The following is a 120,790-nucleotide window of genomic DNA, read 5'->3' as shown; positions in this document are numbered from 1 at the left end:
AGAGAACATTATTGCAGATGCCTTATCTCGACTGCACACCTAGTACACTCGCCATGTGTTTGGGTCCAGACTGTCACATTCCAGAACCGGGGAGTTTGTGTTTATGGGGGGGGGGGGGGTGTCACGGCTGTCACCGTGGTCTGTCTGTATTTCTGTCTTTGTTTTGCCTGTGCCAAGTAGGCTGTGCGGTCTGCGGACTGAAGCCCCGCCTACTTCCTGGTTTCTGGGGAGCTCCGTCAGGCTCACTTCAGCTCCACCCATTGGTCCACCCTGTTCCAGCGCACCCAATGGCACGTCACCACCTCAGCTGCACATCCTGCTCAAAAGGAGAGACCACAGGTGGCTCGCGGCAGCTTGCCACAGCCCATTGACTTGTGTGCCTCCTGAGTGCCTGCGGTGTATAACTTTGACGTGCTGTGTTAGAGTGTAAACGGTTAGCTCCTAGCCAGTTTGTGGCTCCAGTACCTTTGATTTTGTGTGGGTTTTTGTAGTAGGGCAAGAGTTAATACTGATTCACAACACACAGTTGGTCTCTGTTAGTCACATAGGTGTAGTGGGTGCTGTGCTCTTTGTGTTTTCTTTAGTACGAACTTATCTTTTGTTTGAACGTGTAGATGGGCATAGTCCTCCTTGTGGGGACCTCTTTTATTTGACTGTGGTTGTCATTTTTCACAGCACCCTCATCCACCCTCCTTTTGTTTGTTTTGTTACCTGTCTGCCTACCTGTTTGCCAATAAATCTGTACCTTTTGCCACACGACCGGTTTCTGCCCATATGTCTATGGCCCTCACCCCTAGACCACCCGGGGGTCGTAACAGAAGCCACTGTGCTCCTGTGAAAGAACTCCACAATGGCTTTGACCTTTTGCACTATGCTTTGGACCATCTTCAGGGCAGCTCTGACAATAAGGTTCAGAACATGGGCAAAACAGGGAATGTGGTCCCAGTGAAGCTCTCTCACAGCTGACACAATGTTGGCAGCATTGTCTGTGACACAGGCTACAATTTTGTCCTTTACACCCCATTCTTCACACACCCTGGTCAGCTCCCTTGCAAGATTGTCAGCCGTGTGTCTTTCTGTCATGACAAAACAGTCCAGGAGATTTGAGGTCATTTGAAAATCCTCCATGAAATGACAAGTCACTGAGGTCCAGCAGTCTGTTGTGAGACATACAGCTGTGGAAGACTTGATTTTGTCCAAGATCTCAGTTCTTAATTTCTGATACATCATTGGTAGAACATTTGTTGAAATTGTTTTTCTACTGGGCAGGCTGTATGATGGGTCCAGGAGCTTTGAATATTCCCTGAATCCTTTGTCCTCAACCACAGAAAAGGGCTGGAAATCACAAGCAATCATTCTGACCAGAGCCTCATCCAGTTTACTCTGTCTCAACGGATCCATTGGCCTTGTAACAAAACTGCCCATTGAGGTTTGCTGTTGTGGCCTCTGTGGCCTAACTGCTGCTTGGGTGGTGGTAAGTGCAGCTGGAATAGTGGATGCTGTGGACATGGTCAACGTACCAGTTGCAGGCCCAGTTGAAGAGGTGTTGCTGGTAGAAACAGCTCCTGCTGCCGCAGTATCATGATCACCGTCTCCTCTAACTTCTGCTAAGAGAACCGTTGGATGTGCACATTTAAGGTCCCTCCTCAAGTTTGCCCCCCCACCCCCCAAACATCAGCCGAAATGTTTCTACATCCCCCGTGTTGTGCTTCACGGTGGCTCCGTCGATCGATACCGGACTCCGCGCTCCAGCTGGCGGGCTTCCAGCTGCTCGGAGCGGACCGCGACACGGAGCTCGCCGGTAAGACAGAGTGTGCTTCTACTCAAACATGTGCAACGACCTATCACTAGGATTTGTTTTATCATTAGCTGCAAACCGTTTACCCCCCGTGATTTCGCTTCTTTCATCCTGGTCGGTGTTTGTTCACATGCCGCCGCCGGGCTACGTGCAGGAGGCACAGCGGACACTCGCCGACCCGAAAATAACAAAAGCAGTCAGTATGACTTGTGAATGAATGTCTTTCTAAAACAGTGGCCATGTGAAAGGGAATGAAGTAACTGTTTCTACTAAACCAATGCAGGTCGCGTGAAAAATGCCCACGAAAACCCAGTCGGGAAATGAACGAACCATTTCTGTTTCCTTGACTGAAGTCACGAATGCGCGGCCACGAGGAAATGAACGAATCGCTCTTTGAGCGGATTCGTCACTTCGAGTCATTGTATAGATTCGTTCAAAACGAACGAATCGTTCACGAACGACACATCTCTAGTCAGAAGGCTCCTAGTTAGATGGCGGCAGAGATCTTAATAGTTAACTACTGTATGTAAAATGCAGTGCCATTGTCAGCTGTACATAGCTCAGGCTGTAGAATATATCCGTCAAAGACAACAGGTTACCCAGGTAATCAGACAAAATGCTTACATGGTGAGTGTGGGATGTGGGGTTCTCTGTGTGTGTCTTCTTGTATTTACTTTTTAGCTTGTAGAATAGATGTCCGCTTGTAGGACAGATGGCGTGACCGGATCGGTCCTTATAAGGCAGACAATGTGAATGGTGGAAAAGAGAGCACAGGAAAAATGAAGATAAAATTGTATCTGAGATAACACACCTGCGACCGAAGGGAGAGCCAGTTTGAACCCATTTTCAGGGCAAGGCCGAAGGCTGCAGGAGAGAGTACCAGACACTCATTGTTCGGGGAAGGCGTTTGTTACAGAAGGATGAACTGGGTTGAACCAACGTTCAAGGGCACCAGAGGGATTAAAACAGGTCAGTGCCAGAAGGCAGGCGGACTTTGGAAGGGATTTGCTTGCGATGCGTATTTCATTGTCTCCAGATATATCTGCGGAGAATTGCTCATGTACAACTTTTTCTCTTCTAAATAAATGTTAAACTTTTTAACTAATTTCCTGCAGTGGATTCTTCTATCAACCAACTCGGGTGGATAAGGAATATCCTAACATTAGCTAACGCTACATATGGACGTGCATGTCGTGAGTTGGGACAGAGACCCGGGACGAGCAGTAACTTGGGAGAGCGCCAACAAGCCGTAAGCAAAGTAGCTAGCTATTACAGGAACACTATGAGAGGGCCCACCTGGGGGGGTCCGCTGGTGGGCGAAACTGCAACTGTGATGAGGAATGAGGATTTTGATGGGACCAGCACGAAGCTCTCAGTAATTTCTACACCATTTGCAAACTTTTAAGGCAGTCACCAACCATGCAAAATGTTTTCATATTTTATCTTGAACTGTTGCCAGGACCTTCTCCTGTCTTGTTTGTTCTGCGCACATTTTAGAAAGATATTTAGAATTAGACACGGCTTATAGAGATTTGTGCATATTGTAAAACATATTCTTGCATTGTGAATACAGGTTTGAAATTAGTCTTTAGGGTAAATTCCCAGAGGAACATTAATCCCCTCTGTTCACTCTTAAGGCAAAGTATAGGGCAAATAATCATACATTTTATAGTGATTTACATGTTGCTACTCAAAGACACTTTGCAGTAAAACCAGCGCATTTAGCACATGAACACAGATACAGCAATAAAACCAGCACATAAAACAATCATATTAAAAGCAATTAAAACGGAGTGTACAATGACTACAGTGTGTGAATGTTAGTTACTAATGGGCAGGTGCCACTGTGTATGGTAGGTCCTGTCATCAGTGTATGAATGGGTGAGTGATGTCATGTAGTATTAAAGCGCTGTACAAGTTCATTTAGTTTGAATGACAAACATTCTTTCTCCCAACCCCCCCCTCACCCAAATCCATTATTTCAAAATAAAAGCCTCAATGATTATCTGTACCTCAACCATAGGTACACCACAATTGCTTTCAAATACTAGTACAACTATTACTTACTTCTTCTACTGCTAGTACCAAAATTACAACTATAACTAGTACTAAACCTTATTACTACAAAACATGTATTTTTTAATTCTCAGCTTTTACTATTGCCATTCTTTCATCATTGTTTAAATTAATTTCAGCTTTTATTATTTCTGTATTTTTTCAAATTCATAGAAGCTTCTCCCATTTCTGTTTTTTTTTCAATTATTTCAAGTTAATTTCAGCTTTTCTCATTTCTTTATTTTCAGAAATTTTTAAATGTATTTCAGCTTTTCCTATTCTTTCTGTCAGGGTCGCAGCTGGAGCAGGATGCAGAGAGGACTCAAACGCAGGATTTCCAACGAAGTGCCTTTTATTCAAAAACAAAACCGAGACGTGCTCCAACGACGAGTGATGTTAGACAATGACGCCACAAAGGACAACAGGCACACAGGGCTTAAATACACAAGGGAGGTGCAGGTGATTGGACACAGGTGGAGACAATCACGCAATCACAAGACAAGGCAGGAAGTGAAGTTAACCCAGTACCACAAGGAACATGAAACTTCAAACTAAAACAGGAAGAGGGACCAAACCGTGACACTTTCAGCAACTTTTTGAAATTAATTTCAGCTTACTGCATTCCAACGCATTTTCAGCAGGAAATGCATTTTCTAGTTGTTAAATGAATCTATTTTGTTGCCATTATGAAATGATATAATATGCTCCCCTAGACACTAGTTGAAGGACATAACACATGGTTCTCCAATGGAGGTCATTTTCAAATCCTCTCAAACTGCTTAAACTTTTTCAGCTTTCCAGGGTATATCAAAACAATGCTAGTGTATGAAATCCCACAGTTATTTACTTTTGGCCTGAGAAGCCCGAGAGTCAGACAAAGTGTGTCTCAAGCCCCAATAGCTCCAATTCAAATCTGGCAACACATTTTTAAAAACCAACAAGGTACACATTTTGTGAATTGCTGCTAGAGCCGTATTTATTACCGGACAGACTCTTAAAATCACCTTATTTTTTAAAAGGCCATTATAGTTTTATGCTAGAGGACATTTGTTTGAGGTGTTGATTCTGTGTAAATCTCAGTCTCTCTCAGCCCTTGCTTGTTAGTAATCGCAGGTCCTCTGTAGTCTCACACAGGCGCGCTGCTCTACTACAACCACTACTCATATTTCTAGCACTTCTAGTATATCAACTGGTATTGATACAAACATCAATCTTACTTCTATTAATACAACTACTACTAATGTTACGACTGCAGCTGATTATACTAGTACTACTACTAACATACTACTTCTAGTTTCTCTATGCTATTGATACTAAAACTACTATTACTTATTCTACTGCTATTACAAACCTGTACTAATACTACTACTAATATTACTATAAGAAATACATTTTTGTATTCTTCTCAGCTAGGCTTTCAGTTTTGCCATTTCTGTATTTTCAGCATTTTATTGAAATTTGTATTGAGCTTCTGCTATGTATGTTTTCTGGAATGTATGTATCTTCAGCAATTCTTTGTGTTTCATTTCAGCTTTTCTAATGTCTGTATTTTCAACAATGTTTTAAAATGTATTTTTGTATTTATTTGCAATGCTTTAAAAATTCAGCTTTTTTCATTTCTGTATTTTCAGCAATTTTCGGTAATTCACATCTACCTGGATATATATATATTCCTACTTACACAATTCCCTAGAAATGATATAACATGAGTATATGTTGGACAATAAGAAACATTTTCAACAACTACAACTAATACTTGGACGACCACTACTAAAACTGCTTTTACTAATAACATACACCAATTTACTAAAAACTGCAATTACTTCTCAAACAATTACTTCTTCTTTGTCTTTGAGCTATTAAGTGCCAAAGCATTTTAATACCTTCTTTTTACCTTGCTAGTACTAAACCTACTCCTATTACCAGTAGTACAAATTTGACTTACTTCCTGCTACCACTATTGGTTTTACTACTACATATTGCTTTGTCTTTGGTTTCTTGCAAAATGTTCTTGTTTAAATGCAACTTTCTTTTTTTTAAATGTTCTTTTTGGGTTACACTCACTTCTAAAAAAGTGAATGTCACTATAGTCACATCTATCTGTGCTAATATCTTTTGTCACATGCTACAACACCCATGCTCATTGTCTATATATATTCTCATGACCACACAGCTGCTCAGCAAACCAATCCCCTACAAGTAAAGTGTGCAGCTGCCATTCCACAGACATAAACAGAGAAAGAGGGGGAGCTCAGTCAAACCCTTAGAGAGTGATAGAGATGATAGAAACAAGTTGAGATGGGTTACGAATGAGCATCGAACTAGCTAAAAGGACTACTGCATACAAAAAGGACCTTTTGGATTACCTCCTACAAGTTACAGAACACTTATCTTTATTAAATATATCCCTTTGAAGCCACAATGGCAGACTGCAGCAGTCCGCCATTGTCATCCTACATCATGGATGAAGAAACTCTGAAGAGAAAACAAAAGGAGAAGCTAAAGAAGCTGATGTCTACAGGAGGCAACCCAAGGCCTGCACGTTCTCTCCTCTTCTTGACACTAAGGAATCCCTTCCGAAAGGCATGCATCAGTATTGTGGAGTGGAAGTATCCTTCTGTAGTAGTGTCCCTATACATTACATTTTACAATGACATTTAATTGTGATTGCAGCTACCCCACACCATATATAGTTTGAGTAATCATTAAATGGTATATCTTTGAAGTTCTGGTTATAGCTGACTTACAGCTGTAGGCATGTGTGTAAAGGTGCTTATTTGTGTAGTGGGAAAAAAAGTGAGCTAACGTGGTTAGCCTTGAAGCTTCCTATAAATCACTTTCAGACCTTTTGAAATCATAATACTACTGGCCATCTTTGCCAACTGTGTGGCCCTGGCTGTGTACTTGCCCATGCCTGAGGAAGACAGCAACAACACCAATAGCAACTTGGTATGTCAGCATGCTCTTGTATGTTTTTGTGTATGTTTTTCAGTCTAAATATGTCTATACAAAGCTCATCTTGGTACTGCTTTTCTGTGGCTATAATGCCAATGCACGTACAAGTCAACATTTGGGAGGTTGACTTTTGCTTTACTATTAAGACCTGAGCATCCAACAAACATGGGCCGCAAAAGCACTCTAAAAACATGTTTTTTTGCCTTTTGGGGGGGGGCTTTATCATATTAAAATCATCATCATATTAACTAAAGCTTGCATAACAAAACTGGTAAAAAAAATTGAAATTTTAAGGACATCTCACCTCACTTAAGAGCTTACTGAAGAAATGCCAATACAGCTCCCCATAGTCTTTTTGAAATGTGAAATGTTACGCCCCTTACCCCCTATTCTATAAATAGATCATTGCATTTTCAATATATAGACAAAGAAACTTTATATGGCCGTAGCTTTCTACATTAATGTCATGGGAGAACACTGACTGGGACCCAAAATACAATCACCGGAACCAGTATAGGTTACCAAATTTATGGGTCTGGCCGTAGGGCACAAGGGACTAGTGGACACTGGTTTGATCAGTAACACATGGAACGTTGGGTGGACCTTCAAGGATGAGAGCAGTTTTAGATGATGAACTGATGATTCGCAGAATCTCAAATGGGCCAATAAACCGGGGGGATAACTTCCGAGTTTCAGTCTCTAGCGGGATGCCCTTGGCCGACAGCCACACCCTTTCTCCGACCTGGTAGCAAGACGCAGGAATGTCGCGGCGATCTGCCACCCTCTTGTTCTGCTCCGCTGCTTGGGTCTCCTTCCACACCCTCCTATAGCGACGAATGTGTAGCTGCACCGAGGGAACGGCTATTTCGACCTCCTACGAGGGGAATAGGGGAGCCTAGTATCCCAGAGAGACTTCGAACGGCGATTGACCAGTGGCCGAAGATGTGTGCGAGTTGTAGGCATGTTCCACCCAGGACAGGTGAATACACCAGCTAGAAGGGTTTGATACGGCCACGCAGCACAGTGCAGCCTCCAACTTCTGATTCAGTCTCTCCACCAGATGTTCGTAACATACAATAGTATGTTGTAATACATACACAGAAGAAACCAAAACAAAGAAGTGCAGTATTAAATTTATGAGTAATAATGTGAAATGACATAGGGAAAACGTATAGAACACGCTTACTGATATTTATTCAATACTTTGTTGGTAATGACAGCTTCAAGACGCCTTCTGTATTGGGAAACTCGTCGCATGCATTGCTCTGGTGTGATTTTGGCTCATTCTTCCACACAAACAATTTTCAAATCTTGAAGGTTCCGTGGGGCTCTTCTATGAATCTTGATGTTCAGGTCTTTCCACTGATTTTCAATGGGATTTAAGTCAGGTGATTGGCTGCATTCTAGCAGCTCTATTTTCTTTCTTTGAAACCAGTTGAGAGTTTCCTTGGCTGTGCTTGGGATCATTGTCTTGCTGAAATATCCACCCTCGTTTCATCATCATCCTGGTAGATGGCAGCAGATTTCTGTCAAGAAATGTCTGTTAATTTGCCTATTCATCCTTCCTTCAATTATGTGAAGTTTGCCACTACCATTTGCTGAATAGCAGCCCCACACCATGATGTTCCCACCTCCAAACTTCACTGTTGGTATGGTATTTTTAGGGTGATGTGCAGTGCCATTTCTCCTCCAAACATGGTGTGTTTTATGGCATCCAAAAAGTTCAATTTTGCTCTCATCTGACCACACTACATTCTCACAGTATTTAACTGGCTTTTCCAAATGTTGTGCAGCAAATTTTAAATGAGCTTCGACATGCTTTTTTTACTTCTTGCGTGGTGTATACAGGCCATGGCGGTGGACTGCATTACTTACTGTTTTCTTTGAGACAACAGTACCTGCTAATTGCAGGTCTTTTTGAAGCTCTCCAGAAGTGGCTCTTGGACAACTTATATGATCTTTTAACTCCTGTCAAAAATCTTGGGGGAAGCACGTGGTCGAAACAAATTTATGGTGAAATGATTGTCTTTCCACTCGCGTATTATTCCCCCAACAGTGCTCACTGGAACATTCAGAAGCTTAGAAATGTGCCTATAACCAATACCATCATTGTGTTTTGCAACAATTAGGTTGCGCAGGTCTTGAGACAGCTCTTTGCTTTTACCCATCATGGGATGTGTCTTGTGTGACACCTTGGCAATGAGACCTTTTTCTAGGCCATCAGTTGGGACTGAACCAGCTGGCATTATGTATATGATTCACCAACAAGATATAAATAATCATTAATGATTATTATGAATAATTATTTTGCATTGTAGGAATTGTCTGTGGTTCAGCGAACCACTATTCCATGTGTTCTTGGGCAAAACACTTGCTCTTGTAGCTGTGTCTATGGTGTGTGAATTTTGAATGAATGTCAATAGTGTAAATAGTTAAGGTCCTATTGGGAACCCTGCCATTGGTGTGTGAATGTGAAAATTGGTGAATGGTGTCATGCAGTGTTAAAATGCTTAGAGTGGCTGGAACAAGTAGAGTCCATTTACCATTTATTACCATAAAATGTAATTATTCTCATTTATCTATAGCCAAGGACAATGATACAAGGACCATACTAAGCCTATGTATCAATTCCACTCTCCTGAAGGGCACTGCATGTGCTGTGCCTTGTTTAAAATAGGCATTCACTGAATATCTTTGCTGAAATGGGAGAAGCTTTAAAGCAAAGGTGTCAAACTCATTTTAGGTAGGGGGACACATACTGTCAACTTTGTCACGCGGGTATTGGTGACGGGGGGGGGGGTGTCGGGGGTGCGCGGATGATATGGTCAACGGGGGGGGGGGGGGGCGTCATTTTTGAGCGGGTGCTGCTGCCTGGAAGAACGCTGTCGTCAATCCCCCTGCATGCATGCGCTCACTCAGAGTGCGACCCCCAGTGGACTTTTTAGGAATAGCAGCTACTTTTATAGAAATGCAATTTATGTTTTCCTGCATGAAAACTTGCAGTGGTCTGTCAGTTTGTCAGTGACTTGAATAGACAGAAGTTGATTAAGAAAAAACAAAGCAACATGAATAGGGGAGTTTACTTCACTATTCAACCTATTGTGTAATCACTGAGTGAAAACACCATGCACCTTGACACTAACAGCCTCAATAACACAGGTACAACAGGGGAAATAAATGTATTCCTCTACCATGTTTTTACAAATATTTGAGAATGTTGTCAGTGACTAAGAGCAACAAATTTTCCCCAAAAATGTTATTCTAGATTATAAGTACCAGGAATTCAAACAAAGGTAATTTTGGTTGTTTTACAGGAAAGCCTGGAGTACATCTTTCTCATCATCTTCTCCATAGAATGTTTCTTGAAGATAGTTGCCTATGGATTTCTTTTTCATACAGACGCTTACTTAAGAAACTGCTGGAACATTCTGGACTTTGTTTGCGTGTCCGTAGGGTAAGTTGTAGGTTCTGAATGGCCACATTAGTGTTGAGAAAATCATACCCCAAACTCCATGAATAGTATGTTGGTGAATTTTGTGTGTTCAAATGCATCAGGGAATCTTACAATCTGTATTTCAATCTATGATCCTTACTGTTTAGAGGGAAAACACGACAGCAGGGTCAACCGTGTCAAGTAGAAACTAGTAAATTAGGTTTTCATTATTTCATCTTTCCTTAAAATAGAAGTTATTTGATAGCCTGCTATTTAAATTGATAGTATAGACCCAGTACACCAGTGAAAGCACCAGTCATTGAATATAGTCACATTAAATGTTCCAAACAATCTTTTGACTGTTGATGTGTTTTTTATCTCTCCAGCTTGTTCACTGTGGTTGTGGATGCCATCAACCATATCAGTGGAGTGGAGGCTACAGTGGGAGAAAAAGGTGGTGGCTTTGACATGAAAGCTCTGCGTGCATTCAGAGTCCTACGACCGCTCAGACTGGTGTCTGGAGTTCCCAGTGAGTAACTGGTCTCAAATCAGATACTGAAATGTATATATTTTAATCAAGCTTTACATACTTGTACTCGTCCCTCTAAGGTCTTCAAGTGGTGATGAACTCCATCTTGAAGTCATTGCTGCCTCTTTTTCACATCACCCTACTTGTCCTTTTCATGGTCACTATTTACTCCATCATGGGATTGGAGCTCTTCAAGTGCAAAATGCACAAGACATGCTTCTACTCAGGCACAGGTGGAGTATGCATGACAAGAAGGTTATAAAACCTAGTGCAATCACTAATCTAATCATAATGCCCCCAGCCCCTAGTCCCCACCTCATCCGATCAAAGGCAGTTTAAAGATATTAGGAATGCTTCTACAATTTCTTCACAAGACAAATGGGAAACTATGTGTGCGCTACAGTACCAAAGACCAATCTAACATTACACTTCTCTGAAATTCAGATATCATTGCTACGGTGGAAAATGAAAAGCCAGCTCCGTGTGCCCAAGCAGGGAATGGTCGTCGTTGTACCATCAATGGCACAGAGTGTCGTACTGGCTGGCCAGGCCCAAACAATGGAATCACCCACTTTGACAACCTAGGCTTCTCCATGCTGACTGTCTACCAGTGTATCACCACACAGGGGTGGACTGATGTCCTTTATTGGGTAAGTTAATACTCCAATCCAAGAAAACTGTTTCCAGCTTTTGCATGCACTGAAAGTTGAACTTCTTAATCAATGACAAATTTGAACAAAACATGTGTTTAAATTAGGGCTGTCAAAAATAGCGCGTTAACGGCGTTAATTAGCTGTTAGTTGTTAATTACGTCAATTTTTTTGACGCATTTCACGCATGCGCAGTGTGACAAATTATTCAGGTCCGGAAAGAACCTCTTCTTCTAGGGAATGCACTTCATCCTATACAACACATTACTGCCACCTGCAGGCATACGTCAGGCCGTCAGGTTCAGCAAGTCGTTTGCGCCAGAGACCCGCACCCCCCCCCCCCCTCCCCCTCCCCCTCCCCCCGGTTCTCGCGCAGCGGAACAGAGAAGAAGAAAAGCTCCGCCCAGCAGAGCTTTGCTAAGAAAAATAAATAAAGAGCAGCGCTGAGATAGAGGAAAGACCATCAGAGAGACCCGTAATACTGTTCTGAAACATGCGGAGGAAGAGAAGCCAATGCGATGTAAATCCTCCCGGGTATGGGGATATTTCACACTGAAATGGGGGTGGTAGCGGATTTCTTTGCAGCGCCAGTCGTTCTAATCGCCGCGCTTGACTTTAAGGTGTAACCTTTATTATTGTTCGGTCTGAAACGGCGCGCCCAGTGACGGGTGGTGCAGCAATATTGTTGTTCGGGTGGAAATCGGGAGAAAGGTCGGTCCGGGAGATTTTCGGGAGGGGCTTTGAAACATCGGGAGGGTTGACATGTCTGGTCATGTCTGGTCATCGCAGCCCTGAACCATCAGGAGCACAAACTCACAGCAGAGTGGGATAAACTGCAGAGGCTCGAGACCCTTCTAGAGCCATGCAGGGAAATCAGTCTAACTTATCAAATAACATTGATTTGATTATTTTCTGGAATGAATTAAAAAATCAAATATCAACAACATGTATTTATGTAAAAAATAATAATTATGATAATAATAATGATAATTATGTATCTGTGTCCTGTTATTTATCTTTATTATGCATTTCAGAAAGAAAAAATTGTTAGGATTCAGGTGATTAATCATGATTAATCCACTGAAAATTCTGATTAATTTGATTAAAATTTTTAATCATTTGACAGCCCTAGTTTAAATATAAAAATTATATATTTTAACTAACTCTTATTTGACAAAAAGTCGGCCCAGTGTCGGAGAGCCATTTGAGCAGAATCCTCTCAAAGTTACTTCTCCACAGTTCCATTCCATTCAAGTGTGCTGATAACCTAAGCAATAAGGTTCAAGAGGCTGTACTTTATCGTCCAATAATGTAACAGTTCGGGGGCGCTGTTAGGCAACCCATGAACTGTTCAAGGTACGCTTGGGTCAATGTGAACAACAACTATACACTATCGCTGAATAATGCACAGCATGTGACTCATTCTCAACCAATCAGAACGCTGGATTACATCTACCTGTATTATAATATATAACCTAGAGCATTTCAATTAAATACTGTGTGGTCACATTTCTTTTATATTGAAGATTTTGGTTTCCCTTCATCAATTAACCGGGTAAATTTGTCTTTGATCATATTAATGAGATTGATTGCCTGTTTCTTCTCTTCATTGGCCTATTCTCACCTGGCTTCCTGACAATAAGCTTTCAGTTAAAGCCTTGTGATTTAGTTTATTAGGGCCTGAGCCGACTGAAAGTCGGGCAAAGCCCTATTGAAACTGCAAGAATTAGGGCCTGAGCCGACTGAAAGTCGGGCAAAGCCCTATTGAAATTGCAAGAATTAGGGCCTGAGCCGACTGAAAGTCGGGCGAAGTCCTATTGAAATTGCAAGAATTATTATTATTTTGCCACTTCAATTGCACTTTTGGGGACTTTATCATGTTCAAAAACTCTTGAATTCTTGCATGCGCTTCAGTAATGCGAAAAATTTGGATTTTCTTTAGATATAAAAAAGTGCTCTCTAGCGCCCCCATAAGTGATTCCTTTGGGGACATTTTTTCCCACTTTTACCAATTTACTTGATCCTTTGCACACAGGTGCTCTTGGATGTGCTCTACAAAAAAGTCAATTATGGTATGCAAATGCACCTGGCGTTTTTTTCCGCCATTTTGAATTTTGTGAAAAACACGTTTTTGCGATTTCCTCCCAGATGCTTGGTCCGATTCTTATGAAATCTTTGGCAAAATGATCATTGGCTCAATGCTATCAAAAGTTGAAAGAATGTTAATATATCTCATTTTTCATAAAATTTATGGACCAATGAAGTTTGTAAGGGTTGTGGCCTGGAAATGAAATACCTATAACTTCAAAAGTATAAGGCCTGTACTCACCAAATCTATAGGACATGTTCACATTGAGTCTTAGAACATCCCCAAATTTTCCCAGAATATTCAAACATTAGGGGGCGCTATAGTGATTCTCTGTATTTTTTGCATTAACGAACGAACTCCTCCGAGAGTTTAAATCCGATCCATTTCAAAATCAGGCAAATTGATCCTGACATCTGTGGGGTCAAAAGTTTCAAGAGTTTTCATAAAACTACCTGGGCGTGATCTTGCGTCCAGTTTGGACGATTTTCTTCAAAATGTAAAATGGTATAACTCCAAGGAACATTGATATTTCTGGCTGGAAATGTTTATTCATGATGCTTGTGTAGCCCTATAAGTATTGCCATGCAGTGATTTTAGAAAAAGTATAGCCCCACCTATTAGTTTCGGTCAATGCAAATTTCTACAGTTAGATGTCCATCACCTAGCCCTTTAATCTGATCCACTTCAAATCTGGGAATATAAACCGTAAGACTGTGATGATAGGTTACAGTGAATATTGGGAGTTTTGGACCAACTTTGTTGCCGTGACGACCCCATCTTCGCATGAAAGTTCAAGCACATCTTCTGAGCCTTGGCAAACTCCAAAACTCTTGAAAACCTCTGAGTGTCCTACGTGATGACCTTTACAGACCTAAAATGGAGTTTTGGATCAAAAGTGAAAAATTGCCTCCATAGCGCCACCTGTAAGCTTTTGACAAAGCAGCACCGGCACCCTGTTTGACCTACAAGTATGGTGATTTTTTAACAAATGTATTACAGGGACACTTAAAGTCTCTGTGGACTATGCTTTAAATTAAACAGGAAGTCAGTTATAATTTTTTTAGTGTGAATATTCCCTGTATTTTTTGCAAATAGGCAAAAACCCTATATGAGTGACGTTTTGATTCCAAATTTGCAAGAGAGCCCCTAGCCTACTGGCATTGCTCCAAGTCTCCCGTGTGGGGATAATATCAGTGTTTTTTTTCCCTCTCTTTTTAAATAACACGGACAGTTCAATATAATTACATCTATGGTTTAAATACACGTATTCTGCCACAGCCGAGCCACAGCCACGCTCGTAGTCTCGCATGAGTTCATATTGTTATCGCGAGAGTTTGCCAGCTCTAACTTAATGTATTTCTGTCCAAAGTAACCTCTATTCAGGTTTTGCCCTTCAAACATCGCCCCAACTTTTTTAATAAGACTCCTGATGTGACTTAAAATGGGTTTAATGAATAATGCTAATAACTGCAAAAAAATAGTCTCCACAGATCGCATTATCTGCCCTGACGGAATGTAGGTGAATCAACCTCTTTAGGACTGGTTTGGATTGCACAATCACAAGTAAGGCAATGGCCGAGTGGTTATCTCTCCGCACTGAATTCTGCAGAGCACAGATTTTTTTTCTTCTCTTTTCAATCACTTGTCCAGCTGATATAAGAAACAAAGTTACTTTTGAGATACTAAATATGCTCCATTCTTTACTCAACTTGGCTTCCACAATAAAGTAAAGATGTAGTCACTTATGATTTTAATGCTTCCACATTTGAATTTTGCTTGGTATTTCATCTAACCTGCCCCAGCACCTGTTGTGATCAATTCTTTCCCGCAGTGTCAAGTGTGTACCTTGATTTTTTTGTTTGCTCATTGCAACCCTTCTCTCCAAGGAGGGCTAACAATGCATGGTGCTATTCATTAAGGAACTGGGGAAAGAGCTTGTCACGTCACATATAAAAAGGCTCATGGAGAGAAATCTTGCCTTGACTGAATGGGGGCGATCAAAATTATTTAGTGACATTTTGATCATTGATTCACAAGTCCTTTGTTGTAGAGGTTGGCTTGATGCTTTGGAATCTGTAGACACATGGTCATCGAGTGTGTGAGTGTGTGTAGTTTACATTTTAAGATGAATATTTCTTGATGTCCTTTGCCTTGTCTAAACGAAGGTGATCCTACATTTCATTTACATTTACTTTGGAAGGAGAGGCGAAGGCCTGTTCATCTTTATTTTATCTTTATTTCTTAGCTTACTAACCCATAGCATATATTTCACTATATTTTATTTTCATCTCATTCCTGCACTACGTTGTCTGTTGTCGTACTGTATTCCGTCATGCACCAACCTCCAAGTCAAATTCCTTGTATGTCTCACATTGCAATAAACGATTCCGGATTCCTAAAGGGGAACCAGCCAGTTAAATCATCATTGGCCTCTATTTGCCAGCCGGCACTGATTCAGATGTAACCACCGACATATATAATATAGAATGTCACTAATATTAACTAGAAAATTCTGCAGTAATTTTAAGAGTGTGGCCTAGACTGCCCGCAGATGCCTGTGCAAAATTATAACCCCTGCTTGCATTAAAAAAAAAAGAAAAAAAGAAAATCAGACTGGGATATGCAGGATTCAAACCCCAGTCTCCTGCGTCCTGGGTGAGGTGAGTAGCCACTCGGCCAACGACCAGGTGTGCTTGGCCTGCAAAGTTGAGTGACTTTAACCTCTTTTCTTTCTGAGATTCCATTTTGGGAAAACTGATCTCCTAATACCAAAATAAAACAGGAAAGAAACTATTCGTGACAGTATGAAAAGTGCTGTGTGTCTGTTGTGAGCATAATCTATAGAGGTGGTATCGAACAGCATATCTGTGATTTAACAGAGACAGTCTTCAATAACAGATTAACGCAAATAACTAGAAAATTTCCTGCTGAAAATGCGTTGGAATGCAAAAAGCTGAAATTTCAGAAAGTTGATGAAAATACAGAAATGAGAAAAACTGAAAGGAATTTGAAAGAATGGCAAATAAATGAAGAAAAACATTGTTGAAAATACAGACATCAGAAAAATGAAATGAATTTAAAACGAATTGCTGAAAATACTGAAATGGAAGAAGCTGAAATGAATTTAAAGAGATTTGCTGAAAATACATGGATGAGAGGTTTAAATGACATAGAAATAATTACTGACATATATACATGGCAGAAAACATACAGTACATAGCAGAAGCTCAATACGATTCAAAAAAGCTGCTGAAAATACAGAAATGGCAGAAACTGAAAAGAACACAAAAAATATTTTTTTTACTAAGAAGTAAGAATCATTTTTAGAAGAACTACTAGTAGGAGAGAAAACTAGAGACACGGATGATAGAAGATAGTAGGGTATAAATACACAGAGAGAGAGAGAGATAGGGAAAGCGACGTGTCACGTACAAGTGCTGGTGCAGGTTGAGGGAGGATTCAAATGCAGGACTTTCAGGAAGTGCTCTTTAATATATCCAAACAGGCAGCCGTGGACAAAACCACCACAGTTAATGTTAGACAATGACACGACAGGGGAGAACAGGCACACTGGGCTTAAATACACTAGGGAGGTGCAGGTGATTGGACACCGGTGGAAACGATCACAGGAGAAGGCAGGAAGTAAAGCTAACCCAGGGACACAAGAGACATGAAACTACAAAATTAAACAGGAAGAAGGACTGTGGTGGAAGATTTTGCACAGACAATCGTAAAGTAAGAAACAAAGGCTCTGAGTCAAATATGTCTCCGTTTATTTTGTTGCACGGTCACAACAGCTACGTGCTCTGCAGACTGTCAAGAACCTCCTTGCCCCCCAACAGAGCGAGGCAGTTCTTATACCCAAGTTCAGTTATCGGTGGCGTCAACAGAAACCTTGACCACCTTGTTGGGTCAGTTATTGGTGGCGTCAACAGAAAACTTGAACACTTTGTTTAGGCTCTACAGCTAGGACGCTGAGGACATCAGAGCGAAACACTTCAGCTCTTATACCATGGCCTTTGCCATCTCAGCACTTGCAATTAATAAACTGGTTATACAAATGAAGCATTTAAAAGAGTTAAATATATTCCATTAGAAATACTAGTAGTACTACTTTTAATACTATAAATTGCACTACTGGTAGGAATAGTATTAGTTGAAGTGAGTCATTTTAGTATTAATACCAGTTGAAATACCAGTAGTACTACTATAAGTACTAGTAATATCAGTAGCAAAATTCATTTATTTAAGTATTAATACCAGCTGATGTATTAGAAGTACTACTTGCAGTACTAGCAATATTAGGAGTGGTTGTAGTACTATTTGAAAGAGCAATAAGCAATCAACGAATCAGCTTTATCCTGAGCTTCGTGGTTAAATTACAGATAACCATTGCTGCTTTTGTTTTGAAATTATGGAATTGGTTGAGGGGGCTGTTATGTTGGAATGCATCAATGCATTCCAACATAAAGATTCAAAGAACAGACTGCAGAGGCCACACTCCATACTGATGGCAGCAGCAGGTCTCAGCAGGGCCTTCTGCCAGAGGGAAGGGCCTCAAACTATTTATTTTCACGGTTAGAGGGGTTGCCTACAATCCTCCTTGCTCGCTTCTGGGACCCCAAGGCTACACTAGATTCTACACTTCCACGGGTCAACACATCATTATCTACGCCTAATACATAAAACATTTGACCAATTCCCCATTTCTTAGCTGAAACTAATGTCACAATGCCAAGCATTTTTCCAAGGTAATTTGCTAGAAGAGTTGTATGCTAGGCAACATATATTCTCAGATCTTTGTTGGTTATTACCAAATTCAAGTTATACTTCTTTTCTTTCATAAAGATAGAAACATATGCTCTGTACAGGTCAATGATGCTATAGGAATGGAATGGCCATGGATCTTTTTTACTACGCTCATCCTGGTTGGCTCCTTCTTCGTGTTAAACTTGGTTCTGGGCGTGCTCAGTGGGTAAGAATGAACCTAGCCATAACCTAGCTACTCTTCTTCACTTCATATTTTTCATAAAAGTGAGTTACTCTTTAAGCAGCCATGTATTTGTACTTCTCTTTAGTTCATATGACTTGTCTTGTTTCCAACTAGGGAGTTCACAAAAGAGCGAGAGAAGGCCAAGTCCCGAGGAGAATTTCAAAAGCTGAGGGAAACCCAGCAGCTTGATGAGGACCTCAAGGGATATATGGAGTGGATAACTCAGGCCGAGGTCATGGACAATGACCAGGAAGGACAAGGTAAGAAACAAGGCACATAATTGAAAATATATTGAAATAAGAAATATAAATAACATGGCTTGAAAATGCCTAGATTTTTTTTGATTGCAGCTTTCATTAACATTTTAGAATTCAAGATTTTCATAGACCCAATAGATAGAGTTGATTTTGAGTCTGTCTACGCCCCCAAAAAGTCCAACAAGCTCATCTTTCATAATACTATCTCAATCAAAACATGATCTGAGGCCCTGCTAAACAGTGTGATGCTGTGTCCTGGTAGCTGTGACTACAGTGCAAGAATAGAAAAGCGCTACAAGTACTGTCCATATAACATTTACCATTACCGATCCAGCCACACACATATCTGGTCAATTATCTCACTATAAAATCTGTAATCTGTTTTCAGATTTTTTTCGACCCAGTTCTGACCTTTCAATTTACGTATCTTGTCCAGTAGTGATGTGTTTCGGGCTTCTTAAGCTTGGCCATGTCTGTGAGCAAGGATGACATTTTTATTGTTTCATAATAAGGTGTTTGAAGTGGGGAGACTACCTAGTTCATGGATAGAGGCTGTGATTATTGCATTCAGGAAAGCAGGCAAAGATTAATCAAACAAATTATGGACCCATGGCCCTAACTTCTCATCTACGGAAGATTATGGAGAGAATCATAAGACCGATTGACTTAATATATCGAGACTAGGGGAATGACAACACCCTTATCAACGTGGATTTCAAAAAGTTAGAGGATCTATGGACCTAATTATTTGTTCAGAATATATCATTGAATGTTCATCAATGGAAAAAATACATTCTACCATAAATAATCTGTAATCACACAAGTAGTGCAACATAGCAGACATACAGTCTTAAAGTAAAAAAAAGAAGATCTGGGAAACATGCCAATGTGTACGTTTGAAGACTTTGTTTTCATTAAATATTAGTTACTTAAGCAGTGATGTCCTCTGGCTGAAGTGCTTTTCTCCATTTTCCCTCTCCAGTTGATGCTCTTCCCAACATCATTGCTAAAGATGCAGGCCAGGATGCAACATAGTTTATCTCATGTCCTCTCATGGTTGCCAGGGAGGACATCTAAAATATATTTTAAAAAGTGCTATTATATCTGATACTTTATAAAAAATTGCCATCAAACAGCGTATTATTATGGATAGAATGATAACAGACCTAAAGAGGATTTTCTTTCTCACTGTCGTCCTCAGAGTACTCAATGAAATGTCTAAGGGGGTTATAAAAAGTCACTTACACAAAGTACTTAGCATCAATGTAAGGGTTAGCTTTACCTACACACAGCATAGCTGTAGCTAATGTCAGAAATCAGGAAACGTTTATTGCCATAGTATGTCGGACATACATGGAATTTGACTTGGCGGTTGATGCATGACTGTAGACAGTACAATAATGGGCAACATTGTGCAGAAATAAGACAAAAATATAATACAATATATGCTGTAGGTTAGTAAGTTAAGAAATAACGATAAAATGCACCAGGTAACAGAAAGTGTATGTGCATGTAGAGAGTGAGAGTCAGTCAGGGGGGAACCCGGGCTCTGTTGATGAGCCCGACTGCCGAAGGGAAGAAACTGTTAGTGTGGCGGGAGGTCTTAGTCCTGATGGACCTCGGCCTCCTGCTGGATGGAAGGGGCACAAAAAGTTTATGTCCGGGGTGAGACGGGTCGGCTACAATCTTTCTGGCCCGCTTCAAAGTCCTGGAAGCGAAAGAGTCCTGGAGAGACGGCAGATTGCAGCCAATCAACCTCTCTGCAGAGCGGATGACACGCTGCAACCTGCCCTTGTCCTTGGCTGTGGCTGCAGCGTACCACGCGGTGATGGAGGAGCAGAGGATGGACTCGATGATGGCCGTGTAGAAGTGCACCATCATCGTCTGTGGCAGGGTTGAATTTCTTCAGCTGCCTCAGGAAGAACATCCTCTGCTGAGCCTTTTTTTCGTGATGGAGCTGATGTTCAGCTCCCACTTGAGATCCTGGGTGATGATGGAGCCCAGGAAGCGGAAGGAATCCACAGTGGTGACGGGGGAGTCACATAGGGTGAAGGGGAAAGGTGGGAGTGCATACTTCATGTAGTTCACAACCATCTCCACTGTCTTCAGCGCATTGAGCTCCAGGTTGTTCTCGCTGCACCACGTCACCAGGTGGTCAGACTCCCACCTGTAGGCGGACTCATCCCCACCAGAGATCATTCCAATAAGGGTGGTGTCATCCGCAAACTTCAGGAGCTTGACGGACTGGTGACTGGAGGTGCAGCCTTGGAGGGAACCGGTGCTGATGGACCGAGAGGCAGAGGCATGTTTCCCCAGCTTGACGTGCTGCTTCCTGTCGGACAGGCAGTAATCCACTTTTAGGTGGAGTCGGGCACATGGTACACAGCTGTCCTCACAGAAGCTAATGTATGAAGTTACAGCCTCTGTGAACTCATCCAGATTGTCAGAATCAGTCCTGAAAACATCCCAGTCTGTGCAGTCAAAACACGCCCAAAGATCCTCTAGTGCCTCGCTGGTTCTTGGATTCCCTCACCTCAGGTTTGCAGAGCTTTAGTTTCTGCATGTATGCAGGAATCAGGTGCACCATGACATGATCAGAGTGTCCCAGAGTAGCACGAGGGACGGCGTGATAAGTCCTGCTTGCGGTAGTCTCTGGTCGGGCATTTGATAAACTGTTTGAACTTAGAAAGTTCGTGGCTGAGGTTTCCTTTGTTAAAGTCCCCGAGGATAATAACGAAAGAGTCCGGGTTGGTCCGCTCCACACGGCGCTAGAGTCCTGTATCAATCCACAGAGCCAGGTCTCCGTGAAGCATAAAATGGAGGATGAAGAAAAGTCTCTTGTCTCTTCTCACCAGCAGCTGAAGTTCGTCCAGTTTGTTGCACAGTGAGCGCACGTTAGAGAGAAAGATGCCTGGCAGCGGTTTGTGAGAACCCCACTTGCGGAGTCGCACTAACGAGCCGGCCCATTTTCCTCTCCTCTGGCGTCTCACCGCATGAGTAAAGGTGAGCACACCTTTGACTAGAATGTCCAGAAATTCCACAGAGGTGAAAGAGCTCCGGGAATCGCAATAGGAAAAACAATTTCAGACACTGAAGTGCGAAAGATTTCACTACTGAGACACTCTTACACTTACTAATGAAACACTCTAACGTTCACAATTGAAATGGTTTCTCACACATTATTGAGACACTTACACATACATACATACTTTGTAAATCTATGCAGTGCATATATAAAACAGTCAAAAGGAGAAAAAAGACAAAATAAACCAATGTTGGGGCTGGTATTCAAGCCTGAGTCTGGTTTCATAAACGGAATACCTCACCACAGGGCTACTTGCCTTGCTGCAAAGTGTTTTTAATAAATTTAATCACCAACGCCTTGGGATGGTTTTGAAGTGGCTGTGACAAAGTCCCAGGGAGGAGTTAGTCAAAGTATTGCGTCTAGAAAGTGCAAAGAATAGAGGAAATATTCACAAAATGTTTTTTAACTGATTTCCTGGTCATTTTAGAGCATGGTCCCAAGAGACTTCATTTTCAGTCTCTCTGTTTCACATATGTCCAAAAATCGTCATACATGTAGATCAACAATGGACGCCAGGCCACGGCCAGGTAGTTCCACCAAAACTCTTTAGATACTAGTATAACTTTAGATGGCTTTGACCTAATAATACGAATCGGACCAAGCGTCTGGGAGGAGTACGCAAAAACAGCTGTGTGCAAAATTTCAAGTCAATCAGTGAAACTGGGCAAAAATTTCCCCAGGGCTATTTTTTTTTATCCCCAAGTGCGCATCAGAAGTGCGAAAAATGTAGATATTCTAAATCTTCCGCACTTCTGATGCGCATTCGAAAATTTTGTTTTTGAATATGATAAGGGCCCCAATCCCACATAGAAAGGGGAATGATAACTAGAAAATGCATTTCCTGCAGAAAATGCGTTGGAGTGCTAAAAGCTGAAATTAATTTCACAAAAAAGTTAAAAATAATTTGAATAGATTGTTGAATATATAGAGATCCGAAAAGCTGAAACGAATTGCTGAAAATACAGAAATTGGAAAAGCTGAAATGAATATGAATAGATTTGCTGAAAATAGATGGATGACAAAAGCTTAAATGAAATACAAAGAATTGCCTAAATATATACATGGCAGAAAAGATACATTGCTCCAATACAAATTTCAATAAACTGCTGAAAATACAGAAATGGCAGAAACCGAAAGAGGAAAAAAGCTGAGAAGAATGAAAAATGTATTTTTGTAGTAATATTAGTAGTAGTATTATAGTTGTAATTGTGGTACTAGTTGTACAAGCAGCAGAAGAAGTATTAGAAAAACTACAATAGTGTTATTAGTAGAACTAGTATTATCAGTTGTAGTATAAATACTGTTAGTCATAGTAGTAACATTAGTAGTTGTAATAATAGCTATAGCAATACTATTATTGGTAGTAATAGTAGTGTAGCGACAATTTACCATCTTGTCACTAGTTAGAGGTGTTTGTAGGGCTATCTGACGCGTGGTTCCAAACAAATCCACTTCCATTCCAATACTGCATTTATCTTCTTTATTTTGGCTCGGTTCTGATGCTCAAACACATTGCAATCAATAGTTATGGTCCACCATGATTCTTGATTCTGACGGTCAAAAACTGTTTGCTTCCCCATAACACCTGGCCTCCCCTGCTCTCTGATTATCTATATACCTTAAAGCCATACTCCACCCAGTGTTCTCCAGTGGAACTACAACAGCCCTTTGAGAGCATAATGGCTCTTACAAGTAGTTTCATTGGTAGTAATACCTACTTACTAGTAGTATTATTAGTAGTATTTGAAGTATTAAGCAGTATATAAAACTAATTGTACCCTTTTATAGTGGTAGGAGTCTTTTTAGTATTATCAGTTAAAATACGAGTAGTATTAGTAAAGGTAGAAGCAGAATCAGTTTTAGAAGTAATATTGGTAGTACTAGTAGTAGTCGTACTAGTATTTGAAAGAGCAATAAGTATTTCAACAAAACAGCTTCATGATTGAGGTACAGACACTCATTGAGACTGTCACGGTTTGGGTTCTTGTCTTGTAGTTCAATGTCTCTTGTGTCCCTGGGTAACTTCCTGCCTTGTCCTGTCTTCCCCTGTGATTGTCTGCCGTGCCTGATCGTTTCCACCTGTGTCCAATCACCTGCACCTCCCTTGTGTATTTAAGCCCTGTGAGTCTCTTGTCTTGTGTGGCGTCATTACATGTCGACGTTCTGCGTCTTGTCAAAGTAAGTCTGTTTGTGTTTTCAAAGTCCAGGTCCCTGTTTTTTTGTCTGTTTTGTTTTCGCCTCCTTTCGGTCCTTTTTTTGGTTGGGGTGATTTTTATATCGAGTTTTCGACTATTAAAGTCCTTATATTTTTTCATTACTCCGCGTCTGAGTCCTCCCTCCTTGCCCTCGCACCCCGCGTATTGACAGAGACATTCATTTGGAAATAATGGATTTGGGAGTTGAGAGACAGAATATTTGTTATTCAAACTAAGAAGTTATTTAGTTAGGCTTCATCAAACATTAAGAATTTCCTCCATGGGGCCGTTTATTTTGAAATTGTGAGATGAGATGGGGATGAAAGGAGAGAGAAGCAAAGGAAGAGAGAGACGGGTAGAAATAAAGAGATAGGGAAAGAGACAGTGAGTGAGTGATTAAGAATAAAGGGAGGGGGGTAGTTAAAGTAGTTGAAGTATTAATAGCAATATAAATACTAGTAGTACTAGTACTCTTACTACTATAAAAAGTACTATAAGTTGCAGTGCCACTACTACAAAAAATAGTATTTGTAATACTACCAATACTAGTATGAGTGGAAGAGTCATTTTAGTAGTAAGTCCAGTTTAAATAAAATAAAGTACTAGTAATATTAGTAGTAGTAAAAATCTTTTTAGTATTAATCAGTTGAAGTACTAGAAGTACTACTTGAAGCAGTAGTATTATTAGTAGTGGTAAAAGTCATTTTAGTATTAATAACAGTTGAAATACTAGAAGTACTACCAGAAGTACTAGCAATATTAGTAGTGGTTGTAGTACTGTTTGAAAGAGCAATAAGTATTCAACAAAAAAGTTTTATCCTGAGCTTCATTGTTAAACGAAGATAATCATTAAATGATTGTATTGGGGGGGTTTGAGAGACAGAATATTTGTTATTCAAACTAAGAAATTACAGTCTGTTGAGAAAAAGCAAAGCTGTCTGTTGACAGAAAGCTTAGTTGTGTCATGTGACTCTACTAATCAGTTGTAGAGTAAGAATTCCCGCCATGGGGGTTTCCTTTGAAATGATGGGTTTGGGGGGGAGAAAAGGAGGGAACAGGGTAAGGAAGTGAGAGATGTCTGACAGAAAGCATAGCTGCCTCATGTGACTCTAATAATCAGCTGTTATGGTTCAGCTGTGTGAGACAGAGTACAAGTGCAAGTATCCACGGCAACAGATCAGCTGGGGAGGGTGAGGGGGGTGGAGAGAAGGAAAGGAAGGTTCTGAAATGTCCTCTGCTTGAGTCAAAGACAGCCGTGCGCGTCTGTGAGTAACCTTGCCAACGGAGCATCTGCGATCACTAACAAGCTCAAAAGGCAAAGAGAGACAGCAATTTTACAGAATCCTCACCTCAAACAAATGTCCCCTGGAGCAAAACTATGAAGGGTATCAAAAAAATAATTTTGAGGGACCCAACACTCTACCTAACGCATCAGTGTAGTTTACCTCAGTTTGTCTCACCGTGTCTTAAAATGGCTCTGCCGGCAGTTTTCAAAACGAGTACCTTCTTTTTTTTTTTTTGAAATATGTCCCTAGATTTGTATTGGAGCCTATGGAGCTTGAGACAGACTTTGTCTCACTCTCAGGCTCCTCACGCAAAAAGTAAATAACTGTGGGATTCCATAAGTGCCATTTTTACCGGAATCTGACTCTGTTCTCACTCTAGATCAGGGGGCCACAATGGGTTCTAAAATTTGACAGAGGGGCCGGGCCAGGAGCATTTGGAGGGAGTGTTTGGGCCGGATATACTAAAGTATTAAATGTAGTGTGTGCAAACCTCATAGCACAGTAAGAACACTACAACCCAATTTATTAACTGTCTTTCAAATGTGAAAAATAGCCCTTATCAGTTAATAAATTTGTCTCAAGGAATATGCAAGATATGGCATTTACATACTATTTCGCAGATACTGGGAGGAGGAAATGTAAATAGATTAAAATAACATACGCACTGTGATTTATCAAGATTGCGTCTGTTTTTAATAAGTTTCAATCGAAGGTGCAAATTTAAAGAAATCAACATTTATTGAAAAATGGAATCACTTTCAACATTCAAAACATATTATTACACAACGAAATACTCAAGCTCAATAATATCTACATGTGTTAAACTCCGCAAAATCATGGATGGATTGTCCTGACCGCGCGCTCTACAAACTCGCCACGGACGCCCTCGCCTTCACGCGCAAACAGTACACGTGTATCGTTGCCAAGCACACAGACATACGCTGTATTAAATATCCTACCTGCAGCTGAAAATTTAAATTTAAATTAAGAGCGATGTGCGGCGTGTTAATTAAGCTACTGTACCGCTGCTGTGCGTAAATGCGCATTGCTCTTAATTAAAAGACGCACTTCCAAACTTTCCATATGCATTTTTTCATAACACAGCAGAAAAAATCACCATTTCAGTGGGAACAGCGTTGTTGGTCTCCCTTTTTTGCCAGTGCATCAAAGTCTGGAGTTAGTTTTGTTGTGGCAATTCTCAGGACAGATCTGAGATGTTGGTCAGTTAACTTGGATCTGTGATGGGCTTTGTTGATTTTCATGACGCTAAACGTCTGCTCACACACGTAGGTCGAGCCAAACAACACCAGCATCTTCTGCGCCGTCCTCCGGAGGTTTGGAAACGCGGTCTCGTTAAGTGAAGCGTAAAAGTCATTCAGTTTAAGAGACTTGAACTTCTCCTTTGAGACGGAGTCAGACTGAAGATGGATCAGTTCCAATTGCAGCTACTGCGGTGCCGATTCGGGGTCTTGTGACAGGGGACAGGACACCAGTTGAAGTGACTTGTCAATTTTTTCAAAATCACAGAACCGACGGCAAAATTCTCTGTGCAGATCGTCCAGTGATTTGCAGTATTTCTTCGCATTTCGGGCGGCCTCTTTCTGCACGGCTAGTGTGGGGAAATGTGCGAAAGATTTGTTTGACATTTGCCTGGAGAATAAAACCAGCTTGGATTTGAAGGCTCTCACATTTGTGTACATGTCGTGCGCAAACTGATCTTTCCCCTGTAGCTTCACGTTCAGCTCATTCATGTGTGAAAATATGTCCACAGTAAACGCAAAGTCACAAAGCCAGTTTGTGTCGCTCAGCTCGGGGAATTCTTTGGATTTCCCCATTAAATTAAAAAATGAGCGAATCTCGTCTTTGAGCTCCCAGACTCGTTGAAACACTTTCCCCAAACTTAACCAGCGGACGCGAGAGTGGTAAAGTAGGTCCTGGTGATCCGCATTAGTTTCTTCCAGGAACGTAATGAACTGACGATGATTAAGTCCCCTTGCTCGTATGAAGTTAACAAGTTTTACAACGGGATCCACGACGTGATTAAGCTGCAATACAGACTTACACAGAGACTCCTGATGAATGATGCAGTGAAGTAAAATAACATCCTGGTCAGGGTTTTCTTCTTTCACTTTATCCTGGATTCTTTTCAGCAGCCCGATGTTTTTTCCAGTTAAATTTGGCGATCCATCCGTGGTGACATTGGCAAGTTTACTCCAAGGTAGCTTCATTCTCTCGATGACAGCAGACACCTGTTCATATAAGTCCTCTCCTCGCGTTTTCCCTTTCAGTGATTCCATGCTCAAAAGCTCCTCAGTTATCTCAAAACTGTCGTTAATCCCTCGGATAAAAATTAGGAGCTGAGCAGTGTCTTTTATGTCGTTACTTTCATCCAGTGCTAGTGAATATAACTTAAAGGACTCCGCCTTTTTGTTTAACTCGCTGACTATATCTTCGTCAATCAGTTCCACGCGGCGAGTCACTGTCCTGCGTGCTAAACTGATTTTTTCAAACTTGGCTTTGCTCTCCGGACACAAGAGACCTGCTGTCTCTACCATGCACTCTTTTAAAAACTCGCCTTCGGAGAAAGGCTTGCTAGCCTTTGCTAATTTGAATGCCAGCAAATAACTTGCCTTGGTACTTGACTCTTGAATTGCAGTTTGTCGGTGAAAAAAGTTCTGTTGACTCTGTAAATTAGCTGCCAACCTCTGAGCATTAGCCGCCCGTTCTTGTGTTGACTGCTTGCTAGCATAGTTTGCATGCTTCGTGGCAAAGTGACGGCTGATATTGTACTCTTTGAAAACCGCAACAGCTTCTTGGCATATCAGACATACAGCCGTTGATCGGACTTCAGTTATTAAACACTCGGCATTCGCTGTCCAGTTTCCTTCTCTATGGTCCGCTCATTTTCACAGAAGGGCTTAATGGTGACGTGAAACGAAGTGAAAATACGCGCCACTCCAACAACGGTCAATGTGTTTTGAGTGCGCCATCTATTGGGGAAACGTGGGCATTGCAGGGAAAGGGGAAAAAAAGGAGGTTTTTACTATAATTTGGACAAGTTCGGCGGGCCGGATTAAAAAGCCTAACGGGCCGTATGTGGCCCGCGGGCCGTAGTTTGCCCATGTCTGCTCTAGATGCTCGGTCTGCACTCTAAGAAACGCAATACAGATTAATGTAAAACTCAGAAACGGACCCAAGAACTAATGAAACGTAATCAGTCATTATGAAAAAACTATATATTTCAACAAGCTGTTTATAACTAATTAGTTTAGACTTTTGGTGAAGCAGAAAAAAGTTTCGAGAGGAAGATTAAATCCATTGGAAACCATGTTAAAAAAGTGGAAGATTTTAATTAATATAAATTCAATTATGAGCTAAAAATCTGAGCAGGAATGTCTGTAAGGAGCTGAACATTTATAATATTTGAATGGTTTTAATAGCTGAAAGTGTGAAGGAGTTGAAAGGTGCCACGGAAGATGAAGTCGGAATAAAGATTAGAGGAACAATACTTGGAATGCTTAACACATTCCAACAATATTTTTTTTTATTATTTATTCTTACACTAAAAACTTTTCTTTGGGATTTTGCACCACTCTTTTCACAGCAAATGTTTATAAAAATTCCAGTTACATGATATAAATATTGCGTCCTGACATATCGCCTGAAGACAAAGAATAAACAAATAAAGACATGATATGATCTAAAGAACATTTGTTTTTTGTTTTTTCAACAGGCTTGCTCAAGACAGAAAATGGATCAGAGACTGGAAGTGTCAACAAAATGGACACCATACAGATGATCATCTATTACTAGTCAGTTATTAAAAAATGTTTTCTTCATATTTAACATATTGAGAATCCTGATTTTCTGTCAGCGTTCTAGAATATCTGGTCCTTGTGTTTGAACATACAAACTGATTCATCAAACCAGCCTGAACCTCATCCTTGTTTTGAGATCCAAGCATATGATAGAAGGCGAGATATTAGCTGTGTCTTATTTGGCTGGGTGCATCCTCATGAGAATCCAGCCTTTACGGTACGTGGGCTCGGTCCTCCAATGACAGCAATGGCTGAGTTTCAATTGCCTAGGCTGCATCCTTGTAGGACCCAGTCTTCGCGGTAGATCTGGGCTAGGTCCTCTAACATCAGCAAAGGCTGAACTAAGCTGTCTCTGAAGTGGGACGGTCTGGACTACTGCTCGTGTTATCTGCTTTACCTACCCTGCTCCCGTTGCCTTGCAACCTGCTGCGTTTGACAGTTAAAGCCCTGAAAGCTGAAAAACGAATAAAACCCAGATAGAAAAGATAATCTTATATCAATTAATTGAGAAAGCTAGGCTTTTCCTACGGAGCATGATATAGTTCAGGCTGAGAGAACAACATTTTACGATTATTTTAAATTCAAATTAAATCAGTTAAGCCATGTACTTTCACCTAAAAATAATATTGCAATCTTACGGCAGAGGAGATTCCATCAATACTGTCAATAAAAACCACAACAGCAAAGACATTTATTAACTTATATGCAAGGTAGGGTTGCCAACCGTCCCGTATTACCCGGGACATCCCTAATTATGGGCAATTTTGATTTGTCCCGGTCGGGACAGCTCCAGTCCAGATTTCCAATTACAGCCTGCTAAGTCAATGACGCGCAAAAAACTCCCGGTTGTTGTGAAGTTGTGACGCATCAGACCAGTGAGTGCGCGGGTGCAGGGTGGCCAGAACGGAGCATGTGAGGTTGTGCAAGCCCGGCCGGCGACCGCTAGAACCCCCGTCAGACCGCGAAAGTGTCCCAGATTTGGGGTCTTGCATAGATATATGCAAGATATTACAGAATATGTCCAAGCTATAGAAGCTAAACACCGCCACACACATCGTTCTCCTTCAGTTTGATGCTGTTCCCACCTGGCTCCAAAAAACACAACTAGTTAGTTCATAGTTAGACAACAAAAAGAAGCAAAGCAAGTTAAGTTTCTTTGTGTATTTATTTTCACACAGCCTTAATAGGATTTTTGTCAGCCTCTATAGTGAAAGTGAAAGTTAAGCAGGACAGTTAACTTTTGAACGTCACATAATTTAAGCCTTTCATAAAAGATGTGATGTTATATGTTACATTTATATTGGTTGATATGAGTGAGTTCTGTTAATCAAAATTACATTTAATACTGTCAATGAAAACAGCAGCAAACACATTTGTATGCACAAACTCTTTATTTTCTTCTTGATTATAGCCCGCTCTGAGACTGCAACAAAGCAGGGAGACAAACAAGCAAGCTGCTAGAAGGGACAAGTTTACAACAAAACAAACAATGTATGGTAGTGAGCCTGCTAGAGACACCCGATCAAATGTCCCATCATCCAGCTCAAATTAACGAGATGATTGACATTAGGCTATCTCGGTTCCCCGAAGGTGGATTGGCGCTCAAACCGTTTCATTAGTTTGAACCAGATATCAGTCATCAGGAATTTGCGCGTGTGAATCATACGTCAGAAGGCGGAAGTATTTTTTAACGGTACAACGGCAAACAAATAAATAACGTTTTTTTTCTCTGCTGACGAGCAGGAGATGATCATGAACACATATGAGGAGATAATGTGTACTTGAATAATTTCTGTTGGATGAATTGAACATATTGTACATATTTCACGTTGTTCATTCTGTACGTCCATCGCAGTCTGTGCATCCCGGTGGAGGATCTTCCGTTTATTCTTCGAGTTTTTCCTGTGCCGATGTGAGGGTTTCTGGTGTTGGGATTTTCAATCCCCCCAAGTTGGTTAATGAGAAGGATCCAACACGTCAAGTTAAAAGTTAACATTTATTTAGAAGAAAAAAAGATACATGAGCAATTCGCCGCAGGTGCACCTGGAGACTCTACACACGAATCAGCAAGTGATATATCCAAGAGTCTGCCTGCTGTCCGACTCTGACACTTTTTATAATCTCCTTATTGTCCTTGAAAACTAGTTTAAGCCGGTTTTGTCTCAGACGGCTGTGTCGAGCTATTCTAGCAGCTACAATGAACCTGCGCCAGAGCAGGTTCATGTTTTTCAATGTTTTGCTATGGTGATTTAGCCGAACCTGCTATGGGGAACCGAAAAGCCTGATCAACATCATCTCATCCTGAAAATGAATCGCCTAACTCAGTTAACCGCGTATAAGGGCCCAGGAACAGGGCCCAGGTCTTGCTCTCTGCCACCCTCCGGGTTTCTGAATGGAGAAGGGCTCAGGTGTGGCTCATCCGTCGTCACACCCCCCCCCCCCCAAAAAAAATTAGATTTCCCATCAGGAATCCCTACACAACCTAAAAAATTGCCCGGGTTGACAACCCTCAAAATATATACATTTGATAATACTTATGGCATATTGCTTCATATTGTACTCACAGATTCTGCGCTGACCCTCTCAGTTGCCCTCCAATCCCCTCCTTGAAAGCCAGCACCCCAACCTGTAAATGCAGTTTGATGTGGCAGAGGAGAAGGAGATAGACAACCTTGAACTGTAGAGAACACAGTTAACCTCTAAAGAGCAAGGTGCTCTTGACAAAGCATCCGCCACAATTCTTTGAGCCTTTAATGTGGCGAATGTCCCGACCGAAGGATTGCAGGAATAATAACCATTGCATCAACCGGCAGTACGGGCAACACAAGGAATGGAGAAAATGTTGCAGCGCCCCCACACAAAGGCAAGAGCCTCTTTCTCTATGACCAAATAATTCAACTGGTAAAAGTCACATTTGTGAGAGAAAAAAACTCATTGGGCGCTCACAGCCCTGTCCCTATGTCACTTGCATTGACTTGCAATGGACGATCCATGCAAGTGGCCACAAGAAAAGGAGGTGAACACAGAACAAACAAATGCTTACTGAAACAAATCTGACCAGATTTAGCGTGACTTTAGGTATATTGGGATATCAGGTATTTGGGGACAGCATAAGGAAAAAGCATTTTACTTGCTTGAAAATGCTATGTTCAAGTTAGGGGTAATAATACATTGCTAAGGAAGCATATAATTGAAGGCGCATGACATAACACGGGTGTGTGGTTAGTTTAAAACAATAAAAATTGTCAGAATATACCTGAATTCACCCTACTTTGCGCAAACCTTCAACAGATTTGTTAGCGGGGCTACTACCGTTATAAAATTCCTACAAAAACTGCAATAATAACTCACCAGACCCAAGAAACGCATAAGCTCTTTCTTGGTGGTCACACAAAGGGCAGAGGGAGACAGAAATTTACACAGAATCCACACCTCAAATAAGTTTCCTCTAGCGCAAAACTATAACGGTTATCTAAAATATAAGGTACTTTTTGAGAGCTCCAAGACGCGCCTGTGTGGTTTATATGTCTGTGCAGTAATAAATACACAATAAAACGTGTACCTTCTGTTTTTTTCTTTTAGAAATATGTCACTAGACTTGCATTGGAATCTATGGGGCTTGAGACAGACGTTGTCTCACTCTCCTCAGGTCGAAAGTAAATATCTGTGGGATTCCATACCCACATGAGTCCGACCATCACAAGCACAGCATCATTTGAACCAATAATGAAACCGGAAAAAATATTGTGGCCATGAGGGCAAAAGTACCCTTCTCGAATTCTGATTTCTGGAACATTCCAATGGTTCACTCTAGCTCTCTACATAGACATAAATGTCAGAAGAGGACCCAAAATCTAATGAAACCTAATCAGTCGTTATGAAAAAAGGTAGAATAGATATCAACACGCTGTTTTTTTATAAAATAGTTTAGACTTTTGTCAACATTTCAAAGTTTAAATGGTGTCTGTAGCTGAAAGATTGTCGAAGCAGAAAAATTTAAAAGTTGAAGAGGATTGGAAAACCATGTTAAAAAAGGTTTATGAATTTGATTTATATAAATTCAAGCATAAGAGCTGAATATTTGAAAATTTAAACAATTTTAATAGATTAAAGTGTCAACAAGTTGAAAGGTGCATGGAAGAATAAAGATTCGAGGAACATTACTATGACAATAATCCCTAGAGATTACAAGGAGTTGGCTGCTGCTTCAAAGCATTCCAAGAATAATGTTTTTTCAGGGCCACTATTCTTAGAAATTCAACTTGTCTTTCTCTTTTTTTGTGCAGTAAGCTGGCTCGTAAGTGGAATCGTTGGTTACGCCGTAAATGTAGAGTGTATGTGAAGTCCAAACTATTCCACTGGTGGGTGATCATGCTCGTCCTCCTTAATACACTGGCCATCGCAATGGAACACCACAGACAGTCCCAGAGACTCACAAACTGGCAAGGTAGGAGCTTTAAATTACCTATTTCCCCCTCTTCTGGGTTTGTATCCTTATGATTGAAATGCACTTGTTGAAAATCGCTGTAGATAAAGGCGTCAGCTAAATTACATGTAATGTGATGTAATGGATGCAACACAAATAGATCTCTAGTTATTGAAGAGTGATTAGTCACATAGTTTTAATTAACATTAATATCCCATTCTCAGATGTCAGTTGTGAACAGCAATTCACTGTATAAACTTATTCATTTTATAGTTTTAGTTTGAAAGTGGCAACTCTTTCCAGAATGTCACTGACACAGTCGTTTTCTCTTTTCGTCTATTGTCTGTCTTACCATACTGTTGGCCAAAACCATCAACAGACAATGCCAATAAGCTGCTGCTGTCTATGTTTGCACTTGAGATGTTCATGAAGATGTATGCTCTCGGCTTTCCATCTTACTTCATGTCCCTCTTCAATCGCTTTGACTGCTTTGTGGTGTCCACTGGCATTATGGAGCTCATCCTTGTTTACATGGGCGTCATGTCAGTCATGGGCATTTCTGTGCTGCGCTGTATACGCCTGCTGCGCCTGCTCAAAGTCACCAGGTGAGATACCTTTCAGCTGGTATGTGCAATGTGTATCAAGACCTCATCACGACGATACGTACTAACTTTACTAACCATCTAGTATTTCATTGCTCCTTAGAATTCTTTCAACCTTCAATCAGATCTCTTTAAGCAGAGAGCAGCCAATTCATTGCATCAAATCTTTGACAATGCCATAGCTTTTATATTGCTTTTTTAAGTTGATTATTTATTCAAACTGATCACGAGATACATTAAAAAAACATAGACATTGTGTATCATGTAGGATCTTTAAGATTTGCTGCTTCAGGGTTTAACTTTACATGTGTAGAGTGAGGAAGATTTCAAAACAGAAGTAATTTGAAATATGAGTTACAAATTCTCTGAATTGGTGGAATTAACGATGGAATTATTCGATTAATGTTGTGTGCCCCTAGATACTGGACATCTCTCAGTAATCTGGTGGCTTCTCTTTTGAACTCGGTACGTTCCATTGCCTGCTTGCTGCTGCTCCTCTTCCTCTTCATTGTCATATTCTCCCTGCTGGGTATGCAGGTGTTTGGAGGAAAGTTCAACTTCCCAAATCAACCCAAACCCCGCAGCACCTTTGACAGCTTTCCTCAGGCCCTCATCACTGTGTTTCAAGTACAATCAAAACACTAAACGTCAAATTATAAAGTTAAAGATAAATTGAAATATTTCACATATTTAGTGACATAACTCTTTTATTAAAGTGTATGCGTTTCAGGTTTTGACTGGTGAGGACTGGAATGCTGTAATGTATGATGGCATCATGGCTCATGGAGGACCCAGCATGCCTGGTATCCTAGTCAGCATCTACTTCATCATCCTTTTTGTCTGTGGAAATTGTATCCTTTCTAGTGTTTGTGTCTTAACCCAAAACTCAAATTCAACCGTGAAAACAACAATTTCTGATAAAATTACAGCAATAATCTTTGACTCCCCTGTCATTCAGTTATCCTACTAAATGTCTTCCTGGCCATTGCTGTTGATAACTTAGCAGAAGCTGAGTCTTTGACTTTGGCACAGAAGGAAAAAGCAGAGGAGAAAATACGAAAGAGAGCTCTCAGGTTTGTCTTTCCAAAGGTTCCTAATAAAACAATGTACCTTATGCTTTTCATGTTGTTTTCATTTGATTGGAATTCTCAAGCACAACTATGAAGAGCAAGACATTTCCACGTTAAGTAACTAAGGTGCTAATGTTTTTCTCTAAGCCAAACCAAAATAAAGTTTCAGAGTGGTTAAGCTGGGAGACTTTACCACTCAATTTTGAATGAACTATTGAAGAAAATAATATGCAGGGTGGGGGATTTAGCATATTTACCAATATAACATGCTTACATGACTCTTGCAACTTTGGGGTTGTATCTCAATTCAATTCATTTTATTTTGTATAGCCCAAAATCGCAAATTACAAATTTGCCTCAGAGGGCTTTACAGTCTGTACACATGCAACATCCTCTGTCCCGAAACCCTCACATCGGCACAGGAAAAACTCCCCAAAATATGAAAAAACCCTTCAATGGGGAAAAAAGGGAAGAAACCTTAGGGAGAACGTCAGAGGAGGGATCCCTCTCCCGGGATGGACAGACTGCAATGGATGTCCTGTGTATCTATATTGTTAAATGTCCCTATTGGAATAATAGGTGTATTAAGAATATAACCCATGATCATAACATTATTAATGAATAACAATAACAAAGGTGCACCACCTTGGGATCAGGAACAAACAACCAAACTATAAATTTAGTCTCATACAGTGATTGATTATTGCTATGTTGAGGGAACACCAAAGTGCTATTTCACATTAAGAGGTGATGTTTGGTTAATAGCTGGTGTGAAATTAAATTATTGACAACAACAGATTTATTAATAATCACTAATTCCCAAAATAAATAACTGGGCCCCACCCTAAACTGGAACTAATATCCAAACTGTAAATCCAGTCTCATAATTGATATTTACTCATTAAGAGCAAGGAATTGAAGGTTTGAGTTCATAGATGCGAGGACAAATACAGGTGAAACTCGAAAAATTAGAATATCGTGCAAAAGCTCATTACTTTCAGTAATTCAACTTAAAAGGTGAAACTAATATATTACTGTGTGTGTGTATATATATATATATATACATATATATATACACACACACACTAATATATTATACAGTGGTATGAAAAGGTTTGGACACCCCTGATCATTTTCAAGATTTTCCTTTATGTTTCATTGGTTGTTTGGAACAGCAATTTCAATTAAATATATCATATAGCAGACAAACAGTGATATTCAAGAAGTGAAATGAAGTTTATACGATTTACAGAAAGTGTGCAATAATTACTTAAACAAAGTAGGCAGGTGCATAAATTTGGGCACCCCAACAGAAAAATTACATCAATATTTAGTAGATCCTCCTTTTGCAGAAATAACAGCCTCTAAACGCTTTCTATAGCTTCCAATGAGGATCTGGATGCTGGTTGAAGGTATTTTTGACCATTCTTCTTTACAAAACATCTCCAGTTCAATCAGGGTTGATGGTTTCCGAGCATGGACAGCCCGCTTTAAAACAGACCACAGATTTTCAATGATATTCAGGTCTGGGGACTGAGATGGCCATTCCAGAACGTTGTACTTGTTCCTCTGCATGAATGCTTTGGTAGAATTTGAGCGGTGTTTAGGGTCATTGTCTTGTTGAAGTATCCAGCCCCGGCGCAACTTCAACTTTGTCACTGATTCTTGGACATTGTTCGCAAGAATCTGCTGATACTGACTGGAATCCATGCGACCTTCAACTTTAACAAGGTTGCCAGTACCTGCACTGGCCACACAGCCCCACAGCATGATGGAACCACCACCAAATTTTACTGTGGGTAGCAAGTGTTTGTCTTGGAATGCTGTGTTCTTCTTCCGCCATGCATACCGCCCCTTGTTATGTCCAAATAACTCAATTTTAGTTTCATCAGTCCACAGCACCTTATTCCAAAATGAAGCTGGCTTGTCCAAATGTGCTTTAGCATACCTCAAGCGACTCTTTTTGTGGCATAGGCGCAGAAAAGGCTTCTGCCGCATTACTCTCCCATACAGCATCTCCTTGTGCAAAGTGCGCTGAATAGTTGAACGATGCACAGTGACACCATCTGCAGCAAGATCATGTTGTAGGTCTTTGGAGCTGGTCTGTGGGTTGAGTTTGACTGTTCTCACCATCCTTCGCCTCTGCTTATCTGAGATTTTTCTTGGCCTGCCACTACGGGCCTTAACTAGAACTGTGCCTGTGGTCTTCCATTTCCTCACTATGTTCCTCACAGTGGAAACTGAGAGCTGAAATCTCTGAGCTAGCTTTTTTTTATCCTTCCCCTAAACCATGATGTTGAACAATCTTTGTTTTCAGGTCATTTGACAGTTGTTTTGAGGCTCCCATGTTGCCAGTCTTCAGAGAAGGTGTAAAGAGGAGAATAACTTGCAACTGGCCCCTTAAATACCCTTTCTCATGATTGGCTTCACCTGTGTATGTAGGTCAAGGATCAATGAGCTTACCAAACAAATGTTGTGTTCCAATAATTAGTGCTAACGGTATTCAAATCAATAAAACAAGGGTGCCCAAATTTATGCACCTGCCTACTTTTGTTAAGTAATTATTGCACACTTTCTGTAAATCCTATAAACTTAATTTTACTTCTTAAATATCACTGTGTTTGTCTGCTATATGATATATTTAATTGAAATTACTGTTCCGAACAACCAATGAAACATAAAGGAAAATCTTGAAAATTATCAGGGGTGCCCAAACTTTTTCATACCACTGTATATATACTGTATATATATATACACACAATTATATAGCCATAATAATCAAAATAATATCAAATAAAGGCTTGAAATATCTCACTTTGCATGTAATGAGTCTATATGATATATTAGTTTCACCTTTTAAGTTGAATTACTGAAAGTAATGACCTTTTGCACGATATTCTAATTTTTCGAGTTTCACCTGTATTTGTCCTCGCATCTACGAACTCAAACCTTGAATTCCTTGCTCTTAATGAGTAAATATCAATTATGAGACCTTTCAGGGATTTTATGTCCTGCAGCAGCAATGCATTCAAAAGTCAGTCTTGGTTTTATGCAATGGTGGGAGCCCAATGACAGAAAACAGCTCTTCACAATACAACTGCGTTTATTAAATTCTTTCCACAATGATGAAGTGTATACTATCTAAAATGAATAGCTATTCTAATATTAGAAACGTAATATCTAAAAACAAACAATCAGGTGGTGTGAGAAAGGGAGTGTGTGTGTCTGTGTGTTTAAAAGAGAGTGTTGGTGTTTGAGTAGAGGGGCATAAGCTAAAAGATTACCAAAATAGTGGTTTGAGACCATGCCCGCAAGAATACAAAATGGCATAGTGTTCTTTTGCATTATGTTACAACATGTAGCTAGGGTTAGACGGGACATGAACATAAAACCAGATGTAATTGGTATAATAAAAGATATTTATTTTGGATTCAGGCAAACATAACAATAGAGCTTACAAATGAAATAAAAGGGGCCAATGGGTGCCGTGGAAATCAAAAACAGAATATAACAAAAAGAGAACCTCAAAAAGACTTACTGCCTCTTGGGATTTTTTTTTTTACCTTTTGTTTTCCTTACTTATTTAAAACTTTTTAAACGAAAAGTACAATACTCACAGCACCACTAATCCTAATGTGACTAAACAGAAATCTGTTACATGCAAAGGAGGTATCGGTTGTTGAAACCACGCCCTCACAGTGTCTCACTCAACTCTGGTCTGGCAGCCGCCCTCAGCTACAGTCATGCGAGCTATTTGAGCTGGAGTGGGTACCAATCAGCTTCCTCGACAAGGAACTGGGTGGAGCTTCTTTTTTCCACGAGTCAGCATGCACAGCCTGCTTTGCATGTCACCCAATTAAACACATGAGGCTGCCGATGGCAGCCTTTACATTAGCTTATACTAAACATATTTGACTTGTTAGTCCCTCTTAGGCCCTACGTTGGACTGGTAAATAATTCAGGGTGTACCCCGTCTCTCTCCCAATGTTACCTGTGATTAAGTTCAGCCCCCCGCGGCAATCTAAAGCAGGGATGTCATTTTCTGGTATGGAGCCACATACTGTCCACTTTGATGATCCGCGCTGGTCCGGTCTACGGGGATTGCGTGCCGTCATTTTCGAGAGGGCGCTGCTGCCCCCTGTCCCCTGGTCTAACATATGCGCTCACTGTGCGACTCCCAGTGGAAATTTGAGAAAATTTCTTAGAGTAAATACAAGCCCACATTTTTTTTATTATTTTGATCAAAGGGAGCTTTAGTGAAAAGGAAACAACAAAAACCACACTGCTCCAAATGTGGATTTTAATGTGGATACTTCCTCTTCTTAACTTGTGGGCAGAACGACATGGCTGGATTACCCAAGTAGAGAGTTACAATTATGAGCAGTTTGTTCTCACATTATATTATGTATAATTATGTGTCTTTAAAACACAACAATTGTGGTTAAAAATCATTTTGGTTCCATCAACTCCGCTGTCTGGAAGAGATTTCAAATGAAGAGGTTTGCTTTATCCATTTCCCAAAAGCTGTCAATGATTGAGATGCATGATAACGTCCCTCCCAAGCCAACTCTGATCACTAACATCACACCCTCACAGTGCCTGTATGTGCATTCTGTGTCAGTGAGCAAATGTTTTTCAAAATAATATTTAAATACAATTAAATTAATGTGTCAATGCATGATGCACAACATTAATGAATTATTGAAATAATAACACCCGGGCAGTATTACTTAATATACATAAATGTAACATATAGTTGTTTGCATAATGATTCAAGCTTTCTTTATTCCCACAAGCCAACAAGAAATTTAATCAAATGCTATGTTCATTTAAAGGTCCAACATGCATGACAAGGCTTCAGAGGAGAAAGCAAATATAGCAAAAAAGCTGGCTGAGCAAAGGGCCAAAGGTGTAGAGGGCATCCCTACAACTGCTAAGGTGAGGCATTACAAGAAGCATTCATGCATAGGGTAAATTAAACAATTTCATATTCTTTCATTTTCATATCATATCTGCAGCTCAAAATCGACGAGTTTGAGTCCAATGTCAATGAGATCAAGGACCCTTTCCCTCCGGCAGACTTTCCTGGTAAATTTTATTGGTGCCGTAGTTAATTTGAGTTTTCAAATCTCAGATATAGGAAAGGTTTCTGCTAATACTTCACTCTGTTTGTTGGGTAGGTGATGATGAGGAGGAAGACCCTGAGATCCCAGAAAGCCCCAGACCTCGTCCAATGGCAGATCTGCAGTTGAAGGAGGAAGCGGTGCCAATGCCAGATGCCAGCTCGTTTTTTATCTTCGGACCTCAAAACAAGTATGATTCTGTTGGTTGTTTGGATATATTACAATTTAAAATGACAATATAATGGGTAAGAAATGTGCTCTTTAGACCAAAGTTACAACATTACGATCCCTGAATAGTCCAAAAACTTAACGTAACGTAAAACGTAAATATATTAAAATATTTTTCTTTTGGTGAGAAAAAAAATAAAATGAAGACAGAAGACTAATCTGTTGCTAACATTTACAAGACAAGTAATGTGTTAGGACTAAACTAGTTTGCTTTGTGTGTATGTCTAACTATGTGTCAGAGATAGTGTGTGATATTTATCTACGGTATCTCTTGTTACTCTGATCTCTTTGGTTGTCATTTGTATAATGGATAGAGATGGAGGATAGTTCATCACAGATGCGTAGGTCATCTGTTGTTGTTGATGGTGGTGGACATTCTTGTCGGTAACTGGTTGGTCTCCAATTCCTGGGTCAAGGATTTGTCTGTGAGTTGCTGTTGTAATGAAGAGTAAATACCTTGGAATTCAATCAAATTAATTTCATTTTTTAAAGCCCCAAAACACAAATTAGCCTCATATTAAAGTCAGCCATGCAATAATACATTCACTGAAAGAAATGATGACAAAGATGACATTGCATCTTAGCGTTCACATTCTATTCCAACAGTACAATAATTGGCATCAGGACTTTTCAAACAATCACAGCATCAGTAGTGGGGAAATCACAGTCTGCACTCAGCCATATCTTGCACAAGTACGCTCTGCAACAGCGCACTACTCTAATGCCACCACAACTAATGCCGAAATAACTTATCAACTTCTGAATGTTATTTTTTGTTGTTTTGACTTGGCTTATCCATAATAAAAAGAGAGGAGGAAGTCCATTTACTTGCGTGTTTAAATACTTGCAATGTGCGGCAGATTGAAAGGCACTGATTTACCTGATGAACTGCAGGTTTTGTAAATACGGTGTTATCACAGAGTGAATTCATCCTGTTTCTGTCCCAGGTAGCCAAAATGACCTGGCCCAGATCCGGCATGAACTGGCATGCCAGAAAAAACACGTCGGGCCGAGTCCGGGATGAATGACGCCCCAGAATCAGGCCGAATACACTGGCCCGATTCAGGCGTACAACACTGCAGTCACTGGGCCATAATCGGAAAAAAACTGATCCCGCATCGGCCCAAACCCGTTACTACAAAAGAAACTCGTCAGCCTGCGCCCGGTTGCCGAGTCGACTAAGTCTCGGGATGAATGATGCCCCAGGTTCGGGTTAAATATATTCTTCATGTCACAAAAACACTTCTTTTACTACAAAATCAAAAAAAAAATCAAAATCAAGCCAGTCAAGATAACATTGTTTGGTGATGAATGTACGTCCAGAAAGTGAAAACCATAAGCAAAAGGTACATATAGTTTTTATTTTGTGCAACTTATAAACAAACATTATTTTACAACCACGAACAAACAAATGCCAAATAACATAATATATGATCTTATGTTAAATATTATTTCATAAATTCGAACATTATTTAAATAAGACCAAAATGTAAAGTGTCAAATTATAATCAGTCCTTATGCCAGCCACTGTCTTGAAGGGCAACAGTGTGGTACTCTTCAGGCCGTGTGCAGCGCAAGGTAGATGGTGACATAGAGGTAGCCAGTGTTTCCCCTATCATCATAACACTGCCCCCCCCCGTTGAAATGATCCCCACCCCCCTGAAAAAGTGTGGAATAAAAAATATTTTTTTCTACGCACGGCGATTCCGCTACAACACGCTGGGTGAAAGAAGTGCCGTCACTGACCCACCAGCCGTACCGGTCGAATCGTCAGCAGCGGAAGACAGTACCCCTCCGGTCAGCCGAATATGCCCGCCACGACTACCTCCCACACCCCGCCCCCCTGAAGTTGTAAACACTGCGTAGTCTAGCAGCTAGCTTCAACTACCGCCTCGGACTCTGCGATCAAAGATATTTTCCTATGACCCTTGTAACGGGGACTGAAATTGTATTGCATTCATCTCATAGATTAATGTGTTAATTTAGACAGCCCTGGATGTTGGTGGAGAATGAAAATAAAGTAAGAGGTCTGTTCCTATTTATACCCAAGTGGAGGAGTTTTTTAAAAAAAACATTTATGAAGCCAATTTTAAATACTTTTTTTATTGTATCGGTTTATATGAGACAACTTTGAGGGATGTTATTACATGCATGCAATTTAATATTATTTATTTAAGATGTAATGCAATAATCAAATTGCTGGAACAGACTTTTGGAGTTGAGGTGGGCTTAGAGTTGTGCAGCGACAATACGTTGCAGTTTCTTTGACAAGAAGGTAAGATTGAGATGGACCACACGGTCCTCAGACTAGCAGGCTGGTAGTATGGAGAGCTTCCAGCCTGTTTGCCTGACAACCCTTACAGGTCTGCTAACCAGATGGAAAGATTCCGGCAGGGTGAACAGTTGGGCTCGTGCTAGCTATCATTGTGGCAGCCAGACCGACTGCTGTGGCCCCAATCTGGAAGCACTGGAGTTAGCGGGTTAAATACTCTAAGTTAAGTTGAAAGCTTGCATGAGTGTTCTAAGGTTTTCCCCTGGTGAATGCAACCAAAGAGCTAAAAACTGCTAAAAGCTTAAAAAATAAGAGACAGCAACATCAAGTCTGCCATCCACAAAAACAAAAATCTGCTATCTATGTCCCTTAGCAACCCGACAGACAACCAATTCTTTCTCTCAACATGTCTCAGTCTGAATAGGCCTGATTCCCGGAACGCCAGATCTGGCCCAGGTATGGCAGCTATTAATGGGCCAGAACCGGTTTCAGTGCTGGCTGACAATAAATCCAGCTGCCATGCCTGAATAGGGCCGTTTCTATGAAGCCAGATTTGGCCCAGATTCTGCAGCCATCAACCGGCCGGAGCGTGTTTCTGGCTCCCATGTCGCAACCAGAATAAGCCTGAATCTATAATGCCTGATTTGGCCCATGTTTGGCAGCCAAATTAACGGGCCAGAACCGGTTTCATTGCTGGTTGCCAGTGAACCCGGCTGCCATGTTCCAACAAGTGTAGGCCCCCTTTCAACTCCTTCACACTTTCAGCTATTAAGATCATTCAAATATTAAAATGTTCAGCTCCTTCAGGAGAGGTGTGCTATGACTTTTCAGCTTTTTAGCTCTTATAATTGAATTAATATAAATTAAAATCAAACTTTTTAACATGGTTTCCAATGGATTACATTTTCAAATCCTCTCAAAACTTTTTCACCCACCTTTATCCCTTAATGACAAGCCGCGACCCAATTCGATCGGTCAGGGGGGAGGGGGTGGGGGTGCGCGGACGTTGTCCGCTGCAAGTCCCTTCAAAATAAAATCACAGGATGAAATTTTAATAATTTTTCCACGCAAAGCCCCGCGACCCACTTCAAACGGGTCCTGATTTAGAGTGAGCGCCGTCTCAGAACCAGGTAAAAAAAAATTAGGCACTTTTATCTTTACGGCCACAATATTCACTTTTCAGCCTTCATTTAAAAACAGATGCCGTGCTTGTGCTGGTTGGACTCGTATAAGTTTGAAATCTCTGAGTTATTTACTTTTTGCGTTAGGAGCCCGATTGTGAGACAAAGTCTGCCCCGAGCCCCATAAGCTTCCATACAAATCTGCCGACATTAAAAAAAAAACACAGACGGTACACTTTTTGTAAACGGCTGTTTGAGCAGTTTTTAAACACATAGAAACATAAAAACTACACTCATGCGTTCGGTAGAGTCTTGTATGAGGGGCCGTTTAGGACTTAACTACTGAGACACTCTCACACACACTACTGAGACACTCTCACACACACTACTGAGACACTCTCACACACACTACTGAGACACTCTCACACACACTACTGAGACACTCTCACACACACTACTGAGACACTCTCATACACACTATTAAGACACTCAGACAGCATCTCACTATACAACATGAGAGCATCTCACTATACAATGTGAGAGAATCTCAGTATACAGTGTGAGAGCATCTCAGTATACAGTGTGAGAGCATCTCACTATACAATGTGAGAGAATCTCAGTTACACCGGAAGTCATCTCAGTTACACCGGAAGGCGGAAGCAAAGAGCGCTGATTTTGAACAGCGCAATGCGCCAATCATACGCGCCCTTCCTTCATATGCCTTGAAGTCCGAGCTTGCCCGTCCAAATTTATAAATACTACCATAATCAAGGGACGGAATGTCATTTTAGGACGTTTTCAGGCGAGAAATTAGGTGTTTAAGCAACATTTCTGCGGTCGGTTTGTTAACATTCAGCCATCGTAAAAATTTCCATGGAGGACGTCGGAGACGTGAGGTGTAGTTAACGGGACCATCGGATGCCCCCAGCACGGGGCGGTCAGCCTCATCTCACGCCGCAGACAGCAGCCTGTTCTCGGCCAGACATCCGTGAAATGCTCCGCTTCAATCCACTTTTCCGTAGCGGTTATATATACGATAGTAATACTAGGATGAGTGTTCATAACCTCTGATCTGAGACTGGTGTTTGTTTAATGGCTATTTTGCGAGCAGAGTTTAAATTCATAACCTTAATAAACTATACGTAAACTAGACTGTATCCATAGTGTGCGCACTTATTGTACTGTCTATCATTGTGGAATAAAACTAATCGTGTCTTTATTAAAGGTCTTGTGGGGAGACCGTCATGGAAACCGGCAGCAGGGCATCAGCTTCAAAGCGAAGGATAATAATCGATTAAATAATACATTAAAATCCAAATAATAATTAATGAATATTTCTATTGTAAGATCCACATGTGTCTCCGCTATAGAAAAGTAGATACAATGTAGGGTGACCATATCCATAACACCATAAAAAAGGACAATATTTCGTGAGGCTCTAAATCAGGGGTGTCAAAGTCGTTTCAGGTGAGCGGGGGTGGCGCGGACGTTACGGCCAGAGAGGGGGGGGGGGGGGGCGACAGTTTTCCCAGCGCAACTCCAAAAAAAGGAGGACAAATACGCGTCAGGGCATTGCAAATCCGGACGGTCCAACATCCCCCTAATAGGCCTACAAGTAGTCAATTTCACAGAAGTCTGGCCGAGAACAGGCTGCTGTCTGCGGCGTGAGATGAGGCTGACCGCCCGTGCTGGGGGCATCCGATGGTCCCGTTAACTACACCTCACGTCACGACATCCTCCATGGAATTTTTTACGATGGCTGAATGTTAACAAACCGACCGCAGAAATGTTGCTTAAACACCTAATTTCTCGCCTGAAAACGTCCTAAAATGACATTCCGTCCCTTGATTATGGTAGTATTTATAAATTTGGACGGGCAAGCTCGGACTTCAAGGCATATGAAGGAAGGGTGCGTATGATTGGCGCATTGCGCTGTTCAAAATCAGCGCTCTTTGCTTCCGCCTTCCGGTGTAACTGAGATTCTCTCACACTGTATACTGAGATGCTCTCACACTGTATACTGAGATTCTCTCACATTGTATAGTGAGATGCTCTCATGTTGTATAGTGAGATGCTGTCTGAGTGTCTTAATAGTGTGTGTGAGAGTGTCTCAGTAGTGTGTGTGAGAGTGTCTCAGTAGTGTGTGTGAGTGTTGAGTGTCTCAGTAGAGTGTGTGAGAGTGTCTCAGTAGTGTGTGTGAGTGTCTCAGTAGTGTGTGTGAGTGTGTCTCAGTAGTTAAGTCCTAAACGGCCCCTCATAGTCTTGGGTCTCTCAAAATGCCATTATTGCCAAATAGTTTTGCTCCAGGAAGCATTTGTTTGAGGCGTGGATTCTGTGTAAATCACTATCTGCGCTGTGCCCCTGAGAGCTAATTAGTGACCAGCTGGGTTAGTGTTCGGTCGCCAGTAGCTCAGCAGTCATCCACTGCGCAGGGACATGTAGGTTTAACCGTGGTTAGCTGAGTTTATTTTCTTACGCGAGTGATACTATTAATAACCTTTTCGCGGACCGCAAGAAGGTCCGTCGGTTAATAAGCACTTCAAAAGTTACGGGGGAGGGGCGTGACGTTGTTCCTTCAGTGATTGAGCTGCAGACATGTGAGTTTGTTTTCTTGCGAATGACAGGAGATCGTTTGGTCTTTATTTTACGCAACAAAGCGTCAACTTAATATACTATTAATAACCTTTATCGCGGACCCAAGAAGGTCTGTCGGTTAATAAGCACGTCAAAAGTTACGGTGGACCAGCCGGGGTTAGGGAGGAGGAGGGGGTCCGCTGGTGGGCGAAACTGCGCTCTGAGGAGTGAACAATTGTAATCGAGATGGGGGCTGTAGTATTTGTGTGTGTCCACTAACATTTAATTGTCCAAGTGAAACACGTAGTACATAATTATATTAGTCATTGGCGCTGTATGCGTCCATCTTTATTTCACAAAACCGCGCATCTCTATGACATCATCAAGACATGACGGTTAACATATCCGGAAGTATCCAGGGGCGTTTTTGATGGGACCGCCACGAAGCTCTCAGTAATTTCTACACTATTTGCAAACTTTTGAGGCACTCACTAACCATGCAAAATGTTTTTATATTTTATTTTGACTTGTTGCCAGGATCTTCTCCTGTCTTGTTTATTCTGTGCACATGGGCAGGTGCCACTGTGTATGGTAGGTTGTGTCATCAGTGTATTAATGGGTGAGAGATGTCATCTAGTATTAAAGCGCTTTGAGTAGTCAGAAGACTAGAAAAGCGGTGTACAAGTCCATTTACTAAGTTCATTTAGTTTGAATGAAAAAGATTCAGCAATGTTTAGAAGTAATTTTAAGCTTTTATTAGTTCTGTATTTTGTCAAATTCATAGAAGCTTCCCCCATTTCTGTTTTTTCCAATTCTTTCAAGTTCATTTAAGCTTTTCTCATTTTCAGCAATTTTTAAATGTATTTCAGCCTTTTCTACTTGAGCAATGTTTAGAATAATTTCAGCTTGTTGCATTTTAAGCAACTTTTTGAAATTAATTTCAGCTTTTTGCATTCCAACGCATTTTCAGCAGGAAATGCATTTTCTAGTTATAGTTGTAATTGTCGTACTAGCAGCAGTAGAAGTAGTAAGTACTAGTTTCACTAGTATTTGAAAGCAATTGTGGTGTACCTATTGTTGAGGTACAGATAATCATTGTGGCTTTCATTTTAAAATAATGGAATTGGGTGGGGGGGTTTGGGAGACAGAATGTTTGTTATTCAAACCAAATGGACTGCCATTTACTTTTATCCTTGCAGTTGGGTTATGGCAAAATGTTTTGGCACATTGAATAGCTTTTTTTAATTAGTCCAAATTTCTGCAATATGAATACCTGGAATAGAAAATTCCAGTTTACCCAGTCGAAGACCTTTTCTGCATCAAGGCTGCAAGCATGTTTTTACCATTAATGTGTTCAATTATATGTAGTGTTTTCCGTGTATTTTCCTGGGTTTGGCGCCCCTTAATGAAGGCTGTCTGGTCTTCATCTATAAAATCCTTCGTAAAGTGTTCATATCTTTTTGCAATAATCGAGGTATATCATTGTCATAGCTGGCTCAAGCTATGCCAAACAGCAGGAAACAGTGTATTAAAGAATGTTTATTGAAGTATAACCCTAACAGAAAGAACTTCAATGATGAACTGGGAAGTGTGGATGTGTGAAAAATTGTGTGGTGTGTGCATGAATGAAGAGAATAGCTCAAACACAACTGAAATAACACATGGAAACTACAGCCGGAGTGAAGGCCGGGTCTGCCTCCTCTCGAGTCCCCCCTCCAACTGGCAGGATAGACCTTAGGAGACACCGGGCCCAGGTGCTCTCCATTAGCCATCGGAGCTGGTTTGTTGTGTCTAGACTACTATTCATAACTATGTTACGTCTAAGTCACCTCCACATATTAATATCCTTTCCGTTTCGAGAATAAAACTGTCAAGTAAGGTTTTAAAAAAGGACTTTTTACTTAGGTGCAATAGACATTTACGAATGTGACTTGTTTTCCAACTTTCCTTTACAATTATATATTTGCCTTCCTTATCACGGATTTCTTTAGTACATTCAAATTTCATTGAGTTAGGCCCTGTCCACACGAACACGCAATTTCAGGGCACTGAAACCGAACATCTTTTAAAACTCCGGCCAGGGTGAGCATTTTCAGAAACCCCGGTTGCAGTGTTGTCGTGTTGACAGTATAACCGGGTTTTTTGCCTTGTGACGTCAGAGTGTGCGCCGTTATCCGCTGTGTTTGACGTCAGATTGTGCCAGGGTTCGAAATGAGGGGGGTCTGGCGGGGTCCCGAACCCCCTATAAGTCATTAGGGACCCCCTATAAGAATTTATTTTTAGATTTTGGGGGGTCCCCGACAAATATTTTTAACATTAAAAATGATTATGAAAATGATGGGTCTTTAGTGACGTTTGATATTTATAACAATAATTAATTAATTTCCTAACGCGATTGGGTAGCAATCAGGGCAGCTAATAGCATCACAGATTGTTGTTGTGGTCTATGAAGCAGACACGTAGGTTGTTAAGCGAAGCCTCACAAAGAGTGAAATCCCTTATGAAAATCCCGTAAGTGCTTCGATTATGTTTATATCTCCATAATAATTGCTTATTATAGTAAAATATTTGGAGTTGGTGTTCCTATATCAAAAGTTGCATTAACTAACTTAGATACCCAGTGTAACGTAATGATTAGAAAAGTGCGTTTGTCACGTTTTGTCAACTGAAACAGCGCCGCATGGGACGCTAGTAAACACTACACTGGACAGCAGGTAACGTTAGCCTCCCGTTAGCTAGCAGCTGAAGTGTGTATATATATATTTTAAATATGTCAATGGAGCAACCACGGTTAAAATACTGACCGCTAAACGGTGTAAAAGTGTGTCTGTGTTTCACTGTCTGTAGCTGCCTGTAAAACAAACAGATGTTGCATTCACTGGAAATTCGCCTCGCCAGCTTTGTGCTGCATTCGAAGTTGTTGTAAAATACACTTTTCCTGTTGTTTTTGTCGTTTAACAGTAATTTATTGGTGAAATAAGTTTTTGTTATAAGTTATTGTTATTACATTATTAATATTTCATTTAATTTTGAGCTATCGTTTCTTTTTTTTTTTACTAAAGAAAAAAAGAAGCAGGGGTGCCCTGTAGGTCTTCTTCCAACCTGATGAAGTTGTTAACAAATAAATAAAATATGTGCCTGGTCACTTAACATGTTGATTTTGAATAATGTGGTTACTATTGGATTATTATCATATTAATGGCTTTCATTCATGTTCAATATCTTACTTTTTTTGTAAACGCGTCCCTAAAGATTTTAGTGTGGTTATAGATTGACTACTTTAAAACAAAGTAAACCATCTAATGTAGGTAGTCTTTATAGACATCATTATTATTCAATCCAGCGGCTAGTTGTTTTACAAATCCCATTAACATAAGGGATGAGAAACGCCAGTTGTATTTGATCAAACCCTTTGAAGGTGCATGGTGCTGCCATAATGAGTACACCTGGTGGATTTAGGTAACTTAGTTAACTTCCTTGCTCAAGGAAAGAATGACCTGTTATCCTGTTATCCACTTTGTCATGTCAGGGATTCATATAAGGTGCTGTAACTTTGTTGCTCCAGAATTAGAGGGTTACCTGTTTGATTATAGCCAATCCACTTCTCCAGACACCACTACAATACTGGGACCAGCCCAAACCATGAAAAACGTCAGAATGCAATTCTACGCAGGGCACATCTGTCGTTTCTATACCGGATTGAATGGTAGTCGTTGCAGGAGAACCACCCCATATCGGCTAACATAGTTCAAAGTAGAACCACTCTGCCATGGCCGCTTTTCCGACCGGAATCTACTGCTTGCCTGTATTTAAACCGTATCGCCTTAAGCTTGTGGGTAATCATGGTCCTGGTTATATCCTCTTTACGATGAGGAAACTCTTGGGACGTCTCAGGGTACTGCTTTAGGAACAACGCTAGGATGTTGGCGTACTGCTTGGACTAGCAAGACTCCCAGTCCACGTTTTCATGAGTTTTATTTACTTTATATTCAAGTGCGACATTAAGTAACATCTCAACTTCGCCATCAGTTCAAACATACGACTTGCCCTTTCCTATGTGCGTTATAATAATAACTTTTTGCTAGGCTTCTGATTGGCCAAGGTGACTTTACGATTTGGGTTAAATTGCCGCCTGCTGGTGTGGCTTGTGTTGGGTTCTGAAGGCCGAAGGGGAGACCACCTTCCCTTTGTTCTCGTCCAGGCAGGATACGGTGAATCAAAAGTCGACTAGCTCGGGTTTTAAAAATCAAAAAGTATTTAATAACTAAACGAAGAGTAAGGCCTACAATTACAAAGTGAAATACAATGTGAATTGTGATATATTTCGCGAAATAGAGAATTCTCCGACCAAGTCAAAGGTGACTTATCAAACTATTCTCCTCCCGGTTTGATGATTCAAAACTCCCAGGGGGAGTAATTTTGTCATTATTTTCCACCGTTATTTAAACGGTTTACATTCAACAACAGCATCTGAACGTTATTCTGCATCATCTTGCCTTTTAGAGTCAAGTTGCAATCCATACCCAAATAAAAAATAATTTGTAGAACAGTAAAACTGCCTTAAAATTCTCTGCCTGCCTGCCTGTTGCACAAGGAGCTTGTAGTCGATTTAATGTTCGACTGGACACAAGCCACAAACCAAATTGAAACAAGGTTTTGTTAACTTTGCTCTTTATTCAGCCATACCATTTATTTAGTTTCTTGCGTCATATTCCATGGTCTATACAAAGGGAAAGAAAGGAGATTACAAAATTTCACATGTCACAATATGGCAATCCGTCTCTAAGTCCTAACAAATAAATCATATACAAACTAAGCTACATTGTAATATGGATAAAGAATATAGAGCTCTACTTACATTGGAATCAGTCAGACAGAGATATGGAACCTTACCAAACACATGTCAGGAAATTGCGTGCAGTTTTTAACAAGGCAGCGCGGAGCATGTTGGAGCAAAATTCTTACAAGAACTCAATTAAATACCCAGTCAGAAATTGGTTGATGAGTTGGTTGATGAGAAGAATCCGGCACGTCAAGTTGAAAAGTTAACATTCATTTAGAAGAGAAAAAGATACATGAACAATTCCCGCAGGTGCACCTGGAGACTACATACGTATCACAAAGTGATCCAGCCAAGAACCTGTTGTCCAACTCTGGCGCTTTTTACAATCTCCTCACGTCCTTAAAGACTAGTTTGAGCTGGTTCTGGTCTCAAACGGCTATTTTCCAAGATGCCCAGGTGTCCCCCCCCCCCCTGAAATTGATGACAGAGAGATTAATTTTTATTCTTAAATATTGAGGAATGAAGAAGAAATATTGATGGATATTGGGCTCCAGCCTAAGGGGCACTAGGGGTCTATTTTTGTAAACGTGCCAGACCACATGAAGGATGGCAGGGGACAATTTTCCTGAAACCATCTACCTAAAAACAAACACAGGTGGCGGACATCCGGTTCCAGGTCAACGTTTAGACAAACTAACAACACAACTTAAAGTGTCCAGGAGATGGTGCCAATTACCCACCACTGAGGGCAGAACAATGATGAATGTAAATTTGAATTGTATTACTGTCTGATGCGCAGTATCATTAGCATGTTTCATGAGTGCTTTCGCTATCTCCCTGGGTCTCCTTTTTGGGACTGTGCATGATGTTTACATCTATTTTTTGTTGTACACTCTTTTTAAGTTGTTATTTTTCAACATGGCTAGGACATCGGAAAGTATTGTCCTTAGCAGAGACACAATTGCTTATGGTCTAATTGTTTTTCAAATGTATGCTTGCCAGCTGGAGAAATTTCACGAGTGCTTTCTATTCTAAAACATTTCAGGTTCCGGAAGCTCTGTCATCGTATTATAAATGCAACTACCTTCACCAACATCATCCTCCTCTTCATCCTGCTATCATCTATTTCTTTAGCTGCTGAGGATCCAATTGACCCCATGTCCTTCAGGAACCAGGTGAGAGGTGCATGCCTTTCCTACTGTAATTTTGCAATTGAACAATTACAATTTTCATTCATGTCGTCAGCATTAAATATAGATATGATATAGCTGTTGATATTACAAATAATGTGACACTTTTAGGTGTTGGCGTCTGCTGATATAGTCTTCACTACGGTGTTCACAGCGGAAATTGTGCTGAAGGTAAATATGTGGTAAAATTACATGTACATATTAGGTGACAAATTAACAAACAAGAGGTAAGAAGAAACATAATGAGCCATGATGCTTGGTTACAGGTCTCAATTTTTCGCTTGCAAAAATTCAAGAGTTTTTGAACATGATAAAGTCCCCAAAAGTGCGATTGAAGTGGTGAAATAATAATAAGAATTTGTGCAAACACAATAGGGCTTCGCCCGACTCTCAGTTGTCTCAGGCCCTAATAATTAAAGCTGCGAGCAGCGATGAACAGGCCTTTCGCCTCTCCTTGCATGTCGGGGAGGTGGGGGTAAAAAAAAAACTATGGCCGTGACAGGAATCAAACCCTTGTCATCAGCATCAGAGGCCAATAGCATTGCAGAAGAGCTATGTGGTCTGATACAATTTCTTAATCAAAACGTCACTGAAATTGGTCTTTCACTGAAATTGGTCTTTCTCTTGCAAAAAACAGGGATTATTCACACTAAAAAAACTGACTATAACATGGACTTATTTTGTCACTTTGTCTTTTTGAATGCGTGTCCGACTGTTCAATATATCTATGTAGCAGTTGAAAGTTTGTGAGGCAGATTTGTAGCAATTGCACATAAACTGCTTCGGGCATCCCATTGTTTTCAGTTTTTACCAGGATGATGTCAGGCCCAGGCAGAAAACAGGACACAAGCGCAGGGTCTTTTCAGGCATAAGGTAGTCTTTATTGGTAAGACGGTCGACCTCCAAGGCAGAGTGAATAAATGCGGGCTATGTACTTTATCTAGGACACACTTCTTCCGATAACATGGGTAAGGAAGAAGTGTGGCTATAAAAATGGACAAACAAAAAGTAACACCGCACTAGGAGCAAAACAAAATGGCTTTTAACTTAACCATAAGTAACGGGCACACACTATCAATGGAGGCAAAGTCACTAAACAAAAATCACTCCTTACGGAGGAAAACAAAAAGGACTATGACATTGTAACACTACCACTTAACCTATAATGCAAAACTTAGCAAAATCACTCGCTAGGAGGCAAAAACAAAGCAGCAGTGCAAAAGAACCTGGGAAAAAAGGTGAGAAAAGGTGGCGTGGCTAGACCAAATGGACCCAAGAGCAAAACAAACACACTGGCACAGGACAAAGAGAGACGGAGACTATCAGGAATCAGGAAACGTTTATTGCCATAATATGTTGGACATACATGGAAATTGTCTTGGTGGTTGGTGCATGACAGAAGACAGTACAATAATGACAACATAGTGCAGAAATAAAAATAAAATAGAAGTATAATAAAATATATGCTGTGGGTTAGTATGCTAAAGCTATGGGTTAGTAAGTTAGAGGAGATAAGATAAAATTAGAAATAGAAATAAAGATAGTAGTCTTAGAAGTGCACCAGCTAAACAAAGTGACGAGTGACAAGTGAAAGTGACAAAGTGAATGAATTAACATGGGAGTCAGAGTCAGTCAGGGGGGGCCCCGGGCTCTGTTGATGAGCCCGACTGCCGAAGGGAAGAAACTGTTCGTGTGGCGGGAGGTCTTAGTTCTGATGGACCTTAGCCTTCTGCCGGATGGAAGGGGCACAAACAGTTCATGTCCAGGGTGGGAGGGGTCGGCTACAATCTTTCTGGCCCGCTTCAAAGTCCTGGAAGCGAAAGAGTCCTGGAGAGACGGCAGATTGCAGCCAATCAACCTCTCTGCAGAGCGGATGACACGCTGCAACCTGCCCTTGTCCTGGCTGTGGCTGCAGCGTACCACATGGTGATGGAGGAGCAGAGGATGGACTCGATGATGGCCGTGTAGAAGTGCACCATCATTGTCTGTGGCAGGTTGAATTTCTTCAGCTGCCTCAGGAAAAACATCCTCTGCTGAGCCTTTTTGTGTGATGGAGCTGATGTTCAGCTCCCACTTGAGGTCCTGGGTGATGATGGAGCACAGGAAACGGAAGGAGTCCACAGTGGTGACGGGGGAGTAACCCAGGGTGAGGGGGGAAGGTGGGGCTGCGTTCTTCCTGAAGTCCACGACCATCTTCACTGTCTTCAGGGCGTTAAGCTCCAGGTTGTTCTCGCTGAGAGAGTTTGTCCTGCAGCAGAGACTGAGTCCGGACCGGCTGCTTTCCGGGGGTTTTGTCTTTTGAAGAGCCGATTGATGTCACTCTCCATGACAGAGAGGGGGGAGGGGAGAGTAATCCAAAGGTGTGAGCAACTGATGGGTCGGGGTAGGTGGAGGATGGAGTCAGGACATTGTCTTTCAAATCTGCAGTAGAACTTATTCAGAACATCTGCCAGGTGGAGGTCATTCATGGAGTGGGGGGTTTTCGCTATTAGTACACATGGAGAACAAGTGGACACAAACAGAAATCAGGGAAGACAATGGCCCTTTCTCAATACAGAAGAAGGCAATAACTGACTCAGGAGTCCTGACTCGCGGTTTCAGGAGAACAGTCATTTCCGCAATTGGCACAGCAGCTGACTTGATGACGTCAGCTGGTCTTGCTAATACGTTTTAAGTATTTTAGTATTATCATTTATTCATAACTTTTGTTAAATTTTTAATTAAAATTAGAAATGGTGTATATATAATATTGGGCACTATATATACAATTAGACTTCAAATAATTAGGCAAAATAGCTCAATGTATCGAAACATAGTTATACAGTCGACTCAGCCCTGTTATAGTATAGATATATCTCATGTATAACCACTACGGAGACGTGAAAACCATGGGAGCATTTCACAAAAGACTTGCCGAAAACACAATGCTCTCTCCGGGCTGAGATGAGCTGACTGCCCGGTGCTGGAGGGTCCGATCTCTGACATCCACGGAGCAAATTGTTAGAAAGGCTGAATGTTGACAAACCGACTGCAGAAATGTTGCTTTAACAACTAACGTCTCATCTGAAAATTTTATAAAATTACATTCCGTTACTTAAATATAGTAGTATTTATAAATTTTGACTTAGTTGTGTTTCTTTCTTGTCTGTTGCTGAGGTGAAATGCATTCTGGGATATTTGGCTCTCATAAGAACAGACAAGCCAGCGCCAATGCATGCCCGGTAAAATGGGCTGGGCGAGTCACAACCGGGTATTATGTCTTTTCTCGGCCAAATGCGGACTTTAGAATTGGAACAGTACTCGGGCTGCAACTGATGATGTTTCACGAGAACAAAAGTCCACACAAGAACGCATATGAACGCATATCAGACTGGTGCCACGTGAGGAAGTGTAAGTGACCTGAAACGAGGAGCTATTTTTTCAAAATATAACCGGAAATGACAAGACAAAAAGGCCCAACAGAATAAAACAACCGTGACAACTTCACCGTGGTGTGACAGATGACATGTGGTGAATAGATTTAGATGGTATTTTTCTGGTAACATTTCATTTTATTTGTTTTCTTAATTTGTAATGCATAAGATATTCAATTCATGTTATCTTTTATAGCACAAAATTGCCCACATGCAACATCCTCAACTAAAGCTATATGTAGCACATATAGCAAGGAAATTGTTCATGAATAACAAGTGTTCTTTTTCAGATGACCACATACGGTGCAATTCTTCACAAAGGGTCTTTTTGTCGGAACTCTTTCAACATCTTGGATCTTCTGGTGGTCAGTGTATCTCTCCTCTCAATGGGCATGGAGTAAGTGTAAATTTGAAATTGACTGACTGACATCCTCTAATGTAATCTTGTTGCCATATCTCTCGTTCACACAAGTGGAATAAACATCAATGTATTGCTATAGAGTGAGCATCCGTAAATACATGGTGCCATTATTTGTGTCCTGCAGATCAAGTGCCATCTCTGTGGTGAAGATTCTCCGGGTTTTAAGGGTACTCCGGCCCCTGAGGGCCATCAACAGAGCAAAAGGACTCAAGGTGTTAATTGTCTTTTGATAATGTTTTAGTTTTGAATGGCTTATTACTGAACCAAGTATCATATGCAATATCTGTGTCTTTAAAGCATGTCGTCCAGTGTGTGTTTGTTGCCATCAAGACCATTGGAAACATTGTAGTGGTCACAATGCTACTGGACTTCATGTTTGCTTGCATTGGAGTCCAACTTTTCAAAGTAAGAAGACACAGAAATATGATGGAAAATGCACTGCATTTCGCAATCTAAATATTTTTCTTTCAGCCTTCTCTTAACTACACGTTTTTATCTTCCCAGGGCAAGTTCTATGCCTGTACAGATCCTGACAAAATGACTGAAGAAACATGCAAGTAAGCACTTTGTTGTGTTATTAATACAGTGATTCATCAGTTTCTCAGTTTTTAGGGCACAAGTAACGTCTCTAGTAACCGAGAGGGTTACGTATGTAACCTTCGTTCCCTGAAGGGAATGAAGGTTAGATACGTAACCGAGAGACGTTCCCTATCAGGGAACTCGAGGTGCGTCAAGACGCTGTGGGAACACTTATACCCACTCACCATACGAGCAGGTGACCGTGGTGTGAAGTTTAAAAAACGCACACTCGACGAGAGCACCTGTGCTCTAGGCGAGGGTCAGTCCCCGACAGGAGGGCTTCTGCAGCCGCCATACCCCGATAGAATGGGCCTGGACAGCCGAGATGCGGGCTGACCGGCCGATTCATAAGCAAGTGTCATGGCAATAACCATTCACTTGCTGCGGCTCTGTTATACGCCTGGTCCGACGTCAGGAACGGAGGACAGGGCGCCACAAAGGAAGAGAGATGCCCCAAAGACAGACGGGAAGACCTGTGGAAAACATAGCAGGACCTCCAGTACTGAACCGACCGGGCAGTTAACTGCGTCCGCAGTTGTTCCTACAGCAGGTGGCACCATCTACCGGCATACGCCCTCCTAGTGGCAGGGCTGTGGAGTAGGAGGTGGTCTCTACGACCTCAGTCGAGAGACCGGACCTTAAAGGGCGGGCCCCCTCAAGGGCCACGCCCATAGCTTCCAAAGCTCCAGGCGGGGGTGAACTATGGACCCCGACGCCTGAGACAGCAGGTCCGACCTGATGGGGATCTCCACCGGGGGGCCTGCGAGAAGCGATATTAGGTCCACAAACCATACGCGGGCCGGCCAGAACGGGGCTACTAACAGTAGGCTGACTCCGTCCTGACGGACCCTATCCAGAACCCCTGGGAGCAGAGCAACTGGGGGGAAAGCGTACAGGCGCATGCTTTTTGGCCATGCCTGTCCCAAAGCATCTAAGCCCAGAGGGGCGGGGTGCGTGGGGGAGAACCACCGAGGACAATGAGTTGTCTCTGCGGAGGCAAATAGGTCCACATCGGCACGGCGGAAGTGACCCCAAAGGAACTCCACCGCCTCTGGGTGGAGTCTCCAGTTCCCGGGCCTCGGCCCCTGCCTCGACAGGGTGTCTGACCCTTGGTTCAAGACGCCTGGGATAAAAGCCGCTCTTAGCGATCGGAGCTTCCCCACGGACCACAGGAGGATCTGGCGGGCTAGCTTGTTCAGCGGCCGAGAGCGTAGACCTCCCTGATGGTTGATGTAAAAAACCACTGATGTGTTGTCTGTCCAGACAAGCGCATGCTGGTCCGTCAGGGCTGGGCAGAAGTGTTTCAGCGCCTGAAACACCGCCAGCATCTCCAGCTGGTTTATGTGCCAGGACAGGATATGATGCTGCCACAGCCCCGAGGCTGAGTGACCACTCATGATCGCACCCCGGCCCGTGAGGGAAGCGTCTGTCGTGAGGATGACCCGGCGACAGATCGCCCCTAAAACGGGCCCTTAGGCTAGAAACCCAGGGTGCCTCCATATGACCAAGGCCCTCAGGCAGCGCCGAGTGACTTTGATCAGACGGTGCTGGTTCCCCCTTGGGGAGAATCCCTTGGTCTTGACCACCACTGCAACGGTCTCAAGTGTAACAGGCCGCGAGGGATCACATTGGATGCCGCTGCCAGGAGACCTAACAGTCTCTGAAACTGTTTCACAGTGAGTGGCTGGCCTAGCCTAGCTTGCTGAACAGCAGAGAGGATCGAAACTACCCGAGCGGGAGGCAGGTGTGCCTGCATCGTGGTCGAATCCCAAATTACGCCCAGGAAAGTGGTCCTACGTGCTGGGGACAGCACGCTTTTCCTGGTGTTGGGTCTCAGCCCCAGACGGTTGATATGAGCGAGCACAATATCACGGTGTTGGGCCGCCAGGCGCTCGGAGGCCGCTAAAATCAACCAGTCGTCCAAGTAGTTCAAAATACGGATGCCCTGGAGACGCAATGGCGCCAGAGCTGCATCCACGCATTTTGTGAACGTACGGGGCGAGAGGGCTAGGCCAAAAGGAAGGCCCTTGTATTGGTAAGCTTTATCCCCAAAAGCGAACCTCAGGAACTTCCTGTGTCGAGGGAGGATGGGAATATGAAAGTAAGCATCCTGGAGATCGCCGATATCGATTGTGTGCAGGACCCATTGAGATACGTTGGGGAGGGCTCGCCACTCACCCAAAATGTTTCCCAGGGGCTCTGGCCCCTCGGGGCCGGTCTCTGGAAGTCCCGGGTCTACAGGCACCGCGCCCTGCAACAGCGTACTGGCAGGGAAGCGCTGATGTAGTAGAGCCGGAACTCTCCTTAGAGGGGGCGAACGGCCCTCGGGCTCACGCTCGCTGGACCCGGTCGTGCCCCGAAGCGGCGGTCACTCTCCGGGCCCTGACCCTTACAGTGTCAGGGCCTATTGGACGACGTCCTCTCCGCGGCGGCGGTCCTCAGACCAGTCCGGCCGCGAGAGAACCTCGTCCGAGCGTGCCGTGCTGCGGCCCGGCCTCGACGGGGGGGGGGGCGCATAGAGCACGCCCAGCTAACCCTTGAGGGGGCTGGTCCGGCGTCCCGGCTATGACGTACCTGTTCGCCATTGGTTGAGTTTCACACGTGCTTCATGACGCGGTCACGCAGAGGCGTTCCCACAGCGTCTTTACGCAGCTCGAGTTCCCTGATTGGGAACTGACAACACCAGGCTGAAAAAACTGTAGTGTTTCTTTTTCTTTGCGCAAATTAATTGCTTTTGTGGTGGCTCTATCACATTCAAGAACTCAAAGTAAGTATCCATATCAGGAGTGGGGAGAAATTGCATATACCCGTATTTTTTGCACTATAGGGCGCACTTAAAGGCCTTTAATTTTCTCAAAAAAAGAATCCGAAGCGCCTCATATATGGATTAATTCTGGTTTTGCTTACGGACCTCTGAGCGATTTTGTGTGGTACAAGGCGCTTACGGCGCCAAGTCAAAATGTTTCAGTACGACTTTTGTAAACTACAAAGCCGCGCCGCACCGCTTGCAGCATTACATACCTTGCTTTACTATCAAATAACAATGTGTAGCGGTATCAGACTGTGTTTTTTACATGTTACCACTGAACAAGGTTGGTAGTTATTGTAACGAATGGACCCTGGAGGCAGACTCTGACCCAGGGGATAGGCAGGTTCGTAGTCGGCAGAAGGTGGAAGGTCGATGCACGGAGACTCACTGGTTCTAAGGGAATTCAGGGGCAAAGAATCAAAGGGTTCAGCAGAGAAGCGTACTTGAAATACCTCACAACTCGCCCGCTGCGTCGGGCTATTCTCCTAGGTCTCTCTCGCAGGTTTACTGAATTCCGGTGATTGGATCAGGAGGACACGTCCTTCGGCGCCCCCTTGCGGCTCCTGCTGCCACGCTGGGGTTGAGACCTCACAGAGCCCCCTCCTCCACAGCCGGCTCCTGACGGTCGGGTAACTGAAGACGGCGGACGAGCCCGTGAACGAGGTGCAGGGCAATCCGGACGTTTTTTTAAGGCCGCATCCTTCCCAGTCCATCAGCATAGCCGTGATAGCGTACGCCGGACCCCCATCTTTATCCATCTTACCGATGTATCGCGGCCAGCTTCCGGCAGGGCAGACGCAGCTTCAAGTCGCTCGTGGACAGCCACACCCGCTGACCCGGTTGGTAGATGGGAGCGGGCCGGCGTCGTCAGTCTGCGAACGTCTTCTGCATGCAGGCTGCTTGGCGGAGGTGACGATCGACGGTCTCCCAGACCTTGCTACTGCCGGCACTGGACCTGGCATAGTATCCCAGGGAAACAATGGGGGCTGGTACCCTAGCACACACTGAAAAGGGGTTAGTCATAACGACGAGTGGAACATAGCGTTCTGGGCATATTCCGCCCAGGCCACGTAACGGGACCAATCATGTGGATGCTGTGAGCAGTAACTGCGAAGGTACTTCCTGAGTTCCTGATTGAGCCTTTCGGTTGAGCCCTTCGGTTTGGCCGCTTGTCGCCGGATGGTATCCGGACGTCAGCTTCACCTTTATCCCCAGCCGGTTGCAGAACGCCTTCCAGACGTAGGAGGGCCTCACAGATGTTGAATATGCTCATTAACTTTTGAATAATGTTGAGAGTTCATTGACAGTGTGCCATATAATCTAGTGCGCCCTATAGTGCAAAAAATACGGTACCTACAAAACAATTACAGTTGTTGTGAGAAGTGTCTCATTCCCTATGACTTCCACCCGACATTTCCAGGTCTATTTCCTCAACAACAACAGACCCCTGAGCTACGCATTCGCCCTTTTGTAAAAACAAATTTTGTAAAAACATTTTTCCAAACTGAATCTTTTAATCTAGGTTGATTAAAAGTTGAGGCAAAGGAATATTCAACAGCACTAGACATCATCGTTACATCCACCTGCTACAAAAACAAAGCACCCTGACCATGGAGCTTGTCTCCACATTCCTGCAGGATACTCTTTGTGAGCTGTTGCTTCAGTGTCTTTCGACTGGACACCTTCAAGTTACTTAAAAACATACTGGAATTATTAATTTCATTATGTGAATTAAAGCCACTAGCATGGTAATGTATTCTTGACAACCTGCATCACACTCTCCTAGCCTTCAACGTGAAGTATAAATGTAATGATATTCAGTTTAATATTGAATAAGACAAAGACAAACAGTAATGCCTGAACTGAGTAAAAGGCATTGTCTTATCTGCTGTGTTCATTTGAACAAATCATAAATTAGACAAAATTAATACATTTGCCTCTACACACGTTCTCTCATTTGTCTAAAAAGCACCAATAAATATAAACAATATAAAATGAAACAGGTTATAATAGTAATTTTAAGTGCTATTAAAAATGTAACTTAGAGTAGCCTGGAGAAACGCGGACGGTGGTTTTAACTGTAGTATCTTTTCCGTCCACTTTGACACAGAGGCTGGTATATGAAGTACCAGGAAGGAGGACTTCATGCGATTGAGGTCTATGAGAGGGAATGGACCAACTCAGAACTTAACTTTGACAACATCCTCAATGGCATGCTGGCTCTTTTCACCATTTCTACCTTTGAAGGCTGGCCAAAGTGAGTCATGATCTTTTCTGTGCCATTTGAAGGGTATCTATTCATTTTGGGATTGATAGTTAGGGTTAGGACCGACCCACTCTATATGTAGTTGTGTGCAGCACATCTGAAATATACTGTTATTATATTGTAATTTCTATATTTGTGTGTGACTTGTCTCTTATTCCTAGGATACTATATAAAGCAATTGATTCAAACTTGGAGGATAGTGGTCCAATGTACAACAACCGTGTGGCCATCTCAATCTTCTTTATCATCTACCTCATCCTTATCGCCTTCTTCATGATGAATATATTTGTGGGCTTTGTCATTGTGACATTCCAAGAGCAAGGAGAGCAGGAGTATAAGGACTGTGAACTGGACAAAAACCAGGTAGGCCTATGCTCCTGGTAGAAATGCAAATAAAACTGATATGTCCACTGGCAACAAAAAACAACCAAACAACCAAACAACAAATACAAACACTGCTGTACATTCAGTCTTACTTCATACTGCTAAATGCAGAAATATTACTTGTCTTTAAACCCTCTAGCGCCAGTGTGTGCAGTATGCTCTTAAGGCCAGACCTCTGCGATGTTATATTCCTAAGAACCCCTACCAGTATCAGGTGTGGTACATCGTCACCTCCTGCTACTTTGAGTACCTTATGTTCCTCCTCATTATGCTCAACACCATGTGTCTTGGAATGCAGGTATGAATAAAACACATTTCACATACATATAACATACCTTTTGTCACTGGTCTGTCTTATAGTGGGAATTTTATACATATTCATGTTGCTGATGTTTGAGGGAGAGTGTAGAGAGAAGTTAATGCTTTCCTGTGTGCTTGGACTATTGACTGAAATTGTGTAATAACAATTTTTCTCAGGACTTAATAAGCCCAGATTTGAAGACTTCGTATGTCATTAGCAACTGTCCCAAGAATGATAGAACAAATGGGCGGAACAATTAATACTGGTTTGTGTTGACTTTTAGGCAAGATTTGCCTCGCTGGTGAAGATGTCAGGAATCTACAGTGACACCTAATGTTTAGGGTTAGAGGGGAAGATATCTCAATCAGATTCAAGAGGAGCAGTTCAAGTGGAATATCCTTCCTGTTTTGAGTTGTCTCAGGGTTTTAGTTCAGAGCTGTGATTTGGAAACACATACCCTCTCTGTTCACACAATTTAGCCTTGTTTAAAGAAAGTATGCGGTGGAAAGTTGCCTCTATTTTGCGCTCTCCTACTTCTTCTGTTTTTGTTTATATATTAAAGTCGGGTGAAGCCAGGGCCTAAGCCGACTGAAAGTCCGTCGTTATTATTATTTCACCACTTCAATCGCACTTTTGAGGACTTTATCATATTCAAAAACTTTTGAATATTTGCATGCGCTTCAGAAGTGCGAAAAATTTAGATATTCTTGGGGTTCAATTAGGGCATAAAAAGTGCTCTCTAGCGCCCCCTGTAAGTGCTCCCTCTGGGGAATTTTTTCCCACTTTTACCGATTGACTTGAACCTTCGCACACAGGTGCTCTTGGATGTGCTCTACCAAAAAGTAAACCATGGTATGCAAATTGCGCCTAACAAATTTTTCCTCCATTTTGGATTTTGTGAAAAAAATGTTTTTGCCATCTCCTCCCAGGCGCTTGGTCCGATTCTTACGAAGTCTTCAGCAAAATCATAATTTGCCCAATGCTATCAAAAGATTTCCAAATTTTCCCAGAATATTTGAAAATTAGGTGGCACTATACTGATTCTCTGTATTTTTGCTTGTTTTTTGCAATTTCCATTGCTTTTTGGATTTACAAACAAACAAACTCCAAGAGTTTAAATCCGGTCGATTTCAAAATCAGGCAAGTTGATCCTGACACCCGTGGTGTCAAACATTATTAAAATCAAGTTTTAAAATCGAGTTTTCATAAAACTACCTGATCCGCCACCTATTAGCTTAGATCAAAGTGAGATGAAACAAAGCCCAAGCTACTTGAACTCTGAACATGCGAACAGGGTGTGAAAGTCTTTAAGAAACAGCTGTTAGTGAGCCTGGCCTGGGAACGCCTTGTATTTGCAGAAAGAGATGCTGCATCTTTCTAGGTGATTTGTAAGTTAGAAAATGCTATCTTACAAATAATCTTAGTGCTATTATAAGTAAAATCGCCCTGACTGACTTTATATTCATGCTATTGTGTCAATGTGTACCTTTTCAACCCACAGCACTGTAACCAGTCAGATCACGTAACCCACCTGTCTGACATGCTGAATGTAATTTTCACTGTGCTCTTCACTGTGGAGATGATCCTGAAACTTATGGCCTTCAAAGCAAAGGTGAGTTAAGATTACATTTTCCAGGAAATAAATAGGTAAGAGCTGACTCTGGTAGTGCATTTAGAAGTTCTAAATCACCATTGCAAAATTGCCTCTGAGGGCTTTACAACATGTGACGTCCTCTGTCGGATGAAGCCTCACATCAGCACAGGAAAAACTCACCAAAAAAACTTAAAAAAAAAAAACAGGGATAGAAGAAGAAACTTTAGGGAACGTGGCAGAGGTTCAACAATGGAAGGAAGAATGTATAGGCCATATACATGTGCCAATGTTTGAGTCTACTTATTTTCAGAGCTTCAATCTGTGTTTTTATCACCCAACAACAATTTGAAATAATACTCAGGGCCTTTTGTCATGGAAGCAGACTACTATTGTTTATTTAACTTGGATGCCAAGCTCTAGAAGGTCGTCATTGACCGGGGCGATTGTGGCTCAGTCCAGTGAAAAGTTGTCTTTCAATAAGAGGATTGATAAACTGATTCCTGGCTCTGATAGTGTCAATGTACCTGTGGGCAAGACATGAACCCCAAATTGTAGCTGTGACTATGGAGTCTGACTGCTAGTTCCTGATGGGCAGGTATCACTGTCTGGACAGGATCTCTAACAATTCACCTTGTGATTAAGCCTAAAGCGAAAAGTAAACACACTACAAAAACGTTCAAGAGTTCCTTTAACCCCACAAATCATATTAAAGCAGGTGTGAAAGACGATAGCATAGCAAAAAACCAAACAGTCTATATATTTTAGCAAAGTAATCAAACAAGCGTGTACTACAATGAGGTCCCTGGAAACATGATATTCTCTAACACACATCCACATTGTTTTGTCAAAGGGTTATTTCGGAGACCCTTGGAACGTCTTTGACTTTGTCATCGTCATTGGAAGTGTTGTGGACGTGATGCTGAGCGAAATTGATGTAAGTACTTTACCTTTCTTTTTTTCTGTCACTGTTATTCTGTGATAGATTGGGTTGTCTGAAATCCATATGCATTGTGGGAGAGTAGGTGCATGGTCCAAAGCAGAGTGGACTTTAATTTTAAGACATCGTATCCCTTTCAAGCTTGGTCTTGAGTTTGACATATATAGACCATGACTTTAAGGTAATTGAAGTTAACTATCTGTTCGTGTCGTCAAAGAATGAGCAAGAATTTCAGAAAATGGTAGAACTCTGGATTGTCAGCGGTCCTAATGTGTTGCAAGGCACAAAAGTGCTAGAAGATAGAAGTAGAAAATTCCGCAGTAATTATAAGAGCGTGGCCTAGACCAGGGGTTCTTAACCTTTTTGACCCTTTTGACGATAAACTTTTTAATTACAAAGTTCGCCAGGCCCGTTCAAATATTAATACTGTCTTGGATTAACTAATAGATATCAGTTGTGGTTGGATTTGTGTTCAATGATTCAATGACCAAAACCAAAAGAAATTAAAGCTCCAAGCAGCGGTAGACGGGTTCTCGTTAATCTGCGCATGTTGGCGTTACAAACATGGCCGCGGACCAGTCGTTGCTAACCATGGAGGGATGCCTAGAATGACGCTTTGCAAACTTTCTCTAACATCAACAAGGTCTTGGTCCTTTTCTGCAGTGTTATAAGCTCTTTAAGATAAGACAGAGCCTCACCAGCAAGTGCCTTGTAGGCGAGGAGAATGACCTATCAATTTTATTCTTGATTTAACAGGGAACCAATGCAAAGAAGCTAATACAGGAGTTATAGGATCCCTTTTCTTAGTTCTTGTTAATACCTGCTGCAGTATTCTGAATCAACTGGAGAGGCTTAAGAGACAAGAGCAGCCTGATTATAAAGAATTGCAATAATCCAGTCTAGAAGTAACAAACGCATGAACTAATTCTGCATCACTTTGAGACAGAAAGTTCCTGATATTCAATATAATTACGTGGATGAAAAAAGACGGTCCTTGAACTCTTCTTCAAATGAGAGAAGGACATATCCAGGTCGAAGATTCTTGACGGTGCTGCTGGATACCAGAGCAATTCCATCCAGAGAAACTGTATCATTTGACAAGTGACTTTGAAGGCGCTCTGGGCCAAGTTATAAAGATACATTTTTCTGAGTTTAGGAATTTGCAGGTCATCCCAAGTTTTGATGTCTCCAAGACATTCTTAAAATCTAACAAGCTGATCGGCCTCTTCTGGCTTAATCGACAGATATAGTTGAGTATTGTCTGCATAACAATAGAAGTTCATGCAGTGATAACATTGCCCAAATTAAAAATATAAAGGGTAAATAAAATCAGTCAAAGCTCAAAACTTTGTGGGACTCTGACCAACATTGGTGGTCATTGAGGAATCACCGTTAACAAGCATAAACTGGGATCGATCCGATAAATAGGACTTAAACCTGCCGAGTCCAGTTCCTTTAATACCAATCAAAGGTCATAGTCTCTGCAGCAAGATACAATCATAATGGTGTCAAATGCAGCACTGAGGTCCAGCAAGACAAGAAAAGAGATGAGTCTTTGGTCCGATGCAAGTATAAAATCATTCTGAATTTTCACTAGTTTTGTTTAGAGCTCAATTAGACCATGTTCAGGTAAGGCTACAGTTAGACTTAGAGATACAAACTGGAGCTTTTGGGCTGATCCACCCAAGTTTGAAGAATCGGTAATACCTCTGCCTGTTTTGCCGTATTTGATGCTGCTGTAAACTGTCTACCACTGTGGGTAGCACCCCCCGAAATCGAGGTGGCCGCCACCTGAACTGGACGGCGTAGCCTCCGTCGTTTGTACGCAGGACCCATTGAGATACATTGGGGAGGGCTTGCCACTCTCCCAAAAAGTCAGTTAGGGCAGCGCTCGTCTAGTAGAGCCGGAACCATCCTCGGAGAGGGCGAACGGCCCTCACGCTCGCTGGAACCGGCTGTGCCCAGAAGCAGCGGCTGGGACTCTGGACTGACTCCCGGAGAGTCCCGGGGGGAAGGGAGCACCGAATAATGCGGTGACACCTTGAACCCTCCGGTGGGGATCACTTTCCAGGCCCTGACCCCTAAGACGGGTTGCCGGCGAAAGAGGGGCAATAAGGATCGTGAGAGCTGCGTCCCGTCCGGGGTGGAGGAAGCCGCCGCGCGTGCCGCCGCCGCCAGAAACGAGCGCCTGGGTCCCGCGGTGAAGGGATGGGAAAAAGCCTCAGCCGTCCCGGAATCCTCGGCGAGATCCACTTGCAATCCCCACGAAGACATCAGGCGCTCTGCCTCAGCACGAGCCGGACCGGAGCCGCGGGGAGCGCGACTCATCGACAGGCGTTCCCGTCTCAGCTAGCCCCCTCGAGGGCTGGCTGAGCGTGCTCCACGCCCAAGCAGACACACAAAGTGTGCGAGTCCCTGCCCGTAATGAAACGGGTGCAAGGGGGGGCACACTGGACAAACTGCTCAGCCATTACTCACTAGTCAAATAACATTCAGATAATGTTGATGAATGTGAATGACCCCGTGAAACGGAAAAAAAGCACAAATAATATTTTTATAGGAGACAGTATGGAAGTATATCTGTGTCATCGGGTTTTGAAAGAAAAACGTGATTGAATTTCTAACACTGAATGTTTTTCAACGTTAAAATACTACAAAAAATTCACCCGCAAAAATTCAACCTCAACATCCGGGACCTCAAGTAAGAGCAATCGATTCTATATTCAAGGTCAGGAGCGTGCGTCAAGCAAAAGGAGCGAGCACCCAATAAAACTTTGACTTGTCGGCAGAATGGTGACCGGATTGTAGCCATGTCCAATAATAACAGTGCTTTAACTCTCGTTTTCATTCAAACCAAATGAACTTGGTAAATGGACTTGTACAGCGCTTTTCTAGTCTTCTGACCATTCAAAGTGCTTTAACACTACATCATTCCCCCATTCATACACTGATAACAGGACCTACCATACACAGTGGCAAAAAAGGTTATTAATAGTATATTAAGTTGCCGCTCTGTTGCGTAAAATAAAGACCAAACGATGTCCTGTCCTTTGCGTAAGAAAATAAACTCACGTGTCTGCAGCTCAATACGGCTCAATGACAACACTGAAGGAACAACGTCACACCCCAGGTTTAAGGCTCCAGCAGCTGGGCAGCGCGTTGGAAAATGCCGGTGTCTCGTACAGAGGCGGTGTCCGAATGAGACGTGCTGCTCTGGGTGTAGCCTCTTTAGCACTCGGCCTCTGATGGGGTTCCTGTAATAGCTTTGTTACCTAGCTAGCACTGATGTCTGCTTACGTTAGCACGGCTCTACCATGTTTGAAATATCTAAACGTCCTGCCTCCACATTACTTACGGTCTTCTCGTCCCAGGTCTCTGTTCCAACCCATGACATGCACGTCCATATGTACCGTTAGTACCACGGTTAAATCTACACGTCCCTGCACAGTGGATGACTCATGAGCTACAGTTGATATGGCCATTGAACACACTGTCTGCAGCTCAATGACAAACACCACCAAAGGATTTACTACTTGGATCTGCTGCCAGTCTGCTGGCAGCACGTGGGAAAGTGCCGGTGTCTCGTACGTTCACAAAACCACGGTGTGAACTATTTGCGCTGCGAGTATGAGAGTGTCCTGTTCATATTTTAAGTTTCTCTCTTTAAAACCATATGAATTATTTTAAACGTATCTTAAATGAACCACATGTAAATATAAAACTAACAAGTTTTCCAAACTTTTGTGATTTTATTTTTTTCCATGACTTTTTCAGTTTTTTCATGACTGTACGAACCCTGGTCGAAAGAATAGCTGTGTCACGTGACGCCACTAATCAGCCGTTATGGTTCAGCTGGCTGAGACCAACTGACAAACTGACAGAGTGGAGTATCCATGGCGACGGAGAAGCTGCTCACAGATGCAGTGATTTACACAGAATTCACATCTTAAACAAATGCTTTCTGGAGCGAAACCATTTGGGGTAGCCAAAAATAATGTGATTTTGGGAGACACAAGACATTACCGAACGCATGAGTGTAGTTTTCATGTCTATGTGTTTTAAAACTACTCAACTAGCAGTTTACAAAACATGTACCTTCTGATGTTTTCTGACTTTGTCCACACTCTAGGTTTCTGGAACATTCCAAAGTTCCACTCTAACTTAGAAACGGAACCAAAAACTAATGAAACATAATTAGTGATTATGAAAAAAGTAGAATAGATATCAACAAGCTGTTTTATAAAATTGTAAAGACTTGTGTCAACATTTTAAAGTTAATTAAATTATAAGCGCTAAAAAGCTGAAAAGTCATAGCACACCTCTCCTGAAGGAGCTGAACATAACATCTTAATAGCTGAAAGTGTGAAGGAGTTGAAACGTGCGGTGGAAGAAATAGAATAAGTAGAATAAAGATTCGAAGAAAAATACTTGAGAGGCATCACTGCATTCCAATAATAAGTAGAATAAAGATTTGAAGAACAATACTTGGAATGGATCAATGCATTCAATGCATTCCAAGGCATCTTTTAAATGCCACAGCCTACCTAAGCATTGTTTCTGACTATATCCATCCCTTTATGGCCACCATGTACCCATCCTCTGAAGGTTATTTCCAGCAGGATGATTCACCATGTCACAAAGCTCGAATCATTTCAAATGAGTTTCTTGAACATGACAATGACTTCACTGTACTAAAATGGCCCCCACAGTCACCAGATCTCAACCAATAGAGCATCTTTGGGATGCGGTGGAATGGGAGCTTCGTGCCCTGGATGTGCATCCCACAAATCTCCATCAACTGCAAGATGCTATCCTATCAATATGGGCCAACATTTCTAAAGAATGCTTTCAGCACCTTGTTGAATCAATGCCATGTAAAATTAAGGCAGTTCTGGAAGTGAAAGGAGGTCAAACACAGTATTAGTCTGGTGTTCCTAATAATCCTTTAGGTGAGAGTATGTATATACACATATGGGCGTGTGTGTACCCTGTCTGTTGAAAATGCAAAAATAAAAGTGATTAAAAGAAAGAAGCTAGTTGGAACATTTAGACCTGATGTACAAAGGCTTAATCAGGTGGCTAAGCCAGACTCTTTTCCACTCCCACGTATGGAGCCCAAAGGGCTCAGAAGAGAAGTTTGAGTTTTCCCTCATCTGTCAAGAACCCTCTGAGTCTAGTTGTCTACAGTCTCCAAATGGACCAGCCGTTTTTGCTGTATACGGATGCTAGTAAGGTGGGAGGCTGTGCTAATGCAGGATTAATAGAAATGTTTTTATGGCCCGGAGAGTTTCTTTTCTCAGAAAATCAGCTCAACAAAGAGGCACTGGTATCGTTTGGTGGTATATCCTTAACATTTCCCCTTAATCTTTCTCCACTCACTCCAATATATCGTCTAGCTGTACTTATTGTGTTTTTGTGTTCTTGCCTATATTGTATTTTTGGTTTTAAATTAATTGAGCAAGTGTTTTGCTCAAAAATACTCCTGCCCCTACTTCTTACTACTCTTTCACTCAGACACTCGAGACAGTTAACCTTCTGTGCACAACATCCAGGACATATTTACAAATTCTGCTCAAACACCGCTTTAAGCAGTGTTGGTAATTATGTTGCATAGATACAATTTAAAGAATTGAATTACTTCTGTTCTTAATATTATTTGGATTTATTCAGAATTCATAAAGTACATTTCGATAACACATGTATGTGATGCCTATGTGTTAATCTGTTTTCATGCTTTCTTCCTGTCATCATCTCCCAATGTCACTTTTACAGATGAAAGGTCTTTATTTGCTCATGGCAATGATTTTTCTAATTTTTTGTTTTCCTCCGACAGGCAGCACTGGCCTCCTCTGGAGGACTTTACTGTCTCCATGGCTGCACTGTAACTATTCACTTGCTTCAGTTTAGCATGAAGTTGAGATATTGCATGAATTCGTATAAAAAAGTGTTACACTAACAAAGGTTCTTATATGCCCGAGCACCTATTCGTAAAGCACGGTAAGGCTACAATGATGAGTTTGTTCAAATATATCACCAAGAAATGGCAACAAAATTTCCCCCCAAAAATAAAGATTGACAATTTCTGTTACGGTTCAGAGCCTGGTCCCCAGATACTTTTCTTTAAGACTCTATGTAATACATGTACCCAACACATTTTATATTAATGTACGGTTTAAGCGTCTTTGAATTATTGTAGGGGGTCGGCTGGTTTACCGTTCTGAAGTGTTATAATTCCATAACACACGTACACTTTAAAAGTGCTTTAAAAAGCACTATTGTTTTTCATGGTGAAGAATGCCTTGCTGCAACATTGTTCCACTAGAGGTTCTATAACTTCTTACTTTCGTATGGTACCAGTTTGATCAATCAGATTTATCTACTAAATTAGTATAGAACCATTCCTGGCACCATGACTGTGATCCCTAATTTCTGTTTAGATGTTCTCAGGCAGGGGGTCTCATCAAACATGTTACATTTGGAAAAGATCTGCCGACATTACATGTCATTTAGCTGACACTTTTGTCCAAAGTGACTTATAATAAGTACATTTCAACCATAGAGATACAAACTTAGAAGAACAAGAAACGAGAGTGCATTTTCATCAAATAAGCCGATTTACAACTTGTTATAGATAAATTGTACTTGATAATGGCTCTTAAGTGCTAAAATTTGTTATTGTTTTTAGTCAAGGTGTGTCTTTAGTTTGCAGTGTAAGATGTAAAGGCTCTTTGCTGTGCTGATGTCATCAAAGAGCTCATTCCACAATTTAGGAGCCAGGACAGCAAAGAGTTGTGATCTTGTCGAGTATTTTGTTCTCAGTATTTTGCTGCTTTTCCTCAGAGGGAGGAACAAGTGTGCGGGTTGGGATGTAGGGTTCGATCATATTCTGGATGTGGACTCTTTCTAATTTTTAACTTTTCTTCAGCCCCATTAACACATGCATGTTATCTTAAAATTATCTTAATTCTCTTAATTTGTGTGTTGACACAGTCAACATTTTGCATGTACGCATCATTTTTGAGGGCAATTTTTGTCAAATTTGTTCCTGCAGGCAGTGGATCCCATGCAAGCAATTGCGGTGAGTTGTTTCACATTTTCTTGAATTCCAATTTTGTGGTATTTAGGAGTTGGCTCTGTCATTTTCAATTTGTCCTGTATTATTCTCTGAGAAGTCTTCTGAGAACATGAGTGTGTCAGTCACATTCTTCAGACTGTTTCGAGTCATGCGTCTTGTGAAACTTTTGAATCGCTCTGAGGGAATAAGGAATCTTCTGTGGACCTTCATCAAATCTCTTCAGGTCATTAGCATTTCATAGCAAAATTCAGCCTGTGGTTTATCATTATCATTTCTCTCTGACATTACATTGTTCATTGTGTTGCAGGCTCTTCCCTATGTGGCTCTGCTAATTCTTATGCTGTTCTTTATATATGCTGTGGTTGGAATGCAGGTATACACACCAGAAACCTATAACATATGTATTTGCAGTTAGCTATTGTCTCAACAAATTATGATAATGCTACCAGGGACCTTCATCAATACGCGTTCGCAAAACAAACCTAGCTCTAGAAGCACATAAACCTCAACTGGACTCAATAAGTAGTATTTGGTGTGATCCATGTAGGCCCAACTCTTTCTTCTAATCACACGGTGATGTCCCAACACATTCTTTAGGGTGACCATACCTATTTCAGCAGTGTGACATGCAAGTTGCATTCCTATAGAAATTGTCATATCAGAAAAAAAACAGATGCTCTGCTAAAATACTTATACTTACTTAAGTGCACTATTAGCATCTTGGAGCATCTTGGTCAATCAACACTATCTTATCCCCATTTGGCTTTGATTGGCCTGCCCAAATCTAGCACATGTAAGGTGAGAAGCTTGGGGGCTTATTGCTGTTTTTAAAAAAAAACATGCTTTTCGAAATCCCTTAACATTCTGTAGGGAGGGGTCGTCTGATGTTATGCAAAGCCAGTATGAACTGTTACTCAATGAAGTAACGTCACATTATTTTTTTTCTGCAGATATTTGGAAAAATTGCATTGGTAGACGGCACTTACATCGTCAGAAACAATAACTTCCAGACATTCCCACATGCTGTGCTGGTGTTATTCAGGTTGGTAGTCCCCAGCAGGTACTTTTCAATTCAGAGAATGCTGTCTAGATGTAGATTTAAATCTGTTAATGCTAATGTTATGTCATGGTCGCAGATTGTTGTTGTCATCTTCTATAAAAATGCAAATCTCAGAGATTAAGGGAAATATGTTGCTGATTTGGAAAGGTGGGTTGCTCTGAAGCTTAAATTGGCGGGTAAATATTTAATGTCCAGGTGTCCTTGAGCTTCCTTAATGCAGGAAACCGAATTGTCATTCTGCAAGTAACGTATGCTGTTGAGACCTTCTCTGCATGTGATTGTTAACTGTAACAAAAAAACTCTGAATCTCAATGAGCTAATTCAAGAATTGTGACAGTAAGCAAAGCACTCGAGGGGGCCATCTCCAACTGCAAGGACAGTATTTTAAACAGACAACTACTTTAAACAGGCATCAAGTAAGTTGCATCAAGTTGTTTATTTATATAAACCAGGCGTGAGCAAGGTTTGAACAAGACAAAAAGTCTTTCTGGCCTACTGTATTAAAATGAAAAACAAAACTGACCTCCCAGTCTATCCACAAAACAGGAGAAAACAGAAATGACCCCGCCCTCTTCATAGGAGGGGGCGGAGTCAAGGGACATAACTGTATAAGAGAAACATAATACCATGCTGTATATTGCTGTAAAATATGGATGGGAAAAGTTTTCTATTGTGTTTATTTCTCTGTTCCTCAGACCTGGAAAAATATTTTCATTTTGCGATATTCTTGATTCTTTACAGATTAACAGAAAACGAGAGAAGATGAATTTTTTATGTTTTATTCTACACTTACAGAGATGTCTTTATGCTAACCAAGCTATGCAAATCTGTCTATTTGCCAACTTTACTCAACTCAGACGCCATCTACACGGCCGTTTTAAGGATTAGATTGGGGCTAAAATTGTGAATTTGTAAAATGAAAAAATATATTATTTATTAAAAGAAATTAAAGAACTAAGTAAAAGTATAGTGTGTAAAATTTTCAACACAAAATCTTTTTCATCCACTGATTTTTATTCTACACATAGTTGTAAGTTAAAGTACATGTATTGTATTTTTCAATGTTAAAGACTAAAACTTTCAGGTGCAAATTTGTTTTTCTAATGATCATATATATATATATATATATATATATATATATATATATATATATATATATATATATATATATATATATATAAATTTTTATATTTTGTAATATGGAGACTTTCAGCCAACATTTTACCACAAGAAAAATCATACTAAAAAGAATCAAGAACAAATATACAATGGAATGTATTCAAGTTTGTTAATAAATTATCAATAAGAAGAGTAGCTAAATTATTAAATTATTAGTTGCTGGATTAATATCACTTTTTTAAAATATTGACTTTAGAAATGATAATAGCAAGTAATAACGCCATTAGGACTTGTGGAGTTGCGTAAATATTCCTGGCAGAAGTTCTTTGCTGCAAATAATTAACTTTCTAATTAAGTAGCACAAAATAAAATCCCTTTCCTAATTTTAACGCTGAAAATCTGTTCAGACTGAGCTTCCTTTTTTGGCCTAAAACTTAGCGAAAACAGTGCCAGAACCAACTTCCAATGACAATATTCTGTATTCATCACGTAGAAATATGATATTGCTTGATAAGTGTTGGTTACTATGACCATTTATCAATTTAAAAATACTGTGTCGGGGCACTGGCCGGACAGTTAGAAATGCGGCCGAGGACGCATGCGCCGATCGGACAAAGCTTTCACAAGTCAGTGGTCGTTAGCCGTGTGGAGCATCGCTAGGAATGCCGCTTTGCAAAGTGTCAACATATAACCAGGACATTCTTATCTACCATTCCAAAATTAAAGCCTCTCAAAATACCATACATGAGCAAATTTCCTTCAAAATCTATACCCAGACAACATTTGGTCAATTTCAGGTTATGAATAAAAGGTAATTAAAAATAGTTACACAGTAATTCCACTTCAGCCAGAGAGAACACATCACCATGGTGTGACTTGGTGATAACCAGGACGTTCTGATGTTCTATCCCCAAATAAAAGCCTCTCAAAATACCATACATGACCCACCTTCCTTCGAAATCTTTTCAAAGGTGTTTTTTGTAAATTGCTCCCTATGCACAGATTAATATTTCTTCCGTCAAAATGCAACATTTAGAGCCTAAGATCTCAAGAGCACGCTGCGTGGATTTGAAAAGAATCGCGTTTAATCCCTGGGAGGAGTTCGGTCTTTTACAACTCTAAGAAATTATGAAAATATGCCAAAAAAGGTACATCTTCAATGATTAAATGCAGCGCCCTTCATCTTCAAAAATTATGAAAAAATGATGGTGTATTCAGGGGTTCAATGTTTACCCAAGCTACAATTTTGGTGAGGGCAGGCCAAGCCATTTGGAAGTTATAAATCTTGACAGATTAAGTAACACCACTTGAGGACTTAGTTGCCCCATATCTCATCAAAACAATGAGATATCAGCACCATTGTGATATACACAATAGACAAGAAAACTACAAAATAAGACAGGAAGAGGACCCAAACCGTGACAGAACCCCCCCTCAAGGACCGAATTCCAGACGGTCCTAAAGGGGAGCAGAACCGGAGAAAATCAGACAAGGGGACCGCGCGGGGAACTCAAGGTGATGGCGGCCACTTGTCGGGTCTTTCGGGGGGCCGACCGCAACGGCGATCGGGCCTCAGGGTCTCGGGGGGTCTGCCGGGGCGGCGGCGGGGCCTCAGAGCTGTGCGGCTCAGGCGGCGTCGTGGCGGGGGGCGGCGAGCTGTGCGGCTCCGGCGTTGTCGTGGCGGGGGCGGAGACGGGAGTCTTGGGGCCGGGACGGGCGGAGACGGGAGTCTGGGGGTCGGGAGCCGGGGCTGGGACGGGAGTCTGGGGGCCGGGTCAGGAGCCGGGGCTGGGGGGGCACGTCGTCTCCTCCCTCCCGGGCTCCTTCTCCTCGGATTGAGGAGATCCCGGAGCTCGAAGCATTCCTCCTGGTAGCTCCTGGGGCCAACAACGACATTTGTCTTCCACTGGAAGAAAGGGCTCCTTAAATCGATGTAGTCGGGCCCCAAGTCGCTCCAGGAGTCCGCTGGCAAGCCGGTGTTGGTGTTGCGCCGGGAAGCCTACTGCACGCTGCGTGGGCCCCCAAACGCAAGGCGAGTTCCCAAATACTCTTCATTTGGGTAAAACCCTGCTGAGTCCTTTCTTGGTCGCGTCATTCTGTCAGGATTGGAGCTGGTGCAGGCTGAAGCAGGACTCAAATGCAGGGTCTTCCAACGAAGTGCTCTTTATTCTTTACCAAATAAAGACAACGTGCACCCACGACAAGGAACATTGACAATGACGCGACAAGGGACAACAGGCACACGGGGCTTAAATACACAAGGGAGGTGCAGGTGATTGGACACAGGTGGAAACAATCAGGCAATCACAAGACAAGGCAGGAAGTGAAGTTCACCCAGAGACACGAGAGACAAGAAAACTACAAAATAAGACAGGAAGAGGACACAAACCATGACATTAAGGTTTTTTTTGCCTGTTTTTGACCCGCGTGTCCGGCTGACCGCTGCCCCCCCCGACATGCAAGTAGAGGGGAAGGCCCGTTCATCGCTGCTCGCAGCTTTAATTAGGGTCCTCGCTACGACTAGTCAGAAAGGTACCTATTGTATTTCAAGGAGTTATTATTCTCACAAACCTTTTTGGGGCCTTTATCATATTCAAAAAGCTGTTAAATTTGGCATGAATGTGACTGTTAAAAGATTTGATAATTTTTGGGTCTCACATTTGTGTATAAAGAAATGTCTTTATAGCACCCTCTAGAAATTTTAAAAAGATCACTTTCCGCCCCCGATGTCCGATCAACTTGAAAGTTGGCACACAGGTGCTCTTCGACATGCTGTACAAAAAAGTCAATCATGGTATGCAAATGTGCCTAACTAGATTTTCTGCCATTTTGAATTCAGTGAAAAACACATTTTTGGAGTTTGATTGTCACAAAACCTTCAGTGGATCATTATTGGTTCAATGTGCCCTTGACATATTAGAATAGTGCTGATAACTCATTGTTTTGATGAGATATGGGCTAATTAACTTTGCAAGGGGTGTTGCAGATGTGGCAGATTTTTAACTTCCAAATGACTTGGCCTGCCCTCACCAAAATCATTGCATGTGTAAACATTGAAGCCCTGAACACACCCTAATTCTTTTCTAATTTTTAAAGAATAGAGGGCGCTTTACTTAATGGTTGAAAATCTGCCTTTTTGGCTTGTTTTTGGCCTATTCTTACAGTTGTAAAAGACCGAAATCCTCCCAGGGATTAAACCCGATTCTTGTCAAAATTGTGCAGTGTGATCCTGAGACCTTAGGCTCTAATAATTGCATTTTACAGAAGAAAAATTAAACTGCGTAGGGAGCAATTTACAAAAAAAACAACCTTTTGAATGATTTCGAAGGAAGTTTGGGTCATGTATGGTATTTTGGAATGGTAGATCGGAATGTCCTGTTCATCCATAAGAGACACCTTAGGTATGTGTACTATCAACCTGAAGTGAAATGGTCATGAAAGAATTGATTGTTTCCTTTTAAATCGAATCTGAATATCACAAAATGTAGTCTGGTGATTGAATTATTGAAGGAACTTGGCTCATGTATGGTATTCTGAGAGGCTTTTATTTTTATTGGTACATCAAGAGCTCCTGGTTATATGTTGACATAAAAAGCCTAAGACCATGATAATGTCAAAGATATAAGTTTGCAAAGCGGCATTCCTGGCGTTGCTCCACGCGGTTAATGAGCACTGACTTGCGAACGCTTCATACACGGCTGCAGGGTTCCTCGGCCGCATTTCTAACTGTCCGGCCAGTGCCCCGACGTGCAAGGGGCACTGGCGAGGACCCGTTCAACGCTGCTCGCAGCTTTAATCTACACTGCACTTACACATGCCGTTTCTCTGTCGTGAGGCCTGCACTGAAGTCTCCTTTGGAGTAGTTCAGCTTCCCTCTATCAATGTGAAACTTTCCATGGTTACGGTCCACACTCCATGACCTAAATTTGAGACCTTGGTACCCAAGCAATTTTTTTTTTAAAGGTTTTTCTTGGTGTTATATTAATGTATTTCTTTACCACTAACATATTAACTGATTTTCACACATCAGGATTTTCCCATCATCCTGACAAAAAAAAGTCCAGAAACACGAAGTAGTTCCAGACTATTTACACTTTTTATCTTGGGCATCCCATTTTCGGAGCAGACGTCCAAAAACAGCTTAGGGTGGAACAGTAAGCAATTTTAGAGTGATTTATGTTGTACTGATGGCTTTTCAGTGTAAACATCAGGTTAGACGTGTGATGGGAGATGCTTTGATATCTCTGCTCTGCAGATGTGCTACAGGTGAGGCATGGCACGAAGTGATGTTGGCTTGTATGTATGGGAAAAGATGTGACTCCAAGTCGGACTTCTTGCCTGGAGAAGAGTCAACATGCGGATCCAACTTTGCTATCATCTACTTCATGAGTTTCTACATGCTGTGTGCATTCTTGGTAAAAATAAGCATTTAACTATTTCTATGATGTATAATATAATGTGCAGCTCTTGGGTTATTCTTTTGTCTTTTTTTGTCATTCACAGATCATCAATTTATTTGTGGCTGTCATCATGGATAACTTTGACTATCTGACACGTGATTGGTCCATCCTTGGTCCCCAGCACTTGGATGAGTTCAAGAAAATCTGGGCAGAATATGACCCTGAGGCCACGTGAGTGTCTCCCTCTGCTTCCAAGGGTAGCACTGTCTCTCTGCATCTGACTAACATTCAATTCAATTCAATTCATTTTATTTTGTATAGCCCAAAATCGCAAATTACAAATTTGCCTCAGAGGGCTTTACAGTCTGTACACATGCAACATCCTCTGTCCCGAAACCCTCACATCGGCACAGGAAAAACTCCCCAAAATATGAAAAAACCCTTCAATGGGGAAAAAAGGGAAGAAACCTTCGTCAGAGGAGGGATCCCTCTCCTGGGATGGACAGACTGCAATGGATGTCATGTGTACAGAATCAACAATATAAAAGATGTACAATACATTCAATTTCTCTAACTGAAATGATACAAGTAATTGCAAGTAGCAGAACAGGTGTACGGCAGGACCACTGTAGGGACAACCTCCATCAGATAGAACCACCATCCACAGAGGCTTCTGTGGGGAGGGAGAGCAGAAAGATGTTGGTTTTTGATGACAGTAATATGAATCATATTTAAAGTAATGATGATGGCAGCAGCAGGTGTCAGCGGAGCCATGCCAGGAGTCAGAACCGGGGTCCGCACGAAACTATGATCCACAGAGACCTGCTAGGCGAGAAAGCACCAAAAAACTCCCGGAAAGAAGCTTAATTAGTGATGTACATTAATAAAACATGGATGATTGTGGGAGGAGAGAGTGAGAGTGTGAGAGTGAAAGAGGGGCTCGGTGTGTCCTAAGAAGTCCCCCGGCAGTCTAAGCCTTGAGCAGCTTAACTAAGGGCTGGTCCAGGCTAACCTGAGCCAGCCCTAACTATAAGCAATATCAAAGAGGAACGTTTTAAGCTTTATCTTAAATGAACTGACCGAGTCTGCCCCCCGGACTGAAAGTGGAAGCTGGTTCCACAAAAGAGGAGCTTGATAACTGAAGGCTCTGGCCCCCATCCTACTTTTTAAAACTCTAGGAACCACAAGTAGCCCAGCATCTACGGAGCGTAGATGCCTTGTAGGGCAATACGGTGTAACAAGCTGTTTAAGATAAGACGGTGCCTCACCAGCAAGTGCCTTGTAGGTGAGGAGAAGTACCTTAAATTCTATTCTTGATTTAACAGGAAGCCAGTGCAGAGAAGTTAATACAGGAGTTATATGATCCCATTTCTTACTTCTTGTTAATACACGTGCTGCAGCATTCTGAATCAGTTGGAGAGGTTTAAGCGATTTACAAGAGCAGCCTGATAACAAAGAATTACAATAATCCAGTCTAGAAGTAACAAATGCATGAAGTAGTGTTTCTGCATCACTTTGAGACAGGAAGTTCCTGATTTTCAATATATTCCGTAGATGAAAAAAGGCAGTCCTTGAAGTCTTCTTTATATGAGAGTTGAAGGACATATCCTGGTCGAAGAGAACTCCAAGATTTCTGACGGTGCTGTTGGATACCAGAGCAATTCCATCCATAGAGACTGTATCACGTAGTATTAACATGACTTGGAGGAGTCGCTTCGTTCAAGCTAAAGTACCCCCCATCCGATAGCCATGTTTCAGTAAGACAGAAAATATCAACATGGTTGTCAGATATTAGTTCATTTACTAAAACAGCTTTAGAGCACAGAGATCTAATATTCAAAAGTCCCCCTTTAATTCTCCTAGTTTGTTGCACAGTTGTATTGTTACATTTAACTTTGATTAAGTTATTAAATATGACTCCTCGGTTGTTTACCTTTAAATTAAATAATGGTGTCCGTGGGGCAGAAACAGTTTCTATAGAGTTAATTACGCTGAGTGATGTTATGCTGTTAGGCATCCAGCTGTGGGCCTACTTCCAGACGTGGTTTGCTCACTATAAACTTCTTTACACTTCATAGGTTAAAGCAATAGGTCTTATTTCATTATTTTCCCGTGGACAGGGTTTCTTAGGGTCTCACACTCACCTGCCAGCTCCGCCTTCTCATTACTGCGGTCTCTCCCGCCTTCCACATCTTCCCCGCATCTACAATCTGTCACACTCTTCCGCCTTCCACACCTGCTCTGGCATCTACAATCAGCTCCCCTACTTAAGCACTGCACTCCCAGCCTGTCATTGCCAGATTGTTCTTCCAGTCATGCAAGTCTCTCCAGCACTCTCCCTTGGACTGACCTCCCGGTTTCAACCCTGCCTGTTCCCGACCTGTTCGTCTGTCTCCGCCCGGTAAGCACCTCAGCCTTCTGTCCCCGACCACGAGTTCCGCCTGAGCGCCTCGGGTTTCTGTTGCCTGGACTGCCCGGCACTTCTGCTCCTGTGCTGCGGCTCCCCGACCGGCCAAGCGATCGCACCAGCTGTTTCCCGGCATTTCCTCCCCGGCCACCCGGAGCGTCACCCCGACCCTGAGGACTGAACTCTGCCTCTCATCATGCCCGAACGACCGCTGTGAAGCCGTGTTTAATAAAAACATTAACTAAACACTCCGTGCCGTTGTGCTGCATTTGGCTCCGCCACACGCCCGTTTCATAGGGACATGTGATGATTGCCTTTTTCCATTAAGTTGGCACAGTGTGAGAGTCTGGGAACCTCTGGAATATGGGGCACCAAGCAGTTGCCTGTTGATACAGTCCTTCACCTCCTTTGCGATGTAAGGTTTGTAGTTATTGTAGACTTTTTTTCTTTTTTGGAATCACAGTGTCAACATTGTACCTGTGGTAACTTCTGTGGCATTGTCCAGTTTTGGCTCTCCAGAGAAGGTATCCCTTGTTCTTCATTAAAAAATGTGTTTCTACAAACAAAGCTTCAGTCGCTTTTTGTAATTTTACCACTGGCCTTGTGATGATGAAAGGCTTGTTGGCCCAAAGCTGTTTTTAGGTCAATAGCCTATTCTGTCAACAGTGCACTGCCTGGCAGGTGCACTCAATCCCTCTCCTCCTACTCACATACCGGGCAATAACCTTGATTACATCTTCACTAGAAACTGCTTGACCACTAACCTCACTGTAACTCCACTTCACGTCACTGATCACTTCTTCATCTCCTACTCTCTTCCGCTCTTCCAACTAACTGACTCTGTACCTGTTCGCTGCAACATTCGCTTACTCTCTCCCTCCTCTCTGGCTTCCTCTGTTCTCCCTCCTCTCTGACCTCCTCTGTTCTATCGGCTCTCCCCTCAACTGACTCTCTCACTTACATCCGAACGCCGCCGCAGAGACTCTCCTGACAACTGTGTCCTCCTCTCTTGACTCTCTGTCCTCTTAAGACACGACGGGCCAGCAAATCCCCTCCGGCTCCATGGTTGTCTGAACCGGTGTGAGCCGTGAGAGCCACTCTGCAAGGATCGGAAAGGAAATGGCGTAAACCACCTGATGACCTGCATGCGTTTCAGTCTCTTCTCTCCTTTTATTCTGCATCTATCTCTGCTGCCAAATCTTGAGTCCTCATTTTCTAACCCTAAAAATTCTCTTTTCTATCTTCTCCTCGAATTCCCCCAGTCTTCCTCCACCCTTCTTCCAAGAGACTTTGTCAGCTATATAACCCAAAAAATACTCCTTCTGCCTGTATCCCACCAACTTCACCTCTATTGCACTTGCTTCCCTCTTTCACCCCCTGTCTCCTAACAAAGTTCTTTCCTTAGTAACATCTGCCCGTAACCACCATCTGCCCCCTTGACGTCATTCCATCCCATTTTCTACAATCTATCGCTCCTGACCTTCCTTTCCTCACCTGTTTTCCCAACTCGCCAAGGAGGCAAGAGTTAACCCACTCATAAAGAAACCAACTGTAGCACCGGTGTCTCACCACTTACTGCGCCACTGGACCAGTTCTAGGTTCTAAGGAGTGGGGAGCAAAAATAATTACACCAGAGACCGCTGCTTTAAATACAAAAGGCCGGCAATTTACTGAATGCAAAAAAACACATATGAAATACAGTACACAAACAATTATACCCTGCAGGATCTTAATGTTGGAGTTGGTGAGATGAATGAAAAGGTATTTCACTCTTATGCTCTCCGGTTTACCTAAGTTATTTTACTCAAACTAATCTAAGTTAGACCAGTCTTTTTCCTAGGTTGCACCTATTTTTGAATTCCTATTTTACTTCCTGAGTTAACTATTTTTCATTTCCCTTTACAGGTGAGACAACACCTTCAATTTGTACAATCAAACATAGAACAGATCGTTTCAAATCACATTCAAACATCGACTCAATATAAAAATAAAAGTAGGACACCTTAAACTCAGTTAAAGTCCAAATGTGAGTTCGATTATTCAGCTTAATGAAGAGTTCCGGTTCGATTCGGTCCAAAAAAGAAATAGTTCAATCAATTCTTGGTTCAGTTCAAACTCAATTCCTGATACTCCTACCGCTCCGGCAGCGAGTCACCACACGCGGGAGATTCCCTCACTGATGCGATGGGGCGATGAGATGAAGGTCTGGGTCTGGCTCACCATCTTGAATCCCGCCCGTGAATGTGCACGCTTCAAACCAAGCACAAATATCTGACCAAACCGGTGTGGCTCAGTTTTCATAAAATCCCCGTCAGTTCCCGACCGGTTAGATTATATTTATCAACTGCAAAAAATCTATTTTAACACTTTTCTCTCTCTGCTCAACAAGCTACATACGCTCTCTCTCCTCTCTTGCTTCCGGTCTCTGTTTTTGCGCCAGACGTGCCGCGTCTAGCATCGCTAGTCTCTTAAAGGGGTAGCGACAGATTTCCTGACGTCACACACTTCTAATCTAAGACATTGAATTATTGTTGTATAAATCTTTTTAATTAACTTTTTGATGAACTAACTTAGATTTATTTATGCAGCTTTTAACCGTTTGTCATATTTTAATGTGGGTTACACAACCCCCAACCCTGAAGCAAACTACACACCAGTATCTCTTCTTCCCTTTCTGGCCAAAACTCTTCTCTTATCTCCACTGAACCATATTATTGCATGTTTAAGGATGTCATCATTTCTGACATCTGTAATCACACAGGCAAATCATAGAAAACTCATGAATCCCCAGTGCCAAATAGCAAACATGCAGTCTACTTTATCCAGTATCTCATTTGGCTTGGTAATGCATTGTGTTCCTGAGGTTAATTTTAAAGGGGACACATTGGGACAATTCCATTTCAAAAAGGTCTTCTACACATTAATGTGAACATCCGGCATGTTTACCAACCCCCAAACACTGAAAAAAAACCCTAGCTGGCTCATAAGCACCTTAAAAGGCCATTTTCAGCAGAGCTGTTTGAGGCAGGTTGAAAACGGTTCCGTTAATAATGATCCTTGTGGTACAGTGGTAATTTTGGCAGCTATTTTTTATTTTATTTTATTTAGTCTTGCATGTTAAATGCATGTTAGTTTTAGTCACATTTAGTAATTTTAATCCTTCTTATTTTTAGTAGACGAAAACTTGTTGGCAAACTTTTTGACTCGCAGGCCACAATGGGTTCTAAAGTTTGACAGAGGAGCCGGGCCATGAATAAATGGATGAAGTGTTTGTGTGAGCTAATATAAATGACATTTGAAAAACCATTACATGAAATTATTTGGCTTTTAACAAGTAGCAAAGCATTTATTTGTAAGGGTGTAAAGCTCCGCTGACTCCATGAGAACAGGGACCTAAACGCAACACTTGTTGTCTTTGTCTGTTTACCCGCAATGCTTTTGCCATGACCAAAAGAAACTTCATGGTCTTTTATTGTTTCCACTGTGAAATTGCTTGTCCCAATAAAAACACCCCATAACCATCCTACAATTGGCCATTCTCAACTGGACCCCACTTTTTATTGAACAGTCTTTTCTTTCTTTCTCTCCTCTTTATTTTTTGGTTTCATGACCAGTTTTTTGCACCCCCCCCAGCCCGTCAGCCGTACTAATCATCAGTGGCCCGCGTTCGGTGGGCAGTATCTGGCCCGAACCTGAAATGAGTTTGGCTCCCCTGCTGTAATTAGTTTAATTAGACGTGTTTGGAGAAGACTACCGTAATGGACTTTCTCATCCAGCCGAGGAAACACTGGCACCATAGCCCGAAAACGGAGCAGCAACGTCCGCAAGAACTCTGCTGGTCGACCAGCCCCGAGCTGTTAAGCGAGACTTCATCTCCACGCACATCTCTGAATTTCCGGGGCTTTAGCCTGCTAACAGTGAGCTAAACGGAGACAGCTGAGCTAAACCAAGGAGCTGCAAACTCAAACTTGCCGAAGCATAAAATAGTCGTTGCGCTCCGTATCGGTGCACAAAATCCACTGGGGCCCCCACAGTAAGCGAGCATTCTGGGTTTGTGCATGATGTAATCATGACACTTAATAACCACCGTAGGGGGCGCTGTACTTTGCCCATGTTAGTTGTATGCAAATTTAGGGGGAAAAATGATTGTGACTTTGTCAACCGCCAACATTTTTGTCTCATCAACAAAAGTTAGAATAGATTTAGTCATAGTTTGTATTAATTTAAGATCCGTTTTCGTCACGTCTTAGTCATGGGAAAAAGGTTGTTAATAAACATTTTTCATCAGTTTTTGTTACCAAAACTAACACTGTTTTGGTATTATGACAATATTATGATTTAGACATTTCATTCATACCACAAGAACCATATAAACTTTTTTTTAAGACTTAAAGGTCCTATGTGTAAGATGTGGCCAAAGCTTGTATAAAATCATTTACTTTGTATTCTTTCTTACAGGGGGCGTATTAAGCATCTTGATGTAGTGACACTGCTACGAAGAATACCTCCTCCCCTGGGTTTTGGCAAATTCTGTCCACATCGTATCGCCTGCAAGGTGAGAAAAAAACAATCCAAATGCAGTATTTTGGTTTTCAGGGAAATGGTTGCAAGTTGCAAATAAATGTGTTTGTTGTTATTCTAGTGTCAGTGTACTAAGTACAGAAGTTAAAAAAATGTTGGTCAATGACTTGGTTGGTCAGAACTGGACATTTTATACAGTAAAATAAATCCATGCAGTAAATATTTCTTTAATGACTCTCCAGCGTTTGGACATTGTATGTTGCACACATGTTGACAGTGTTGTGCCTGAACGCGTTCATTGAACGATAGTTCATGAACTCGTTCATATTTTGGGCGAAAAAACACACCGTAAACACGCCTTAATAAGTAGCGGAAATGGCAACAACAGCCACCAGTGTCGCACCGCCGCTTGCGTCATCAAAAAAAAAAAGAAATGCATGGAGGCGACAGCTGCATGTAGCAAAGAGGCGGCGTATAATAATTTAAATGAGTTTCATGAAGTTACTGACAAGGTCGGTGAGGATGGGAGGAATCTGACCTTTCTTTGCAAACATTTGCACCTTAATGATAACTGTCGTGTTTTTATTCCTTATTTAAAAAAGACCATTCAAGCAGCATGTGTTGAGAATGTACTGTAGGGGTGAATGCTGAAAATCTGATGCATAGCTTCAGTGTTAAAACTGATAAAATAATTGCTGTCTGTGGTTCTGTCTGTGGCTGTGGCAATAATTTTGAAAAATAATAGCCCGCAGCAACATATGGAAAAAAATAAGAATCAAGCTGCTTGTTCCTCCCTCACTGAGAGAAAAGCACTCGGCGAGATCGCGGCTCTTCGCTGAGAGTCTCTACATCTTCCGTCGAAAATTAAAGACACGCCTTTTTAGACTCTATCTTGACTAAAACACTAGCAAACCGTAGCACTAACAAATGGTAGCACTTAAATTGTACTTATGGCACTTTTCTATAACATGTTTTTAAACTGCTTATTTGATGAAAAATGTACTTTCTTGTTACTTGTTCTTCTGAGTTTGTATCTCTATGTGGAAATGCACTTATTGTACGTCGCTTTGGATAAAAGCGTCAGCTAAATGACATGTAAAAAAAGAACTGTGAACTTAGTTCAAATATTTTGAAGTTTGAACTATGAACTGAACTTTGAACTAGTTTATGTAGAAAGTGAACTCTCCCAGCACTGGATGTTGAGATGTGAAACAGATTTAGAGGAGAGAGAGAAGAGATTCTTCAGTAGTTAGTGGAACCTGGTTCAACAAAAGAGGACCTTGATAACTGAAGGCTCTCAGGATTCACTCCTTCTTTTGAAGACCATTCAATTGTCAAATTTCCAAAAGAATGTTGCTTTCAGAAGAATGCATATCTCCACCAGGTGTGTCAGCAATGATTACTTTTTTTTGTAACCAAAATCAATTCAATTACATTGAATTTAATTTTGTATAGCCCAAAATTGCGAATTACAAATTTGCCTCAGAGGGCTTTACAAACCATCACAACTTTTAATTGGGATAAAGGGAAGAAACCTTACGGAGAATGGCAGAGGAGGGATCTCTCTCCCGGGATAGACAAACTATGGATGTCATGTGTACAGAATGACCAATGTAAAAGATGTGCAATACATATAACCTGCAATTGTCTTCCATTCAGTTCAGACCTGAGACCCTTACAGGAAAAACTCACCTTAAAAAGCCCCTTTAACAGGGAGAAAAAAAGAGAGACATAAATAAAAAGGAGGGATCCCTCCATCAAGATGAACAGAAGTGCAATATATGTTTGCAGAATACATAAAAAACAGTTATTGTACCGTCAACGCATTGGATATAAATTATTTAAATAATTAGTCAGCAGAAGGCTGATGCAAAAGTGATGACGAATAACACAGCAGAGGGTATAGTAGAATAATGATGATGAAAGTGTTATTGGTAAAAATGCTCAAAACATATCGCCAATCAAATTGTGACCAATAACAATGATTCAGTATTCTATTTATTTTATTTTAAAGGGACCATCTAAAGTTCAAACATAAATGCCAGCATTTGAAGCACTGCACCAGATTATAGCTTTAGCTAATTGGGATCTGGAGTCCCTTGACAGGTCATAATAAGGACAATAAAATGAAATACGGTACAGGGTGCAAAAAAATAAGGGGTCAAAATAACACACAAGAATTGCAATATCAATTTTGAGTAGCACCTCTACCGTAGTAAAAAAAACAAAAACAAAGTGCTGGTAAAGCCGGAGATCTGTACGACATCAGCCAGTCACTGATTTTTGGCTATTAAAAACATGATTGAACAAATTGCAGCACAGCAAAATGCAATGATGCAGTCTCAAATTGTTATAGTCTGGAGGATCTACTGAGCATACAAAGTCACATAATGAAGGAGGGGCAAAACCATTTTGAATTTATTTTGACATTGCTTGTATTATCGGAAGTCTTTAAAAACATAAGCAATCGGTTGTTAAATACTACAGGAATGTTGCTGTACTAGGAACTATTCTGTTTTTAAACACAGTATACACTGTGAACTTAACACAAAAGGTTATGAAACACAATATGACATTACCCCCTACTTGCTGAGTTTCACAAGCTACAGCTTTAACTTACATATGCAGAAAATTCCGTCCTCCACTGCTTGAATCCCTTTAAAGAAAACTGGGTTGTCTGTCCAAATACCCCCAAATTAGGCATTTTACTCAGAAGAGCAGCAACCATTCTCTACCATGTTAAATATCTTATTTCCCTACTTGTTCAGCCAGCACACTTTTTAGTTGTTGCTGGACGTCTTGGGGAAACTGAGTTAATTCTCAAGCTATATCAATGAGCCCTACGGAAGCAAACGATTTAGCCGTGTAGCAAGTTCTGTTCCAAGGTAACACGAAGCTGCAGTTACAGTGTTGGTGGTTTACGCGCCATCTTCTGGCAAACTGCTCTGGTGCCGGTCCCCAACAACTAAGATACATCTTAGTCTCACAGTAAAAGTTCTTAAGAAGCCTGAACTACGCCTCGATGGACACGACAACATGCTTGATGAACAGTCTTAAAACATCCATACAAAATTGAAAAAAGCTGCATTGACACTGAGGGTAATTATCTTAATTTTAGTAAATGTCCTAGTACAAGTAAATCAAGCGGCTCATTTTTGTTGGAATGCTTTCTTCAAATCCTTATTTCAACTTATTTTTGGCTATGACATTTAAGCCTTATAGCTAATTCAATTCATATAAATTAAAATCAAACTTTAACATGGTTTTCAAATGGAGTTGGTTTTCAAATCCTCCTAAACTTCTTAAACTTTCAGCTTTGCCTATCTTTCAGTTAGAGACACCATTTAAACTTTTAAATGTTTTTTTAAATAAAAAAACAGCTTGTTTCTATCTATTCTACTTTTTTCATTAAGACTGATTATGTTTCATTCGTTTTTTGGTCCTATTCTGACTTTACATGGGTGTAGATGTAAATGCTATAGAGGCATTGGAAGAATCAGGGAAAAGAAATATGGCACTTTTGCCATCACAGCCACAATATTCCCTTTTCAGGCTTCATTGTTGGTTCAAATAATGCCGTGCTTGTGCTGGTCGGACTCATGTGGGTATGGATTCCAACAGTTATTTACTTTTTCGCTGAGCAGCCCGACAGTGAGACAAATTTTTGCATACCCCTTATAGTTTTGCTCCAGGGGACATTTGTTTGAGGTGTGGATTCTGTGTAAATCACTGTCTCTCTCTGCGCTCGTTAGTGGCCGCAGGGGCTCCATTGTCAAGGTTACTCGCACACGCACGGCTCTGTTTGTGACTCACAGCTGGTCCGTATTAGCTGATTAGTGCAGTCTGACAGGACCTAAAGGTATTCAGGTCATACAGAGGACATTTCAGAACCTTCCTTTCCTTCTTTACCCCCTCACTCTCTACCTTGCTTCCTCTCTTCCTCCCTCTCTGTCTAGTTTTCTCTTTCCCCCAATCCCATCATTTCAAAATAAACCCACTATGGAGGGAATTCTTACTGTAATGTTTGATAAGGCTCATCAATGAATGACTTCATAGTTTTCTTAGCTTACGGAGACTGTGGATAAGTGGGGAGTGCGGTCGTCTTCCAATCAGAAGATTGGTGGTTTGATCCCAGGCCCAGCCAACCTGCATGTCGATGTGTCTGGGCAAGACACTTAGCACAAGCATTTCTCCTGTAGCTGTGACTACAGTGTGTGAATAATGTCATGTAGTGTTAAGGTGCTTAGATAGGTCAGAAGACTGGAAATGTGCTGTACAAATCCATTTACCAAGTTCATTGAGTTTTAATAACAAATATTGTGGCTCTCTTACTACTACTAATAATACTAGTAGTAGTATAACTACTATTACCACCAGTAGTAGTGAAACTGCAACTGATATTACCACTCTTACTACCATAAAATGTACTATTAGTTTTTATACTGCTGTTAATACTTCAACTACTACTAATATTACTATGACTTGTAGTGAAAATATTACTATCGATACTAGTGTTTTTACTGCTATTAATATGACCACAACTACTAATGTTGCTATATATACTACTATGACTACAAAGCATTAGTACTACAGCTGATATTTCATCTAAGCTATTCTCATAGATATATTTTTAGCAGATCTATTGAAATTCATTTCAGCTTCTCCCATTTCTGTATTTTAAACATTTTTTTCAAATTAATTTTAGCTTTTCTCATTTCTGTATTTTCAGCAATTCTTGAAAGTCATTTCAGCTTTTAGCATTCTAACGCATTTTCAGCAGTAAATACATTTTCAAGTTTGAAATTCTATTATAAAATCCAAAACGACATGTAATAAACTACAGACAATGCACAAACACATTAAGATAGCAGTAATGATACTCATGTGTGGAACTTTGAACAAAGGTCCTTTCTGGGAGACCACAGCGCTAAATTCTGCACCACTCATCACAGTTTGGGTTTTCTTCCTGTTTTATTTTGTAGTCTCATGTCTCTTGTGTCCCTGGGGTAACTTCATTTACTGCCTTGTCCTGTCTTCCCCGGTGATATACACTCACCGGCCACTTTATTAGGTACCCCATGCTAGTAACGGGTTGGACCCCCTTTTGCCTTCAGAACTGCCTCAATTCTTCGTGGCATAGATTCAACAAGGTGCTGGAAGCATTCCTCAGGGAGTTTGGTCCATATTGACATGATGGCATCACACAGTTGCCGCAGATTTGTCGGCTGCACATCCATGATGCGAATCTCCCGTTCCACCACATCCCAAAGATGCTCTATTGGATTGAGATCTGGTGATTGTGGAGGCCATTTGAGTACAGCGAACTCATTGTCATGTTCAAGAAACCAGTCTGAGATGATTCCAGCTTTATGACATGGCGCATTATCCTGCTGAAAGTAGCCATCAGAAGTTGGGTACATTGTGGTCATAAAGGGATGGACATGGTCAGCAACAATACTCATGTAGGCTGTGGCGTTGCAACGATGCTCAATTGGTACCAAGGGGCCCAAAGAGTGCCAAGAAAATATTCCCCACACCATGACACCACCACCACCAGCCTGAACCGTTGATACAAGGCAGGATGGATCCATGCTTTCATGTTGTAGACGCCAAATTCTGACCCTACCATCCGAATGTCGCAGCAGAAATCGAGACTCATCAGACCAGGCAACGTTTTTCCAATTTCGATGAGCTTGTGCAAATTGTAGCCTCAGTTTCCTGTTCTTAGCTGAAAGGAGTGGCACCCGGTGTGGTCTTCTGCTGCTGTAGCCCATCTGCCTCAAAGTTCGACGTACTGTGCGTTCAGAGATGCTCTTATGCCCACCTTGGTTGTAACGGGTGGTTATTTGAGTCACTGTTGCCCTTCTATCAGCTCGAACCAGTCTGGCCATTCTCCTCTGACCTCTGGCATCAACAAGGCATTTCCGCCCACAGAACTGCCGCTCACTGGATGTTTTTTCTTTTTCGGACCATTCTCTGTAAACCCTAGAGATGGTTGTGCGTGAAAATCCCAGTAGATTAGCAGTTTCTGAAATACTCAGACCAGCCCTTCTGGCACCAACAATCATGCCACGTTCAAAGTCACTCAAATCACCTTTCTTCCCCATACTGATGCTCGGTTTGAACTGCAGGAGATTGTCTTGACAATGTCTACATGCCTAAATGCACTGAGTTGCCGCCATGTGATTGGCTGCTTAGAAATTAAGTGTTAACGAGCAGTTGGACAGGTGTACCTAATAAAGTGGCCGGTGAGTGTAGAATATCATGAGAGAGAGAGGGGAAGTGTGTGTGTGGCTTAATTTAATCTTAATATTTAGTTATTTAATACAACTAGTCAACGTCAGACACTGAGTGCGTGAAGAGAGCCAGCAGACGGTAAAAAAAAAACTGATGACCGGCAGAGAGAGAGAGAGAGAGAGATTGAGAGAGAGGGAGAGAGAGTAGGTCAGTGCGTGAAGTAAAAAAAAAAAAAAATCTGACAGGCAGAGACGCAACACGAGTCGCATTCTTGGGCACCACGTCTTAACAAGCCCCATGTACACCCGAACTCGAAGAAATCCTTTAAATTTACCCGCGAACCTGCTGACTGAGGGAGGGAGAGAGGAGTTCTGTGTATGAGTGAGCCGAGCGGGACGCAGCAACACAAACAGTATGTGTGTAGGGGAGGGGCGCTGTGACTACCAGCCAATCACAGAACAGACAGACAGCTACCCAATGAGGACTTTTATTCAATCCGAGCACAGATATTGACTCGTAAGTGCTTTATCCGTACCGGATACTCGTTTCAGCCGAGTAGCCGGCTCAACTCTAGTCGGCAGTCATCATGAAGCAGAATTATGCTTCACTACTAAATTGACTAAACTAAGCTTAAACCCTTTTTGACCGCCAAGGGTGCATCACTAAAGTAGGACGTGACCTTAAATAAACGAACAGGTTCCGCCATTGTTATCAGCTGTCACGTGATACAGTCTCTATGGATGGAATTGCTCTGGTATCCAACAGCACCGTCAGAAATCTTGGAGTTCTCTTCGACCAGGATATGTCCTTCAACTCTCATATAAAGAAGACTTCAAGGACTGTCTTTTTTCATCTACGTAATATATCGAAAATCAGGAACTTCCTGTCTCAAAGTGATGCAGAAAAACTAGTTCATGCATTTGTTACTTCTAGACTGGATTACTGTAATTCTTTGTTATCAGGCTGCTCTTGTAAATCGCTTAAACCTCTCCAACTGATTCAGAATGCTGCAGCACGTGTATTAACAAGAAGTAAGAAATGGGATCATATAACTCCTGTATTAACTTCTCTGCACTGGCTTCCTGTTAAATCAAGAATAGAATTTAAGGTACTTCTCCTCACCTACAAGGCACTTGCTGGTGAGGCACCGTCTTATCCTAAAGAGCTTGTTACACTGTATTGCCTAACAAGGCATCTGTGCTCCATAGATGCTGGGCTACTTGTGGTTCCTAAAGTTTTAAAAAGTAGGATGGGGGCCAGAGCCTTCAGTTATCAAGCTCCTCTTTTGTGGAACCAGCTTCCACTTTCAGTCCGGGGGCAGACTCGGTCAGTTCATTTAAGATAAAGCTTAAAACGTTCCTCTTTGATATTGATTATAGTTAGGGCTGGCTCAGGTTAGCCTGGACCAGCCCTTAGTTAAGCTGCTCAAGGCTTAGACTGCCGGGGGACTTCTTAGGACACACCGAGCCCCTCTCTCGCGCTCACACTCACTCTCTCCTTCCACAATCATCCATGTTTTATTAATGTACATCACTAATTAAGCTTCTTTCCGGGAGTTTTTTGTGTTTTCTCGCCTAGCAGGTCTCCATGGATCATAGTTTCGTGCGGACCCCGGTTCTGACTCCTGGCATGGCTCTGCTGACACCTGCTGCTGCCATCATCATTACTTTAAATAGGATTCATATTACTGTCATTATAAACCAACATCTTTCTGCTCTCCCTCACCACAGAAGCCTCTGTGGATGGTAGTTCAATCTGATGGTGGTTGTCCCTGCAGTGGTCCTGCCGTACACTTGTTCTGCTACTTGCAATTACTTGTATCGTTTCTGTTAGAGGAATTGAATGTATTGTACTTTTTTTTCATTGTTGATTCTGTACACATGACATCCATTGCAGTCTGACCATCCCGGGAGAGGGATCCCACCTCTGACGTTCTCCCTAAGGTTTCTTCCCTTTTTTCCCCATTGAAGGGTTTTTTCATATTTTGGGGAGTTTTTCCTGTGCCGATGTGAGGGTTTCGGGACAGAGGATGTTGCATGTGTACAGACTGTAAAGCCCTCTGAGGCAAATTTGCCATTTTGGGCTATACAAAATAAAATGAATTGAATTGAATTAGATCTCGACGAGCGGAGCGCTTGGACCCAGAAGAGGCTAAATGTCACGTGACGTCACTGACATCACACGTGACGTATCATGACGTATCATAGTACCACCAAGAAATAAAAACTACTTTCACCCCTGACTAAAACCTTTAGCTTCTGATATCAGATGTGAGTAACATTTTAACATTCTTGCTGTTGTGTGTTTGTTTCAACAGAGGTTGGTCTCTATGAATATGCCACTCAATAATGATGGAACAGTCACCTTCAACGCCACACTATTTGCCCTGGTTAGAACTGCACTGAAAATAAAGACAGAAGGTTTGTAATCTCAATACATAGTGTGTCATGTTTGTCACTGTTCGTGAATGTGGGTTGAAAATGAAAAAAAACGAGCCACTTGTCAGCTAGTGAGCACGCGCTCAACAGCGGACACAAGCTGTGTCTCGGAGTCGCTAGACTGAATCCTTACGGATGCTTTCTGCGAGCGCATTTGTCACTTCCACTGCGACTTGCCTGTTCCGTCAGCTCTTCTGAACACGGTCGAGGCATGCAGCCCCCCAAGACCCGATTTGGAAGACACATCGGATCTATCCTTTGCGGCCAAGCTTATCCCATCATGCAGTGCAGGCCGACGGCGGGTGATCTGAAGAGTTAGCTTTTGAATGTAACGTTAATAGAATTCACTCAAATAACTACCGATATAAATGTTATAATAGAGCGCATAACATCACATTTTACTTTATGAAATATCTTAAGTTACGTAAATTTGGTAACCAATGTTCTTTTTGTGTAATTCACATAACATAACTAACAGCAGTTTGTTCTAGTCTTAACTCCCTCATAAAGCGCCTGACCAAGACTTCCCCTCACCTGAATCCCCCGGATCCATGTGCTGAAAATGCATTGGAATGCTAAAAGCTGAAATAAATGACAGAAAATTGCTAAATACATAAATGAAAAAAGCTGAAAGGAATTTTAAAGAATTGCAAATAAATACGGAAATACATTTTAAAACATTGTTAAATACAGAAATGGGAGAAGCTGAAATAAATGTTTCAATAGATTTGCTGAAAATACATGGATGAGATAGAGAATATTTATAGACAGAATATTTGTTATTCAAACTAAGAAGTTATTAATTGATAGGCCTCATCAAACATCATAGTAAGAATTCCCTCCACGGGGGTATATTTTTAAATAATGAGATTGGGGGGGAGAAAGAGAGAAGGAGGAAGGGAGGAAAAGAAAGATAGGAGAGGGATGGTTAGGAAGGGAGAGAGGGGAGAAAGAGTGACGGATAGTGAGTGATTAAGAGTGGGGGGCGCATGATGCTGTTGACAGAAAGCATAGCTCTGTCATGTGACCCTACTAATCAGCTATTATGGTTCAGCTGTTTGAGACAAAAAGTCAGACTGGCTGAAGGGTGTTCATAAGTTCATTGAGGCTTTTATTTTATTTTGCAATGATGGAATTGGAATTATATCGCAAGCATCACCATAATACTACAAATCCCACAATGCACTCGTGGGCCCGCAGTCTGTATTACATACCACTTGTGTCAACTATCCCTCTCCCCAAAAAAAGGCAGGTCTGTGTTATGGAATGCCGTTTTATTCCAAATTAAATAAATGAATAAATACATAAATAAATGAAATATGCATTTGAAATACATTGTGAAATGAATAAATGAGGCAATAAATACATAAATATTAAATACATTTAATGGTACTTTTATTTCATAATGGCACTTTATTTCATAATGCTACTTTATTTCATAATGGCGATGTACACTCACCGGCCACTTTATTAGGTACCCCATGCTAGTAACGGGTTGGACCCCCTTTTGCCTTCAGAACTGCCTCAATTCTTCGTGGCATAGATTCAACAAGGTGCTGGAAGCATTCCTCAGGGAGTTTGGTCCATATTGACATGATGGCATCACACAGTTTGCCGCAGATTTGTCGGCTGCACATCCATGATGCGAATCTCCCGTTCCACCACATCCCAAAGATGCTCTATTGGATTGAGATCTGGTGATTGTGGAGGCCATTTGAGTACAGCGAACTCATTGTCATGTTCAAGAAACCAGTCTGAGATGATTCCAGCTTTATGACATGGCGCATTATCCTGCTGAAAGTAGCCATCAGAAGTTGGGTACATTGTGGTCATAAAGGGATGGACATGGTCAGCAACAATACTCAGGTAGGCTGTGGCGTTGCAACGATGCTCAATTGGTACCAAGGGGCCCAAAGAGTGCCAAGAAAATATTCCCCACACCATGACACCACCACCACCAGCCTGAACCGTTGATACAAGGCAGGATGGATCCATGCTTTCATGTTGTAGACGCCAAATTCTGACCCTACCATCCGAATGTCGCAGCAGAAATCGAGACTCATCAGACCAGGCAACGTTTTTCCAATCTTCTATTGTCCAATTTCGATGAGCTTGTGCAAATTGTAGCCTCAGTTTCCTGTTCTTAGCTGAAAGGAGTGGCACCCGGTGTGGTCTTCTGCTGCTGTAGCCCATCTGCCTCAAAGTTCGACGTACTGTGCGTTCAGAGATGCTCTTATGCCCACCTTGGTTGTAACGGGTGGTTATTTGAGTCACTGTTGCCCTTCTATCAGCTCGAACCAGTCTGGCCATTCTCCTCTGACCTCTGGCATCAACAAGGCATTTCCGCCCACAGAACTGCCGCTCACTGGATGTTTTTTCTTTTTCGGACCATTCTCTGTAAACCCTAGAGATGGTTGTGCGTGAAAATCCCAGTAGATTAGCAGTTTCTGAAATACTCAGACCAGCCCTTCTGGCACCAACAATCATGCCACGTTCAAAGTCACTCAAATCACCTTTCTTCCCCATACTGATGCTCGGTTTGAACTGCAGGAGATTGTCTTGACAATGTCTACATGCCTAAATGCACTGAGTTGCCGCCATGTGATTGGCTGCTTAGAAATTAAGTGTTAACGAGCAGTTGGACAGGTGTACCTAATAAAGTGGCCGGTGAGTGTATTTCATTTCATGTTCTTATATGCAAATCAGGGGGCGTGGCTATCTATCACATTCAGAACAGACAACAGAGCCGTGTGCAAAAAAGGCTGGCTAAGGGACGTGAGAGTGTTGACATAATGGAAGACATCGGTGGGCTCCGAGATAGCATGCTAGCATTAGCGGATCAAATCAATCAACATGGGTTATCTGCAGATACACAGATTGAGGGTTTTTTGAAAATACTAGGGCTTGCGGTTCCCACTTTGGCAGCTGTAGACTGCGGTCAACTCAGCCGACACTCGGATATCCGTGGTCAACTCAGCCGACACTTGAATTTTAGTGCATGTTTATGCTGACATTTACGGTATTGAACAAGTAACCGGAATAAAAGCTATTTAATCAAATATTCTGGACAATGACTGAAGTATGTGAGTTAAGGACCAGTCTGACTACTCTTGTACAGTAAATGCAATATTTTTACTGTACATTTTTAGAGATTTCTCCAAAGTAAAAGCCCTATAATTGCAAGTTTAAAAGCACCATTTCTCAAAGTTTGGACTGCAATAAAAAGGTTCCCCAAAAATTCAAGACGATTATGAAATACAGCGCCATTATGAAACAGGAAGTCAGTTATAATTTTTTTAGTGTGAATATTCCCTGTATTTTTTGCAAAGAGGCGTAAACCCTTTTTGTGTTGAATCAATTATGCAGACGCTGGAGAACGAGATAAGTGTTGCTTTGATTCTTGCTCTTCAGACTCTACCTTTATTTTACAGGAATACATCTTTTCGTTATTGTGGTCATCGTGCCTGAGACCCGTAACAATTACTCTGCGATGTCCATCATCTGTCTATGCTACATTTCATTTACTTTTTGCAGGTCTTTTGCAGCTCAGCAATAGCCTATTGTTGGATTTCGTTTATGAAACCACAGACTCAGGTTTGAATACCAGCCAAGAGTGATTTATTTTGTCTCTTTTTGACCGCTTGTCCTGCTGACCACTGCCCCCCCGACATGCAAGGAGAGGCGAAGGCCCGATCACCGCTGCTCGCAGCTTTAATAGAATTTTGATTTTCTAGATTTAGCTACAACAACTCTGGTTATTGGAGCATTCTTTGGCTTGAATATTAGTAATGTCTCATTGTGTTTCTTTGATTGGTCAGGGAATTTTGAACAAGCCAACGAGGAGCTGAGGGGAATTATCAAGAAGATCTGGAAACGCACGAGTATGAAACTTCTGGATCAAGTCATCCCACCTATAGGAGGTCAGCTTTCATGAAGGTTAAGAAAAATAAGGCCACAATTAGAAATCCTATTGGGTTTCGAAGAATTGTTATTATTTCACCACTTCAATTTCACTTTTGGGGACTTTATCATATTCAAAAACTCTTGAATTTTTGCATGCGCTTCAGAAGTGCGAAAAATTTAGATATTCTTGGTCGCGAAATTTCCATCGTTTTTTGCATTTACAAACGAACAAACTCCTCCGAGAGTTTAAATCCAGTCAATTTCAAAATCAAGCAAGTTGTTCCTGACAACCGTGGGGTCAAAAGTTATTAAAATCAAGAGTTTTCATAAAACTACCTGAGCGTGAACTTGCGTCCAGTTTGGACAATTTTTGACGATTTTCTTCAAAATGTAAAATGTTATATCTCCAAAGAACGTCTCTCGGTTACGTATGTAACTTTCGTTCCCTGAAGGGAACGAGACGCTGCGTAAAAACGCTGTGGGAACGCCCCTGCGTGACCGCGTCATGAAGCACGTGTGAAATCTAACCAATGGCGAGCTGGTACGTCATAGGCGGGGACGCCCAAAGAGCAGGACCATTCATCTCTGAAAGGCCGAATTGAGTGCCACGGGCAGGCCGGGAGTATGGCAGAACGCTTACGCAGCGTCTCGTTCCCTTCAGGGAACGAAGGTTACATACATAACCGAGAGACATTCCCTCTCAGGGAACTCGAGCTGCGTAAAGACGCTGTGGGAACCCTATACCCACTCACCATATGAGCAAGTGACCGTGGTGTGAAGTTTAAAAACGCACACTCAGACGAGAGCACCTGTGCTTAAGGCGAGGGTAAGGTCCCTGACAGCCGCCATACCCCAGGTAGAATGGGCCTGGACAGCCGAGGTGCGGGCTGGCCGGCCGATCCATACGCTTGCTGCGGCTCTGTTATTACGCCTGGTCTGACGTCAGGGACGGAGGGGGCAGGGTGCCACAAAGAAAGAGAGATGCCAGAGGCAGACGGGAAGACCTGTGGGAAACATAGCAGGAACTCCAAAGCATCCAACCCGAGTGGGGCGGGGTGTGTAACGGAGAACCACCGAGGACAATGAGTTGTCTCTGCGGAGGCAAATAAGTCCACATCGGCACAGCCGAAGTGTCCCCAAAGGAACTCCACCGCCTCTGGGTGGAGTCTCCAATCCCCGGGCCTCGGCCCCTGCCTCGACAGGGTGTCTGCCCCCTGGTTTAAGACGCCCGGGATATAAGCCGCTCTTAACGAGTGGAGCTTCCCGACGGAGCACAGGAGGATCTGGCGGGCTAGCTTGTCCAGCGGCCATGAGCGCAGGCCCCCCTGATGGTTGATGTAGGAAACCACTGATGTGTTGTCTGTCCGGACAAGCACATGCTGGTCCGTCAGGGCTGGACGGAAGTGTTTCAGAGCCCGAAACACCGCCAGCATCTGGGACTGGACTGGATATGATGCTGCCACAGCCCCGAGGCTGAGTAACCACTCATGATCGCACCCCAACCTGTGAGGGAAGCGTCTGTCGTGAGGGTGACCCAACGACAGATTGCCCCTAAAACGGGCCCTTGGGCTAGAAACCCAGGGTGCCTCCATAAGACCAGGGCCCTCAGGCAGCGCCGAGTGACTTTGATCAGACGGTGCTGGTTTCCCCTCGGGGAGAACCCCTTGGTCTTGAGCCACCACTGCAATGGTCTATAGTGTAACAGGCCGCAAGGGATCACATTGGATGCCGCTGCCAGGAGACCTAGCAGTCTCTGAAACTGCTTCACAGTGAGTGGCTGGCCTAGCCTAGCCTGCTGAACTGCAGAGAGGATCAAAACTAATCGAGCGGGAGACAGGTGTGCCCGCATCGTGGTCGAATCCCAAATAACGCCCAGGAAGGGGGTCCTATGTGCTGGGGACAGCACGCTCTTCCTGGTGTTGAGTCTCAGCCCCAGATGATTGATGTGAGCGAGCACAACATCTCGGTGTTGGGCCGCCAGGCGCTCGGAGGGCGCTAAACCAGTTGTCCAAGTAGTTCAAAATACAGATGCCCTGGAGACGCAATGGCGCCAGAGCTGCATCCACGCATTTTGTGAACGTACGGGGCGAGAGGGCTAGGCCAAAAGGAAGGCCCTTGTAAGCTTTATCCCCAAAAGCGAACCTCAGGAACTTCCTGTGTCGAGGGAGGATGGGAATATGAAAGCAAGCGTCCTGGAGATCTACCGTGACAAACCAGTCCTCGGGCCTGATTTGTGCCGCGATCTGTTTGAGAGTGAGCATCTTGAAGCTCAACTTCGCAACAGCGCGGTTAAAACGGCGGAGATCCACGAACGGCCCTCCGGCTCACGCTCGCTGGACCTGGTCGTGCCCCAAAGCGGCGGCAGGGACAACGGACCGACTCCCGGAGAGTACCGGGGGGAAGGGAGCACCGAAAAGTGCGGTGGCACCCTACCACCTCCGGTGGGGATCACTCTCCTGGCCCTGACCCTTACGTTGTCAGGGCCTATTGGACGAAGTCCTCTCCCTGCGGCGGCAGACCAGTCCGGCCACGAGAGCACTTCGTCCGAGCGTGCCGTGCTGCGGCCCAGGCTCGACGAGGGGGTACGCGCAGCGCGACGCTCTCCTGCTGCGCCCTCGAGCGGCCACCTGCCACCTCTCAGCGTGGAGTTTATCCGCCACGGCCCCAATGGCACCTCCGAAGAGGGTTGTGGGGGAGAGAGGGGCATCCAGGAGGAAGGACTTGTCCTTCTCCTTTAGGCTGGAGTGGCTCAGCCTCCGCGGCCGGCATACTCCTGTAGCCATGTCGCTTAGCCTCAGCTAAAGACGAGTACAATGCCGTACGCGGGTTGAGCTGATATGAAGTCTGTCAGCGGCTATGGTGAGGACCTCCAGCAATTCTTTTGCGGCAGCGGGGGAATGAGTCGCCTCGGCGTCAGCCTCCGCTGCCTCTATGCTCACCACGTACAGCTCCTTGGAGCCGGAAGAGGAAGGGGTGGAGGAAGCCACGGAGCGCCTGGATCCCGCGGTGAAGAGCCGGGAAAAGGCCTCAGCCGTCCCGGAATCCTCTGCGAGATCCATTTGTGATCCCCAGGTAGATATCCGGCACTCTGCCTCGACACGAGCTGGACCGGAGCCGCGGGGAGCACGCCTCATCGAGCCGTCCTCGTTGAAGAGAGCTCGACGGGAGACGCGAGATTGCCACGGCAGGTGCTCACAATCTGCACAGCTATTCCCCTCAAGGGCTAGCTGAGCGTGCTCCACGCCTAAGCAGACAACACACAGGTCGTGTGAGTCGCTGCCCGTAATAAAACGGGTGCAAGGGGGAACACATTGGACAAACCGCTCAGCCATTTCTAAGTGGAAAAACTTCACACGCACTAGATGAAGGCACAGAGATGAATGGTCCTGCCCTTCGATTCCCTTATAGCGCCCTGGTCCGGCGTCCCCGCCTATGACGTACCAGCTCGCCATTGGTTAGATTTCACACGTGCTTCATGACGCGGTCACGCAGGGGCGTTCCCACAGTGTCTTTACGCAGCTCGAGTTCCCTGAGAGGGAACATTTGATATTTCTGGCTAGAAATTTTTATTCATGATGCTTGTGTAGGCCTATAAGTATTCCCTTGCATTGATTTGAATATAGCGCCACCTATTGGCTTAGGTCAATGCAAAATTTCAACAGTTTGATGTCCATCTCCTAGCCCTTTAATCTGATCGAATTAAAATAGGTCACTGTGAATATTAGGAGTTTTTGACAAACTTTGTTGCCGTGACGACACCATCTTTGCATGAAAGTTCAAGCACATCTTCTGAGCCTTGGCAAAAGCTCAGTGAGTGTCCTAAGTGATGACCTTTACAGACCCAGTTTTGGATCAAAAGTGAAAAATTGCTTCCATAGCGCCCCCTGGAAGTTTTCGACGAAGCAGCGCCGGGACCCTGTTTGACCTACAAGTACGGTGATTTTTGAACAAATGTATTAGAGGGAGACTTAAAAAAGTCTCAGGGGACACCGCTCTAAAACAAAAAAGATAGGGATAATTTTTTTGGTGTGAATATTCCCTCTATTTTTACACTTCACATTTATTGCATCAAAAACTATAGACAAAAAATGTTATTAAATGAAAAAAACTAATTAAATTGACTACGAAAACTCGTAGTCTTAAAGAATTAAACAATAACATTTAAGAACGAATAACTAAATGACTGCAAAAAAATAGTCTCCACAGATTGCATTCTCTGCCCTGACGAAATGGAGGTGATTCAACCTATTTCAATGAAGTTTTGATTGTGCAATTGCAAGAGAGCCCATGGCTGAGCGGTAATCTACAAGTCTTCCATTTAGTAGACCCGGGTTAGAATCAAAGTGATCCCAGGTAGACAAGTTATCAACCTGAATTGACAATCCATTGACAACAATACTGGAATCTCTTCTGCCTTAAGATTGCAATATTACTTTTAGCTGAAAGTACATGGCTTAACTGATTCATTTTGAATTTACCAATATATAATGCCCTGGAGAAGAAGCGTATCTTACTTAATTAATTAATTAATTGAGCAAAGCTCTCTTCAGGAAGACAGCCACGTGGTCATCCAGTGTGTGTAGTTAAAAAGGTTAATATTTCTTCATGGAGAAAAAATGTTGTGATTAGCTGTCGTCCTTTGCCTTGACTGAACGAAGGTGATCCTACATTTGATTTACTTTTTGCAAGTCTTTTGCAGCTCGGCAATAGCCTAGAGTTGGTGGATTCTGTTCATGAAACCACAGACCAGCCCCAAGAGTGATTTATTTTGTCTCTTTAGTCTCTTTTTGTCCGTGTGTCCTGCTGACCGTTCATCTCTGCTCGCAGCTTTAATTTGGAATTCTTTTTTGGGTTCCATTTATTCCCAACTTCTAGTGCATTTCAGTCGGAATGGAAATGGAACGTTATAACATTATGATTATATGCTCAAATGAATGAATGAAGTGAATTCCCCTAGTCAGATGATTTATTTGGAAAGGGCACACATTTTTTCATGCAAATATTATAATTTTCTGGATTATCATTTCTCATACATAATTATGTATCTCCAATTCTATATTTCTTAGATTACTTAATAACCATTTCTATCTTTTAACAGATGATGAGGTGACAGTTGGAAAGTTCTACGCCACTTTCCTTATCCAGGATTATTTCAGGAAAATGAAGAAAAGACAGGAAGAGTACTATGGCTACCGGCCAACCAATAAATGTGCTACACATGAGATACAGGTAAGTAGTTGATGGATTATAGATAATTGTTTTATTGGTCTTGATTATGTCACTTCATTCTATGAATGTAATTTGTGGGGGCCCAGCTTTACAGTGGGTGTCCAAGCGGGAAAAAGGGCAGTCAAGACCCCAGAGGTGCAGTGAATGTAACAGAAGTTTATTTGTTATAATCAGCCGGTAAGAGGGGAGGGGGCATAAACTCCGGGGGGATCAGGGGTCTCCCTCCGCTGGACTCTTCCTGGGGTAAGAGGGAGAGTGCAGTTAGTACATGCGCAGGCCTCTTACCCTGCGGCTAGTTTGACAGCATCTGGTGCTCGCTCTCTCGTGGCTCAAATCGCCTCCCTCCTGTGGCTTCTGGTGGAGGTTAAAAACAGGCTCCTAATTGCTTGTGTAATTTAGAACACCTGGGAGGGGAATTTAAACACCTGGGGTAGTACCGCCCATGCACTACCACGCCTCTGGGTGGCCCTCGCCTGGCTCCCTCTAGCCATGTGGTGCACTGCTCACCGGCTGGGCCATCACTGATTACAAATCGAATAGGACCATGCCGCAATGTGCTTTAAACCAACCAACCAACCATTTTCAAATTAAAATATGCTAATTGAAAACATTGTTTGTCATTTATCCTGTTTATACTAGCAGTAAAATAAATATAAGTCAAATGTGTACGACTTAGGGATATTTAGTGGGGAAGTTGCTGGTTGCATTCAATTGAAAACCTGCCCACTCCCTGACCCAGTGTGTCGAAGAAACTGCTCAATTACCACTAGTGGTTGGGCAGACTCACATTTTTTGAGAACACCTTTTATTGCAAGCAAAAGAAGCATTAAGTAAAGGCTAATGGCCAGTTAATATACCGCTCAAACTTTGGAAATAGCTTTGGCTGCATATGTAGGCATAATTAGGTCTATGTATTCTACCTCTACATATGCATCTGGATATCGACAGGGATCATGGCACTTTGTAAATAAAGATATATATATATATATATATATATATATATATATATATATATATATATATATATATAAAACCTCAGTGTACACGTTAACAAATTTAATTTTGTTTGGATTTGTTCTGATTTTCTTTGTAATATTAAAATCATACTTTGGTTTCCAATACAATAGTACATTATTACAGTGTGAGTACATACTAAAATAAAGAGGTTTATCTTCTACTCAGAGTCTCAATTTTCATACAGAGTGCAATTCAGTCTGAGGAGGACAAGCCAAGAATGCAGGATCTGTTTAAGGGACAGGAATACAGGGTAGGTGCTGGCACAAAGCCACTTGGTTAACAATAGAATGGTTAAACGTCTGCTCCTTCTCCTTCCTTTGGTCAAAGATGATGTAATCACCTTTCAAAATAGCTGAGAAGAATTTAATGTACGTAGAAAACAGGACAAACATCCCAGTGGGTTTAGGTTTAAAAAATAACAGATTTTACTTGAAGGGAGTTTTCTTCACCAACTATACCTTAATCTGTGTCCATCAGGCAGGCTTGAGGAACATTGAAGAGGAAGTGGCCCCGGAGCTCCATAGGGCCATATCTGGAGAGCTTGTGCATGAAGAGGAAATTGATGAAATTGGAGAGGAAGGCATCTTCAGGGTAACAGGGATGGAACCATTAACGGATTGGAGGAGGGGATTGGGAGGGAAGCATTAAAAGGATTGATTGACTATTACACAAACATTCTTTTAAATGTCCAGTGAAACAGGGCTTTCTATACATCTATAGATATCTATATATCAGTGAATTTATACACGTCTATATATCAATCTGAATACTCACCATGTTCTTTTTTATCAAAATGTATGAGAAATATATAAACTATGTATATCTGTCCATAAAAATATATTCTCCAAAACAGAGGCAAGGTAGTCTTTCCCGAAACCACTCGGACCCTTTCTCTGTGGACAGCGAGCTAGCCCATCCAAGCCCATCCAAGGCCACTGGGCAGGGCTCTCTGCAAATGGCAGGAGTCAACAACAATACAAATATCCCTAACACTCATCATAGGTATGTGTTTAAGTAAAACTTTTTTTTACATCAATTAATCCATTTCTTTCATCCATTATCCAATGATGATCTATATTATGATATTTTAATGATGTCAATGATTGCACTTCTGTTTTGCATGCATGAGTTTTTGAATACAGGAAAGGCCTCAAAAGTGCGAGTGAAGTGGCAAAATAATAATAATTAAAGCTGCGAGCAGCGATGAACGAGCCTTCGCCTCTCCTTGCATGTCGGGGGGGGCAGCGGTCAGCAGGACACGCGGTCAAAAAGAGACTAAAGAGACAAAATAAATCACTCTTGGGGCTGGCATTCAAACCTGAGTCTGTGGTTTCATAAACAGAATCCACCAACACTAGGCTATTTCCGAGCTGCAAAAGACCTGCAAAACGTATAAAAAATTTAGTTTCACCTTCGTTCAGTCAAGGCAAAAGACGACGGCTAATCACACCGCTTTTGCTCCATCAAGAAATATTAATCTTTTAACATCCACACTGGATGACCACGTGTCTACAGATTCCAAAGCATCAAGCATACCTCTACAACACAGGACTCGTGAATCAATGATCAAAACGTCAAATAATTTTGATCGCCCCCATTCAGTCAAGGCAAGATTGCTCTCCATGAGCTTTTTCATATGTGGCATGACAAGCTCTTTACCCAGTTCCTTAATGAATAGCACCATGCATTGTTAGCCCTCCTGGCAGAGAAGGGTTGCAATGACCAAAAAAAAAATCAGGCTACACACTTGACACCGTGGGAAAGAATTGATCACAACAGGTGCTGGGGCAGGTTAGATGAAATACCAAGAAAAATTCAAATGTGGAAGCATTAAAATCATAAGAAGTCACTACGTCTTTACTTTATTGTGGGAGCAGAGCAGAGACAGTGGCCCTTTCTCAATATGTGTTCTTGTTTGGACTTTTGTTCTCGTGGACTCGTGAAACGTCATCAGTCGCAGCCCGAGTACTGTTCCAATTCTAAGTCTGCATCTGGGCGAGAACGGTCATGGCTGTCGGGGGGGCAGCGGTCAGCCGGACACGTGGTTAAACAGAGAATAAAGGGACAAAATAAATCAATGTTGGGTGTGGAGCTTCAGGCGGGTAAGAGGCGGAGCCCTTTCTGGTGAAGATGTAGTCAGTGTTTGGCAGCTTAGGAGGGCAGGAAGTGAATGTGAGAGCTAAAGAAGAAAATAAATGCAGTAGGTCACATAAGTTCTGTCTGGATGTTCAAGTTGACCAGAAGGATGACCGGAGAGCTGTCATCTGGAAGATGTAATTCTTCCATTCATTGTAGAAGTAAATAACTTCTTCTTCTCTGGAGACTTGTCTGGAAGGATCATTTTCCGCTCTAGTCCAGTCGACTTGGGTCTTTGCCATGATTGCCCACGGTGACGCCAACCTTTGCCGTGTGCTGGAAGAAAAAAAGAAGGCCAAATTATTACATCCATCGACAGTTACATGATATGTAATGGAATGCTGTTGTAGGAACACGGGAAGAAGTCTTTTACAATTATGCAGACAGAACAAAATATATATAAAGAAATTCCCACCTCGCTGGAGTTGAAAACCACGTGTCCCATGTGCCATTCCCATTGATGGCCTCAGACTGGTGGCATGACTTTGCACGGGGCATCTGAAAGTATTTGAGCACCAACGTGTATTATCAGAATACGATTAGGGCTGTCAACAGATTATAGACAATTAACTAGTTAATCACACATTTTGAAAAACATTTATCTTGATTAAAATAATTTTTATATTAACTGTTTACAGTTTAGTAATTTGTTGTTTCCCCTCTATAAAGAGCTTGACGTGTATATATTATTTCATTGGAATTTGGGGCATATTAATCATATCATTTAATCTTAGATTCATGCTCATTGTGAAGGAACTAAATATATGTATCATATTGAAAAGCATTGAAGACGCACGCTGCGTGCAGATTATAGACAATTAACTAGTTATAGTTAGCTGCTGCGAGGACGGTGTCATCAAATTGTGTAAATAAAGTGTTTCAATCGGCTCAACTTATTAAGGGCACACGTAAACGTAAAAAAAGTGGCATTAATAGCGTGAAGAGGTGTCTTTTGTCCCTGTAAAGCTACCGTAGTTTGACATATGCTAGTTGTGGTTGTTGTTGTTCAAGTAAACGTATAGCTTAGGTTGCTCTGGGCTGTGCTAAATAAAAACCCTCTTGAATGTGGAACACGACTCACGTCTTGCCTCATATCATGACAGGTACATTAATCACATAAATCAACTCGAAAGCCATAAATAAGATACATTTGGCCTGTAAAAATATAATTGTTGTGAGCTGCATGTGCGGCATACAACCGAGTGAAGCATGGTTACACGGAGACTCCTCCAAATGGCTAATGCTAAACAGCCATGTTGACAATTACCTCCGTGGCAAACTAGTCGTGTTGTCCCTCAAACAGCTGTTAGCAACGAGGCTTTGTTAGCATGTTTACAGTATCCCCACTAGGTAAGTGGGTAAGACTGGAGAACGCACAAGGAAAAAGTAATCACTCACCGTCCAAAGTGTTTCCACTTGGTTGAGTCTGTGTGGATGTAAGCATAGGTGTGTAGTTAGCAGTGTAAAAAATTAAATCCGGACGGTCGATACGAGGACGAAGCCAAATAATAGTGAGTTATATTTACCACAACATCCGGTCCGGATGTTGTCACAATAAGAGTTCAAAGGACTCATTTTTTATGTACGGTTCATAGTGTACATATCTTCCTGTATAGTGTATAGTGAATATACTGAATAGTGTATATCCTACTACAATGAGAGCATTCAATAGCCTAATGAATATAACATTCCGTTTGTGAACGAGCATATTTAGTTCCTTTAAAAGCACCTTTGTTGCTTATATCAGCAGTTACAGCTGACCGACCTGCTGCCCGTCCAGAGCGCCAGTGCCCCCCCGCCCCTCTTTGCCGTTGCTTCAGTGAGCAGAGCAGGGACAGTGTATGGAGATCGCAGAGTAAACGTGTTCGCTGCTCCATCCGTATGTGGCAGAATACGTGTATTTAAACCATAGATGCCAGCGCCCCTCCCCTCGTCAGCTGTTCGCATTATCGCATGTGCCCCGCAGCAGTATCTGGCCCGAACCTGAAATGAGTTTGACACCCCTGCTCTAAAGTGTAAAAAGTCAATAACCTCAACAAGGAGAGTAATCTGGGTCCATTTGTTTGTTGTATCAGCCGGACACGCAGAAAAAAGAGAAACATTTGCAAATTTGGAATCAAAACTTTTTCTCCCTGTAATACATTTGTTAAAAAATCACCATACTTCTAGGTCAAACAGGGTGCTGGCGCTGCTTCGTCACAAACTTCCAGGTGGCGCAATGGAGGCAATTTTTCACTTTTGATCCAAAACTCCACATCAAGTCCAGAAATATCAATTCAATTAATTTTATTTGTATACCACAAATTTGCCTCAGAGGGCTTTACAGTCTGTACACATGCAACATCCTCTGTCCCGAAACCCTCACATCGGCACAGGAAAAACTCCCCAAAATATGAAAAAACCCTTCAATGGGGAAAAAAGGGAAGAAACCTTAGGGAGAACGTCAGAGGAGGGATCCCTCTCCCGGGATGGACAGACTGCAATGGATGTCATGTGTACAGAATCAACAATGAAAAAAATGTACAATACATTCAATTCCTCTAACAGAAATGATACAAGTAATTGCAAGTAGCAGAATGAGTGTACGGCAGGACCACTGCAGGGACAACCACCATCAGATTGAACCACCATCCACAGAGGCTTCTGTGGGGAGGGAGAGCAGAAAGATGTTGGTTTATGATGACAGTAATATGAATCCTATTTAAAGTAATGATGATGGCAGCAGCAGGTGTCAGCAGAGCCATGCCAGGAGTCAGAACCAGGGTCCGCAACGGAACTACGATCCACGGAGACCTGCTAGGCGAGAAAGCACAAAGAACTCCTGGAAAGAAGCTGAATTAGTGATGTACATTAATAAAACACGGATGATTGTGGAAGGAGAAAGTGAGAGTGTGAGAGTGAGAGAGGGGCTCGGTGTGTCCTAAGAAGTCCCCCGGCAGTCTAATCCTAGAGCATCTTAACTAAGGGCTGGTCCAGGCTAACCTGAGCCAGCCCTAACTATAAGCAACATCAAAAAGGAACGTTTTAAGCTTTATCTTAAATGAACTGACCGAGTCTGCCCCCCGGACTGAAAGTGGAAGCTGGTTCCACAAAAGAGGAGCTTGATGACTGAAGGCTCTGGCCCCCATCCTACTTTTTAAAACTTTAGGAACCACAAGTAGCCCAGCATCTATGGAGCACAGATGCCTTGTTAGGCAATACAGTGTAACAAGCTCTTTAGGATAAGACGGTGCCTCACCAGCAAGTGCCTTGTAGGTGAGGAGAAGTACCTTAAATTCTATTCTTGATTTAACAGGAAGCCAGTGCAGAGAAGTTAATACAGGAGTTATATGATCCCATTTCTTACTTCTTGTTAATACACGTGCTGCAGCATTCTGAATCAGCTGGAGAGGTTTAAGCGATTTACAAGAGCAGCCTGATAACAAAGAATTACAGTAATCCAGTCTAGAAGTAACAAATGCATGAACTAGTTTTTCTGCATCACTTTGAGACAGGAAGTTCCTGATTTTCGATATATTACGTAGATGAAAAAAGCAGTCCTTGAAGTCTTCTTTATATGAGAGTTGAAAGACATATCCTGGTCGAAGAGAACTCCAAGATTTCTGACGATGCTGTTGGATACCAGAGTAATTCCATCCATAGAGACTGTATCACGTGACAGCTGACTTCGAAGGCGGTCTGGGCCTATCATGATAACCGAGTTTAACATCAGGAAGATGCAGGTCATCCAAGTTTTTATGTCTCCAAGACAATCCTGAAGTCTAACAAGCTGGTTGGTGTCTTCTGGCTTGATCGATAGATACAGTTGAGTATCGTCTGCATAACAATGGAAGTTATTCCATTCCAGGCCACACCCCTTACAAACTTCATTGGTCCATAACTAATGAAAAATGAGATATCAACATTCTTTATAACTTTATAATTAATTAATTAATAACTCTTGATGGCATTGAGCTATTGATCATTTTGCCGAAGATTTCGTAAGAATCGGACCAAGCGTCTGGGAGGAGTTCGCAAAAACGCAAGGCGCATTTGCATACCATAATTGACTTTTTTTTAGAGCACAACCAAGAGCACCTGTGTGCAAAGGATCAAGTTAATCGGTAAAAGTGGGAAAAAATTTCCCCTTAGGGAGCACTTACGGGGGCGCTAGAGAGCACTTTTTATTCTCCCCTAATTGCGGGACCCTAAGAAGTTTCACTATTATTTGAAAGCAATTGTGGTGTACCTATGGTTGAGGTACAGATAATCATTGAGGCTTTTATTTTGAAATAAAGAAATTGGGTGGGGGAGGGGTTGGGAGACAGAACGTTTGTTATTCTAACCAAATGGACTTGGTAAAATAGATTTGTACAGCGCTCTTCTAGTCTTCTGACCACTCAAAGCGCCTTAACACTACATGACATCATTCACCCATGAATGGACCTACCATACACATTGGCACCTGCCTATCAGTAACTAACATTCACACACTGTAGTCACAGCTAGAGGAGCAATGCTGGGATTGAGTGTCTTGCCCAAGGACACATTGACATGTAGGTTAGCCGGGCCTGGGATCAGACCGCCAACCCTCTGATTGGAGGACGGCCGCGCTCCCCACTCACCCACAGTTGCCCTAACCTAAGAAAACTAAGAAGTTATTAATTGATGGGCCTCATCAAACATCCCCACTCACCCACAGTTGCCCTAACCTAAGAAAACTAAGAAGTTATTAATTGATGGGCCTCATCAAACATTCCAGTAAGAATTCCCTCCTTGGGGGTTGAAATACTAGTAGTACTAGTAATATTAGTAGTAGTAAAAGTAATTTTATTAATAATACCAGTTGAAATACTCGAAGTACTACTAGAACTATTGGAAATATTAGTAGTGGTTGTAGTACTATTTGAAAGAGCAGTAAGTATTCAACGAAACAGCTTTATCCTTAGCTTCATGGTTAAATTACAGATAATCATTGCAGCTTTTATTTTGAAATGATGGTATTGGGAGGATGGATGGAGAGAGACAGAATATTTGTTATTCAAACTAATAAGCTATTAATTGATAGGCCTCAAACATTACAGTAAGAATTCCCTCCATGGGGGGTTGTTTTGAAATGATGAGAGGTGGAGAGAAGGAGGTCATGTCAGGCTGCACTAATTAGCTAATATGGATCAGCTGTGAGTCACAGAAAGAGCCCCAGCTAGTTCCCGTGACAATGGAGCAGGTGCGGCCACTAACGAGCTCACGGGGGCAGACAGTGAGTTACTGAGAATCCACACCTCAAACAAATGCTTTCTGGAACAAAACTATTTGGGCTAGCCAAAAAAGAATGGGATTTTGAGAGACCCAAGACTCTACCGAACGCATGAGTGTAGTTTTCATGTCTCTATGTGTTTTAAAACTGCTCAGTTACAGAACTGCATTCCAACTAATAAGTAGAATAAAGATTCGAAGAACAATACTTGGAATACTTGCATCAATGCATTCCAACAGAAGCAGGATTCCAACCCTAGTCTCTTGCATCCTAGTCAAAGTGAGTAACCACTGGGCCTCTGCCCACAGGAGCTTCAGTTTCAAGGTTGCTTACTTTTAACTGAAAGTAATTATAAATTAGTAAAGTATTATGCATTAACTTATGCAATTTTAATTTAAAACAACCTGAAATCTTAGCATGAAATATGTGCTGGCGTTTATAGTCATTAAGCCTCATTAAGCTGTGACTTCATTTCCTCACGCGATTGACAGGAGATCGTTGGATTCTTTTCATTTCATCTAACAAGGGGTTAACTAAATATACAGGTGCATATCTAATTTCTATTTATATTGGTGTAAAGAATCACATGAAATGTTACTGAGGTGAACATTTAATTCAGAGCTGTTGTTACATCAAACTGAATTGGCTTAATGACAGTTTCCTCTTCATAAATAAGAGGAGTTTGGATACAGTAACATAACTATAAATTAAGTTGAAGATGTACCTGAACCACTTCTATGTCTCTTAATAGTGATTAACTTCATAGTATATTATGCATACTTATATTATACCTTGAGATAGATGACATCATTAGTGCTTTACATAGTATTTAATATTTATGAAAAAGGGATCATGGAGGCTACAGTTAGATAGGTGACATCATTAGTGATTAACAGTATTTAATATCTATGATGCAGGGATCAATGGTGCTACAGATGGGTGAACAACCACGAACAAATAAATAGAAACATTTCAAGCATATACCAGCATATGCAAGCATCTTACCAGACATTAAATATCCTAGAGAAATATACAATAATTCATATGAGGAAGATATTTATTCATTAATTTTACAATTCAGAGCTTCAGAGATTTTTGAGATGAAGTTTTGTATCCAAACTCTGCACTCAAACAGAATATAACAAACCCATACACAATGATTTTCCTAAACAAAAACCGATTACAAAAATCAAATATATTTCAGAGAAAGAAACTATGGAATAAAAAGTGCAGAAACATATACGAGTTAGTTTTTTTTCGGAATCATTGGAACTTCATTTTCAGATTCTGTAAGATCTCTAAGTAACTCAAATCGGTATAGTATACTTGAAATTAGCTCCATCTCCCTCATCGTCACTCGAAGATTCTTTGTGTGAAGAGAGTCGCCTCAATTGATTCCTCTGGTCAATGTGTTCATTCAATTCAAATTATTTTATTTTGTTCAACCCAAAATAACAAAAATAAGCTTCAGGGAGCTTTACAGTCTGCAAACATGCAAAAGTCCTCTCACAAAACCATCACATAAGCACAGGTAAAACTCCATAAAGGAAAAAAAACTTCAACTGGGAAAAACCTGAGGGGGAACAGAGGCGGAGTAGGTGTGTACAGAATGAACAACTTTAAAGATGTACAGTACGTTCAATTCCTATAACAGAATGATTCAAATATTGAGAGTAGTACGCCAGGTGTACAGCAGGACCAGTGCATGGACAACCACCATCGTAGCGAGGATCCTAATAATTCTTTGAAATACAATGGGTCCCTCTACGACTTGTCGTATCGAGGACCCTAATAAAGATGAAAATAAAAATCAAGATAAAATGCACCCGCTAACAGACAAAACATGACAAAGTGTACGTACATGTAGAGAGTGAATAGTCAGTCAGTCTGTTGATGAGCCCGACTGCCAACGGGAAGAAACTTAGTTTCAGGCCACTGACGATCGGTACGGCTGACGGGGTGGGTGCGCGCTGACGGTCCGACCGGCGAACAGCTCAGCCGAGGGTTCGCTGACTGAGGGTGACGGCTGCCACCCGGCGTACTCCGGCGGCGGGCCGCACTGGACGCCCCGCCGGGCCGTATGTAGCCCGCGAGCCGCGAGTTTGACATTTGTGGTGTACAGGGAGAACGTCTCTCTCCAGAATAGAGAGGGTTGTTGATGATGAGTGGGGCAGGGGAGGGTAATACAGCCCCTGATAGGTCTGGGGGAGGGAGGGGTGGTGGAGTTGTGAGGGATTAAGTCAGGACATGAAGTCTTTCAAATCTGCAGTAGAACAACGTTCAGCTCGTCTGCCATGCGGAGGTCATTCATGGAATGGGGGGTTTTCGGCTTGTAGTTTATGAGGTGTTTAAAGCCTCTCCAAACTGAAGCAGAGACACTTGCTAAGAACTGTTGTTGAAGTTTCTCAGAGTACAGTCGTTTAGCTTCTCTCACCGCCTTGCTAAACCTATATTTTGACTCGGTGTACAAGTCTTTGTCCCCACTCCTAAATGCCCGATCCTTCTGCAGTCGTAGTTTTTGAGTTTCGCTGTAAACACGGGTTTGTCGTTGTTATAACTCACCTTGGTGCATGATGGTAAACAACTGTCCTCACATAAGCCGATGTAAGAAGTTACAGCCTCTGTGAACTCATGGGCGTGATGAGCCCTGCTTACTGTAGTGTAGCAGTGTTCCAGCGTGTTCTCCTCTCTGGTCGGGCATTTAATAAACTATTTGAACATAGGAAGTTTGTGGCTGAGGTTTCCTTTGTTAAAGCCCCCGATGACAATAACCAAGGAGTCCGGGTTAGTCCCTCCACACGCCGTATCTGGTCGGCGAGTGTCCGCTGTGCCTCGTGCACGATGCCCGGCGGCGGCATGTAAACACCGACCAGGCTGAATGAAGGGAACTCATAGGGGGAGTAGAAGGGTTTGCAGTTGATGATAAAAGATTCCAGAGGAGGAGAACAGTGATGCAGGATCACTGTTTACGTTGTTGCACCAGCCGTTGTTGAAGTAGAAGCAGAATCCTCCACCCTTCGTCTTGCCGGAGAGCTCCGTGTCGCGGTCCGCTCTGAGCAGCTGGAAGCCTGCCAGCTGGAGCACAGATTCCGGTATCGATCCACAGAGGCAGGTCTCCGTGAAGCACACAACGGAGGATGAAGAAAAGTCTCTGTCTCTCCTCACCAGCAGCTGAAGTTCGTCCAGTTTGTTGCACTTAGCGCATGTTTGATGTGCGAGAACCACGCTTGCGAAGTCACACTAACGAGCCGGCACGTTTCCCTCTCCTCCGGGGTCTTACCGTGTGAGTAAAGGTGAGCAAACCTTTGTGGAATTACTGGACATTCTAGTCAGAGGAAAGAAGAAATGTTGGAAATAACTCCACTGGAGTTGTTCCATGGATGTTCACGAGCTCACCTCTGGTGAAAGAGCTCCGGGAATTGCAACAGGAAAAACAATTAACAACAAAAACAAAGAGCACCGAAACACTGTGGCAGCCCTGGTCAGCGCCATCTTGAAAGCAACAGTAGATTAAACATCTATAACAAACTTTTAAAAAAATAACATAATGCTTTATGAATAAACTTGCATTAGCATGACAATAGTTGGTTTAACTTAGTAACTTAATTTTTTTTATTTGTGACATATTATTTAAACATTATAAATAGACCTTTTTAGCATTAGGGTTAGTTTAAGTTCAAGTCTCCTTCAGGAGAAAGTGGCTCACTTGCTGAGAAAAAATTTCGATAGATGTGGATGTCAAGATGTGTGCACAACAAGAATAACCTAATTTTAATAAAATTAGAATAGCAGGTTAAGGAACCAAAGTCTAATTTCAAATTGATATAATCAACAAAAATAAATTGTCATCACTAAAGGACAAATCTGAGTAGGGCTCATTTAAAACATCATGTTATTGAACTACATATATATATTTTTTTACTTAGTAAAGTTGCGGTAAACAACTCATGTGACCATTGCTGTGCTAACGGTTATTTACTCCATATTTAGCTTGTTTGCATAAGATTATGTTCTTCAGTTTCTTTCCTCCTTTTGTTTTTTAGCCATTATTAACAGATGTATGAAAGAACTGGCCTCTGACCATTGATGTCTGCCACAATACTTCAAAGCCATGACCTTTTGACTTCAGCAAAATGGAGATGGGGGGAGTTTCTCAACGGCTGCAAAGGATTGGGATGAAAGTGGCTGCCAACCCCACTTTCAACCTTTATCTACATATAGCAAGAGGCTTAGAAGAAGGAAGAACTGTTGTGTTGATCATTAATATTGCACGCATGACATGTAATTCCAACACTGTCGGTTACAGACTGTTTACTTCATATAATCATAAACTAAACTATTTCCCCCATTCAAAATACATATTCATAGTCATATTTATCCTCTCCTATTCTAATAATAGGAGCGTTAAAAATGTATACTGTCAACAAATCACAATAATGAAAGTACACATATGTTTTCTTTGATGCTGTTGCTGTGCCATATTTTTACTCATTTCAGCTCTACTTTGTTTTATTAGCAAGAAAACCTTGATTTGTCAGTCCGATATGAGGAGTGCTATATTGGTATAAAATATATCTTACTTTTATTTTGTTTCTGTACTAATAGATGTTACTTAATTCATAGGATAGAAAACAAACTGTTAACTGTTAAAACTGACAATGAACTGAAAGAGACAGATTCTCTGAGCAACAGCTGAATAAGAGGAGAAGAAATCAGATTGTTGGTGAGAGTAACCGTAAGCTTGAAATTAAACAGCAACAGCTTTCAGTTTCTGTCTCAAGAATTTCACAGTAAAGCAACCTAGAAAAAGCTGGAATTAATTTATTAAATTTCTTTAAATGTCACAATAGAAATGGAATGTAAGTTTAGAGTTGGCACTGTTGGGATATCCATGCTTAGTTATCAATAAATGGTACCAACAGTAATCTCACCCTTACACACAATACTGTGTAGAAGATACACATCTATATTCCCCAGTTCCCCTGTCAATGAGACTGAATGAAAAATTGTTGGTATAACTCAAAGACACTAAAATGTTAAGTAAATGAGGCGTGTAGTAGTATGTCTATATAATGTAGTTGTTGACCGTTTCTTTGTGTGCCGATTTAGTGTGTTCAGACTGTGATTAAAGCCTAATTACAAAAGCATCTGCACTTGGTGATATTGTGAGTTTAGAAGATGAAAGAATTCTCCAAGAGTGGATCAATGAACGGGCCTACGCCTCCCCTTGCATGGGTGGGGGTGAAATGCATTCAAAAAAACAAAAATTGAGACAAATCAATAATGGGGTCGGATTTGATCCGGAGTCTGTGGTTTCATAAACAGAACACATCACCACTAGACCACATACCCTTGCTGCAAAAAGTAAATAAAATATGTAGGATCACCCCATTCAGTCAAGGCAAGGAAAGGGAGCTAATCAGACTTCCTCTCCACCAAGAAGTATTAACTTGTGAAGTCTGGCAGACATATTTTGCGAACTGAACACATTGAATGTGTCTCTACAGAACACCAGCATTTAAACATGCACTGCAAAAACTCAAAATCTAGCCAAGTATATTTTTCTAATTTCTAGTCAAAATATCTCATCACACTTAATATAAGACAAAATCCCCTAAAGAGCGAGATTTAGGTGAGACTAAGGAGCTTGTTGTTAGACAGTGCATCTTGAATATCTTGTTAAGTGAAACTGTCTTGAAAACATCTTGTTTTAAGACATATCTCAGATGAAACAAGCTTTCTTTACATGTCATAAGGATTTTAAGCTGCTGTGTTATTTGTAAAGGATGAATTGTCTTGTTTCAAGAAATAGACTTAACTTGAATTTAGACAACAAATCTGCTTTATTGAAAACTGCAGGTCAACGTGCGAAACAACTCAGAATTTATACTTGTTTTTTTTTTTTAACTCAAATTAGTTATAATGTAATTTTATTACGTTAATTGACCATTAATTACAAAAAAGAAAGTGTTGAAAAGAGAGACAAAAATGTTCTAAAAAGCACCAAAAGCATCAAAAAAGTTAAAACAAAAATTGTTCAATTTTGACCAGTTGACAAGTTCAGGACAACGACAAGGGTTAAAAAAAAGAGGAAAAAAAGGATTTCAGCCCAAATACCCACACTCAATACAGACTCAAGAATGATGTTTGATGATGTCTGTGAGATCATACTTCAGTGGAATGTACTTGCTATTATTGAAGTTTACATAGTAGTATGGTGTATAATCAACAAGCTTTTCAGCATCCATAAAAATATTGGCTTGAGCTAGGTCGGGAACTTCCACCTCATAAGCTAAATAATGATCATTCCACCCAACTGTAGAGAGAGATTGGCATTCAAAACAATACACTGACAAATTTAAAATATAAATGTTTTTCACAAGTGCAAACACTGGAGTATCATTGACGACATTAGAAATAACCAAAGATTTTCCACATGTATGCTTATTTCCATGTTGCATAATCCACTGTAACGAAACTATATGTTCAACGTGCTCTATTCCTAAGAAGTCTTTAATCTTTCCTTCTACATAGTGAACATTTTTCACCTCAGAGGCTGGGCCAATGTCAACTTCACTTGAACAAATTGGATGTTTCTCATGCACATTCTGACTACATTCATAAAGTTGGTTGTGCTTCACAAGAGACTTACAGATATTTTTAAAACTACTTTTCAAAGCCCACTGCTTAAAAAAGCAATGCTTTGACTCAAAGCGCATACACATATGCCTCACTGTAGGACCAAGTGCCCTAATCTGAGAAGGAAGATGCAGCAAGTAATGCTGTTTAGGTATAATATTTGCATCTGGAAACAGTTGTTTGAAATGTTTTAAATGTTGCTCTATTAAAAGCTTCAGCCTTGAAAGAGTTGACAGAGCAATAATAGGTGAAAACAGAATTTTGACTATCTCTAATAATTTAAGTAGCATTTGTGTGTAATCATTTTCTCCAATTTTGTCAATAAGAAATGGCAGGATCTTTAACAAAACGAGCATCTGCCCAGCTGATTGTTTCAATTTATTGTCATTTGATGACAGTGTATTGACAGATATGGGGCAAGGCTTATCCCTCGCATCCCCAGAATAAGGGAAACAAATAATTGCACTGTTGAATGCGTCTAAGTCCATATGCCCTGAAAGCACGAGATGCTTCAAAACACATTTGATTTCATATGGGGCAACACCTTCAAGAATGACATGCATGATGTCCTGTGGGGTTTGATTGATTACATCAAAGTGAGGAAATTCTGTTAATTTGCTTCTCCTATTTATGCCATATGTCATTTTTAGATTGTCTTTCAGTAAGTCAGTATTTGCCTTTTCTATGTCATTGCATTGCCTGTTATGACTTGCCATTGTCCTTTTAACAAACAAATCTTCATTAAATTGCTTCTGCATGTCTTCAAAGTTGCATTCACAGTGCCTGCATTTACTGTAGGCAAATCCCACTCCTACCTTAAATCCAGCCACTTCATGCTGAGCTAGAGTGTCTCCGCACACAGACATAAGTGCTCCATAAATTGTCCTCTCACCATTTGCAGTGACAACCTGGACACCATCAAACAGCTCAGTTAAGTCACTGTTAATCCTCTCAAATATCTCATCAATACCACAATGGGAAAGATCTTTTGATTTTACCATGGCAAGCAGACGAATGGCAGAGAGTCTTGATCTGTATTTAGGGTTAATGTTACCTAAGGTGTAATAAATCAATAACAATTTGTTTTTGTTTGCCCGAGATCCAAGAGGATTGCATAGCTCAATTTCATCTGTATATAAAACCAACTGCAATGCTGTGGGAAATTTCAAAAACAGTGGGTGCGACTTAAAAATGTCTCCAATGAAATCATGAAAAAATCCATCCTTGCATGTCTGTGGCCTCTCATCAATCATTGCAATTATTTTTGGATGTGATAGCAGCTGCTGCAAACTTTTCACCAATGGAATATAATGAAAACAATGGTCCTTAATGGTAAGAACTCTGGAGTCTCCATGTTTCACATAACATACGGTTTGTTTTGCGACAACAATCTCTGGTTCAACCGGTTCTAACAGTTCTTTGATTGTCTTATCCTGCAAATGGGTGGAAGCAATTTGACAGAAAGGGTCAACAAACTGGTCAAATATCCCCATTGCATCACTCTTTAGTTGATCTAGGTCCCCAGAATGTCTCTCAATCATGTCGCTCATTTGCTGTTTTAGGTGCTCCAATAATGCGGCCTGATATTGCTGGACTCCACCCACCATTTGGTTAACAGCTCTCTGGGGAGTAAAAAACAAACAAACAACATTATAAAATTCACATACATGCAAACTCAGACACTTTTTTTTAAAGTAACCCTTCAATTACATATTGTTAGTGACATGCAATGATCAAAAACTAAACTATCATTAATTAATTTTGCCTTCTGCAACTTTAAGACCATGCTTACACTTGGTTTTAAAATGTGTTTTGAGCAGTAGGATCACATATGGACAGTGCTGAGTAAAAGTGTAAGTGTTGGTTGTATTATGATGTCTCTATTCTTAGCTCATGCTAAACAAATATAGTGGATGGGCAGATTTTGTAAGCAAAGTACATGAACATTTGCCTATAGCGGGGAAGTGAGATCACTGAGGAAGCATGTGGAGACACATTCGAATGTCAAGTGTTTCTCTGACATACTGCACCTTCAGCTGACCACCTGTGATCGGATTAACCAAAATACCAGGTCTGAACAGTGGCTAAGTAATTCTACAGTATAAGCTTATTGCTTTTAACAACCAAAAATTAAATA

At 41.8% G+C, this 120,790-nt stretch overlaps 2 protein-coding genes and 1 long non-coding RNA gene across 7 annotated transcripts in view; 2 read left to right on the top strand and 1 right to left on the bottom strand.

The window, feature by feature from the left end:
- The first annotated feature begins 6,136 nt into the window (after nt 1-6,136).
- LOC119193902 (dihydropyridine-sensitive L-type skeletal muscle calcium channel subunit alpha-1-like) lies at nt 6,137-117,155 on the top strand. 4 transcript variants are annotated; one of them, XM_062563886.1, is made up of 42 exons: nt 6,137-6,462; nt 6,697-6,802; nt 10,123-10,262; nt 10,628-10,770; nt 10,851-11,003; nt 11,215-11,420; nt 18,381-18,484; nt 18,617-18,762; nt 29,059-29,137; nt 33,430-33,590; nt 33,949-34,174; nt 34,591-34,798; nt 34,902-35,022; nt 35,175-35,244; nt 40,077-40,179; nt 40,260-40,329; nt 40,422-40,554; nt 52,388-52,517; nt 52,644-52,703; nt 56,236-56,342; nt 56,491-56,578; nt 56,664-56,771; nt 56,871-56,923; nt 61,865-62,011; nt 62,182-62,383; nt 62,544-62,702; nt 64,207-64,317; nt 65,150-65,233; nt 71,070-71,117; nt 72,288-72,314; nt 72,409-72,534; nt 72,619-72,684; nt 73,262-73,353; nt 78,746-78,905; nt 78,994-79,121; nt 85,756-85,852; nt 94,373-94,475; nt 98,312-98,413; nt 103,495-103,625; nt 105,120-105,233; nt 105,496-105,644; nt 116,058-117,155. In XM_062563886.1, the coding sequence occupies exons 1-42, from the start codon at nt 6,275-6,277 to the stop codon at nt 116,065-116,067; spliced, it is 4,959 nt and encodes a 1,652-aa protein (XP_062419870.1). In that variant the 5' UTR covers nt 6,137-6,274; the 3' UTR covers nt 116,068-117,155. The 4 variants fall into 4 exon arrangements, 3 of the variants coding, with proteins under 3 accessions (XP_062419870.1, XP_062419869.1, XP_062419871.1); XM_062563885.1 differs by having other exon boundaries at nt 35,130-35,244; XM_062563887.1 differs by lacking the exon at nt 98,312-98,413 and having other exon boundaries at nt 35,130-35,244.
- LOC134132265 (uncharacterized) lies at nt 106,931-108,258 on the bottom strand. Its single transcript, XR_009956805.1, has 3 exons — nt 108,177-108,258; nt 107,194-107,276; nt 106,931-107,054 (listed from the first exon to the last, which is right to left on the bottom strand). It is a non-coding gene; the product is annotated as an uncharacterized LOC134132265 (long non-coding RNA).
- A 2,894-nt stretch (nt 117,156-120,049) lies between the features above and the next one.
- LOC119230113 (uncharacterized) overlaps nt 120,050-120,790 on the top strand; it is a 10,067-nt gene continuing 9,326 nt past the window's right edge. For both annotated transcript variants that reach the window (XM_062564102.1, XM_062564101.1), the window contains exon 1: nt 120,050-120,790. This exon is cut by the window's right edge and continues 1,578 nt beyond it. The gene's annotated coding sequence lies outside the window, so the exon portion shown is untranslated.

Source organism: Pungitius pungitius, chromosome 8, assembly GCF_949316345.1.
Source record: "Pungitius pungitius chromosome 8, fPunPun2.1, whole genome shotgun sequence".
NCBI lineage: Eukaryota > Metazoa > Chordata > Actinopteri > Perciformes > Gasterosteidae > Pungitius > Pungitius pungitius.
Note: the sequence above shows the minus strand (reverse complement) of the source record. Positions and strands in the feature narration are given on the sequence as shown.

What these genes read in the sequence shown, in the direction of transcription:
- LOC119193902 (XM_062563885.1), top strand. Translation starts at nt 6,275, where the DNA reads ATGGCAGACTGCAGCAGTCCGCCATTGTCATCCTACATCATGGATGAA. An exon ending in CAATGACCAGGAAGGACAAG is followed by an intron (nt 18,763 to 29,058) that starts GTAAGAAACAAG and finishes TTTTTTCAACAG; the next exon opens with GCTTGCTCAAGACAGAAAAT. An exon ending in CAGATGATCATCTATTACTA is followed by an intron (nt 29,138 to 33,429) that starts GTCAGTTATTAA and finishes TTTTTTGTGCAG; the next exon opens with TAAGCTGGCTCGTAAGTGGA.